Raw genomic sequence first — 143,771 nt, forward strand, 5'->3', positions numbered from 1 at the left:
GCTGGTATCGCTGGAGGACACCCTGGGCTAGGTAAGCCCGCAATTCCACCCTAAGTGTGGCTTGGGTTTACGGATTATTGTAATGAAATTTCACCCCGAACCACACTTGGTGATTACTGCCAGGGTGGTTAAGGCCTACCTAAGCTCAACATTTTTACTTTACATAGAAGGGTAGACAACTCTTACATGTAAGCTAAAAATATTCGCCGCGGCAATCAAGACTTAGAGTCCCCCAAAACAAAAAAAAATCTCTTACCTTTAATCCCGCAGGGCTGTTGATCGGTCCGGAGGTCTCTTCCATCGGGTCCCACGTCATCGCGGCATCTGTCTACGTGGAGACACCACAAAGGCACCTCCATCTTCGCATCTTCTCCTGGTTCTTCTACCTACGTCACCTGACCCAGGTGTGAAATCTGGTGACCTAGATAGGTGGAAAAATTGCCGATGTCACTGCGCATACGTGAGATGGGCAATTTTTTTCTCTTTTCACGAAAAGATGCTTGGGCATGTGCAGAGGGAGCACCCAACAGCCTCCCGGGATGGGTGACTTAGGTATCCTGGGAGGCTTTGCGCTCCTATTCATTCTCTATGACCTAGGTGAGAATTAGGGGCGGTGCTGCATCCTTTTTTTTATTTATTTTTGAAAAGGGTGTTGCACTGAAAAAAACAAACAGAATTTTTACTTAACATAAAAGGGGTGTCTAACCTTCTATATAAGGTCAAAATTGAGTTTAGGTAGGCTTTAATGGGAGCGCAGAGCCTCCCTAGATACCTACGTCATGGACGAACCTGCCGGATTAAAAGTAAGTTTTTTTTTTTTTTTTTTGTTTTAGTTTAGTTCCGCTTTAACAAACTTGTGGTACATACAATGTACAATACTATTTGGTCTTTACCCATTGATTTTCATGGTAAAATAGACCAGTTAGGCTGGACATAGTAATCCCTAAAGCAGAATAGAAGTACAAGCAATGTCTCAGAACCGACGCATTTCGCCAGTAGGCTTCTCATACAGCGCGTAAATTATACTTTGTGTAACAAGTCCCCGGGATTAACAGATTTGATGATGGGCGTTAATTTTACCTTGTTTTACAGTCTAATAAACACGCTCTATACATCCCCTGAAGAGGCCGATTGGCGAAACGTGTGTGTGTGTGTATGTATATATATATATATATATATATATATATATATATACACACACACACTTACACGTCAGATGGTTGTCATGCTCATCTGAAGTGATGGTAATGTGTGTACAGTGCTTGTTTGTTACAGTATTTATGTAGCACCAACATACAACATATTATGCCGTGTCGTACATCAAATAAGTGATAGATGAACAAACAAACCCTGTACACATTATCAAGATGCAGCAACAATACTATGTCTTCTTTTAGACATCTGTCATGGGATTTAGGTTATCCATACCCGCAATCATAGATTCAGAGGAAGCCCATATACACACAGCCACAGCTGCAAGCATACTATATTTTTGGCACCTCCTTTGTTTTATTGATTTAAAGAATACATCATGGGGAAATATGCATGTGGGGGAGGCTTATTCCTCTTCACATGTTCCCCATGTATATTGGCATAGCAGCTAGTTTCTAGGGTAAACTGTGTCCAAGAACACTGCCTACCCCCTTCTGCTTTCTTTGGAATCTAGCGCTATTTGACACTAGGGGTATTTATTGCTGGCTGTAGGGGGACTGGCAAGGTTAGAAGTGGGAAATGAGTCTTCATAGAAGGGTGCTGTTATTGTTCATATTATGGTCACGGTGACCTTGTCAAAAAAAAAAAAAAAAGGATTGAATGAGATTATCAACTTGGGTATTTATAGAGAGAATACAGAATGTCCTGTACATGTCTACTATAAGGAAACAATTTATTCCCAGTCTTTGTCACCTGATATTTTGTCTTTTTTATGCTTTTGTGTGACATGCATTATTCTTTGTAATACAGGCTTGAAGGCGAGCACAGCAGAGTTCAGTCAAACTAGTCGTCACAAGCAAGGCAGCCATGTCTGACCTGCAGGAATCCTATTCTTATGATGTTCCTTTTTGCAGCTTTGGTGAAGATGATAATAATGTAGACTCCTGGTTTGGTAAGGCTTTTATAAAATCTACACATTTGTAAAATGTCTTTTGCAGTGTATTGATAACAGTTCCATGGTAGTTGTTCCCATTGGACAACATGTACTCATTTGACTGGCTCCGTGGTCTGTAATCCTCCAGACGTGCACCTGCAAATGGAAGCTTTTAGGTATTTACATAACTCCTGACAAAAATCTGGCCCACTGCTTGCATCCCGAAATGTTGTTTTGCATAGGGGTCCCCAACTCTATCCCTGGAGGACCAGGATCTGCCCACGTTTTCAGTAATTCTCTAATAAACAGCAGGGACTAAAGTAAGGAATGGATCATATGTATGTTTTGTACCATAATCTGCCTGTATGTTGATTCTGAAAACTGGAGTTGAGGACCTTTGCGTTGGCCCTTGATAATTGGAACTTTTGTAACATTTGTCATGGGTTTTTTTTTCATATAGATAAAGTTACAGATGCAGAAAACATTCCTCCAGAGTCGGACATGACCACAGAGGTCACTGAAAGTGAAAATGTAACACAAACAGGTAAGAATGTGCGCTGTCACATGACTGTTTTGTGCATGTGTATATAAAATGGCTTTCTGGCTAACAGTATGTGTTATTTGACAGAAAACGTGGTCCCCTTAAATTCAGAAAGTCCAAAAAAACAGAAGACTCCAAAGACACAGGCCAGGAGGTAAGCTGTGGTCTGCATAAAGTTTATTTGTTAATCATATATTTTTTTACATTGTGCGCGGAAATGACTAATTAAAGAAGAATTTTAGTTCTTTTTTTTTTTTTTGTAATGGCTAAAATGTGCTTTATGTTTATTTAAGTAATCTAATGTAAAGCGCTGCATAATATGTTGGCGCTATATAGATCCTGTTTAATAATAATATTTAAGTATGAATCTCCAAGAATAATTGTACATTTAATGGAATGTGTCTGTGGTTCGATTTATGACAAATGTACTGCATGCTTTCCAGGAAGATGACTCTGCTACCGTTTCAAAGCTTTTCAAGACAACTGTAGCCAATGAACACCCAGTTATTCCCCTATTTAAATTAATAACATCTTTTTATTTTGGTTGGTCTTAAACACCCCCTGGCGGTCTAGTTATGTCAGTATTTTTATGTCAAAAGCGTACTGCGTGGTTTTGTGTGGACACTTGTTTAATAATTAAGCCTATAATTGTTTGCAATAACTCCCGGGTATGATAAAGTTTGAAACTCAAATCATAAATTTTAATATAATAAATAATTATAAAAAACAATGAAATAGATTAGCGATAAGATTTTATATAATTTATTTATTTTATTATTATTTATTTATTTAAGAATTTAATAATTTTATTTAAAAAATGTTAAATCTGTCTAAACAAGGGTACAATAATAGAATAAACTTTTTAGATTTATTTTTTTTTTAACTTCATCACTGAGATCAATGTGTATAAAAGGTAGCATCTTTTTAAGCTACCCTGAGTGTTACTGTTTTTAGTACATAAAATTTACCCCGAGCCACACTCGGTAATACCGCCGAGGCGGTTAAGCTAATAAAAGTAAAAACCTAAAAAAGTATAAAAGTAAAAACCTAATTCCAGATATACTTCATTAGTCTGTTTACACAGCTTTTTCACTGCTGATACAATGTGTGTGTCTATGCACAGGGAATGTTTGTAAGATCATTCAGTCTTGTAGTCCAGACAAGCATGCAAGTTATTACTGTCAATGGTTTTTGACAGTTTGATCTATATCCTTCATTCTCTCACAAAAAAAAAGAACCCAAACATGCTAACTCGCCAACCAGCTTTAGACTGTCGCCACTCTCCAAAGTCTCAACCTTTGTCAGCCTTTGTGCTGCTTTGCATGGGCTTACAAGATGGTAACAGATTGAAGCTGGATATAAAGCTGTATACGATAGAAGAAATGGCAAAAACTATAACCGCTTCATAAATATTGAGGGCATGTGAAGGATTAATGTTAAGGATTTTATAAAGAAACTCTTCTTATTTTAAGTGGGAAAATGATAGTGCTCCTTCCCATGGTGTCTCTAACAAAACTTGACAAATTTTAAATGCTCAACAGTAACAAAGGTGTTTACTACTTTTAGTGTGTTTCTTACTCTTTAAATGTCTACTTTTTAAGGTCTTCCAAACGTCTATCAGCCCAACAAAGGAAAAGCCAAATGGCAAGAATCAGAGCTGAGAGGAAGAAAGTGCAAGAGCAGCCTCCTATGAAAAGGGCAAAGCTGTATGTAGTTAAAGATTTTATTTTTTTTTTACTTCTGAGAGTATCTATGATGAGCTTATATTTGATTTAATTTCTTTAATATGACTCCAGGTCTTCATCAAGATGCAGATCTGTAGACACTACTATCAACAAAGGTCTGTCCACAAGCGTTGCTGATGGGTCGCCAAGGTTGAGGCCCAGGAACAATTTGCCCTCCACTCCAACAGTTCTGAAGTAAGACACCAGTATGCTAACATTTATGATTTTAGGAAATATTGGACTTTGCCATTGGATGCTCACAAACTGTGGGCTTTTAGTGGGCCCCGCAAGTATTCAGTTGTATTTGTTGCTTAAAATAACGATAAATACTCAAGGCTTCTCAAGTGTAGAAAGCATTTGATGTTCTACCTTTCTCTTACATGGCAGTGCAGGTAAATTAGCTGCACAGTTGCCCTTTGTTCTTGACATTAGGTAAACTCAGTCTGAATTTTGTCTTTTTCAGCACAAATGTGCCAAGACGGAGGTGGGTCCTGAACACATAAATATAATACACCAAATGGTTCTAAATGTTAAGATTAGGAAACAAGATTACCCAAAAATAAATGGTCTAACCAATTGATTTTTAATTCAAACTACTTCCTTTAGATTATAGCAAACATTCTCATGATTTTTTTATAATCAGTTTTGTATTGAAATATGTGCCAAATGGGTATGTGTGTTCCATCAGGCGTAAACATTTCACTCAGAAGGTGAAGAATTCAGAAGAGCAAGAACTGGAAAAGGTGCAGCAGCTTCAGCAGGAACTTGCTGAGAGGCTGAAAAAGAATCAAGAGTCTTTGAAATCTGTTCTAGCTGGAGGTTTGTGTGTTTGAGATTTTTATCCTAAATCCTCTTACTAAAGCTAAATTTACAGCTCGGGATTACAGAGTACTATGTGTAGTGTTACATGCTTGTCCTGAAGTCATGTTATTACAGTCAATGATTCATTAGTATTACCTAGCATATTTTGTGGCATACCATTTAGTTTATCCAGACATGCACTATCTATACCTGTATAAAAGTAAATTGAAGTGGAAGAGATAGTGTTACAACTTGTGCCTTTACTTTACACTATACTCACATTAAATCATAGTCTACCCTAATAGTTAAAGTGAATTAAAAAAAAAAAACTTTCCAACATCCAGACAGATTTACCACTTTTTTTCTATTATAATATTTTCTATTATTATTGGAGGAAAAATAAAAAAAGGTTGTACCTGAAACAATAAACCACTCTTCATTATTTTAAAACACTCATGCTCTTATTCTGTTTTGGAAATTTCACAGATCAACCTTTAAAGAAAGTGCCTATTCAGGCTACCAAACCTGTGGACTTCCACTTTCATACTGATGAACGTCTCAAGCGGCATCCAGAAGAACAACCAACAGAATACAAACATAAGGATTTCACTTCTGAACTTAGAAAGCATCCACCATCTCCGGTGAGATCTTTAAGAGTACCTAGATCATTTTATAAAGTGTTCTTCGGTTGGAAGGTTCAGCAGTATTGTCTCCCACTGTCACTTATAGTTGCTGGGGGGGGCGCACCAGCCAAAGCCGCGGAACACGTCCCCCGGATCTGGGGCTCGGGCTCAGATCTGCGATGGGAGAGTGGGTGGGGTTATGCCATCATGTCGTCACATTCAGTGGCGTCATGATGGCAAAACCCCGCCCACTCCACTGCCTGGCCTCTGTCAAATTTTATTTTAGATGGGAGTCCCCTGACTAAAAAAAGGTTTGCCCACCCCTGATGTAGGCTGTACAGTTTTTCCTTATTAAAAAACCATATAGTTCATGCCAGGAATTGTGGTGTCATTGTAATAAGGGTTTGTCTGGTGTGCAAGGTTTAGGTCAGGGGTGTCAAACTTTGGCCTGGGGGCTAAATCTGGTCCGCAATGTTTTTTTTTTTTTTGCCCCCAAAGGAATCCTAAATATGACTTGCAGCTTGCCCACCGCTGCATTGAAATAGCCCCGCTACTACAATTCCCGGCATCACTCGCATCTATAGACCAGCTGCCTCTCTGCTTATGTATGGCCCCTATAGACGCAAGGAACTGTAGTAGCGGTGCTATTTCAGTGATGAGGTTGTTCCAGCCACTCAGAACATTAAGCCCCTCGCATATTCTCATATATAATTACCAAAGTCAGTTTGCCTTTGCAGTGGTGTAAACTTTAAAATGCACTTTAGGCACATTCCAGCAATATGGGGAACTAAGCCCTGTACCCTACTGTTCTAGTTAAAAATAAATCTACTTAACATTTTTAGGTAGCTAAACTTTATTAGAACCCTTTATTTTTCTTTCTGCCCATGGGTTTTGATGTATTTCTTAACTCTAACTCATTTGTCTGATAGGTACACAATACTAAATTGGGTCGTACAATACCCAAACCCTTTAACCTCTCGAAGAGCAGCAAAAGGAAACTCGAGGAAACCACAACATCAGAATACATGTCCACTGCTGAACAAGTCTTAGCCTTCCAAAAGAGAACTCCACAACGATTCCACCTTCGCAGCCGGAAAAGGGAGATGGAAGGTAAGTAGTACGATTTGAGAATTGCTTATTTTGATGAGCGCCTAATTTCATAGGGTTTTTTTCCCTATGTTAGTTATTTATATTTTAAATTGTATTCTGCTTCCTAGGGCCATCTCCAGTAAAACCACTGAAGGCCAGGGTGACTCTTCCAAAGACCCCACAGCTTCAGACAAAGCAACGACACCGGCCACCAACTTGCAAAAGTTCAGCTGAGATTGAAGCAGAAGAGCTTGAAAAGCTTCAGCAGTGAGTAATCTTTTATTTCCCTTGTATTGTTTGTTTGTTAGTACTCTGGCTTTTGTAGCGCTAGGTCCCAGGTTCAAATCTCGACCAGGGCCCCATCTGCAATGGAGTTTGCAGGTTCCCCTCCCCGTGTCTGTGTTGGTTTCTTCCGGGTACTCCGGTTTCCTCCCACATTCCAAAAACATGCAGTTGGGTATATGGCTAACACCCCCCCCCCCCCCCCAAAAGATTGTGAGCACCTTTGAGGGACAGTTGGTCACATGACTATGGACTTTGTACAGTACTGTGAAATATGTTGGTGCTATATAAATACCGTGTAATCATAAAACCTGGAATGAGTTATGGTCTTAAGCTGCAGTTCATGTTTTAAAATCTTGCATGGGGTGTAATGACACTTCCGTACCGATGCATATTTTTTCAGCTAGTCCTGTCATCTTGCTTGTGATTTTGCCCTAGATTCAAGTTCAAAGCCCAAGAGCTCAATCCAAAGATTTTGGAGGGTGGACCAATCCTACCAAAGAAGCCTCCTGTTAAAGAGCCCACCAAGGCAGTGGGTTTTAATTTGGAAATAGAAAAACGAATTCAAGAGCGTGAAAAGAAAGAAGAAGAAGAGGAGCCGTTCACTTTCCATTCAAGGCCATGTCCTTCCAAGATATTGAAGGATGTTGTGGTAAGTGCTCTGTTAAGGCTGAAGGAGCTAGCTATAAATGTCTTCATTTCCTGTACCAAATATTTTACAGTGCCCTATTGATGCCTTAACCACCTGGGTGTTAGGTTAACCACCTGATGTCTAGATTTCTGTTCCAAAAGCGTTACTGTTTTTCATGAATTTTTTTTTTTTTTTAAATTGTAGACCTGTAACTTACAGAATTATGTCCGAACAGGGTTCTAGTAGATATCATGTATACTGTATAGTAATATATTTTTCTAAAACACCTCCCTAGTGTCCGTCACATACCTATAGACAAAACCACATAAATAAATTTTCTATTATTTTCTATTGGATTGAATACAAACTCCTGTATCCAATCCAATACAAAATGAGTTTGAATTTACCAAGTACGAACTTTGTATTTATTTTTAATTATTTTGTATTGGATTGGATACAGGAGTTTGTATTCAATCCAATACAAAATGTGTTTGAATGAGTTTCAATTTGAATTTCCCGCACACGCGCTGACGTAATCGTACGCGCCGACGTACACGCTACCAAGGGGGAAGAAGCCGGCCGGCTTCTTCTTCCCAGAGAGGGCACCCGACGCTGGAACACGACGCTGGATGATCGCAGCGGGACCGGGTAAGTGATCGATAAACCCGAACTTTTCTCACTGTATTTTCATACAGTGATAAAAGTTTGGGGTTATCGATAATTGTAATTATTTTAAACCCGAACCAAGGTCGGGGTTATCGCTCAGGTGGTTAAGCAATAACAATCATTGTTGTAACAAATAAACACTCTTGTAGGTACTCTTATCTAAAAGCTTTCTGATGCTGTTTTTTCTTTCTGTATTCAGGAGTGAATATGCTATATAATGAGAACTGATAATTAGGACATTTAATCTAAAATGTACTTTTTCTTATTCGATGAGCACATTATGTCTTGAGCACATGATGTCCTATTTCCTGTGAGTTACTTTTTTTGTTTATAGGTGGATTAGACATTGGACATTCCTTTTGGACCATATCACATCCATATTTTTATATGCTGGACATTGTACTGCTAGTCTAAGAGTATCCTTTCTTTCCTACTTTATTAACATTCCGCTTCTCATTTAGTTATAAGGCTTGGCAGTACAATTCTAGAAGATTTATCCTTGGACATTGAACAATTACAAAGCTTTGTTATTGTAGGGGATTTCAGTGTGTAAAACAAATCCTTACCTTCTTGCAAATGAGTCTGGTACTGGGAACTATTAAGGGTTAGCTTTCTGTTTGTGGGCCTCTCCTTGCCTAAAATCCTTGACCTTTCACCTTGCCTAAGATTGTCATTTACAAGGGCCTTGTTCTTCCATCTCTATTATCTGTCCGTGGACTATCTGAATGTGGAAACTTATTTCTCAACCTCCAGTTTTTGCAGGAAGGCAATTTGTTTGTGACTCTGGAAAACACACCAAAAGGGGATACCCAGTTTCTCTTCAGATCTTGTAACTAGGTGCTTAGTTTTGGTACTATTTTGAAGGGGGGTTAAACTTTTTTTTTTTTCTTTTTTTCTTGCGTTTTTAGGGCGTTCCTGGAAAGAAATTGCTTCCCGTAACTGTGCCACAATCTCCTGCTTTTGCACTAAAGAACAGAGTTCGCATGGTTTCCACGGAAGAACAAAAAGTAAGTACAGATCATGGCACTATCAGCAGTGTTTTGTGGATGGGGAGTGGATGTTGTGATTCAATGTATTAATAGTCATAACTGAACTTTAATGTTGTACAGCCTGGGCATAGGTCCAAAGGGGCTTCATTTTGAAGGCTAACAGACACAAGAAGTTTCCAAGCAAGATTAATGAGTCACATGTTCCTTGTTTACAGGAGGAACCAGTCCCTATCAAAGCAAATCCAATGCCTTTTTTTGGAGTCCCGTTCAAGCCAAAATTAGTGGAACAAAAACAAGTGGAAGTGTGTCCCTTCTCATTTAGTGAACGCGATCGCCAAAGGATAGAAGAGAAGGAGAGGAAGCTTGAAGAGCTCCGGCATGCAGAAGTAATTGAGTTTTACAAAATTACAATATCCTTTTTAGGATGTTCAACAATAGATTATATATCTTTTTTTTGTTTTTAAAATCAAGGCTCCAAAGTTCAAGGCTCAGCCTCTTCCTGATTTTGACCACATCAGCCTTCCTGAAAAAAAGGTAAAAGAGATAACACAACCAGAGCCTTTTAAGTTGGAGATTGATAAACGAGGAGAGACCAGGCTTCACATTTGGAAACAACAGGTGAGGACTTTAGCGAAAAAGAATGTAACATCAGATAAAGATGTCTGGTGAATATTTAAATCTACATCTGTACATGCCTTGCAACTTTTATAGTCAGGTAAAAATGGCAAAGATAACATTTAAAGTGGACCAAAGTCTGCATTATGTTTAGTGCACTCTATATATTTTTTTTTTTTTTTGACAACTGCCACTTTAAAAAAAAAAAAAAAAAAAAAAAAAAACTCTGTTTATACCAATATGGCATTTCTTATGTTTGGCAACACCTACCTATTTTTTTTCCCTTTTAGGTTAAAGAAGAACTTAAACATCAGAAGGAAATGTCAGTGTTTAAAGCACGACCCAACACTGTGACCCACCAAGAGCCTTTTGTGCCCAAGAAGGAAAGTCGGGTCTTGACAGGTAAAGGCTCACTATCGTTAGACCCCCTCCAGTAATGCTTTTTATTAGTTCACTTAACTGGCACACATTTCTTAGATATAGTCTTGCACTTGTGTTTTTGAGGGCTTCTTGGTGGGGAACTCTTTGCAGGGTACTGTTAATGGGCCATGCTTTCGCAGTTATTTTAGGTTTTACTTTGGAATCGATACTGCAGAAACGAAGGTAATGACCCACCAGCAGTGCCCTCCCTACTCTTTGTTGCACCAATTTTCTCCTTTTTTTCTAAACTTAGAGAGCCTTTCTGGTTCCATAGTTCAAGAAAGCTTTGAGTTGGCAACAGAGAGACGTGCTAAGGAGCGCCAGGAGTTTGAGAGGCGTCTAGCAGAGCTTGAGGCCCAGAAAAGTCTTATGGAAGAAGAGGAGCGTAGGCGGCGGGAGCAGGAAGAACAGGAGGAGATTAACCGCTTAAGACATGAAATAGTAAGTCTCTTGAAAGTATATCTTTATAGCTAAAATACAGACAAACAAATGCATATTGTATGCTTTATTTTATATCTATATATCTCTTTGGAGAGGATCTTTTCAAATATATATAATTTTAAAAAGATTATTTCCAAAAACAATTATTGCACGTGTGTATATCTTTAGACATGTAACCCGTTGATGATAATTTTGGTTATTGTGGAAAATGCTTTGGCTCCTTATCAGAAAGTAAAGAACCAACCTATCACAACACAAACATAAGTAAAAATGCTAAAATATCTATTGTCTTTTTTAACGTCAATTACCTAGATTTTTTTCACTTATTTTAAGTCTGATAATACCTCATCATAACAGGAAGCAAAATAGTTTATGGTTACCCAGGGAGCCATAACTGTTTTTAACTGCATGTTACTAAGCCTATTGTAAAGCATAAAATATTGTAGATGGAACTGATCCCAGTGAACTTAAGCTTAAATTTAGATAGCTCTGATATTTTATTGTTACTTTTTACCCTACAATGAACTTGTTCTTTGTTCACAAGGTATAAACTGCCTTGTTGACTGGGTTGTATATTATCCAGCTTGCCTGGTTGGTGATCTCCTCCTCAACCTGAATCCCTGACCCAGAATGTGTATACAGCTCAGGTGTTCATTAATTGTGATATCTGTATGATTGTTTCAGGTGTGTCACTGCATCTGAGTGAGTTTAGAAATGGTTTACCAAATCTCTGGTAGGGCATTTTGAACAAAAATTTTGTGTGGTTTCAATGATTTGTCAGTTTTCACAAAAATATATTTGCTCTGGCCTTTCAGTACCAATTTGGCCGCAGGGTTATAAGCCAAGTCCCAATTGTGGGGATTTACCCTCTTTGTCCCGTGAAAAATGTTACCAAGAAATTATCTATCTGCAATGCCTCTAGATCAATTGCAGGAATCTACCACCGAGCACTACAATACATGATTTCAATAAGTCACAGTGATGAGGAAAATTTCATATGCTATCCTACTTTCGGTTGTAATAGTAGAAAAAGTAGAGATAAATCACAGTGGGGGAATTCTAACCACTCCCTACTATACCTAATACATATTTTTCTTTTTTCTTTTCATTCAGGTTCACAAGGCCCAGCCAGTCAGAAAGTTCAAACCCGTAGACGTCAAAACAAGCGACCTTCCCCTAACTGTTCCCAAATCTCCTAATTTTTCAGACAGGTTTAAGATCTGATCTGAAAATTTCTTCCCTTTATTCTTTTAATGTTTTGAAGTAACACAATACCTGTGAAGTAATACATTACTGGGGCAAGGAAAAAAAAAAAGGATTAAAAGAGAGTAGTGTTATAAGGTCTGTATTTTTGGGAAATGTGCAAATACTACACGGGGTAATGTAAAATCTCTGTAAATATTAGCTATAACCAACATTTTCGTTTTAGTGTACAGTTGAACTTTTCCAATAAACATACATTAAACTCCCACATAGGCATTTTTATTTTCTCCCACCCTTGTCTCTTTCCTTCTGTAAAATGGTCAACTTGTTTTCAGCTCATTGCCTAATTTTTAGGCAATAGATTCTTTGTGACAATGATAATGACATTGATTTAAAGCTGAAATTTAGACAAGCTGTTAGATACACTTTTATAGGTGTTCTGTTTATCCCTTCTCACAGTTTTGACATGGGAGTAAGCAGTAGACTAATGCCAATTAAAATTCACTGCTTTGTATTTAAAGAAAAAAAAAAAATACAGTAATGCATTAATTGATGTTATTGAACAGTCTGTAGTTCAGCTTTAAATAGCATCTCCAATACTTTGACCAGGTTTTAAGTTTATAAGCTAAACCTTTATATATGTTTTTAATATTATAAATAAACTTTTAATACTTGGCGTCTGTGGCACTTTAATTTTGCAGATTATGATGGGTACTGTAAGAAAATACAGCACTTTTTGCATAAATGTTGGCAGAGTAACTTTTGTGTTGTTAATCTGCATCTATCTATACATCCATACTATAGGATTATGTAGGTTGCTGACAGCACAATAGTAAATCATGCTTCATAAAATCCTAGTTGTTTTACTACTTGGCACTTAGGAGGTGAAAAATAATTTGCAACAGGTTTTTACAAAATAATGAAATTGGAATATCTGAAAGAATCGCATGACTGGTAAAATATTGTGAAAATATGATCAGAGCCAATATATCACATCACTTGTATACCATACCTATAGTTAAGACAGTATAATATTTAGACTCTGTTAAATTTTAATTGAGTTCTAGGAATCTCACAGCATTTTCTACAAAATTGATGGCAAATATAATGTAGAGGAAAGGCGCTAATGGTAATAGACGATAATGAATCTGTTTCATTTAGTTTTGGTGACTATGGGAACTGTTGCCCAGATCTAAACTTTAATAATAATAATAAGCCTGTCTTAAGAAGTAAAGCTGTCTGCTGAGCAGTAATGCGGAAAGTAAGACACACTAATTATATTAAGGAATGCTATGTTTTCTTTGACTTGCATATCTACAAATGGTACACTGCTTTTTGTAACAATATTGCAGAGTACCCTTTCTCCTGCACATCCATAATAATAAAAAAAAAACTCCCTTGTTTTAAAGGGGCTCAAAAAATTTTCATATCTGTTTGTGCCACTGTAAACTTAAGCTACGTACACACTTCCAATTATTATCGTTGGAAAACCAACGACGAACGATCCTGCACGATATCTACGAGCGATCGTATAGCACCGATCCTGCACATAGAGATAATGACACGATCGTTCGTAGATATTGTACACACAATAGATACGATCGTTTGAGCGATAGAGGAACTATGTGCACGACAGGAAAGTAAACGAACGTTCGTTCATTACGCATGCTCAGACCATGGACGATCAACGAACGATCGTACACACGAACGATGTTCAACGATCGTCGTCCAATCCGATCCGCCGGTCCGGTCGTTCGTTTCCAACGACTTTCCTCGTTCGTCGGCGTCGTTGGTTACTTTTTTACGAACGATTTTTTGCCCAATCGATCGTTCGTCGTTCATTTTGAACGATAAAAATTGGAAGTGTGTACGCACCTTTAGTTTCGAAATTTTATAATTGTTACAATTAAGAACTTGTATTGAAGCGTCAAGGAAGGTATCACTTACCCCTACTATGGTCAGATTTCCTCTCCCTTCCCATTATCTAAAAATAGGGTACGATGATAAATATTTTTCCCCAGTTATACAGACAACAGTGACACTATACCTTCATTTTATTAACAAAAGTTTAAAATAAAACTATGAATTTTTACTCGCATGTAAAAGAATGAACTGAAAAAACAAGTAGGGTAAATACGTTATTCAGTGTATAATACCTTTAGCCTAAACATTTTAGGCAAAAACTGAATAAATAGACTGCTTTTAGAGCTCACTAAAGGGGATCACACATTCAGCAGATGCATTTGTTTTTATGAAATAAGCCTATTTTTAATGTCTCATACCAAATTGGCCACATAATTGTGAAGGCAATAAAGAGATACCTTGCCCTAATAAATGCAAGTGCTGCTTCTCCAGGGACTGTATGCTGTACATGTCATTTAAGTTGTGACCCTTCATAAGTCAGGTCATGCTTCTAAAATGTTTAGCTATACAAAGCCATTTGAGGTTGTGTGTCTGTCATTACTCTTAATGATATGTCTGGCTGGGTCACATGACTGTGCTGCATATAGCTAATTAAACAAGCCGCAGTTACAATCCAAGAATACTCGTGGGACAGGTAAATTAAGCACAGAAGAAACCGTGTAACTAAGTGGGGATGAAGGCTTTGTTCTATTTTTAAAGTGTCTTGTTTTTAAAGCCTTCTCCCATGTAATTTAGAAAAACACTAGTTGTTCCAATGCAAACATTTTGAGACTACTACTCTATACTTAACAATAATGTATATATTATTAAGTCTTCTCAATACCTCATTTTTGTTAATCCAGTACTTCCCATATACCTATTGTCACTGTTGGCATACATACAGGTGTAAAATAATGTTGCCAGAAAAAAATAATTCTTCCTTTAAAGCATATGTTTTTAATTGGTATATAACAATTCTTTTATTTATTTTTTTCCTAAGATCGTACAAAAATCAACCATGTAGTATATATCATTATGATATATACTCAGTTTAACCAGTAAACAGAGTATAAGCAAAGTATAGGTTTTACTACTGAGCTCAGTAGCTCAAGATTTAGACAGCTAAATGAGTAACTGCATCTTAAAGTTCGGAGAAAAGTAAAAGTCAGCCGAAATAGTAGACATAAAGCAAAATTCTGTTGCTCTTTATCTATGGATGATCACCTGGTTTTCAGTAATGCACCATTTTTTGTTACTAGTATTAAATGTTCCAGGTTGTGTTTACGGTTATATTTTAGCTATGGCTATGACAAGAAAACATGCTGAAAAACAGAAATAAAACATCATGTAACCTGATTTTTTTTTTTTTTTTTTTTTTAAGAATTCTCTCTCTCTAAAGGAGTGCAAAATATAGTTAACCTCACATCAGGGTGAAAGGACCCTGTTTTTTTTAAATATATAGACCTGCCCTTTAAATGGGGGAAAAAATATGGGAGTGCATACATTTTATTCCAATCAAGCCTAACCAGAGGCTTTTTTTATTACAGCTTTTTTTATATATATATATATTATAGCAGCAAGTTTATGCTAGGTTGATGTCATTGTAACTGTTTTTCTTTAAATACATTCTAGAGAAACTAAGAGCAGCTGAAAATCAACAAAATCTCAATATTATAGTGCCTAAAGAATTGCAGATTTGAGGTAAGACCGTTAGTAGATGCTTAAAAGATAGTACTTCCCCAAAAATATATACATAAACCTTAGGAGCTGGTGCTGTTTAGTTGCATGGATGCCTTTATATTTCTAATATTGGTTTTATAGGCTAGAAAGGATACTCTTACATAGTAGGTTAGGTTGTAAAAATGACATGTCTATCAAGTTCAACCACAAGGGAAATAAACATATCCCAGGTATAAAACCCTATAAAACATAGTTGGTCCAGAGGAAGGCAAAAAAAACCCTGGTACAATTTGCTTCAACAGGGGAAAAAAATTCCTTCCTGATTCCATGAGGCAATCGGATGTTCCCTGGATCAGCAGTCTGTTATTTTTACTTTGAACCCTTAATCCCCAGTAATATTCTGTGCTTCTAGAAAAACATCCAGCTTTTCTTAAAGCACCCTATAGTAGTTGCTCAAACTACTTCCTGAAGGGGGCCGATTCCATATTTTCAAAGACCTTACAGTGACGAATCCCTTCCTTATCCGGAGCTTAAACTTCTTTTCCTCCAGACGCAAAGAGCGCCCCCTTGTTCTTTGTGATTATCTCAAAGTGAATAATTGGGAAGAGAGTTCTCTATATGGACCATTTATATATTTATACCGGGTGATCATATCCCCCCTTATACATCTCTTTTGTGAACTGGTGCCCAAAACTGGACTGCCTAGTCCAGATGTGGTCTGACCAATGCTTTGTATAGGGGCAGGATTATGTCTTTATATATTCTTTAGGGATATAGAGGGTCTTCATTGCAAACCTCACGCAAACATGTGATCTCTGCAGTCTATTCCTCTAATAATTTATAACTGCCAGCCACTAACTTTATCACATGATAAAAAAGTAGGGGATACTTTTGGCACACAATCATGTATTTACTGTATTGTATATGTTGATGAAATAGCTAAATAATTCACATATATTGTTATGATTATGTGTATGCATGACATCTTTATATTCCATGATGCTGATGTTAATTTAATATATTGCATTTATGATTATGTGCCAAAAGACCCCCCTGCTTTTTTCTATTTTTCTTCTTTTTGATATAATATAGTTTGAGGGATATTGATCACTTCCAGAACATGGCAAAGCTAAACAGGAGCAATGGAAGAGATTTACTACTTGATTACATCGTAATTCACAAATTGTTCCCTCATCTGCACCAAAATAGCACTGACAGCATGAAACCTGACCCGACCACTTCTTCATTATGTGTTTTGTTTAGAGTGAAAATCAGTCTCATCCCATCCACAGTGATAAATCTGTCACAGAGCTTTGCAATCTCTTGTACGTTGTGTCCAGAAACATGAGCACACATGTCACAAATACATTGTAAACCTACTGCATAAACATTGCTTTTACATAAAATCAGCCTAATTTGTGTAACATATACACTTAATCTTTTATAGGTACCATATCTACCCCCTGAGGCTACTTCTAAATGCTCATGCACGATCTAACAGCTGTCACTTTCAGACTTTTATGTTGGATTTTGCTTAGTGTTTTTACCTATTTTATAAGCTACTGTGATTTTGGGTCCCTGGATTGCTATTGGATTTGACTTTAGCAGTGCTCAAAACACTTGATTTGTATTTTAGATCCTATATACATTTTAACATATTTGTGTCATATCAAAAGCTTAAAAGATGAAAAAAGGACTTCTGCAGCTGAGCAATACTGAAAAATAAATGAAAACAGGGTAAAAATTATTTTTTTTTTGTTAAAAAATTAACATGGAAATGTAGAGTTTACTTCAGACCTAAACTCCATGCAGATATAAAAGACACAAAACAATGCACCATTATAATCAATAGGCCATCTAATGTTTATGTTTAAAATCAAAATACCTAAATGTACTCTGGACTCAGTCATTTATAATCAATGCACAGAAGGGATGTAGTTCAAAGGTGAAAATCAGTACATAAAGCCAATCAGTTCATGTGCTGAAATAGAAAAGACTGAATAGAGAAAATGCATAGTGATAGAGATTAAACTCATCACTGTTACTTTTCATTAAATTGTCCTGTCCCTGACAGAAGGGGGTCCAACAAAAAGAAATGAGTAGAAGCATGATGGGGTTCATACTGAAGACATCCACTGTTCCTTTTACCTGTTAGACTCACCTACACCTGTTGAGTCTCAGGGTGCCGCCATCTTCTTCCTTCCTCTTTTCCTAGTTGCAATTTTCGATAATTTTTTTTGGTTGGGCCAGGATGGCTCAACTCCTACGCAGGCACGTGGGAGTTCATTCAATCCCGACAACCACTGACCGCACCAGAAAATTGAAAGGCATATAATATAATAATGCCTCCTGCAGAAAGGACATTGCTTATCTCCTTCTGCAATAAAGCCTTGCCTTATCACAAATTATTTTTTTTTGTGTTGTGGTCTGTCTTGAATGTATCACAAAGAACAGTCGGGAAGTTTGTATGGTGGACTTCCCTCGGTGTCCTGAATTTACTTTTATAGTGATGACAGTCTTCTGTCTAATGTGCTTTTCATTGAGTGGCCAGATGTTGTCACAACATGTCTTTACTTGTTACTGCAGTCATAGTGTCGCTGAAATGTATGCGGCGTTCCTGTAAACAGTACATGGCTGTCCTACATTTTGCACGAGATCCTACTTCCCATGTCAATATACCTAGCAGCCATGGTGTTACTCTAATCCTCTTTTGTTTAATGCATGAAGAAACCAGAACCTACTAGAGAAAAAGAGGAATGCGCAAAAGTAAGTGTAAATTATACTTAAATGACATTGAGTGTAATTGTTGATTATTTGGACATCCTAAAACACTGGACACATGTACCTCTATGAAACCTAACCCCCCAACCCTCTATCTCAGATAAGATTTTATTGGTCACTTGTACATCTGTTATAATGAGCCTGATCCATTAAACATGGAATGGATCTGGTCCAGGATTAAAAACATTTGCCAACTAAAAGCAAATTAGTTTTAAGAAATCCATTCCAGTTTTGCTGGATCACACAGGATCTCCCATGATAGTAACTCTTTATATACAATAATTTTATTTGTGTGAATTGGCCCCTGGTTGCTAGGCCTTACCTGAATGGCTAAATTAGAAGTTGTTTATTTGCTCGGTGTAATATATATCCTAAAACTGGCACGCCCATAGGTTAGAGTTTTGTAGACTTGTTGTTTTGGGGACGTGCCATGAGCCAACCTGAAAGTCGTCCAAGAAGGAATTCAAATCTGTCAGCACTTGCACGAAGAATGCAGTTTTCTCTGTGCAAAGGAAACGTAGGAAGCATCTTGGTCACTCATCAGTCTCTCACTGACATTCAATTTACTGGTACGCAGTAAAGGGGAACTCCAGTTTGGGTTCCTAACCAAAACTTGGAAATGCAAGGCCATTGCCTGTAGATACCAAAAGACTTCTGTAACTTGTACTGGAAAATTACAAAAAAGAAATACTGTTAGGTTTGTGCAACAGCTCCAAAATTAAAATAAAAAAGTCAGGCCTTTTAGTGCCCAGTACCTCTATTTATTGATGAGTAATTAATCAACAACAACAGCAGCTGGTCCAGACTTGGATTAGCAAGCCCATCGATCCGGTCATATGTTGATCAACAACAAGGATCAGATCATCCTTACACCCCTGCCTGTCAAAGCCCAACCTGGGCAGGAAACTCCTGTGACTGATGGCTGCTAATGACCCAACCCAGCTGCTAAAATTTGTCCCGGTAATCCCAGTACAGGGGCACAAGCCAGGGGGGAGACAGGATTCGATGTCCTAGACTGTGGCATTAACTCTTGGTGCCCTGCTTGGGCACACTCTGCGGGCATGGAGAGCACAAGGTTTGAAGAAAAGATGCAAGCAGGCATCCTGATAACAGCCAGAAATCAGGGACTGTAGGGCGTTTGGGAGACAGGCCATACAGGCGTCCTTGTGTTTCTTTTAATTCTTCAGCTTTAAGAATGGGACGTATCTGAGGAGTCAGATCCAACAGTGACAGGTGTGTCTGGTGGCAATAACGCAACCCGGACTGTAAAGGATACTCTCTCCACCCACAGCATTGTACCCCGAGCACTGCTATGTCCCACTCCATATCAGATCAACAACATTAAGGACCAGGTCACTGCATCTTGCTGAATCTCTGGTACATTCTTACAGGTAACTGCACCATTTCTTTCTAATATTACTTATATTATGCATATTGATACTAGATTCTGTAGTCTGGAAATTGATGGTCAAAGAACGCTGGATTACAGACTGAAAATGCAGAAGCTGTTTTACTGTCCTTTTCTTTTTTTCATCAGATGTCAATCCCTCAGTTTTTGATTCAGTTATTGTTTTCCGAATAGCTTTACCTTTCTAATCATTATCACCAATAAGAAGGTTGTAAATGAAATGGAAAAAAAACAGTGATTTTTAATTTGCTTTTTGTTGACATAGTTGGACAAAACATATTGAAAAAAATGCATTTTCTTCTGGATTAATAGAAAATAATAAGGTATGTTTTCCTCTATAGACACAAAAAGAAGCACAAAAAGCCTTCCAGAGTGAAGGAAATCCCCTTTAACAAGTGTTTCCATTGGAAGATTTTTCCCTCTAATACTGTTCTGGGGAAAATGTGTGATTTTTCTTCACTTTTAGTCCCAGTGATACCAAAGCACATTCCCTAGAAAGAAACATAATATGTATATACACCTATTGTGCAGTGGATTCTTGCAATTCTTTGTATTGCATGTGTTTGTGAAAAAATAAAACAAAAATATTTGTTACTTCAACCAATCACTCAGCTGATTACTTTCATTTTATCCTACAACAGGTATTCTATATACTATAATTAGATTCATTGCTTTCAACTGTTCTTTATTGGTGGTGGTGGTGCTGGGGGGCCGGCTGTCCCTCTTTGGCTGTCCCACATTTTTATGATCATTCAGAAAGTTTGTATTAGATGTGTTACATTAAACCTTTCACCCAAACTCTGAACTATTTTATTTGGTAGTTTAGAAGGAACACATAGAGTAGACACCCAATGGGTGTTGCAATAGTCCGCAAGGTCAGGCCTGACCCATAAACACAAGTCAGTATGTCACTATGTACTACAGTAATCCAATGTGGCTTTTACATATACATACTTTTATATATTTACTTGATTTAAAACCATTAGCACTTGCTGATAAGAAAAAACGTATAAATTCCCTATTTAATGTACAGCGCTGCGTAATATGTTGGTGCTATATAATTCCTGTTTAATAATAATATTAGTCTGTCAATCCCTATTTAATGTACAGTGCTGCGTAATATGTTGGCGCTATATAAATCCTGTTTAATAATAATAATAATAATAATATAAATCTGATACGCAGGAAATGGGGGGACTGCTAGTTCTGATTCGAATCCACATTTATAAATAAAAACTTGCCATTTTATAATAGGCTTTGGTTGATGAATATTGAGGTTATAATTGGATCTCTCTAAGTCACTGTAAAAAGAAAGCAAATCTGTGGTTGTATAAGGTGAGAGCAGGGTACTATTACTATTACCAAGAACACTCTGCCATAGGCAGTGGGCTGGCTCCAGGGAATAGCAATGCAAAATCTAAATATTTTAAAGGACACATGTCAGATGTTAGCATTCCCAGTAAAATTATAATGCAAATTGCTTTTGGTAATGCCCATATGTAATGCTGAGCCTCCAAGATAGAAAGAACTGAAACCCGTTGAATAAAATGGGTAGACCAAGGAGAGTTGTGAGGGTATGAGCTATATAATACAGGATGTCCTCCAAATAAGAGCAGAGTAATCAATTTCTGTATGGGAGAAGTGTCTGTACAACTGTACAAGACTGAAGGAAGGGAAAGAACTTTTTTGAGCTGTTTACGTTTTAAATATATGCATTTACTTTATCCAGCATGTCTGCATGTTGTTATTCACACCACTGAAGGCCATGCAACTAACAGATTACTTGGAGCTTAATCTTCCCTCATAACCACAATTGCTTACTGCATGACATCATTAGATTTTAATAGTGTTTGGCCCCCTTAATGAAATACTTGGATAGCAATGTGTGAGCTTGAAGGTATGGTAATAGTGATGATTTAACAGGGAATCTTATGGTGTTTTATTGTATTTCTATTTAAGAAATGTAAATGGATATAACCCAATTACTAAATCTAATAAAAGCTTCAACTAATATCATTTTCAGTCTGTTTAGTTTAGACATTGGGGTACAGGGATAAAGACAGGAACTGCCTAAAGGAAGACTCTAATGGGAGTATTATTTGAAAGTAAATTGCAAATAAAAAAAATGCAGAAATGTAATTTAACATGGTAAAGGTTTTACAAGATTTTAGTAATTGTGTTTACTACTTTAAATCACCATCTTAGAATACACTTTTCATGGTCATTTTAGGGCCTCCACGGAGGCCCCAAATCAGTTCTGCACAAGGGCCCACTGTTATGCTATGTCCACCACTGACTGCTGTAGATGGTTTATATTCCCCATTGACCAAATTATTATTTTGTACAAACTAGGATCAAATCAAAGCGTTCTTTGCCCATGCTACAAAACTCCTATGCCAACATAAAAAGTTTTAAAGGTTTGAATCATCTTCATGAATATAGTTAAATGCAAAATTTTGCTTCAATGACAAACGTGTTAGGTCTTGCTATAACAAGACTACAATCTGACAATCAACTAAGAATGAACGCTGCTCCAATTTCCATTGTTTCTAAAGTTGTCCATCAGGAAACCCCTGTGGGATTCCCGCTATCTTCTGCAATTATGCTTGGAGTCCTCTCTTCTTCTGTGTCATGTTCTCAGGGCAGAGGGAGTCCCATATCTTGGCTGTGTGAGACTCATGCCACCTGAGCCAAGGATGAGGCGGTATCTCTGGCACAGTGCCCAGGTCCCAGAGGGCGAAAATCCTGATGTTCTATACTTAGATTGGGAACATGGTTTTGTCTGTGTGCCTGGCATACCAGCAGGAAGATCTCTGCTTAAGTAAACAGAGTGTAGACTAGTTGGTTGTATGGTTATAGAGGGTAGGAGTGCCCAGGAAGCATGGTTTATGGGGAGCTACATTGCACAATAGGTTAAGTGTATGGCCAGGTTGTAACATAATCTGTCTGCTATACATAGAGAACATTGATATTCACAATGCTGAGCAATTTAATTTGATACAGTGATATATACCAAAGGAGGACAGACTTCATTGACTTACAAAGGGTCCTATTTAAAATAAATTGAATGTATGGCCAAATCTCCCCATCAGGTAACAGACAGCAAAAAATAAACGAATATGGATTTCATGATATACTATTGATTACAGCACTACATTCATTTTGAGGCTATTATATCTTGGAATATTAGAAGACAAATGAAAAGCTCCTTCCAAAAATGTAAATTAGTGATTAAACTGGAAATATGCTGATCACATGAACCTCTAGCTGCCCCTTTTATTTCTTCGTAATTACGTGTCATGGTATTTGCAGTGAGTTTCATTGTAACACAAAGATCTAACATTAGGATGTTTTTGTTTCAGGGGGTAAAGTGAACAACAAAGTAATCCCACGGCTTCCACCAGAACAGCTGAGGATCAGAAGGGGATTCAGGGACCCCTAGGGACAGAGAAGACGCAGACGAAATTGGACAAGATCGACAGGAAAAGGCGTACAATTGCAGAACAAAAAAACAAATTAAAGTCAAAGGCCCCTTCTGGAGTGGCTATGGATCCTTCTTCTGAAACCAAGAAAAAAGAAGGGGAGATCAGTCAAATTAAGGAGGTGCATCCAACAACAGCTGTAGACAGGTAATACAGAGTGTCAAGTTAGGAGGATCAATCAACTCATGGCAAGACACTGTAGAATGGTTGAAAAGTCCATTTATTTGGACTTCGGCATAAATTAAATAGCATAAATAAATTCAGCTTTAAGTAAATGCCCCAAACGGTTGCAAAGTGTTTCTGCTTCAAAATCCATACAACATGGGCTGCTCAGTTCTGCTCCCTTCAGCATTACAGCTTGCACTCAGACTGACACACACATCGGGGGTATTGGTGCCACATACCTAGACTTTGGGGGACCTCCTAGGCTCTTAGCACCCCCTCCCAGCACCTAGGCTGCACACAACCTCACTAACTGGCCAACAGGCTACAACTTCCCCCTGATACAAAGGCAGGTGTCTTTATTAATGGCCGTGTACAACAGAGCCATCCTGGCCTGGAAAAAGGCAGGAATGTCTGACCCACCCATTCCTTCTAGGATGCTCCTGGCCTGGATCCCAGAAAAAAGTTGCAATTCTGCAGGAACACAATTGCTAACAGCCTTATCCAGGTCCTTTAATCTTTTTTCCAGGGGAAATAGTGGTAGATGATGCCAAATAACCTTTATTACTTAACCATACCACAAGAGGTACTCAAAGGGTTTGAAGTTAGTGTGAAAATGTCCTATTCAGGATAAAGCTATGATGCTACTATAACCAATCAAAAAGATGAACCAAAAATGTTAGGAGTACAAATCAGGGGCAGCTTGGATGGAAATCTAGTAACTTGACGGTATAGTAGCCTTTATCACATCAGTATGTTGTCAGAAAGCACAAAAATACAATGCCATTATGCAGGCCAGTGGTGCATTATCTATTTTTATACATTTAAAGAAGAGCATAAGTTCATTTCAAACCATTTTTGGTAGCGTTGGGGTTGGTTAGAATCCCTATCACCTTTCTTCAAATACTCTTTTTTCCTAAGCGACTTTATCAAATACATTCACTGTTTGCATTTAAAATTAACATTTAAGAATGCAGTAAAAAATAGAGAACAACATAAATTTGTGTATTTTATATCTGCCCATAGTTTTAGGGCTTATTCAAGTGACAAATCAGTGAACATTCGGAGAAGCAGTGTGCAGAGATTGATTTCCAGCTTAGTATCTGTTCCATCTCATGTACTTTTGCAATGGGACCCTCTCTGTTTTTTGGAGAGGCACAGAGCTTTACACCGAGTGATGAGATGTGGCAGAGCTCCATCTTCGTAGTTGGGAGATGCCGAATGCAAACTGAGAACCCCCGAGTTCAGAAGCTCCCAGGTTGCTTAGTTAGACACAAAATGTGCAAACTCTTCTTAGTGAATGCTTAGCTCAGCTTAATACCATCTAAGTATAGGTTTGCCTCAAGTAAAATACATTTTAATAACATTCATGGTTAAGTGTGTAATGGCTTCAGGAGATTATCAGGATAGAAGATATTTTTTATATAAAGGAGACGGAGAAAGGATCAGTAATTTTCAGTGCACATCTGACTTCTTTTCTTAGCAAACTGTATATATATATATATATATATATATATATATATATATATATATATATATATATATATATATATATATATATATATATATATATATATATATATATCTACTATTGTATCTATCATTATATACAGATATAATACATGTTGAAGTTGTACTCTTGAAATTATCCAACGTTTATATGAGGCTCTAATGCTAGATTAACATATACTTAACAAAAATTCATAGTCAAACTAATCAAAGCCTTGCTAATTCTCAGCTCTCTATAGCTAGCACACCACTCAGTTTTATTTCATTTGATCTCTAAGTATTCCACTGCTACTTAATTATAAAGCTCCTCACATATTGGCTGGGAAGATTTGCTTTCTAAAACCTGTACTGTACAATCTTATTTTTCTCTTTCTGAATGATCACTAATTGACTTCTGCAAGGAGACTGTAGTGGGATTTAGGAAATTCTTCTGCATCACAGAATGTAATTTTACTTACTGTGAACTAGCAGGAGAGTAGGCTAATACATTATATTAGTGTTTGGGATAAAGCTTGAGCTTTGAGTTCCCTTTGTACATAACATGGTTTTATATTCATCCAAGACTCTAGTATGCTAAATTATTCATATAAAAATCAATATTGGGAGTCCTGTGCTATTGCAGATTCAGCTATCTGCTCTCTTCTATGTTTCACTGGAGTACAAAATCCATGGCCTACATTTTACTGCCCATTCATAAAATATGGGCCATGGCAGAAGGAGCCCTGTCATTGAAGAAAAGCTGGTCATGTGACTTTGCAAGGTCATTAAACTGGGCTCTCCTGCTATTTTTATGTTTTGTTTCACTTCTATTGTGCTCCACTAGAGTTTTAAAGTAAATCCCTGTATTTTCAAAATGTGTACATTTTTACACCTCATTATAGGTCAGACAGTAAAACCAGTCAGAACAATGTTCCTTCTAAGAAAAACAAATCAACTCCACATGATGTCCAGCGCCCAAAGGTGAATCTGAAACTGGAGACTTGTACAAAGGAGACAAAACCTGACCAAAAACAACTACACTCTGGCACTCCAAATATATCAGACTCAAGTCCTGGGGTCAAGTTTGGTGTCCCACAAAGCCCTGGAGTGTTTGACCTACAGAGCCCCGTTGTCATCATTGGTGAAGATGTCTTCCAAATTATAGGTGTGTACAGGAAGGTAAAATACAAGTCCAGCAAAATTGCACATACACAACTAAAATGCATGTACAATAACTGTTCTGAGTGCAAAGAGCAGTGCTTTTGCAATTTACCTGGGCCTTTCCATGCAGTTCAGAAAGTCTTATGTTTCATCCAGTGGAAGGGCCAGTATGTGGTAAAAGGAATGTTGGCAACATATGGAGACCAATTAGCACCTAGCGGGGACACATTCAGAAACAAGGACTGCTTGCAAAAAAATATTAGAAAGATAGGCACATAGCCCACATAAACCCACCCCGAAATATGCTGACATATCAACTTGAAACAAAAGAAAATCATTCCACCTGAACGCCCACCAAGCCTGGCCATGGTAGACCTAGCCTAGACATTTCCTAAGAACACCCCTAATTCATCAAAACTTGTAACCATTTGGTAGTATGCAAAATCCTCTAAATGTTTTCTATGTGCCTAAAGCTCACATGCTTCTTGTTTTTCGACAGACGACTGTCCTCCTCCCCTGGCCCCTTTCCCTCATCGATTTGTATCTCTTCGGACTGAAAATATAACAAATGTGTATGACCTAAACATGGATGACATTCTTGGCGGGTAAGATAAACCAATGTGCTTGGCAGCTGAGCTGGCAAAATGAAAGAAGCAAACAAAATGTTTAAATAAACTAACCTTTCAGGTTTTTAGCTGAGCAGCCTGATCTGTTCTCATTAGCAGTTGGTTGTTAAGTAATGGCTGTCATGGCCTATTGCTAAACATCTGAGATGATCATACATGATCATCTTTGGCAATGTAAAACACCACTGTAAGTAGTCTGAAGCCCTGAATTAGATGTCTATTCTTTGAGTGATATTAAAATTAATGTACAACCCCTTTGAGGTTTACGTGATATGGTGCCTTCTACAAAGCATCTTAGATATTTCAGTTTTTTTACACATTGTAATGTTGTTGGACTGCAATATAATAGAATTTCATTGGATGCAGCATTTATATAGGCTGTGCAAAGATCTATGGCCAGCTTTCATTTGCCACGACCAATTTTCTTTGATAGAAGGGTAGGGTTTGTTACTTTAAAGATTTTTAGATTAAAGTTACAGTTAGTTGATTTGACTCAAAACTCTTGCAAGGAAAGAAATACTGATTGTAAAGCTTTTCTTTAAAGTTAGTTAAATTTTCGGGAAACTATCTCCCAGCTGGTATAGAAACTTATTGCAATAACCTCAAGAAGAGCTGCAGTCTTCTGTAGTTTTGGACTGACCTGCTTGATCTGCTTCTTGCACTCCTTATGCAGTCCAAGACTGGTGCAGACAAAAAACAAAATCATACTTTTTGCAACTTTGTTCTTAGCAAAAATGCACCTTTTTGTAACACCAGCACTGTATGAAAAACACAACCATTTAAACATTTTTTGGAAGACCTAAAGTAAGCAGGTGTACAGATATTGTCACTTGTATGGAATGTGATATATATTAATGTCCATTCTGCATTTAAGGGGGCGTTTTGGTGAGGTCCACATCTGCACGGAGAAGGCAACTGGTATGCAACTTGTAGCTAAGGTTTTGAAAGTCCAGAATGAAAAAGATAAGGTAAATGTGAAAGGCATAAATAGTTCATTTCAAAATATCATTCTTTTATATGTAATCTTGCTTCTTGTAATATGTGTTATCTGTTTGTCGCTCTGCCTCTTGTTATCTCTATGTTGCTTTATCTTTTATTTTCCCCATATCTCACCCCCATATCCATTCTACTTATTGTTCCCCTTTCTTTTCTCTGGTCTCAAGTTTTTGTCCTTTCTTCTTCTCCGCTTTACTCTCTCATTATCTATTTGCCTCTTCTTGCTTGCCCTCTCCACTTAACATTCCTATTCCCTCATTTTACTCCACTCCTCTCATTCTGTACTCCACTCCTATTTTTTCTATATCACTCCCATATATATATACTATACAAACACCTTCACACGTTTTTGCTTTTCCTTCTTCCCTAGTTTCTCATATTTCTTACTTTTTTAGTATCACTTTCCTTTTTTTCCCACCACCCTCCTTTTCTCTCTGCAGGAAATGGCTCTGAATGAGATAAATGTAATGAACCAGTTGGATCACCGGAATCTTATCCAGATGTTCGATGCTATTGAAACCCCCAATGAGATTTTCTTATTGCTGGAATAGTAAGTTCTGCTGTTTTTTTTTTTCTTCTATTCTTTCTATTTCACATCCTTGCTAAACATAACTACTGTTTTGGACTACTAGAAGTCAGTGGTATGCTGTTTTTATAGCAACCATTTTTTTATAGGAATAAGCAAAAACCCCAGGAACAAAATGCAGACTCTTAAACTCCCCTTTTTAAGACCAAGAGCCTGATTTATAAAAGTTTTCTGGAGAGGATACACTTTCATTAGTGAAGCTGGGTAATTCAGCAAACCTGGAATAGATTTCCTAAAAGCCATTAGCTATTTGTTAGCAAATGTTTTCAATTCTGGACCAGATCCATGCCAGGTTTGCTGGATCACCCAACTTCACTGATAAAAGTGTATTCTCTCCCACACTGGAGAGCTTTAATAAATCAGGGCCCAAGTCTTTAACTTGTGCTGTCTTCACACTGCTGTTATAAATAAAATCGGGATTATCATTTTTTTTTTTTTAGTAAACCTAGCAAGCTTTGTAAATGGTCAAATGGCTAAACACTGAAATAAAATTGTTGTGCATTACCTCTGTATTGTATGAATAAAGACAATATTGTATGAGCATTGTAAGATAATCTGCTGTGGAGCTTGGGCTTTTTTACTTCAATGGAACAACAGTAGTTGTGGGTACATTGCATACAGGTGGAAAATCATTCTACAATAATATTGTGCATTTTTGCTAATAGGAATAAGCAAAAGGATAACCATATCAGTCTCTGAAGATTAGGGAAAATAGTTCTGTAACTTTCAGAAGCTGATAGACAGAAAACAGCCCTTATATTTGTACCTCCTTATTGTTTTTGACTATTTTTTCTAGAGTTCAGTCTTAAATTATTAAAATTTTACTTTTGAATAAAGCAGGGAAAGATTAGGACCTCTTTGTTGGTCCTCTGATGACACCATGACAAGAATGAGGAGAATAGATGTCACCAGGACAAAGATCCTTAACAGAAAAGGGCACGTCAGGGCCTTTTTCTGTTTTTTATCTTTGTACAGTACTGGGATGTTGCTGTCAGCACAGTAAGTGATAGAAAGTTTGTTATCTTATGATAATATTATTATTAATTTATTTATATTCCTTTTATTTTTCCCCCAACTTCTTTTATTTTTCTTACGTTCCTGGATCCTTTTCTACTTTCCTGTGAATTTTGTATGTCTGATCCAAACACAGCGTGGGTGGAGGGGAGCTTTTTGAAAGGATCATCGATGACAGCTATCAACTAATGGAAGTGGACGCTATGGTTTTTGTGCGCCAAATATGTGAGGGCATATTCTACATGCATCAGATGTACGTGCTGCACCTGGACTTGAAGGTAATTCTGTGTCATCGAAAGATGGAGATGGTAGAGCTGGCTAACTATGTAGGAAGGGAAATGCTGACTTACTGGGCATGCCAATCTAAATATACATCTACTGTTGAGAGGTCTAATTCTGGAGAAATAAAGCAGAAGTTATACGTAAATAGGGTTTCAAAAATAGCAGTTTAAAAAATCCAAACAATACAAATCAAACAAGGGAAAAACACTACCTTCTTAAACCCAGTGTTTCTCCTAGTATTCATGCTGACTGCTAATTCCCTACAATTCCTGGTGCTATAATTTCTAAAATGCCTGAGTGTGTTCCCAGGTTTTAATACCTCCTGCTCTTGTGAGGTCAATGCTGAAGCATAGTAGGAAATTTGCACTAAACATCATCGTGCCTCTCAGAAGCACTGCAAATTTAGCTCCAAGGGATAATATATATTTAGGTTTGGATAAACCTAGGAAGACTTTTTTACTAGCTGTTTGGACATTATCAGCTACGTGGCCTGTTTTCCCCAGCAGACATAACCTTGTTTGCAAATATCCATTTTAGTCTCATTTGGATAAAGCCATTGTATTTAGAGATATTACAAAACTGTAAACAATTGTAACATAATTTTTTCCCACATTATGTTGCATTAAACATAAAACTTTCTTAGACATACCACAGAAAACTTTATAGTAATGTGGGAAACTATTTAATGGGTCTAGTATACGCTACAAAAAAACAGCTACCTTAGCTATATGCTCTTCGTGATTTCTGTCTACAGCAGAGGTGTGTGGCTTTATTTTGGTTTTATTTCATCTGATAGACATTCTGTGATTGCTGCTTGGTAAACTGCACAGTTAATGTTACTGGTAAGTACATAAAAGTTCATTTCATCCATCTATAGGATGTTGCCTAATTACTGAACTGAATTAGACAAGTGGAAAAAGCAGTTTTCACATTTAATACCCTCTGTGGTGTTTTACAGAGCAGGTCTCCTCTTTCATCCAGTTCTCGCTGTCAGATACATATTGATATATTGCTCCAGCTATGTTTGTGCAACTTTCCAGAGTGGCATATTTATAGGAGCCTATGAGAATATCAGTGTCCAAATCCCCAAGGCTTAGGTGGAGGGATCAGACAAGTCTGCTTACAGAAGCAGTGACCTATAACCTTTTACAGCCTCACAGAAAGTTTTTGTGCCTAGTAACTAAGGAATGAGTAGAGATTTGGTCAGAAGAGAGGACATATATATTAACTGCACACGTTGTGCTTGGACAGCTCTTATTATCAGAGCACCCCCAAGTCTAAACAGTAGTCGGTCAGATCAGATAACATGCGACACTGGTATAGTATCAGATTAGTGTCCAGTTGCCCAGCTGCTGCCCACTAGAGAGACGATCGGGGCTGTTAGAAATCCGAGGGATGACGTCCCTGCCCTTTCCAAATTGGCTCAGACTGGCACACAAAAGATACCAGCGGTGGATGCCTTGGCAGGCTTTACAGTGGTTTTGCATTGGAAAACATTACACTATACTAGAATGCAATCTCATTGCTCCCTCTGTATTTAAATATAGTTTATAGTATATTCCACCTCTGTATTTAACTATAGCCTTTTTAAAAATTGGATCATTTTAAAGAAAGCTTTAACAAAATTGTGCATTCACAAAAAAATGGTGTCTGTGAAAAGGGTAAATAGTTGTCAGCCCTGCCATCCATTTAGGCAAATTTTACTTGGCTGAAGCTTTCTTTTACCTAGCAATAGCAGGGGATACACATGGGCAGAGTTTGATTTGACAATTCTATTCCTAATTATGCACAATAAAATTATAGTGGTTGACATAACTCATTAGGGTTCATGTAGCTTATGTAACTTAATAAATAGTGTTGGGCAGTGTAATAAATAGATCTAGAATACTTAAAATGATAGTCAAATGCAGCCCCTTAATGGAATGGGAAAAGTAATAGAGTGACAGATTGTTCCAAGTTTTTAATTAAATGATGTGTGTTCCAAATCCTCCTTTAAAAACCTCTAGGTATTTTTAGCCTGTGGCCCCTGCAGTCTGATCTTATGGATCTTTAGGCAACAAAAAGTAGAGAAACGTTTTCTGCTGCCCACTGAACTTCATAAAGCTGTGGGCAAGGAACACCAGTAATGCCTAGGATCTTGCTGCAGCTTGTCTTTACCCAATGACCTTGCTTTGTTCTGTTCTTTGTCTCTGTTTGGAAATGGCTATCCTGGCAAAATTTTGCTTTTGCATCTCAGGAGCCTCCAGCAAGGAGAACTTTGAGGTTCACAGTAGTGACACCACCACTCATCTCCCTCCTGAAACCAGCATTCAGAGGCAGCAGAGCACTGGATGATCTCGAAGTACAGATAAAACGCTGTAGGAGTTGACAAAGGAGTGCCTAGGAACTATTGCATGCTAAAAAGTAGCTGTTCTCCATAACATAGCAAAGCTTTTGTTTTTGAGTTGATGTACACTTGTGATACCTGTGGTTTATAACTCACTGTGAAGATTTAGAGATAAACCAATTAGACATAATAGATATAAATTGATCTACTTTTATTAAAATATGTTTTATTGGAAATATGAAAATTTCAGCTGTTATCTTACTCTTTCCTGCCCTTCCAACAGCCAGAAAATATTGTCTGTGTGTCTCCTATCAGCCATATGGTGAAGATCATAGACTTTGGGCTGGCTCGAAGGTGTGATGAATGTAAATTTCTTATGCTTGTTTTGTTTTTATCTGTGTGTGGATTTCTATATTCCTGCATCTTGCATACACCTTTTAAAATGCGCCTGTAGTTACATGGTATATAAGTAGTGTACACAGTTCCAATCATCTCTTAGAGCCCTGAAACCTGGGCTGCTTTATATTGCAAATGTTTACTTTACATAGGAAAATATACCTCTGCCATGGTCCTTCACTTCTCTGCACATGATTTTTAGCCCTTCAATGGATAGCCCAATGGTGAGTCATGTGAAAGGAAGAAGGGAAAAGAAAAATTTTCTAGCTAGGGTAATATTTGTATAATTGAGCACCATCATAAATACTGAGCATATTTATAAGAAAGACTAGCACTGCTTGGTAATCTTGCAATCTTTGCAGCTGTATTACATAAAACTGCATTGCCCATAACAGTAATTTTGAAGCTAAATTTGTTTATTTAGCAAAAGAAATCTGTAAGGTGTACTACTCATGCATAATCAGTCAAAAAATGTTTGTCTCTTACTAATCAGCCTGCCGTGTAGTGAAATTAGATTGGTTGCTCATCCGTGCTCTGCATTTATTCTCTGCTAAATTTGTGTTTCATCCAGGTACAAGCCACAGAACAAGCTGAAAGTCTCTTTTGGGACACCGGAATTCTTGTCTCCAGAAGTGATTAATTTCGATCATGTCTCTTTCCCAACAGACATGTGGAGCGTTGGTGTCATCACATACATGATGTAATATTGAACAGTGTGGTTTTGTGTACAGATTATTGTACTTAATGACCATTAAATGCAAATTGTTGCCTTCATTTTTCTGTAGTGTTTAGCTCAGTGTTAAGAATATAAAGGTCTGCAGCTGAATTAGCTAGAATACAGAGCACAATTGCTACACCTCATAGGTCTAACATTTACTTGAGATTGCTGCTTTTAATAAAGGATCAAAATTTAAAATGTAAATATTAGTGCAGTATAAGTGAAGCATGGTCGGCAGCATGAGGAATTCTATATGCCCTGGATGTTTTAAAATCGAGATCTCCCAGTTATAAATTGAATATATTTCCCTGTTTTGTGAAAGCGTTATGTGTTTCAGCTCTTTTACTTCCTCCTTTACATTAAAACTTAATGCAATGCAGGAAATTGTCAAAGGTCACCTTGGGGTCCACAGACCAATTCAAGGCTTTGGCACAGTTGCTATCTAGGAGTTATCTGTGTTTTAAAAATAAATGTGTTTTTCAAATTTCCATCCTACATAAGAATTTGTGATTAGAAATAATTTTTGACTGTTTGTAGCCTGGGAAACTGTTTTGTAAACTAAAGCGTGTTTGTTAGAAATGAATGGCATACCTTTGGCATAAGACTGGATGGTTGATAATTATGTGTAGTCCATTTAAATGTACTCTTGCAAGTCCAGGCTTCTGTCCTGTCTCCAGTCAATAACACTTCCTGTATTCATAGGGTCAGTGGTTTGTCCCCGTTCTTGGGAGATAACGATGCAGAGACCATGAACGCTATATTGGCAGGTGACCCAGGATTTGAAGAAGAACCTTTTGAACAGGTATCAGAAGAAGCTAAAGATTTTATATCCAATCTGCTGGTCAAAGAAAAGGGGTAAGAACCATTTGAGGTTTTGCATTTAAAATGGGCCATCTGCAGCTTCCAAACAAATATCATGGCTGCTTAGGATCCATGAAGCTTGATGTCTCCTAGGCAGCACTAGAATTATTCACTGTAATAACACAGCTCAACAAAAAAAAATTTTTTCACCTGTCAAGGATTTTTTAATATATTTAGTGTATTTCAGGTATATTCAATCAGTTTAATTGAATTGGCTCTAGTTCTTGTGATACATGAATCAGAATAGACTGATTTTACCAACAACAAATGTTAACACAGCATATTATTATCAATCTTTATTTACACCAATATTTTGCATTTTATATATTAAATGTAGCATTATTTTCAAGGAACTTTCATTTGCCTTCTTTTTATTCATCCATTTTCTTTTTTTTACAGAAATACTCTTCAGAGTTCTTAAAGAAGAAGTTGTGGAAATGGCCCTAATGTATTTTGCTACATTTGTGGTGAATATTCTCAGCAAAAACAGAGAAGAAGCAATACAGAATTTGAGAAACAAGCATATCTTGCATATTTTTGTATTAACCTCCCTAGCGGTATATTTCTTTCCGGTTTTATATGTCTAAAAGCGGTACATTTTACCTGAAAAAGCGGTATGGTTTTTTATGAAAATGTATTTTACAGTATAATATAATAGTATGAGTATAATAAAGTTTGAAATACAAAATCATGTAAAAACAATAAATTAAATACATTTAAATATTTTTTTATTAATTTATTTTTAATTTTTTTAATTAAAAAAAGAATAAAATTATACTTATATTATTATATTATACTACCGAGGAACTCCCTCGGTGACTCATCTTGTGCAGAAGTCGCCGGAGGATGAAGGAAGAAGACAGTGATCGTGGCGATGGACAACGCAGGACCCCGGCGGATCAGGTAAGGGCTGTATGTACTAACCTTTCCATAGGTTTACCTACTTTTTTCTACCCCGAGTCACACTCAGGGTTACCGCTAGGAAAAGTTAAATTGGGGGACTAAGATAAGTATTGGGCTCCCCATATGGTTTGTAAAACTTGTGTAGAGTGTTTACGTCAGTGGAAAAATGAAAAACTGAACAGTTTGAAATTTGGTGTACCTATAGTATGGCGAGAGCCCAAAAATCATCATAATGATTATTTTTGTGCCGTGAATGTAAAAGGTTTCAATCGTTACAAGAAAAACAAATGGGAGTACCCTGATTTTGAATCAGCAAGACGACATGTGCCGCATGGTGCCCATGCCAGTGATCAGTACACATCTGAACTTTTAGCATCCAGGCTAAAAGAAAAGAACTGTCTGACAATGGAAGTTAAAATAAAGGTTTATAGGACAAGAGAGGTGACACTCCTACCATATTTCAGTGAAGATGGAGACTTTGTGTACTGTTGTAACATCGCTGGACTACTAGCCCATATGGGAGTACCAGAATACCAAGCAGAAGACTGGCAGCTTCTCATAGACCGTTCCACTTAAAGTTTTAAATCTGTTTTACTGCAATGGCAACTGCTATGCATCAATTCCAATTGGTCGCTCAACAAAACCTAAAGAAGAATACTAAAATATCATATATATTTATATATATATATATATATATATATTATACCGAAAGCTTTGCTATCATGAACACCAATGGTCCATATGTGTTGATTTAAAAATCGTGAACTTCCTACTTGGACACAAAGTGGATATACAACGTACCCATGTTTCATCTGCTTGTGGGATAATACAGCAAAGCAGGATCACTGGAAAAAAGTGACATGGCCTCCAAGGGAAAACATGAAAAAAGGTGCAGCAAACATCATTAACGAGCCAAGGGTTAACAAAGAAAAAATAATTCTCCCTCCACTACACATAAAGTTGGGATTAATGAAGCAATTTGATATAGATCTGAACAAGGATGGGTATTGCTTCAAATAAACTTATAGATTCTTCCCTGGATTGAGTACTGAAAAACTAAAAGCAGGAATCTTTGATGGACCCCAGATTCGGAAACTGATAAATGATTCAATCTTCACAAGTAACATGACTAATACTGAAGCTTCTGCCTGGCACAGCTAAGTCATGGTTGTCAAAAACTTCTTGGGTAACCATAAAGCATAAAATTATGAAGAACTGGTAAAATACTTGCTCTTAAACTTTAAAAATTTGGGTGCTACCATGAGCGTAAAGGTACACTATCTCCATAGCCATTTGCAAAAATTTTCACAAAACCTTGGCGATTTCAGTGAGGAACAAGAGGAGAGGTTCCATGAAGATATAAAGGTGATGGAAGAAAGGTATCAGGCCAGATGGAATAGACACATGATGGCAGACTACTGCTGGAGCCTTCAATGTGATTGTCCTGATCATCAGCATAAAAGGAAATCATACAAACTGAGTTTTTCAATTACTTCTTTGTGATTAGTTCTGTAAATACACTGAATAAAGAATATATTGACTTTGAGTATTTCAAAAATTTAATATTGTATATGTAGGCATATCTAGTTGATTTTGCTTAATTTTCATGTTTCATTAGTTTTCTATGAGGTTATTATTGAGGTCATTATTTCAAAAACTAGAGCCAATCTAGCAAAACCAATATCATATTTGGAATGTGTGCATCAAACATAACCTAAAATGACTTTAATCTGTTTGGCAAGAAAATGTTTGTTGACCAGTGTAATATATGCAGGTATGCACAAATTATATAGGTATGCAGAAAAGAGCTGTGCATATCTCAAACCTCTAGCAGCTCATTAGCTACAAGTCCTAGCAGGTTTTCACAATTAGCTTATACAGCAAGCTTCACAGTTTATTTATTATACCAGTCCATGTTTTGTCTAAAATTATATTTTTTTTCCAGTGGGAGGATGAGTGCTGCTCAGTGTCTGAAACATCCCTGGCTCAATGACCTTGCTAGAAAGGCCAAACTTTGTAACCGTCTCCTAAAGTCACAGATTGAATTGCGAAAATACATGATGAGGAGACGATGGAAGGTGAGATAGTTATAATGCTTTCAAGTTTTCTTTGTCTTCAGGATTCATTCAGTATCCTATAGGTTTAAACCATGTTATATCTTGCTACAAAATCAACTGCCTATATTCATCCAAATTTTACAGCCATCCATCTTAATTACCTATGGCTTGATACATTAAAACTGATCACACACATTTACACATTTTATACTTTTCCATTATGACCCAAAACTCGAAAACTTGTAACCTGAGCACATCCATTACAAACCTTTTCCTTTCCATCTTGATTCATACAACTCACTCTCTTCCATTTTTATCCATTCCTACTCCACACTTACCCATCTGGACATTTGTATTACCAACCAAGCAACTGTGATCTTGATTGATTAAACTCCTAACCTTACAAACCTCAATTATATCTTGCTAAAGTTGACTGAAACCAAACAGCTTTTTAACACCTTAATCTTTTTTCAAAATAATGTTGTCAAACTTTTCCTTTAAATGACTGCTTCCCATAATAATTATAAATAAAACACTCACAACACCCTCAAATTGGCACAGCAGGTTTGCAGACCTAGGAACTAAGAGCAAACATGTTGGGTATCCCTCATAAAGGGTCAGCAGGTGTTCAAACTTGAGAAGTGCAGAGGTATTACCAATAGTCACCAAAAGTGACTGTAAAAAGGTTTAGTTTAATTTAAGTACCAATTTTGCTCAGACAGATTTCTAATTTGCCTCCTTCATTCTGCAGACTTCTGTAACCCAAGCAAACCTTAATGATAGGAAACATATTCTATTACAGAGGTCAACAAATTAGTTTTGATAATCATCAGAAACCACAGCAAACTTTTCTAAATCAGTTTTTCAAAAACTAGACCTGCTAGAGAAAACTGAACATAGATTTGAAATCTGCATCAAAAATACTGCATAGCCCACATAAAATTATCTGATAAAAATGACCTGATGAATGTTGACCTGTGTTATTATTCAGTTATCAGTAGTAGTGTGTTATTTTTCATATCAGTAGTATACATTTTCTGAATTTTTTCTGCCCAGCATAGAAGTCTTTTCCCACCTTATTTCTAACCCCATTGTAATGTTATATTAATTACTTTTTCTAACAAACATTGATAAACCTCTTTTGTGTCGCCAACAGAAAAACATCTTTGCAGTGGCCGCAGCAAACAGGTTTCTGAAGAGTGGGAGTACAAGCTGTCTCACCTGACTGTCAAAATAAATATTGGATGCAACCTTTTTTATAGCCATAAAGGCAGCCTGACCCATCTTTTGCCTTTGTTGAACTTGCAGTATTTTGGACTGGCCTCAAAAGGTTATGTAGTTTTAGAGTTCTAAATTATTAATTTAGTTGGGCAAAGAAATTGTTTAACGGCATTGACGAACCTGTCCTGAAATGTACTTAAAAATACCTCAGAAAACCTACTATGTGACCCCTTGTTGGTTCCAAAGTGCCTTAAACATTTTCAAGAATCATACCGGTATCCCCCCTATGAGCACCATGACACAAGAAATGCAAATAAAGTTGTTTCATAATCCCTTTACAGTGAAGTAGATATGTCCAGTCTTTAATTGGTGACAGATGTAAAGGACCGTGCAGCAAAATCAAAAATCCTTAAATAGCTTTAATACAAAGCTTTACATTTGTCTGCCAGCCTGCTAGGTTGTCTCTTGACAAATATGCATATTGTACAGCTTTTGAGATTGTTTACCTGACATATTGGCTATTTACTTTACTATTTTGTATTTGGCAGTCCATGTTGCTGGTCAGCTAAGATTGCTAATTAAAAAACCGTAAAGTAAAAAGCAGCAACTCCACTGCGTCCTTAATTTGATTGTCAAGAAACAACTTGCACACATGTTATGTTTACTTGAAAGCAAGAGAGTTTTACAGCTCAGTGAAGAGCCCTCTTTAATAAGCCATAAATCAACTTTACAAGATAACATTTCTTTTTTTACATTTGCTTTGTCACAGGCGTCATAGTTTTCTAGTGGGCTGTCTGTGGGTCTTGCTTGAATTGTGGGCCTTCCTATCTTTAGTTGTGGCTCTGTGTGATAAAATATTTGCTCCTCATGGAGATGTTGTTTAGAATCTTATAGAAGGATTCCAATGACTATGTTTAGGGTTAGGAATGTTTTTTTTTTTAAAACTTGTTATAGTAAACCATGGCAGAATCGCCTTTACTATCTTTTTAAGTGTATGTGTGGTCATTTTTTTGGGTGGAATAGAGAAAGGTTAAATATATTTTTTTATAATCTGATCCTATTTGGGATATTTTTCTTCACTTCCTGTGTTGGAGGCAGAACAAGTCACCAGTAAGTCACAAAACATATATACAATTTTAGGGAATATCCCTTTGAGACAATTGTGTTACATGAACAGGGTCACCACTGTAAGATTTATCCGTAACTCTTGGTCTAGTGACAACTGCAAGGGCAATTTCAGATCTGTGGTAAAAATGAGTGGCAGCAATTGGGAACCATTTTTTGCACATGGCTGTGACAGATTGTGGCACAGTTCCACAGAACCACACCATGACCACAACCACATGCAAATGTGTTGCCTGTAGAGCTGCAAACAGGAGCAGGACTTTGCTATGCACCTAGGAGCAGCTAACCACATTGACCACATTGTGTGATAGGTATATACACACAATTACACACTGTAAGCCTTTAATTAGATTTCAGTCTTTATCACTCCAAATAACAGCAACTTCATTTCCCAAATTAGCTAAAGGCTCTTTTTTGCAAATTGTCATAAGAAAAGTTAATTTTACATTTTGGCATACTGAATGTACACGAATATCTGTAAATGGGTGACTCAAATATTTTATAGTTAGTTCATTGTTTTTTCTTTCTGACCACTAAAGTAACTTGATGTAGTTTATATTTTAAATACAAATCTGTGATTAAATATTCAATATAAATAATGAATTGGATTGAAAGATTGCATAAATCATGTTGTGAGTGGCATCTGAAATATGAGATGCTTGACAATTGCCAGTTCACTGCCAATTATTTATTACTGTAAAACATGAAGATTGTACAGCATTTGCAAAATAAATGGGCATTTATGTATAGAATATCATGGTCTGTTTGTTTTTTAGATATACTTTTTACATTGTTAGAACAGCGAAGGACAAACGACAGGTAGGGAAAATAAAAAATGCAGCAAAAAGGTGGAGGAAGCACAAGCAAAACCAGGGATTTATTTGGCCTGCATGTCGTCATGCACATCTCCAACAAGAAAAACAGTGAGCAGCACAGTACTGACCTCACCAAATCTTACTCCAAATCATCTGAGACGGGAGTCAGAAGAAGTGCCTAGGTAATCTTACCTTACACATATAAAGCTATGAGGCTACAGAACAGGAAGTATATTGCTATTATCTAGGAAGAATTCAGGGTATTCATTAGGGATAATTAACATTCTAGTTGTTTCCTAATTGAGATTTCCTGTTTGAGATCATGCCCACAATGTGTTTGATCTCAATGGAGACAAATGTTGAATCTTGTTATTTTACAAAAAATTAAACAAAAACATGCATATTATTTGCAAAAAAGTATTTTTTTTATTTACAAAAATCTAATATGCAAATTCACATAATTGAAACAAGAAACTACACACATAATAGGTCTTATAATCTCAGGCAAATGAAGGTCTAAATTTCACCAGGAATTGTGTCAGATAAAAGGGTTTATTAGGTCTTGTAGGGTGTTTATATATACACGTGCAATATTTGGCGTTGGAAAGGATCTTTCACGATCCTTTCCAACGACTAGCACTGCACGATGCATGAATGAGCGCTGTACATAGAGCACCATTCTGCTCTATGCAGAGGGGAGGGGGAGAACGACGGAGCGACACCCCACTGCGCACTCTCACCCTTCCCTTGCATTAGGATCGTTAGTTGTCCATCCTCCGTGGATCCGCCAGGACGGTCGTTCGGACGATGGAACCATTGGGACATGTGTCTGTAGCTTTACATTCACTGACCAGTATAATAGGTACACCTGTTCAATTGATTGTTAATGTAGATATCTAATCTGCCTCCTGCAAGGCATGAGTATTTCAGAACCTGCTGATCTGCTGGAATGCTCATGCATAGCCATCTCTCTGGTATACAGACAATTGTCCAACAAAAGGCAAAATATCCAGTGAGTGGCAGATCTGTGTGAAAATGCCTTTTTGTTGGCATAGATCAAAGGAGAATATCCAGACTGGTCCGAGCTACCAGTAGGCAACAAAAATTCCAGTGTCCACTTGTTACAGCCAAGATCCGCAGAACAGCAATTCTGATTATACAGGATGGCATTTCTGTTGCTGGAAACCGGCCATTTAGGCTACAATTCTAACAAACTCACTAAAATGAAACATGGGAAGATTGGAAAAATGTTTCCTGGCATCATGAAACTCAATTGCTACTGGGCTTCAGGCTAGTGGTGGTGTGATTGTATCGGGCATGTTTTCTTTGCACATTTTGGGCCCCATTGTATTAACTAGTGTACATGCCACAAGCTACCTTAGTTATGCTGATGACCACATTCATCCCCTTATGACTGCAGTGTACCCATATCCTGATAGTTATTTCCTGCAGAATGGTGGGAAGCACCATATCACAAAGCTCGAGCTATCTCAAACAGGTTTATTAAGCATGACAATGAGTTCACTGGACTCAAATGTCCCCCACAGTCATCAGATCTCAATCTGTATTGTGGCCATACAAGAGATTCCAATCATGGATTTGCAGTTGACAAACCTGCAGCAACTACATTAGTCTATAATGTCAATATGGACCAAAATCCCAGAATGTTTCCAACACCTTGTTGATTCTATGACATAAAGAATTACAGCAGTTCTTAAGACAAAAAGAGGTCCAACCCGCTACCAAGGCATGTAAAGTGGCTGATGAGTGTATATTGGGTATTTAGTATAGAGTGTACCACTGTTAGACTAGAACTGTATTGCATGTAAGATTTTTTTACAATGTCCATTAGATCAATCAATACCAATGTAGTGCAATCACCTGCCTGATAGGATTGATTGCAAATTTTAGGTAGGTCTTCATGTTACAAAGTTTTATAAACTCAGATGTTAATTGTCCAAAGACTGTACAGTGAGCTTAAGGATCAGGTTGTTTTCAATGTAAGTTATACAATTCAGGATTTATTTTCTATTTAACAGTGAGACTAAAATTTCTATTACACCAAGGTGGAAAATAGTTTATCAAGGTGCTATAGAGGGAATCTGGGAAGAGGTTATTATGATTTAAATACAAGTATTCCATTTATCTAGATAGAAAGTGTCAAAGGTCAAGAAAACAAATTATTTTAAATATGCAATTCAAAAGTCCAGTTTAGGGGTCCCATGCAGAACAGATCATAAAAAAACCAAAGCAGTTTAGTTTGATGTTTTTGATATAATGCATTATATGATATGTTGACCAACACTCCTTGTTCAATTTACATTGGGAATAATCTGTGCACGATATGTTTATATAAAAAAACGTTTTAATATTATCTCCTAACTTGCAGACTTCCCCCTCAGTTTCATCTTTGTCTTTTCAAGAAGTTCCCGAGCAAACACAGGCTCTACCTAAAGCAAGACGGGAGAAGATCATTAGCGAAGAGGTCACTGCAGATAGAAGTAACCGTAAGATCATTATGCAGAAGCTATCTTGAATTTCTTGACACTTTCCTCTATGCCAGCTGCTATAAATGAATCATATGATGCAATACACATTTAAAGCACAGATGAACCTTTAGTTTCAATCAGCTTCATACATTCCAGGTAAAATAAATCAAAAGGTTTTAAAACGGTACGTTTTCTTTAGAAGGCAGTAAAGGAGCCTGTCCTCTGTCAGCATGTTGGGGAGCATGACCATTGCTTTCTGTGCAAAAGCAGAAATTTCTCAGCAGATTTCTGATACTCCCCCTGCAGAATCATAGATGAAGCTTTTGATTTAGCAAAGCTCACGGTTCTTGTTCCCTGATAAATGGAAAGTTATTTTTCTGATTTAGCAGGAAAGTGTGTTTGACCTCTGCAAAGCAACCACTGCTTCCACATATTGAGCAAGGCCCTTCTCTATAGCAAGATGGCAGCCGGCAGGCTTTACTAATTTCTGCATCATTTTACCAAAGACAACAAACCTTAAGATCTTGCTTACCATCACCAGTTGCAAACTTACCTTTATCACAAAGCACCGCAAACCAGACACAGCTTGCCAAATATTTATAAATGTCAGAACATGCAGTATTATACTTGTCTGTACATGTCTGCTATACCCATTAAGATTTTTACCTTGCTTTCTATAGTGGGTGCAAAGTTATCTGACTGTCTTAATGCTACATACACTTCGTTCAAAGGGAACAGTCATGCTTTTCTCTGGCAAAAATCTGACATGTACAGCTGTCCTCTGTCTGCAATTATCAATCCACCATGGTGATTCATGAATGAGAAATCAGGAACGACTGCTGTGCACTCCCTGGAAATGTTGTCTTTTTAACAGGCTATGCTGAAAAGGTGGTGCCATCATACTCACATGTGCTGTTATTAGTTTGCTATGGTTGCCAGATGGCTCAGGGTATTCCTCTCCAAAGCACAAGTGGATCTGGTACTGGGGTTCTGGACCGTTGTGTGTCATGTACATGTCTAATTCTAGAATACAAAGGCAGGACAAGTAATCATTTTGTAAGAAAAAGCTACTACATAGAAAACACCTGTATAAAACAAGTCTGCTTCTAGCAACCTTCAGTTCAGATTATATTATTTTAATTCAGAATAAAAATGAAGGAAAGAAGAAGATGATTGGTTTCTATTTTACTTATGTGTGCTAAACTTGGTTTGCTGTTACATATTCCCACATTCCACTATTGAAAGTTGGAGTTGGCCAGTTGACTTTAATATTATTAATATTATTATTTTTACACAGTATTTATTTAGTGGTGACATTACACAGCGCTGTACAAACTTGATACTCATGTCACTAACTGTCCCTCAAAGGAGCTCACAATCTAATGTCCCTACCATAGTCATATGTCATTAATGTAGTCTAAGGTCAATTTTGAGGGGAAGCCAGTTACCCTTACTGCTTGTTTTTGGGACTTGCAATTACCCTTCCTCTGGCCTAAATTTGCAGAATTCTATGGAGATGCTAAGCCACCTTGAATTAAACGAAAGCCCATTAACACTGGCCCTGCAAACAAAAAAGAACCTAAAATGGAAGTCAAACCTTTACAATTTTCCCCTATAAAAACCACTTACCACTCATGAATTGCTCTGTGTCCAGCACCTTGCAGGTCTTCTCTCTCTCCAATTTGTTGGGCTGATCTTGGTGCGGAGCTGAGGGACTACTCCAGTATACTCGTACTTGGCACTGCCTTTTAATATACACTCCCTCTGGTGCCACCCACAGAAGCACCCCTTTGTCCAGGTGCTGTAAAAGCTTTTTGAATATCGGGTGTATCCTGGGTGTTAAAATACCTGTCACTTCCTGCACTGAAGGGAAAGGAATTTCTTCAAGCAGGATAGGTGAAAACTGGCCATGGTTCCACTGGAAAGATGACTGAGTAGCAATGCGGCAACCTTCAGCGGTCTGAGTGGTGACCTCATTCACCAATTTGCCATTGTAGTACAGACGTATGTGAAGCCAGAAATCTGCCATAAAAAGAATAAATAGTAAAAATAGTAAAAAATAGTAAAAAAATTAAAATAGTATTATAAATTAAAAACAAGATTAAAGTAGTTTAAATGACTTTGTATTTGTATCGTGTTTAAATGAATAAACTCTTTTTGGTCTCCTAATACATCTCAGTACAGACTCTTTGTGTCACTTTATGTCTATGTGTACTCCAGTGACGGCTGCATGGCATTTCTCGGGGTAGGGTGACCAGCAGCACATGCCTGTGTAATGTATGTTGAAAGGCCAATATATCTGCATTGGAAGATTGGATGACAGGGTGACAATGCAGGAGCACAACTGAGAAATGGGAAGAATGCTGACACCTTGTAAGAAGAAGATCCTAAACAAGGAACTTCATGATCAAATCACCAGGTAATAGTTTATGAAAGATTCAGATTTCAAATAGTTTAAAAAATTGAAAAATATTTATTATTAATAATATTAAGCTTTTGACACATTCAGCCAACCAATGCAATGGTTAATCTGTTGCATCTGTTTAAGCACAGGTGAAGGTAAAACTTTAAAACTGGTGTGAAGGTCCAGATGTGTCAAGGTGCTATACTGACCTGAAGACGAAGACACTGGCATCATCACATCTTGCTCCGAAATTCCTTCTACTTCCTGATCACTATGACGGTCATTTATGATGACTGCACCTGACGCACCTTAGGGAACCAGAGCAATAGAATTATTGAAAAGACAAAGGAGCCATTCACTATTAGGGGCCCATATTATCATAAAGCTGGACAGATGTGTCCTTATGGTGTATAAAGGTAAATTTAAAGCTAAACTTCAGGCAAACAGTAAATACACAGATGAAAAAAATGCATGGGGTTTTTCCTGCTAAATTATTTAAAGTATTAGGATTTACACAGTTCCCCACAGCTCTTTTTGGCATTCTGCTGCAGTTACGTCATGCTTTTAGGTCTTGTTCCTTCTCCCAAATGAGAGGAAAATCAGCAGACTGATGAAGTTATTTCTAGTATGCTTTTTTTCCTCCTATCAGCACTGCCACTAAAGAACAACTGATTGGCTCCTTGTGCTTCTTCTTGGTCCCTTTCCCAGTCTTTCGTGTACAGGACCTGCAAGAAGCTGGCAAGTCACATACAGGTACTAAACCTGCTTCCATTTAACAAATACATACGCTTAATGGTGTATTAAAGAATACATAGCTGCTTTAGGTTTGCATTTATTTGTGTTTCTAAACTTTTTTTTTAATTCAGTGTGATGCTTGAGAATGAAAAGGTGAATATGATTGGATATTGGATAATAAGAGCAAAACTTTTATTTCGAAAGCAAAGGATTTCTGTCTTTGAAAAGAGAGTGGCTTGATACCAACCCCATCAAGACAGAGAAAGATATTTTAAACTTATTGCTTCCAATTTCACTGCAAAAATATCAATTAGGAATCCCCACACACCTGTATTTGTTGTTGAGTCCTGGTTATTTTCCAACCTTGGCAGTTTAGGTGGAGTTTTGTTTTCTGAAAATTCATCACTCTTCTGCTCCACAATCTATAAGGACAGGAATTCTTAGAATTGCCAAATATTATAGAATATCATCATTCTAATTGCAAAGTAGTAATCACCTGAAGTTTGTCTTCTTGAGAACTTGGATAGCCTTCTTTAACGGGGCTAATGGATGGTTCTCTGTATATGTCATCTGTAACATAACATATTACTATACATCAACATCATAACATAAATGAAGGTGCAGCATATACTGTTCATGCCTCTGCTTCACCTTCCTGTAACCATATTCACAGACAGAAGCAGAATAGGATTGGCTGACCTTTCCAGTCTGCAGTGCTGGGTGAGCTGAGCTGCTGAGAAAATTACTTCAACAATCCTTCTACTGTGAACTTTGAAAATACATTTCTCCACAAAACCTGCAGCTACATAGATAAGTGGGAGTTTCTTTAAAACCCAATTCCTGCCTGCTGGGACTGTTAAATGTATATATCCTACCCACACATTATTTTTATATCCCAGCTATATATTGGTATGAGCTCCTCATAAAGATTTGAAGCATTTGAGCAAGCAGGATGAGACAACTAGGACTGTATTTCATGAGGGTGTGATCTGACTGACAGTGGGAGCTCACTGACAGAATGAGATAGCTCAAAGTGATCCTAGTCTTTCTTGGTCTGGTTACCTGTTTGGTGGCAAAAAGCTACTTTTTTCTTTAAAGCCACCTCCAACCTGAACTTGAGGATCCTGCAGAAGTGTTAAGTAGTCTTCATTTTTGGGCAATGCTAGTCCATGTTAGTGAAATAATGGAGTTCGGGTTTAAATGTATTAGTTTCGATTTTGCAGGAAAATTGCACTGAAGACCCATTTTGGTGTCACAAAAGGTTTCAGTTGTTACCTTCTTGAAGCTCAGACACAAGCCTGTAGATTTTGTAAGGCTCTGCTGGATCTTGGCAGCTTTCTGGTACCTCCTGGAAATCAGGGCTTTTGTTGAGCGCACATCTAAGTCTGGTCTTCCATACAGAAGGATCTGCCTTTGAAGACCCTTCTCGAAATTTCCCTTTATACAACGCCCAGGCCTGTAGAATAAATAAGTAAACTCACAGTCTCTGGCTGTTTTTGGGAGTTATACAGTATATAAAAAAAATTCTCATGTGCTCAAAAAGGCCAAATTTTGTTCCATATATACCAGTGCTTCTCAACCAAGGTTCCCTAGGATTTCCTCCCAGGTCAGCTCAGGTCAGTTTTATTGACAACAATGATCTTTTTGGCTATCAGTAAAGGTGACATTCTTCCCACTGACTATGTAACTCCCATTGACAATGTAGGAGGCATTCTTTTTACTGCCCACCACACTACTGTATTGTGAGCTGTGGATTTAGTAATTATAGCAGGGATTCCCTGAAGACCTGAAAGTTATTTCAGGGGTTCCTATATATTAAAAACGTTGAGAAGCACTGATCCAGACTGTTATTCAATTTTATTCACTATGTTTTTTAGTTTTATTTATGTATATATATATAAATATATATTTATATGATCCTGTCCTTCAGCAGATATCAAGTTACCCTTTGCTAGTTTATGTTTTGACCTGGAAATGGTATTTTGAAAGTGCATTGTTTGCTTTACCTTGAATAAAGCCGCATCTTCTTCTTCACTGTAGTCTTGTTTGGAGGCATGCTTCCATGGAATTCTGAACTTTGTCTTCTGCTCGTCCTCCCAGCAAAGGCCCGGGTATTTGCCACTGTTGATCTGAAGTATCAGCCACTCTTTCAGTCTTAGTGGATGGGCCGGCTTCTGGTACATCTAGAAAAGTGTAGGCGAGGGGGTGAGTAACAAGTGGTGTTCCTATCTTTTATCCTTAGTGGTATTCTAGATTGCCTAGGGTGAAAGGATAGATAGGCTTTTAGAGGCTTATTAGAAGGAGAATAATATTATTTTATTAATGTATAGTATACTTCTATACTTTACAAAAAACAAATAGGTTGTGACACAAAAGAAGATTTATATGTGATTACTTATATACAGTTCACAGGTTTCAAGTATAATCTCAGCATAAATTTCAATGGAGTCTCAAGAGCCCGATGCGTTTCCCCTTTAGGCTTCCTCAGGGGAGACCTGAGATTGGAGAATAGCTTGAGAACTAAAATTATTATGATGGGTATAAAGAAAGCAAAAAATAGAAAAAAGGAAAAACAATAGGTTCAGTTTCAACTCCAAATCCAACATGTTGTAATACATAGAGTTAAATAAATATATAGGATATAAACAATATTACTAACATTACAAAATTTGCAGTGAATCGCACCTTCTAATTTGCCTCCAAAATCCTGTCTATCCTTTCAGCCTACAAAATTACATCTAGAAAACTGTCTTAATTCTTCAGCTATACTTATCTAAAAAATATTAAAGACTGGAAATGTGTAAGGAACTTACCTTTCCAGCGAGGGAGATGCCGCTGCAGCAGGCAGTGTGGCCGAAGCTCCTGCCCTGCTTGCAGCGTGTCTCTCCCTGCAGGCGGAGGGATCCGTTCTAGCCGAACCACTGTTCCGCCAGGCAGCATCCCCAGCATCCCTATGGATGTGAACAGAGAAAGTCTTGTTCTCAGCACTCCTGCGGATGTGCAAAGTAGGGCACGTCCCAGGGGTGCTGTGGGAAGAGGTGTGCGCGCTACCACGCGTGCCTCTTGGACCCCCCAGGGTTTGATACCTGATTCTGCCTGAACTCCGCCTGCCCTGACCTTGGATTGTTTGTGACTACTGTTGCCTGCTGCCTACCTCAAATGGTTCCTGACCTGCCTTTGCCTTACCCTTCTGTACCACGCTTATCGGACTGATCATCTGTGATAAACCCTTGCCTTGTTTTAAGACTACAAATAAAGCTTGACAAAACGATTCTTGGAGTTGGCTGTGGTTTGTGTGCCCAGGCGCATTACAAAATGTACAGGTAAGCTAGATTTCTATAGTCCTCTTCTATCAATGCTGAATTTAGATATACAAACCAGTTCTAAGTCATGTGATATGAAAAGATAACTCTACTTTTTAGAGAAAAAAAAACAATATCCTTCTTGCTGACAAACTTTGTTTCAGATTCCTACCCTATTCTGTTCTAAAGAAACAACTGTTTGGTTTTTGTTTGTCCTTTGCAAATTGATTCCTGAATTAAACAGTCTTGCTCATTATGGCCGCCTTGTGCACTTCAGTGTTCCATTTAGAAAGATTGCAGTCTCTTTAGAAACTGCAACCCTTTACAACTAATTCCGTTTAGAACTAAAAATATTTGGCTATGTTCACACAGTGAAGTTGTGGTATGGTTATTATCTCCTCATGCCAGTGAACTCCTTCCTTAGGGGAGATGCTACGTAACTTCTACCGCAGCAGCCCAAAAGAAAATGAATAAGGCTGGCAAAAGGCAGTTCTGTCTCAGTCCTTAAAAAATTTAATGCCAAAACTGAAATTCCTATTTTACAGGATACGTAAATTGTAACTTACATTTTAGTTTCAACATCTAAAAAATCAGCAAGCCAATCACAGAACCAGAAAATGGCATATCTGGGGGCTTTGTGAACAGATTGTCTCTGGGTTGCCGTATTTTTTTGTATTTTTGCTTGTGTAGCATTTCTATATGCTGCATTATTAGTTCTCCTTTTAAAAAGATTTAGAATACAGAAGAAGAAGTTGTAGCTGGCTACAGATTGAAACCAAAATCATTTTCACATCATTTTTAGTTTGGGATTGAATGAGAAGGTTTTAACCTTTATCAGGTCTTGCATGTTATTTCCCACTTGTAACAAAGATCACTGGAATGAAGTGGACAGCATTAAAAGCCTTACACGGTTTATAAACCTTTATATCACTTCCTTAATGGGAAAAAAGCATTATGGCTGAAGGTTCTCAGGAACTAAGTGCCTTGTATAGCACGTGTTATCAATTTTTGATGGAACTCAGATCTTCCATTAACCAGCACTGAGGGATGCTTGTTTTCATCGTTGCTCTTGTACAACCACATTTAAAAAAAAAAAGCACAATTCTCAAGGAAGTGTTGAGTAATTAATCTGCCAGTTGTTGGACATTTGTAATTTTCCCCTCTCTAAATGCTTTAACATTTCCTGCTTACCTTCTGTTTTTACACCGAGCCCTTACCCTTTAATTTTTCATTATGAGTATTGATATATAACACATGCGCAGCTGCATTTTTGTATATGAGAGATTAAGATTGGTCAGACCATTTAAAGTGGAATTCCACCATACCCTTACCCCAACCACCATCCTTGCCTAAAATCTCCCACCACCACTTGGCAATTATTCTTCTAATGGCTGGCTGTGTAAAAAGAGTTGTGGTTGGCTGCAAAGAAGTGACAATTATTTATAGTGTGCTCCTATTGCGGTCACCTTTGCAAAGAGGTTGTTGTGAGCTATTTATTATTCCCTCCCTTTTTCACCAACTTTACCTAGGATTGTGATATGCAGAACTTCAATCAGCCTTTCTTTCTTTTCACTGGCTTACAACTGTAAAAATAAACTGCCAGGCAAAAAGTAACCTAAAGGAAAATAAATATTTAGCCGTTGGAAAAAGGGGGTATGATATGATTGTGTTTGGGCAGATTTGCTATAGGAAGTAAGGCATTCCTGCCCCCCAGGGTTCCCGCAGAGGTTGTCAGGGGTTCCCTGAGCAGTTTGAACCTCTCAGGTCAGTTTAATTCACACCAATGGCTATTTGTAAGGGTGACATTCTTTTCACTGAGCACCAATATAAGAGACGTTCTTTCAACTGCCCGCCAAGCCAATGTGCTGTGATATAGTAAATATAGCAGGGGTTCCCCAAGACTGGAAAGTTATTGCAAGAGTTCCCCTACATAAAAAAGGTTAAGAAAAGCTGCCATACACTGTAACAAGTTTAAACAGCTGACAGGGAATAGCACAATTATCTGTTACTGATGACATTTGACAAATGCACAGCTGCTTGCTTATAGCTCAATAAAGAGACTTAAGTCAGTGACACTTCACCTAGGAGGGAGAACTTCTAAATATGTTCTTTGGCTACTGCCCAAGCAGCTAGCCCAAACAACCTACGCAACTGACCCATGCTCTGCATCCCCCAACTGCTGGACACCTCCGTAATAGAGGATTTCTTCTTCACCGCCATAAATAGCTGCATTGTAAGAGAAAACCCCAACCACCCTCTTATAACTGTGACTGTGCTTCTTATTTATCCATGACATCATTATTGAAAATTGTATTTTATAAATCAAAATAAGAAACATTTAGATTTGGCAAGGAAGACAATGCATTAATAACATTTACTGAAATTTAATTTCAAATAAGCTTACCATATGCAATATTTTTTTATGACCATTTTTTTTTCAATCCACTAAAATAATTTTCCCACGGATTACATGAATTCATTGCATATGCTTTATATTTGCCCCATGCATATTATTGTATTGATTTCTATTTTGTATAGATTGTACAAGGCAATGAGTTTCAAGGATGGGGCTATTGAGAGGAGCAGAAACATTTGATAAAGTAACAAAATAACTTTTGATAAAATAACAATTATATATGCTAAATTAAGGCTGTCAATAGTTATAGTTATGTTTTCTCCTGCTGGTCCCTATGTCCTGCAGGTGGAATAAGGAACCACAGTGTGGAGCAGGCATTCAACGCACATGGCAGTGCTAGAGAGGCTACTTTTGCAATTTGCTTTTTGTATTATTATTATTTTATTAAACAGGAATTATATAGAGCCAACATATTATGCAGTGCTGTAAAATTAATAAGGGTTGCAAATGACAGACAGATACAGACAGTGACACAATAGGAGGAGAGGACCCTGTCCCGAAGAGCTTACAATCTAAGAAGTAGGGAAGTAAAACAAGATAGGAGGGGGAATAAGGAATGGTGGGTAAGTAGTGAGGCAGAAGAACATAGGTAGGCAATGTGATAAAATAAAGAATTGTAACTAATCCATCCACGTTTACTGTGGAGATGTACAATTGCATTGTTACAATCCAGTTTTATGAAATAAAAAATACTTTGCTTTTGACATCAAGTAGAATGTAATGCTGTATTTAAGCACGGTTCTAAGAATGGTGGCTATAAGCAGATTACTTTTTTTCTGAGTGCCACAGACCCTGTATTGGCGTGTTGCAAGCCACTTATCACTTATCCTATGATATGTAACATGCTGATTTCTGAAATCCACCCATGTGCAGATTCACAAATCACTTTGCTTTTGTTTTGTTAAATTCTAAATCTATTACGACCATCAAGCCCTGAACTATATAATGATTGTAATATGTAATAGGTACCTGTACCTAGTGTATACTGACCTTAAATTTACCTTGGCTTAAATATTTCCCCCCTGAACATGAAAGATGATTGCAAAGGATCTCCTGCCCTGAAGAAGTTCACCCCATTCTTGACCCTTACTCTACCTTAAATCAGAAGCCTTATGTTCATCTCCGGATCTCCTTCCTGATCCTTACTTTAATAATTTCTGTGGTCTTCTCACAATTTATTCCTTACCTTTTCACGTACTTGATCAGTTTCTGTTTTCACCTCCCACTTGTGATGAAAAGTGAAACTGATACATAAACCCACGATTTGCTTTCAGTTTCCATCTTCACAATGCAAGTTTCAAGTTCTCTGCGCAGAAAAAAAAGGCAGACAATAATAGAATATAGCAAACCAATAAAGATCAAGCTTTTAAAGTGACGCCATCATTTTTTAAAAGTTAGCGCTTAGTCCTCTGTAATAAAAAAAAGCGGCATACATTTTATTGGGCTTTATTTATTTTTTTCAAGGTATGAGACTCCAAGGCTAAATACACATTAGGGATTTTTGAAGTTCCTTTATGATGGTTTCCAGCCACAGATTAATGAATGAGTTCTGTACACACATAGAAGAGGTGGAGAGGAGGAGCGAGTGGCACCCAGCTGTGCTGTCCTCCATTGACATTGTTGTTCATGGACCTACAATGGCAGATTGATGAACATCCTCAGGTGACCATTGTAAACTAGACAGATTCTCACCCAAGACAAGCATGACTGTTCATCTCAGGCATTGATTGATAATCAGAAATGTTTACACAGCCTAAAAGTACTTAAAAAGGAACTAGTATAAACAAAAGTTGGCTGGGGCACTAAATGAGGCTGCTTATTTGTCCTGAAGAGAAAGCAGGGAGATGACCTCATCAGCCTGCTGTTACTCCATTAGTATCCAATCATATGTTGAGGGAAGGAAGGTGACCGGTCTTTGTTTAATAAAGTCTAAATTTAACCATTTGTTTATATTTTTATTACCTTCCTCAGTATCAAATATGCAAATGTTATTCTATCTCTATGGGCGTACTTAGAGATTATAGAGAACAGAGAAGTGTTAAATTGGCCAGCAGGAGGGCAAGTTTAATCAGGGATATATATATATATATATATATATATATATATATATATATATATCATATGGTTGAACTCGTCGGACTTGTGTCTAACTACTAAGTGCTACATGTTCTCTGTGTTGTGTGACTATGAAACACCTAGGACTAGATTGCCTATTTGTGGCAAGTAAAGCTGTGTACACACTTGCAATTTTTGTCGTTGGAAAGGATCTTTCACGATCCTTTCCAACGACAAGGGAGTGCACGATGCATGAACGGTGCTGTACATACAGCACCGTTCATGCTCTATGGAGAGGGGAGGGGGAGAGCGACGGAGCGGCACCCTGCTGCGCGCTCTCCCCTTCCCTTTCATTAGGATCGGCTGTCGTCCATCGTCCGTGGATCCGGCAGGTCGGTCGTCCGGACGATGGACGACACCGACTGTACACACGGCAGATTTTCGCCCGATAATTGGCCGATGCCGATTATCGGGCGATAAAAATCTGACGTGTGTACGTAGCTTAAGACAACTCCTATATGTACTTGAAATGCAAATTTATCTGTTTGCTTGGTGTTCTGCTTTAAGAATATCGTTACTTAATAATGAGAATTGTCACCTACCTAATTGTCACTCTTAAGCCCCTTTTATCATAAATTCACAGCTAATGTAGATTTCCTTGGGAGATGTGATCACACTGAGCACCTGTTTTTCTTCATTCTTGCAAAGGTGCATGTACCATTACCTAGAGATGGTATCTTATTGTATTCCAAATTGTTACCTAAACAGATATATATAGTTCTTTGCATTGTAATTTAACACCACCCCAAAAAATAAAAAAAATACATATAATGACCTCAAACCATCACAATATAATGAAATAATTTAAAATTGACATATTCAACTACAGTAAATACTCCATGTAAATTATTAAATAATAAACTAATTTGCATCAGGTCCATTGAGGGATTGTGGTTTTAAGGAAGGGAGGGACCAAAAAAATCTAGAAAATCTAGACTAGCAAAACTCAAGGGGAATTTTTATGCTACAAGGAAACTTGTAGTTATAAAAAACTATGTTGTAAAAGAGGCCAACACAAACAAAGCTATGCCTGGTATTACCAGATGAAGTCAGTCCTTATAACACCTTATTCACCTTGTTTAAATAAAATACATTAGGTCTGGTTTATTAAAGCTCTCCAAGGCTGGAAAGGAAACACTTTCATCAGTAAAGCTGGGAGATTCAGCAAACCTGGAATGGATTGGTTCAAAGTCATTTTCTATTTGCTAGCAAATGTTTTGAATCTTGGATCAGATCCATTCTAGGTTTGCTAGAACACCCAGCTCCACTGATGAAAGTGTTTCTTCTCTAGCCTTGGAGAGCTTTATTAAATCAGGCCCAATAGTTTAGCATTATGTGTAATGGTTTACCAAATTACTATGCAGTGCAGAGCTATAACTTTAAAGCAGAAATGATGTGCTGATCCTGCTAGTACATCTATCTTTAGAATGAATTCCTTTAGTTCTCCCAGTGGCAGAATTTAGAGGAGAGTAGCTGTAGCCAACCGTTTTTACTGCACTGCAAAGTGTTGGCAGGGTAACACTGTGAACATGCTTGTAGGGGCAGAGAACATGAGGTCACCTAATTTTTGTGTTGTTAATCTGTCATTGCCCAGTTAGCAGTCTGGTGATGACATGACCAGGCTCCTAAAGACGAACTACAGTCAAAGAGCTAAATACACAGATGAGATGCACCTCATACATACTTCACCATACATACAAATCCAATCCCATTAGCTCTACCACACAGCATAGGCCTGTCTGGCTGGGCAGGAGACCCATTTTCTGCTGCAGTTTATTTTATTACAGGTCTGCTACTCACCATCACTATGTGTCAGGACAATGAAAGACAAAGCAACAGACTAATGTGCTCAGCACCCTGTCATTCCGCGTTCTCTTTATGGTTCTTGTACTGAGACCCACCGGATTGGCTCCTTGTGAGGCTTCTTCTTCCCCCACGCTATGCTCTGCTCTGCAATGATATCAAGATGTTGATACTAAACCAAATTAAGGTAGTCTGCTTACCTGCTTACAGGGAATTTGTGTCATTAATATCTGCCCAGAGTTAAATTCTAAGAGGTCAATATATAAAGAAGTGATTTTGACATTCAATGAAAATTCCCTGATAGAGAATTTTCCAGATCCATGTTTGAATAGCAGTAAGTGACTCTCCACCAGGGACTGTTTTAGTGAATGTCAGATTCACTGCTTTACATATAGCCCTCTAAGTGTTCTAATGCAAGTCCCCTTTCACAAGGCCATAGTGAAATGACAGCATGCAACATGATAAGTGAGGCTATTAGTCTACATTACAGCAAATGTAATATCTGCGGTGGTAAATGCGCAAAAGTGAGCAAACTTATCTTACATGGTCAGTAGTAATAAAAAAAGATTAAGTGTTAAATGTAGATGAACAGGGAAGATAAAGCAACACACTATATTTGTTGAATACACAGTGAATGCCCTTTATGCCCAAAAATTGCTTTGCAATGGCAGTGTCAATATCAGCAGAAGTTTTTTTTGTTTATAAAGGGATGTGTCCTGGAATGATTAACGAGCCTGCTGAAGCTGTTATGGTCCCATTGCCTTGGCTCTACTAATTACAGCCTCTACAGTGTGTGTGTGTTTGTTTAAGTGTTATACCTACAGATCTGTTTCATGTCGTTGTATAAAAACACCCTGGCACTTCTTCAAACAAAGTCAAATAAGCAAAAACCTAAGTAGTTTCCAACATCTGGTGGAGGAAGATGTATGCAAAAATGTCATTTCTTTAGAATTTGCAAAGTGAACAAGGAAGGAAATTCCTACTAACACAAAAACACCTTGCAACCCAACCTACAGCTTCATGTAAAAGGCAAGTTCACCCTAATTATATGCTGCCACTGTATAGTATATAATTTTCCCTTTCTTATTATAATTCTGCGTGTGAGGGCTGGTGTGCATTAGCATTCTTAATACATGTTAATTGCAATACAAATTTGGCTTGTAGTCAATGAACCAAACTCTGTAGGGTTTTTCAAAGTCATGGTGGGTTCCCCGTAGAGCAGTCAATTTCAACACAGGTTTTGTAGAACCAAAGGGTTCCTGCAGAGGTTGCCGAGGGTTCCTCTGTTTGTATCTGACTGACCTTTCATTTGATGGTGCCACCAATTTAGGGGGGTATTCTATCCCATCAACCCCAAAAAATGAATTTAATAGGGGTTCCTAAGACCTGCAAATTATTTCAAGGGTTCTTCAGGGGTACAAAGGTTGAGACAGACTGCTCTAGTGGGGTGGAGACACAAAATAGGTAAAAATTTAGTGGAGGGCACAGTAGGCAAGGTACACAGTGCAATAATTGTCGGAATTAAAAGGATCTTAAACGACCATTTCTAATGACAAATGACTGCAGGATGCATGAACAAGTGCTGTACATACAGCGTCATTCTGCTGGAGAGGGGAAGGGGAAAATGACGCATCGACACCCTGCTGCGCTCTCTCCCCCTTTTACCTCCATTACAATCTTTTGTTGTCCGTGCATCCACCAGGACGGTTGTTCAGATGAAGAGCGCTGTACACACGCCAGATTCTCGTCCGATATCAGACCTGAGCCGATTATCGGAGGAGAACCATTGCACGTGTATACGTAGCTTAGATCCTTTTGACAACTGGTGCAAATAAAGGCATAAGTGGATGAAGGTGGATTTTGATGAATTGTTTGCTTGTTTTAGGAGGTATGTTTTAGGGGTGTGCTTAATGATTTCAAGGCCTGCTGGACAAAATGTGGTAAATAGTTCCAAAGGAGTAGTGAAGCTTGTGAGAAGTTTTGGATACAAGTGTGAGAAGAGGTGATCAATGTCTAGGATGGGATAATGCAGAGCAACTGTTGTGTTTTAGAAGGTATCTTGAAATTAATAAGGATATGTATGAAGGGGAAAGCTTATGAAGAGCTTTGTAAGTGAGGATTAGAAGTATAAACTGAATACTTTGGGTATTTTGCCACTAGTGAAGCATCAGGAGAAGAAGTGGATGAGACAAACAGCAGAGTTTAGTTGAAATAGGAGAAGTGCTAATCTGTTGGCAGTCAATTTAGGAAGATGCTGCATTGCATTGCAGGACATGGCCCTGATTTATTAAAGTTCTCCAAGGCTGGAGAGAATACACTTTCATCAGTTAAGCTAGGTGAAACAGCAAACCTGAAATGGATCTGGTCCAGCATTGAAAATATTTGCTAACAAATAGCTAATAACTTTTAGGAATTCTATTCCAGGTTTGCTGGATCACCCAGCTTCCCTGATGAAAGTGTTTTCTCTCCAGCCTTGGAGAACTTTAATAAATCAGGGCCAATATGCGGAGGGCAAGCACAAGCATTTTAGCAGCCTCCTGTGTGATGAAGGGCGTACTCAGGATATAATATTCAGATAGAAATAGCAGAAAAGAATTAGTGTAAGATAAGGCTACAGCAACCTCAGAGGCTGCCCATGGTGCTTTAAAAGTACCCAATTCTGGAATAACACATTTCTTGAATTTATAATGATATGCTGATGTTCCTAGATCCTCTTCTCCTAAACATTTAATGCTTGAACCGCATTAGAATGCAAAATAAAGCATTTATAGTAAAGTGAAAGAAATATTACAAAGAATGTTCAGGAAATGTAAGTATTGGGTGCTGAAAGATCTGCTCATCTGTAGCACTCTGTTGTAGGCCCAATAGATGTTTTATCATTACCTGCCTTCTTTTTTTTTTTATTTGGAGAACTGGTCAGTCGACAAAGATTTTCCAGCAAAGTAACCTTAATGCATACCATCATGCTAAATTTAAATTCAGCCCAAACAATTTATTAATACTAGAAATAAAAGTAGTATTAATAATAGTAATAATATTTGTTCTAATGTTTAGTTGAATAAGATGCAGAATGCCTTTTTCTCTCCACTAAAATGCACTTCTGCAACAGCCTACCGTGTATGCAAACCAACAAAATGGCGGCACCTGTTCAGGCGACACATAATGCTGCGAAGTACTTCCGGCACAGCTCCCACCTTAAATCGCCTAGCAGCCAAGGCCCGGGCTTGCGTTGCCATGGTAGCCGTACAGCCAGCATAATGCACGGGGTTGTATTTCCATGAGTGGAGATCCCGGGAGGAGAAATGTCCAAAGGGAAGGTGAGCGGACTTTATTTACATTCATCACATAACATGTCATCTGGCAGATTGTACGTGTAATCTGAATGCAGACAGGTTATTGAAGAGTCACCCGACTTTTACCTGGTTGTGCTGGCTCCAAGTTTGCCCAACTATTGGCCTGCATTTTGTAAATAAGTGGAGAATGTGTTTTATCATTTTTTAATAATACATAGTGCCATTGCTCATCATTTATTAAAATGGTGTTTAGTACATATATGCTGGTCAGCCAAAACATAAAAATCACCAGCATAATATTGTGCAGACCCCCTTGTGCCATCAAAACAGCTCTGACCCACTGAGGGATGGACTTTACTAGAATTCTAAAGGTGTGCCGAAGTCATCATCAGATCCCTTACATTATACTGTACCCCCTGGCTTGCCTTCTTCTCATTCTGCTGCCATCTTCCTCAAATAAATGACATATACACCTGGCCATCCACGTGATCCACAATAAAGTGTCATTCATCATAGCAGGCCACCTTCTTCCATTGCTCCATGGCCCAGTTCTAAAGCTCAGGTGTCAATTGTTTGGGGTGGACAGGAGTTGTTCCAATGTTCTTTCCCATTTTTAAAAAAATCATTATTTAGGGCAGGGGTTGGCAAACTCCAACCTTTAGGCAAGATATGGCCTAGCCGGTAGTTCGTTCCTGCCTAACGCTGGCAACCCGCGGCTCTGGAGCCAGCAGATCGGCCAGGGGGCATTAGGAGCTGCTGGAGCCCTGGTGCCGCCCCCTTGCAGATGCTCCTCTACTTACTGTGGCCTGCATTGATACTTCTGCTGTTGCAGTAAATAGGGAAAGCTCCCTCAAGGTAAATCCCTCTCCTCCGCAATGCATACAGAGGAGGGGGATTTCCTTTAAGGGGGTGTTCCCTGGTGGTGGGCGGAGCCATCAGGGCGGGTCTGGTCTAGTGTGCTCCCACCCATCCCATAAATGGCCTAGTGGCCGTAAAACTTTGCCGACCCCTGATTTAGGGTTTTCAAAAACAAGAAAGAAAGAGGTGGGTATACAGGGGAGGAGTAAGGGAAACAGGTTATACATTGAAACAGACCACTTCCAAAAAACATGAACAACATTAACGTCAAATAAACGCACATAAGGAGTATCTGACAAGGTTCAGACAAGGATTAAAGCTTTCAAACACTAAAACCAAATGTCAGCTCCAATAAGTCGCATTGCAAATAGTACAGTGCATGGAGATTCCTCTGTAATGATCTGTTTACACAAATCATTTTACAGTCAAACCAACATCAAAATATAGTTACCCATTTGGGTTAATCAACAGTTCCAATGCAATCTGTTCGTTCTATCTGTGGATATAATCTAGTACAGGGGTCAGCAAACTCCGGCCTTTGGGCCAGATACAGCCCAGCCAGTAGTCGGTTTCGGCGTAACGCCCCCCTGGTCAATCCATCCTAATCCCTGCAACCTGCGGCTCTTGAGACTCCTTGTTCTGCCTTCCTACCCTATTTACCACGGTTGGCGTTAACACTTCCGCCACCAGGGTAAGAGGACATTCCCTCTCCTCCGTATGCACTGCGGAGGTGAGGGATTTTCATTCAGGGGCGTTCCCTCTCCTCCGTATGCATTCCCGAGGTGAGGGATTTCCCTTCAGGGCCGTTCCTGGTGGGGGTCGGAGCCATCAGCGTGGGACTCGAGAGAGAGTCCGGCCTAGTGTGCCTTCTTGACCTCCTAAAATGTCCCAGTAGTCAGGAAAACTTTGCAGACCCCTGCTCTAGTAGGTTATTAAGCAAATCAGGAACCCTGAAATACTTAAGGTCCAGAGATCCAGAAATCAAGAAGGGCTTTCATTCCACTTTTAACCAATGTGCCGCTATGCAGCCTCATACACAGCAAACTTTGATGTTCTCTCACCATTCTCTTTCAAAACTTTGTACCATAGTAGCCTGAAAATCTTGCTCCTAAATCTCCTTCCTCTTTCCAAATTTAATATTAAGCTTTGGGTGCTTATGATCTGTTGATGGTTGCCCTTCCTTGGGCCACCTTTGGTAGGTACTAACCTCTACATAATTGGACTCCACAACACCTACCATTATGGACATCTTTATGGAGATGCATTCCTCCAGCCATTGCTGCCTGACCCCTATCAGAGTAGATCAGATCCTAACACTTACCTATTTTTCTTACTTCCAACACATTACTTTTTAGAATTATCTTATATATCCAGTGTTCAACCCAGAAATATTTTTAAGCTGGGTGGGAAGAAGCTGTAGGTGGGTGGTGGCCCCTGTATTGTGACCAAACTCATCAGTAACCACCCAAAAACAGCTGGGTGGTTGCTGAAAAGTGCCAGGTGGTGCACCCAGCTAAAAGTGTCTAGGGAGAATACATATCACACATTTTTACAGGCACCATTGTAACTGGATAATTAGTGTTATAAATTTCACCTGTCAATGGTTTAATTGTTTGGGCAGATCAGTGTATTTCATTAAAATGTTCTATTCAGACAGTAAATCGATTCTCGAATTGTTCCAATACTCCACATGGTATATAACCAATATATCTCGCTGATTACATGATCGTTTGTTGTTAAGTACAATATTATGAGTGTTCCCCCTTCCTTTTCCCCTGTGTGTTATGTCCCCCCTGTTGGTTATACTTGTTTGGTTGTATATGTATAAATGAAAATTAATAAACATAGTTAAAAAAAAAATGTTCTATTCAAGTAAAGACCCAATTGAGTTTACTATATTGCCTGTTAGATAGATAGATAGATAGATAGATAGATAGATAGATAGATAGATAGATAGATAGATAGATAGATAGATAGATAGATATTTATTAGGCTTTCAATCTGGGACAAAACAATAACATACTGGCAGGTAAAGGTTTTAGAAAATGCTGACTTATACTTAGATGTGACTGTAAAAAAAAACATTGAGCATAGAGCATGGACATACCAAGAAATCAGTAGGCCTTGCAGCAGAGCTTTGGTTGTCCCCTGCTGAAATTCATTGGGGTCACCTGTGACTATCCTAGGAGACGCCAGTGTCTGCCACCTGCCAAGCATTCCTGCAATGCTCCATATGTCTGCCAGCAGGTTACTGGCCTTTTCTGCTGTCCAAGAGCAACACACTGGCAGGCTCCATATCAATTCTTGTCCCCCAAGACCCCAACTGAACTAAGGCCACACCTCCTCCTATGCCAATGCTTGAACATATTTGATTTAGTACATCATTGATTTAGTTGATTTAGTACATAGCTCTGGATCTTTGTCAGTCTGTGTTCATCTATATAAGACTATTTTTCTGTTAATGAATAAGTCAAACTCATGTTTTTTTTATTTTCTCTTTTATTTCTTTCCCTCGCGTCCCCCTTGGATAGCTTCATAGTTATTGGATAAAAATGGTCTTAATGTACTATTACCAATTACCATGTTTTGTTTTAGGTTGTTGCAGCCAGAGCTCAGTATGGATACCAGCGACCCAAGGATCGGTAAAAACAATATTTGAATAAAAATATATACACTGATATAAATGGAGCTCCATCTTGCAGTTCATTCACATGCTCTTACCTTGTTTTGTATCAGGGAGCCCCGATCTTGCATCCGATACAAGTGTGCACTCATTAACACCATAGCAGATGTGCTGAGGCAGCGGCCAGGCTGGACAGAGGTGAAGGAGTAAGGTTTTTTACAATTTACATTTCTTAAACATACCAATTAAAACCTTTAATTTTGTTTTAAGCAAAATGGGGAAAGAGTAGAATGTCTGTTTCCTTTTTCCTTACCTGTTCCTTACTTATGCTCATGATCAAACAGGTACTTTCCATGTAAGATTATGTAAGAAGTAATTGTTCCAATTTTCATTCCAGTGATGGCGAATGGGACTTTTATTGGTGTGATGTCAGTTGGCTGCGGGAGAACTTTGACCATATTTACCTGGAGGAACATGTGCGCATCTGTCACTTCCGCAACCACTATGAGGTGACTGATAGTTTTCTATTCCTAATTTTAAGGGGGCAGGAAAGGGAGAATGCCAGTATTGGCAAAAATAACTGGACATCACTATCCCATGACATTCTTTAGTGTTTCCTGTTTTATAAAAACTAAACAGTCCCAAGATTTCCTGCAGGCCCATCTTACCCGATGCATGATTTGCAGTTATGTTCAGCATACGTTGATTTCAGCATTCATTTTGCTATGTCTCTGTACATGCTTTGGGCTGTGTGCCCAAAGCTAATTTTGAAAAAGGAAAAGAAGTATTAGAATAATTTAAAGGGAAGATTTGCAAAATGTATTATATATATTTTTTTTATTTTTAAGACATTCAATAAATGCTTTTAAAATTGAAATCTGAAGATTTATAAAAAGGCTTAATCTGCAATCATTAAATCAGAATTTATCTGAAAATGCAAAGTTAATTTGTTAGTACAAATTTTAATGCAAAATTAGGACAAAAAAAAGATTTATAAAATGATTATATACAAATAAACAAGGGGGGCAGATTGGATAGACTATTTGGTGCTTTTCAGACAAAATTCTTTTTTTTTTATATGTTTGTATCTTGTGTTGCACTTCTTGCAGCTGACACGCAAAAACTTCATGGTGAAAAATTTGAAACGTTTTCGAAAGCTGCTCGAGAGGGAGTCGGGGAGGCTTGAGGCAGCAAAGTGTGACTTCTATCCCAAAACATTTGAGCTACCCTCAGAATATCACCTGTTTGTAGAGGAATTTCGCAGAAATCCTGGAATTACCTGGATCATGAAGCCTGTAAGTTTTTGTGGGTTTAATGGCAAAGCAGAAGTAACTTTTGTTCCAGCAAAACAATTGACAGGACATTTTTGCTGGCTCGGAGGCTACCTGACTTTTCCTTCTTTAGAGACTGTTCCTTCTTTAGAGACTTCTGCCTACTTGTTGTGCCCATTGTAAGGTGTTACCACCAACCTTGCTAAATTTTAACTTATTTTTATAACATGGGGAATATAACAGGAGATGCTAAAAACCCAAAGATGGGCAGAGACAGAGCTGAATAAGGCCACCAGACTTCTCCTCAAACTATCTTACACGATATACTCATTATAATAACATGATTTCCTTAGATTTGTCGCAAGAGCCGGTAACACAGCCTAAGGCAGGCCATGCATGCATCAATTCTCCTATTCAGAAGCCTAGTTTGATTTTTTTCGGCATCAAGTGTAAAAATTAAAGAAACTTATAAAATGATATAGATCAAACAAGCATCTGACAGGTTTGAGACATGTTCATCAGTTTCTGCTCATCTTAATGCAACACGTTTTTGTTTTTCTCATTATATGAAAAATACACAATTTTCTGTCTGTTCAGTGCTAAAGAATCTACTGCATTGATTTCAGTGTATGGTAGTATGATGACTTGTTATTTGATCAAAACTGATTGAATTCAAGTAGTGTTTTGTGTTTATTTGATGGCAATATATTGATTTGGGAACTTTTATAATGCAAGCAACATATCCTCAAACCAATTTCTCCTTGCTGTCTCTTACATACAAAAAAAACAAAACATGATGATGGATCAAAGCCATAATATTGAGACATTTTAATTGTACACTAATAAGATCTGAATTTGTTTTGGACGTTTTACCATGACTAATTATTCATCAGGCAGACAAAATTGCAAATTACACAGCAAAGGGTTCTGGGAGCTGAACTGCCCACCGCAGGTGTCAGAAGCTTTGTGAAATCAAATTACAGCACATTTACTAAAATTAACAAGAACTATACTAAGGGATGATGTAAACTGCCAATAATAATCTCATTGTACAGAATGCAGATTCCCTAGATATAAATGTGATGTGTTGGTGTCAGTTGGTGAAACAATCATACAAATAACACTATAATATTATATATACAAATAATATTTTTTTGTTTTTGGGATATAGATCTCTTTAACAAATGAAGGAATGTACGTGACATAAGCACAACAACAGTGTTTTCTGGATAATGGTAGTTAACTGAATAGTTGTTGCCTGATGTTGCTCTTGCATTGGCTGTATTTTGAAATTTCCATATTCTGTTTTCTTTTTTACCTACCTTGTTTTTTTTTAGGTGGCCAGGTCACAAGGGAAAGGGATTTTCTTGTTTCGCAAACTGAAGGACATTATGGACTGGAGGAAGGTACTAGAAACAAGGTAATGGTAAAGCGATATCTTACTATTGACACTGATCATTGAATCAACTTTGTTTTCTTTTCCTAGGATGGGAGTCGTGCTGATGACCAGAAAGATGAAATCCCAGTGGAAAATTATGTGGCTCAACGTTACATCGAAAACCCATATTTAATCGGAGGTAAGATGTAGCTTTTTATTGTTTGACATGTTTATGGTCTGCTTGTGGTCACAAATAGAACAAGGTGTTAGCTTCAAAAGGGGCACCATAGCAAGGTAAAATAATAAGTTTGGAGGGGGGATGATAGTGGCACATTATGAGTGTATTTATACATTGTTGAAGCGGAAAATATTATATATGGTCCTGTTTTTATTTTTTTCACAGGAAGAAAATTTGATCTTCGTGTTTATGTTCTTGTTACTTCGGTAAGAAAAATTTGGTGTTGGATTTCTGTTAGTTGCTGTTTAACCTAATCTCATATGGACTGGCCTCTGTTGATATTGATATATGAGGGGTATTGGGGATCATTGCCACATCAGCAAGGTGATTTCCATCATCATTGATGCGTATCTAATCTGTAGTCTGCTATTTGCTGCTCTTGTCAGGCCTGCGCTCCTCCTCCACTCGCTGTAAATGTATAATCATATCTTAGTAGACCTTTCATTCATACATACACACCTACTATACCAGCAGGTTTCACTATAGAAATATGATTTGATCTTTGTCTTCTCTGAGCCGTACCTGATGTGACCCCTGTCACTTGTTGACTTTTACTGTTATTTACTCTTTTGTCACCTCGTATTGTAAGGCAGATTTGTCACTCTAACAATCAGATTGTAATGTGCTTTCTATTATTGTATTCATAATACTGGTTCTCTTTTAAACCCTTTATATCATTTCAGTTTATTCCTCTGCGAGCTTGGCTGTACCGAGATGGCTTTGCACGATTTTCCAACACCCGCTTTACTCTAAGTAGCATCGATGACCAGTGTATCCTTTCCATAAACCCTAACCTCCTTTAAATGTCATAGTTAGAGCACACATATTCCCACGCTAGCTGGCAAAATTAGGATGAAATGTTGGACATGCTAAATACAGGATTTAAAGAGACCCTGTCAGGGGTAAAGGGTAAAATTCCTGCTCGTTTAAAGTGCTGGTTTATTGTTGCAACACTTCTGGGTTCTACTTGCTGTTAAGCGCTACCTTCCCACATTCCTGGTGATCCATTGCTATACAAGTCTCGCAAGAAATTACAGGCAGAAGCATGGAAAAATCAATTATTTCATATGCTTACTTGTAAGGTTTTTTTTTTAATTCCCTTTGACCCTTGCAATTTGCCTCTGAAATTACTCTTATCTTTGGTGATCCATTATATCCATTCATTTCTTCTTAACCTTTTTGTTGCTGATGTGAGAAGAGCTAAAGGTAATACTATAGAATGTCATGAGTGATAGTTCTGATCTGTTGGGGCTGCTGACATCACATCCAAGATGGTGACAGCCAGCAGCATTCATAGGCTTTTGGATGTTTACAAGGGAACATACCTAAAATAAGTTAAATACACATATAAAGTATGGTCTTGTGACCGGGTATGTTTAATAAAGATCATCACTCGTGCCTGAGTGGGAACAAAACAATGTTGGTATCAAATCCAAGAAAAGAATATGGAAGAGAAAATATGTAAAAAATGGTAAAGGCATCTTATTAATTACAGTAAATAATTATTTAGCTTGGGAAATATGGAGGCTACCATTAAGTGGCTATCATGAACAACTAGTTTTTTTGCTGTTAGGTTATTGTCAGACTCCTAATATACGTATATGTTCCATGTATGTGCTTGAGTGATCATTAAAGCCAACTGATTCACCAAGAGATATATTCTGTTTTATTATATGTTTTGTCATTACAAGGTTCCTTTTAGCATAAATACTGCTATAATAAGTCACAATTTGCACTCACTACAAATATACTGTACTTGTCCTTTAAATCCAATAGCAATGAACATATACGTAGTTAGCACTGCCTGTTTCTAGATTAGGCTGTAGAACAGATGGGGAAAATCGAAGCCTGCTTTAGATCAGATCCCCGATGAGATTAGTTTCTACGAAGTTATTGATCATTAGAAAAAGCAACAAGAGCTCTATCACATTGTTTCTGGTTATTGGGTTTTTTGCTGTCAGTTGTGTGTGAGCCAAGTGGGCAGCTGGCAGCTCCCAGGCGTATTCGTGAAACATGCGGTGAAACCGGCTGCTCGCTGCAGAATGACTCACATGCAAACACTCGCCAGAATACTTGGAAAATAACGAGAAATTAATCCAACTAGAGTGTTAGTAAAAAAAAAAATAACTGTGGAAAGTAGTGTTTTTTGTCTTAAGTATCGATACCCTTAAAGCTATACTGTCTGTACTATTTGTAGGAGGGTTTCTTTAACTTATAAATACAGATATACATTTGACTAACGTGGCTGTACAGAAAACTGCCCCGGACTATGACCCAGAAAAGGTGAGAGGGCGAGCAATATTAAAGTGACGAAAGCTACTCTTTGTATCCAGTTTGTGCAAATAGTCACTGGCTAGAAATCCATGATTGCCTGAAAATGCAGGAATGGTACCCTGCACAGATATTCTGGGCAAAGCTGCAGGTTCACCTAATTTCCTTCCTTCTCAGCAGCACACACCTGTTCTTCACTTCCTTGCTTTTCAGTAAGTGTTAGGTCGCCTTTTTAGGTTTAGTATTTCCAGACTTACAGTACCCTACATAAACATGCTGGGCAAAGCAACAGGGTTTCCTAACTTTCTTCATTCTTGGCAGCACACACCTTTCCTTTTACTCCACTACTTGTGAAAAGGTGTTCAGCCACCGTGAATGAAGAGGTTTAGTGTTTCCAAGCTTCCAGTACCCTACACAAATGTGATGGGCACAGTGACCCCTCATTCTTTCCTTCACTATCCCATCTTTCACTAGCTATTCAGTTGCCACAAATAAAGAGGGTAAGAATTTACAAGCTTCTATAATTGTGGAGCATATGACTCAGTTCACTTAAGATTATAGGACAGCTTAAATAATTGGCTCAGCCCCAGCATGTAAGGGAAATGAATCCTCACATCATAAATGGAGCTGAATGGGCATTCTCTGTTCACTTTTTAGGTCTGTATTGCTAACTTTTGATGTTGATGTGGTCATCTAGCATGGCTTACTGTGGTTTTTGGTTAATAAATACAAAGGATTGCTCAATTGTCTAATATACTATCCATGGCAATGCTCACATTTTACAGGGCTGTAAATGGATGATACAACAACTACGCCACTACCTGATTACCAAACATGGCCCAGAAGCTGTAGAGACTCTCTTCCAAGAGATTGATAACATCTTCATCAAAAGTCTACAGAGTGTCCAGAAGATAATCATCAATGACAAGCACTGCTTTGAACTTTATGGCTATGACATTCTACTTGATGAAGACCTTAAACCGTGAGCAAAGACTTTTTGTTTGTTTCTACAAAGAACAAAGCATTGCTTTTAGGCATTCTTTATTTGACTGAAACATCCTCAAAACTTCCTCTCATTGGGAAACTAATGTGGTTTTGTACAGAAAGGGCACAGCGCGCAATGCTTTACTCCTGAGGCTGCTGTAAATTACTCCATATAGCAGTAGCATTAATATTCGAGGGAGTAGTTAGAAACAGTAATTTTAGTCTGTAAAGTGAAGTGCTTTATGTACATACAGTCTAACCATGGCTATAAACACAATAGAAAAACATAGACATGCCCACAAGGACACAGAATCGCAATACAGTAGGAAGAGTAGGTTAGGGTAAATGGAAATAAAGTATGCTCAGCAGCTATTATGCATATAAAAGCATGAAAAGAGGCATAAACCTAAAATGTTAACAAAAAGTTACCATTTTTTAATTGAATAGTAGTAAACATAACAGTAACAGTAGTAACATAAATTCTTCTCCTGTCAGTGGTGGCTACATTTCTGAAGACTAGGCAGATTGTGATGTGATCTCTACCCAAAGTGAGAATCAAGAGTTCAGATTGGTTAGATTTTGCCTTCATCAGAGCTTACATTAAACTAATGTCTATACCTTTATGGATGCACAATGCTCATTAAGTCCAAAGTATGATTGCAGTGTTTAACACTTACATTTTTTGAGCCAGGTGGGAAGAAATTGTAGGCGGGTGTCAGCCCCTGTATTGTGACCCAACTCATCAGAACCCACCCAAAACAGCCGGGTGGTTGCTGAACAGTGCCGGTGGTTGCTGAACAGTGCCGGGTGCTGCACCCAGCTAAAAGGGGCTGGAGAGAACACTGGATTGTTTTTCACAAATTTATTTTATACTATCTTTGATTTTGTTTTTGTTCTAGAAGCTCATGTTAAGCTTTTAATTGTCTGCCCAAAACAATGTGTCCCTTGTTCCATACTTTGTAGGTGGCTTCTGGAAGTCAATGCCTCCCCTTCCCTGACAGCCAGCAGCCAAGAGGACTATGAGCTCAAGAGTCGCCTCTTGGAAGACACCCTGCATGTGGTAGACATGGAAGGCAGGTGAGGAAGCCTGTTCATGGAATGTAAACACTAAGTTTGAGTTCCTAAAACTTTTAGTACTGAGATTCCCTTAAATGTTCCCTGGTGGGAATCAATTTCTGCCATTGAAACACAAGAACCTGGAAGATTCCCACAAGAAAATGTTTGATTCCCTGTTGTATAAATAGAGCCAAGTCCTTTTATTTGAGTCAGGCTGCTCTGGTATGAACTGTTTTTCAACAAGTTTCCTCAATAAAATGTAAAGAACAGATCTATACTGGGTTGTGCATTTTGTTTGTTTGACTGAAACACCAATCGCACTGCTAGTTACTGAATGCAAGCCCTCAATCATTTAAACATTTTATTCAATACCCAGCTATTCTCAATTTGGAGAAGGCTGTTCTTTCTCACTGAATTTTGCATTCCTCAAAACAGCTGAAGGAATTTGACGGGCTTTTACTTTTTCTTATATACGTTGAATTGTCATTGTAAGAGTATGTAGCCTGTGTACTATAGTTAATATGCAATCTAGAATGAGACTAGATATGTAGAGAGTCATTAGCAATGCCCTAAATTAAAATGCCCTTTGTGTTTACCCAGATTAAGCGGAAAGGAGAAGAGAGTCGGAGGGTTTGATCTCATGTGGAATGATGGTCCTGTATCTCGTGACGATGAACAACAAGATGCCCTCAGCAATGGAAACTTTGTGGCAAACACACACTTAGGTAAAACAATAAAAGAGAAAAAAATCTATAGAAAGAAATTTAAAACAGATCTTCAGTCTTCTCTTTAGTCTTGCACAGTTAAATAGGCTCCTCAACTGTATTTAAATGGGTTACTCTGATTTTCATTGCACAAAGCTAGAGCAGGTCAGATACCGCTCTATTCAGGGCCAGAGGACTCCACCATTATCTACCTTTCTTACTGCTCCTGGGCTTTTTTCTTTAATTATGAAGACTATGTATTAAATACAAGCAATGCTATTCGTTTTTTAAAAGCTAAGCACAACATCCTGCTACTACCCCAAATATGCCCTAATTTCAGGGACCCACTATTGCCATTACTGAATCCAACATTAGGTATATAACAGGTTTTGTTTATTATTACCATTAGTATGCTGAGGTGCTGAAGGAAACAATAAAGACAAAATGGATAAAACTTAAGCTTTTAGCCCAAAAGGAAAAAAACAATAACCTGTCATAACATACCTTTCTTTTTTACAGGCTGTGTCAACGACAGAAAGAAAAATCTCAGGCAGATATTGAAGTCTACACATACTAAGACATCATAATAACCAAAGACCTTCCTTTGTACATGTATGTAAATAAAGTATATATTTTATTACAGTATTTATGGTCATAGATTTTACAGGTGGTCAATGGCAGCAACAAAACTGCTAAGAACACCCCACTGCTTCTATGGCATTGCTTACTTCCTGGATGAATCTGCCCTGCTAGGAAATTGTAGTTGAGTGATACCGTATTGCATTAGTAATTCTGCCACTGGTAGGTCCCTGCTAGTTGTGGAAACGTCCATAAGGGTCCATGGGGTCTTCTCACATGCAGTCAGTTATTAGAGACGATTCAGCGCTAATTAGTTGTTGTATGTCAACTAGCCAATCATAGTGTACAATGTCAAACTTTGACTGGCTGCTGTCTAAATAATGAAAAATGATTGCCCATTTTACTAGAAAACATTTAATTCATTCATATAAATAGTCTATCAATATGAATTGTAGTATAATACAAATATTAACATTATACTGTGTAGTTTTTTTTTTATATTCAGTTATCCATTCAGCACTTTATTAATTGCCTTCATTTCGGCTGGGTCCAGCGCAGTCAGGTTAAATCCTTTCAGTTCAGGTTTCCCTGCAGGTGATAAAAATATTAATGTTAATAAAAAAAAACTTTGATCTTTTTATGATTTGCGAATGCTTGCTAGCTGCCTTCTGATTTTGAAAGACTGGCAAGTCTTTTCTAATCTTTGAACCTTGCCCTCACACCTTGTGTTTTCTAGGAGATTAAAGCACATTATGCAAACAGGTCGGCTTTTACAGAAGTTCCACTTTTAAGAACCCACAATCAGGCAGGTCAGTATTGTATAAAGGGATGGGCGATGTCCCTTCTGCAGTAACCTCATCTACCTGCCTGATTGTTCTGGGTATCTGGCGCAGTCTCAGCTTTAATTGCCAGGATACCCACCAATCTCTGCCTCACCTGTGCATGCCCTGTGAGGGAAAGGGAACAGGTGAATATTGCAGGTTTATTTCCAATTAAACTTTCTGGCAAATGTAGCTGATGCACGTCAAGACACTCACCTTGTGCTTCATATAGCCGGTTTACTTTTTCTTTCAGCTGTGCCCGGACTGCATTTATTTCTAGATCCAACTGCTCCTGATCTGTTAGAGAATTTAACAGTTAAATACAAATTTACTGCAGTTATAACATCAAAATTCCCTCCCAACCAGCTCACCTTGATGAATCATTTCCATGGTTTTGTTTTTTGGCAGCTCTATGAACATTCCGCCAAAACAAACGGTCACGGTCTCTGCGAAAGAGATAACACTACAGTCAATTCATAACTACACAATCTTTTTTTATAACATTTAAGTAATTGTAAACAAAAAGTCAAATCTCTGCCCTGTATTAAAATAAACAGCTCAATTTGCATATATGAACAATGTTGCCTTCCAGTTCTAATGCGGAGTTTTATGAAACATCTTGACACAGCAAAGAGCATCACATTCCCATTTTTCTTTCTCAGGTTCATGGTTCGTCTAAGTTCTCATTGGACAGGAGATATTGCTGACTTACTACCCAAAGGACAGGATAGAGGGGATGCAAACTTTTAGGAACTCATAATGTCAGCTGACCACAGTGCTGGCTTAACAGAATGAAAAATCTCAAGCTATTGATACAAATATATTTCATGGTTTGCCTAGAGTTTAGAGTTCTACTCCTGAGACAGGTAGATGAAGGGCAATAGTAAACATCAGCTAGGGGTAGTTCCATCAGCTTAAACAGCTCTGTCACAGCATGATATTGGCACAACCACTAACAAGAAATGTCTTTTGTTATAGCAACTTAGTATTTCTAACGTGTGCAATAACCCCACTTAGCATTCCCTGACATAACAACTGCAGGTATAGATCCAAGGCAAGGTTTAATAACCTTTGCAACATATACATTGGAAAAATATTTATCCCTTCTAAATGCCAGTTTGTCACTTTACATGAGGTGTCACCTGATTTATCCGTGTCTTTGCTTAGAGCTCTTAAAGCCTCTCTGTTCTGGTTTCTCCTCATATCCAGGTCCACAATCTAGAAAGGTAAGATCACATTTATCAATACAAAATAATTGTTATTAAACTATATTAAATGATGTTAAAATAAGAAACAGTGGCTCTTTGCAGAACTAAAAGTACCATTATGTGCTGGGATGGGACAATCTGGTATTCAGACGCTGCTAATATCTGTATTATACACTGTACAGCTCTACATCTTCGTCATACTGTTTTTATTTTGTTTATTGCCAATCACAAATATAATATTTGCATCATCTGTTGTTATTCCTGTTTTTTAGACTTGTCAGTGTTTTTACAGCCTGCAAACACTTACAAAAGCCTTGTAAAAATAGTTGAAATGAAAATCAATGGGTCTGGTTCAGTGCACAACCCAGAAATTTTTTTAAGCTGGGTGGGAAGAAATTGTAGGTGGGTGGCAGCCCCTGTATTGTGAGCAAAATCTTTAGTAACCACCCAAAAACAGCCGGGTGGTGCACCCAGCTAAAAGGGCCTGGGGAGAACCCTGTGGTTTTTGTGCAGCTTCTAGGGCCATCCAAGCTCCTCCAAAGACTTGTATTCAACTTCTTCTTGCAGACTTTTATAGGTGTTTTTAGTGCCAGGGAATTACTTGGCAAATGGAAAAAAAACACAGCCAGGACAAATGCCTATACAGGTAGTCCCCAGGTTACATATGAGATAGGACTGTAGGTTTGTTCTTAAGTTGAATTTGTATGCAAGTCGGAACATGTACATTTATTTAATAAATGCAATTAGGACAGATGTTTGTCTCAACATATTAGGCAGCATGGTGTCAGTTACTGTAAAAAATCCTCACTGTCACTGCCCTAATCACAAACAAAGCAAAACAGAAAAATATTTATGGAGCCTGGACATTCATGAACTTGTAGAGCAAGCTGTGCTTTGATATGCAAAAAGAAACAACTGCAGGGTTCGTCTTGGTCAGTAAAGAGTTATAAGAGGTTACAGAAAGAGCTCAGACCCCTAAGATCACCCACAACCTCAGCTGTGTTTAGCAAAAGATTTCTTCTGCAAGTCTTGCGAACCACCCCGTCAAGCCTCCACACAGAATGAGCAGGGAAGCCCGTTCGTTCATATTTAGGAGACGTCTGTATATCGGATGTCCTTAAGCCGGGGATTACCTGTAAATGTCTGCACACACTATTGCAAACGCATGCGTTTTTTGCTTGAAAAAGATCCTGGAAGACTTGCCCTGCAGAGCCACGTTTTTCAAAAGCGGGGCTGAACAAGCCCCTAAAGCTGAACTAAAAAAAAAAAAAAATAACTTTGCTTACGCAGGACCCTACCGGAGTGGTCCTTGGTTTGGTCCCACGTAGTTCTGGTTTCATCCCAGGGCCCCCATCTTTTTTCTGCCTACATCACCCGATCTTATACTGTCCAGGCGCAAGATTAGGTGACGTACGCTGCTGTATTTAGGCATCAGCACCTTTTATATTTTCAAGGACTGGGCATGCACAGTAGGAGGATCCTAAAGCCTCCTGGGATATGTGACGTATCTATCCCAAAATGTTCTGCACTCCCATACATTCTTTACTGTCATGAGGTAATAGGTCCACCTTAAGCAAGGGTACTGTCCTTGAGGTGTTTCCTTGTCCAACCTAGAACCGCATTGCCTGTGCAAAACTGTTCATAATAGTGTGTTAAATTATACAATGAAAGGTTTAAGGTAATATGCTATAAATTACAAAATCTGAATGACTGTATCTGGGTTAAAAATACATAATATGGCTCAAAACATTCCAAATGACAGATGTAGCCTGGTTGTGACATATAAACAATGCACACATGCATTACAGCCACCCTCCACGTGCTCTCCTCTCGCTTTCTCACCTGTCTCCTGTCCACCAGCACATCCTCAGCCTTCTTCTCCACCTCTTGCAGGTAGTTCAGCACTGTATCCATGCCACCATACGCCTCCATCTTTCTTTCTGCCAGTAGACGCGCATTAAACACGTCTTTCCACCCTTCTTTGCCTACATTACAGGCAAAAATGTCGATAGTGTCTTCAATTTGCTTATAATCAATAAAGCGATGCGGCCATTTTTCCGGAGTCCAAATGCAGCTTGTTCTACGACAGTCCTCAGAAAAATGGCCGCCGTTCTGGAGACATAATTTTTTCCCACGTTGGGCCTCTAGCATCAAGATGTGCGCGCAATGTGCGAAGCCCGCGCGTCCTCAGGTTGCTATGGGTACGCGCTGAGGTAATGAAGAAGGCGGGAGATATTTGGGCCTATGGGTATTTTTAATGTTTGTTTTCATAGTGAAGTAATTTAGGGGATATTTGTATGTAAACAATAGCTGTAAAATATAATAAGAGAAATATAGAAGAAGCCTTCACTAACATTTTCAGAATGCTGACCCCTAGCCAGCAGTGGGCCCCTGTGCGGAACAGACTTGGGGCCCTGTTGGCTGAGGAGGGTTCCGGGCCCCGGTGCTGTAGCATGCTTTGCACCTCTCTATGTCTGCCTTTCGTTCCAGCACAACATTCCCAATAAAAGAAGGTCATGTATGTTTTCCTAGCAACCTGTTGCTTCAAATAACACTATTTCCTGGCTTACCGCCCTCACTTCCTGTTCTGGTGACAACTTCCAGTCAGGGGAAAATGCACGGGGACACACCAATAAACTTTAATAGAATAAAGCAAGACTGGAGCTTTGGTGTTGCTGTCCCTTTAGAGATTTTTGCTCACATTCTGTCTAGGTGACAACGGGACAAAAAAGTAGGGTGTCTGAGATCTAAAAACCTCCGCCCCCCCCACACACATGCAATGTCGTGACATTCCTGGCTTGGAATGCATATTCTGGGTACAACCCCTTTCAGGTTTAGTTTCCTTTAAAAGGCCCTATTAGGGATATTCCAGCTTACTTCCTGGCCCGGTGACAACATTGTCATAGGTAGAGGAAGTGAAGCAAAATCTCAGTCCTGTAAAGCATGCTGCTCAGAAGGATCACATTTTAAAATCCTGTGTAAGGTTTGCAGCCTCTGTCATGTTCTTGGAAGATTTCATGTGCCTGTGACACAAGGATAAGGGGGTAGGTGTACAGGGGTCAATGGGGCTGCAAGAAACAATGGACGAGGACAGTAATAAAAGCTGACAGAGGTTGTAACCTTTCCCTATTGTACTATAAAACTGGAAAATGGAGTTACAGGTAGTCCCCGGGTTACATACGAGATAGGGACTGTAGGTTTGTACGTAAGTCGGAACAGGTACAATACTTTAAGAAATGCAATAAGGACAGATGTTTGTTTCAGCATATTATTAGGCAGCATGGTGTCAGTTACTGTATAAAATCCTCACTGTGAGTTAATCACAAGCAAAGCAACTTTATGGAGCCTAGGCATTTGTTAACTTCTTGAGCAAACTGTGCTTTATTATGTATAAAGGAACAACTGCAAAGTTTGTCTTGGCCAGTGAAGAGTTACAAGAGGGTGCAGAACAGCAAAAGATTTCTTCTGCAAGTCATGCAAACCGACCCCTCCAAGCCGCTGTCCTGCACACGGGGAGTAGGGAAGCCCCGTTTGTATCTAGGAGTCGTCTGTATATTGGATGTCCTTAACCCAGGCGCTACTTGTATTAGTTTTTTTCTTCTGCAAATCATACAAAGCTCCTGGATTGAGCAGAGAAGGCCCGTTCATATCTAGGAGTCGTCCGTATGTTGGATGTCCTTAACCCGGGGACTACCTGTATTTGCTGCCATAATTATCCTTTTCTGATGCCTCCATATGGCGCCAACTAGTGGTGGATGTAGCCAACTGGGGGCCCCTGAGCTGAACTGACTTGACTCAATCCCCAAGTTCATGACAGAGCTGCTGTGGCCCCCCTTTACATTGACACACTTTCCACCTCCCTATGTCAGCCCCTGGGCCCGAAGTATAGCATATGGCCTTACCTCTGTCTACCATAATGGCATCAGTAAACTTAGAACCTTTTTCCATTTTGGAGAGATTTCCCACCACTTCCTGTCCCAATGACAGACCCACCAAAACAAGAAGTCGGAAAAAAATCTTCCTAATTTGAATGTAATTAGCAAAAATACATGGCAGAGGTTCCAAACCTTTTCCTTTCTGAAAAATAAATGTTTCCAAACAATCCATTATGGTTCCAAGTGCCCAGCAGACCCGTTGTGGGGTACCAGAGAACCTGTCATATGGGGCAATCCTGGGTACAGCAAAATTCAGTATCACAGAAGAGCTATGTATGGGCAGCCGGGCAAATGTTAAGGAGTAAGTCAGTAGAGTCAGCACCCCAGTCTTACCTGGTAAAAGCAGAAATAGAGGACTTCCTTGATGTCCCCTTGCTGTAATGCTGCATGCCATCATAGTTGGGTCCTCAAAGTAGCATAGGAATGCACCCCTACACCATGCCTGCTTTTTCGGGGGGGTCTTTAATTGTAATCAATGTGGAGATCTTCTATAAAGCTGACTCTGGCCTAACCTTTAGTCTTCTCTTCTACACCTAAATTGCTTACTCTGATCATTGAGCTTCTCATTAGAAGCTGCAGCAAGTCAGAGCCCTTATCATATAACCCTCTCCTCTCCAGAATACTGGCCCTGGCCAATCACTTTCACTTATTGGATTTCAGTTTTTCCAATCATGACTATATGGGCTGCCTTGGAACCCCCATCCCTCCATACTGAACAAATCATCAATGAAATATACAACGGTCTAGCAACAAAATTGTTTTGATAAATCCCCCGCACAGTGATGTCATCGTGTCAGTGTTACTGTCTGCATCCAACCACCATGGGTAAACCTAGGAGCAAGACGATCCAACGGGTCATGTGACCCGCCAAAACATAATATACTGCTGAGAAGGAGGGGGGGTTATTTAATTTAATCCTCCAGGTACATTTGAGGAATACAATTGAAGTGTGTGGTGTAAATTCTTCATTTCTGTTTTGCAGGCAGTTTTGCTTGAAGCTTATGGAAGTTTTTTGGACCGAGCTGACAGGTAATGTTTGTTTTCTGTAAGTCTGTGTTCAGAATGGCGGCGAGGCTGTGGTACGGGTATGGTGTCGTTACTGCTTCCTCATTTCATTGAAATGCTGCTTTGGGGGAGACGCAGAAGTAAATTCTACCCATGGCAGCCCCATAGGCAGAGAGCGGTACAATACCCGTAGCTGTCAAATCTGCAGACGCTGCGGTGCCAGCAAGATACCAACCGCTGGGAGCCGGGCAGGATCACCCAATTCCTAGGCCGGTCTGAACCTAACCTTAACATGGAGGTATGGAAGATTTCACACTCGGATCAACAGATTGTACGGTCAGTGTTATGATTCACACAACAAGTTCTGAAGGCATAGTTAGGATTCACACAAGTTCTGATGGCAGGGTTATGATTCACACAAGTTCTAATGGCAGTGCTGGGATTCACACAACAAATTTTGATGGCAGTGTTATGATTCACACAAGTTCTGAAGGCATAGTTAGGATTCACACAAGTTCTGATGGCAGGGTTATGATTCACACAAGTTCTAATGGCAGGGTTATGATTCACACAAGTTCTAATGGCAGTGTTGGGATTCACACAACAAATTTTGATGGCAGTGTTATGATTCACACAAGTTCTGATGGCAATGTTGGGATTCACAAATTCTAATGGTAGAGTTATGATTCACACACGTTCCTATGGCAGTGTTATGATTCACACAACAAGTTCTGATGGCAGTGTTGGGATTCACACAAGTTCTGATGGCATGGTTAGGATTCACACAACAAGTTCTGATAGCAGTGTTAGGATTCACACAAGTTCTGATAGTAGTGTTAGGATTCACACAAGTTCTGATGGCACTGTTATGATTTACACAAGCTCTGATTACAGTGTTATAATTCACACAAGTTCTGATGGCAGTGGTATGATTCACACAAGTTTTAATGGCAGTGTTAAGATTCACACAAGTTTTGATGGCAGTGTGAGGATTCACACAAGTTCTGATGGCAGTGTTATGGTTCACACAACAAGTTCTGATAGCAGTTTTAGGAATCACACAAGTTCTGATGGCAGTGTTATGATTCACACAAGTTCTGATGGCAGTGTTATGATTCACACAAGTTCTGATGGCAGACGCGCGCTCTTTTTGTGTGTGTAACTTGCAGGCACAATGGAGGGAGTGTATTATGCAAGGCTTATTCATGAATTCGATGCTTTCCTACAGAATTGCAATCTTGTTGTCACTCCCTCCTCCAGCCCGCAGTCTGTCTTATTGTGCATTGAGCAGTAACATCTTTTGATGACAAGCCAAATGAGAACTAATGTTGTAATTATACCCTTCCATGTCTGTGTGCATTACCCTGTTCAGTGTATTTCCATACATGGCTGGCTGGGGAGAATTACTATAATTATCATTTTTTTCTTTTTAACTTGCTTTGTTGTATTGTGAGCAACATCAGACTTGTTATAAAATGAACAGAAATAAAATAAGCGCTAAACTGTTGCAATTATTTAAAGGGTGGTTTCAGGTATGTGTCTGGGGTAAACCTGCACCGCGAGCATAGGGAGGCTGCTATTCCTAGCATAGCTGTCTACAGTTACTGGTTGCCTGATTTAATCTGATCTGGGATCTTTAACACAGAACTGAAGAAAGCAAGATTAAAAAGAATTGCCCAGATCTTTTTCAGATTTTAATGCATTATTCTCCTTCAATCCAGGGATTTGCATGCAGTACTCTTTTTCTGCCACTAGATGTCCTCAGTTTGGGTGGCAGCATCAATCATTAGTCATCCTGAACCCACCCCTGCTCAGTTATCTGATCACTCCTCTCTCTACTCCTATCAGCATGCTTTTTTTGCTGCTTCTTCCTCTTAAACTGCAGCTCTGCTGCTGATATAAGGTCATATTATTATACCAACACTGCTGTAAAAATGCATTAATGATCTATTCATTTGTGTCTTTTATATCTGCTTAGAGTTCTGCTCTAAAAGAGTGATAGTGTGCAGCCTCCCTAGTAATACATTGACCTTAATGGAGTCACCTGACTTCATTTTAAGTTGTAAGACACCAGTTGAAAAGGCGTTCAATACAAATGTTTGTCCTGTAACCTAACAAGATGGATTAGAAAAGGGGTCAGGGTGGGGGATGTTAAACACATAGTTTACACGGTGCCAAGGACAGACAGTGATATTCCAATTGCATAATTGTAGATTGTGAAAAGTGTTCTCATGGGAATCTTTTTGCACAAACTAGGAATAGGAATTTTGGGAAGTGATGGCTACAAACAACACAATTTCCATGGCTGTATACCCCAGGGGTGCCATGTGGAGGGCAGGGGTAATGGAGGGTAAGGGGTCAGGGGGGAAAGGTATAGGATCCAATACCCCAGGGGTGCCATGTGGAAGGCAGAGGTATTGGAGTGTGAGGGGTCAGGGGGAAAGGAGAATTAGGCTGGTGGATGGAGGGGTGCCATGTGGAAGGCAGAGGTATTGGAGGGTGAGGCGTCAGGGGGGAAAGGGATAGGATCTAATACCCCAGGGGTGCCATGTGGAAGGAAGGGGTATTGGAGTGTGAGGGGTCAGGGGGGAAAGGGATAGGATCTAATACCCCAGGGGTGCCATGTGGAAGGAAGGGGTATTGGAGTGTGAGGGGTCAGGGGGGGAGTGTGAGGGGTCAGGGGGGAAAGGGATAGGATCTAATACCCCAGGGGTGCCATGTGGAAGGAAGGGGTATTGGAGTGTGAGGGGTCAGGGGGAAAGGAGAATCAGGCTGGTGGATGGAGGGGTGCCATGTGGAAGGCAGAGGTATTAAAGTGTGAGGGGTCAGGGGGGGAAGGGATAGGATCCAATATCCCAGGGGTGCCATTAGGAAGGCAGGGGTATTGGAGGGTGAGGGGTCAGGGGGGAAAGGGATAGGAGCCAATACCCCAAGGGTGCCATATGGAAGGCAGGGGTATTGGAGGGTGGTGGATCAGGGGGTAAAGGGATAGGATCCAATACCCCAGGGGTGCCATGTGGAAGGAAAGGGTATTGGAGGGTGAGGGGTCAGGGGGGAAAGGGACCAGATCTAATACCCCAGGGGTGCCATGTGGAAGGAAGGGGTATTGGAGTGTGAAGGGTCAGGGGGAAATGAGAATTAGGCTGGTGGATTGAGGGGTGCCATATGGAAGGCAGAGGTATTGAAGTGTGAGGGGTCAGGGGGGGAAGGGATAGGATCTAATACCCCAGGGGTGCCATGTGGAAGGAAGGGGTATTGGAGGGTAAAGGGTCAGGGGGGAAAGGGATAGGATCCAATACCCCATGGAAATGGGGTAAGCTAAATCTGGATGTCTGGGCTCTGGCAGGAAAAGGGAATTAATATTTGAACAAGTGGTAAATGTACAGTTTGGTGTTGAAGGTGCATGCAGGGACCTGGGGTATGATCACAATACATAAGCATGGCATGTGTTTCTCCTATGGGGTGGAGAGGGTTAAAATGAAGTGGCTTTGGTTGGAGTTCCACTTTCATTTTTGGAATATCCTGTTCCTGATTGAATGTATTTATCAATAATTAGAATTTCATTCCTCTGTATGTGGTGTCAGTATAGAGATCTGTATTGGGAATTCAGCACCAAGGACAGCAACAAATGTGACATTCACCGAGTACATGGAAAGGAGAATTAGGCTGGTGGATGGAAGGGTGCCATGTGGAAGGAAGGGGTATTGGGGAGTGAGGGCTCAGGGAGGAAAGGGATAGGCTCCAATACCCCAGGGGTACCATGTGGAAGGAAGGGGTATTGGAGGGTGAAGGGTCAGGGGAGAAAGGGATAGGATCCCAAATCTGGGAATGGAGGGGATCAGGGACAAAGGGTGCAAAAAGGGTCAGAATGAGAAAGGGGTCTGGGCAGGGTGGGGGGTCAGATGGTAAAAAAAGGGGTGTAAGAAGGGGCACTAATTATTTTAGGAGAGGGATGGAAAGGTCTTTGTAATAGAGGAGAGAGATTGGTCTGGAAGGAGAAGGGGTGTAAGAAGGGGTGTTGAACATTTTAAGAGAGGGGTGGAAAGATTTTTGTAATAGAGGGGTTGGTCTGGTAGAAGAAGGGGATTGGGGGGGGTTAGGTTGTGGAAAGGAGGGAGCAGGGGGTATTGAATTGAAGGAGGTTTGGGATGGGAGGGGGGCATGGAAGAGGAGGGGTATCTGGTTGTATGGTGGGGGTAATACAGACACGATTCTTGTCCTATGATTTTGGTAATTGATGTCGGTGACTGGTTCGCTTTTATAGGGACCCCCCAGGGATAAATTCAGCCCCCACCCCCTATTTACAGGGATCTTCCTCTCCTAAATTCCAGCTGCCCGGTGTTTCTATGAGAAGCCCCTCCGGTGATCGCCCCTCCGGGAAGGATCCGGGGGTTCAGAGGCTCTCCGGGATCCGGTAGGGGTGATGATCCATTAAGAGTCCCCTGTGGATGTCAGCGGAGCCGGGTGTGGCCCCGGAAGTGGGCTCCTCCCATGATGGCGGCGGAGTCGGACGGTGGTCTTGTGGCTCCCCGGTACCCCCGTTACTCTCTCCGGGACGGGCTGTGGGTGGTCGTGGCGCTGCTGGTCTTCTTCTCGGACGGGGCGTCTGACCTATGGCTGGCGGCCGAATACCTGCAGCAGCACCGGTTCAGCTGCTTTTGGCCCACCGTGCTGCTGGTGCTGCTGCCCTCCCTGCTCACCCAGAGCCTTAGCTTCAGCTGGGTGGTCACCGATCGCAGCCCCGCTACCCCCGGGGGTAACCGAGCCTGCTGCCGCCTCTGTGCCTGGATCCTGCAGGGCTCCGTCCACCTGCTGCAGCTCGGACAAGTCTGGAGGTGAGAGCATGCAACCTGCAGAGGGATGGAGGGACAATGACACCCAGAGGCTTTATAGGGACACAGACTGACAGGGGGCCACAGACTGACAGAAGGACACAGACTGATAGGGGGACACAGACTGATAGGGGGACACAGACTGCTAGGGGAACACAGACTGATAGGGGGACACAGACTGGTAGAGGGACACAGACTGATAGGGGGACACAGACTGGTAGAGGGACACAGACTGATAGGGGGACACAGACTGGACTGATAGGGGGACACAGACTGGTAGAGGGACACAGACTGATAGGGGGACACAGACTGGTAGAGGGACACAGACTGATAGGGGGACACAGACTGCTAGGGGGACACAGACTGGTAGAGGGACACAGACTGCTAGGGGGACACAGACTGCTAGGGGACACAGTCTGGTAGAGGGACACTGGCTGATAGGGGGACACAGACTGGTAGAGGTACACAGACTGATAGGGGGACATAGACTGCTATAGGGACACAGATAGGGACACAGGCTGCTATAGGGACACAGACTGATGGTGCCTAGTGAGATTTTCTCATAGGTTACCCATTCATTCAGGGAACTCAACTAAACTGGCAGCACCTGAGGGGACACTGCATATGGTTATTCATGCTTTGATGGCAGATCCTAAGTGGTGCTGAATAATGGTATCCGGTGTGGAGATATGTAAAGCACATCAATTAAACTGACAGACCACCAATATGGTAGGACCTGAGGGGAAAATGACTGACCTTTGGCCTATGAAAGTGCTGGCTGGTGGTACACTGCCCAAATAGGACGTCAACCAAATAGCCAGGGTAATAACAGGTAGGACCTAACACTGACCAGAAGGGACTGAAGATAAAGCAATGGCAGATCTTATTCCTAAGGGGGTGCTGAATGATGTTGGCTGGTGGTACACTGCCCAAATGAGAGGAAATGTAGACATGTAAAATGGCAGGACATTACTAGTATGACCTGAAGGGACAATGACCTGAATACATGACCTGATACATAAAGCAGGTGCTAAATGATGGTGGTTGGTGTTACACTGCCTAAAATGTGGAAGACATCAACTAAATAGGTAGGGCAGTAACTAGCAGGACCCAAGGGTACTCTGACAGGTAGATACATTGAGCACAGATCTTGTTCCTAAGTAGGTGCTAGATGATAATGTCCGGTGGAACACTGTCCAAATTAGAAATGTAAGCGACATCAACCACACTTGCAGGTCAATACCTCAGGACCTGAGAGTACACTGAAAGAGTCTAAAAATTCAATGATAAAGCTTGTTCCTAAAGGGAAGCTGAATAATGATGGCTGATGGCACAATGATACACTAAGACTACGCTGCCTGGACTGGAGGTACACTGACCTTGAGAACATTGACTGCTGGTGGTTTCTTCTAAAAGAACATCTGGAAAATCATTGGGACACCAACTGATTTGGAAGAGTACTGGCCAATCACTTAATAAATGGAACTAATTTCACAGGATATAGACATAAGAGACGCTGACTGTTGGGGCATTTTAACCGGGGTGAAAAGATGACAAATGATGGTGGGAGGAATGATGTGATCATGACAGAACTGGGGGTACACTGATACTGATTGAAATGGGGCTTGCAGTGGATAGAACCCTTTTTATGTCACATTGGTGAGAATCTCTTTGTTTTCTGCTTAGGACAACAGGAATTAAAAGGTAACCCCATCTTAAAGATTTGGCTTTAGATTTTTTCAATAAAAAAAATATTTGCATTACTGCCTGTGGTTACAAAAACTTCAGTGGACTTCATAAAGTAGCGTTGACCTCGTTTCTTTTTTTTTTCTCCATTAGATACCTGCGAGCACTGTACCTTGGTCTGCAGAGCCGATGGAACTCTGAGCAGCAGAGCAGACACTTCTACTGGCGCATGATGTTCGAGAGTGCTGACATCAGCATGTTGCGACTCCTAGAGACCTTCCTGAAGAGCGCCCCCCAGCTGGTGTTGCAGCTCTGCATCATGGTACAGCAAGGCTTTGTCGAACCCCTTCAGGGTAAGTGCAATATTAATTATTATGGTTCACAATACACAAGTATACACACTTGCAAGAATTGCAGTCCCCATTCTCTGGTTTCCATAGCCACACCATTATGGGTTTGACCGAAAAAACTCTAACAAGGGAAATGTGTTAAACTTGACCGCGTATTGAAAATAGCTAAATAGCTCTTCTCATTAGTGAAATATGAAATCCTTATCTTGTCTAACAGCTTACCAGTTTAATTTATATGATAAATATATATATATATATATATATATATATAAATTAATAAAGTAGATATACCTATATATGTCTATGTATGTGCATATATATATATATATATATATTTATATATTTATAAATAAAGTAGATATACATAAATGTATATATAAATATATATGTATGTGTGTGTGTGTATATATATATATATATTTATGTATTTATATATATATATATATATATATATATATATATATATAAACTGCTCTGCATTAAATAGATGTTGGAAGCTGCCATTGCTGACTGCTTGGTATTCTGTTCTTCCGAATCCCTGAATGAGTATACAGCTCAGGTGTTCAGTAATTGTGATATCTGTATGATTTTTTCAGGTGTGTGACTGCACCTACTGACACCAACACATCAGATTTATATCCAGGGAATCAGAATTCTGTGCGTTAAGGTCAGCATTGTCAGCTCATATCTCCCAGTATAGTTTCCTGATGGGGTGGGAGAGAGTGGCAGGCAGCCTCTTCTCTTTTCACTGTTCACTCACATGTGGGGAGGAGGGCCAAGAGTAAAGAAGTCTAAGTTGTTTGTCTGAATTTTAGCAATAAATAAAATCTTTTCTACATAAGACATTCAAGTTAGTAACCTGGCTGTCATGACATGCAAAATCTATTATTTTTGTCGTAATTTTCCATGATAAGTATAGGTCCCCTTAAATCTGGGATTGCAGGGGTTTCAGTTCTATTAACTCCAACCAAGACTTCAGTTTCATCACATATAACTGTGAGTGTTTCCAGATGCCCTTTCATATTGGATTGAGGTAGCATAAAATGACTGTGTGATGATGAATAATTTACGTCAGCGGTAATGAATGTAGCTGTAACATCAGTGGGGGGGGTTTGCCTGCAAGGTACATTTTCCAGGAAGTCCCGCATAGATACTTTACCCCCTGATTCCACGTGCTCTAGCCTCAACCTGTTTTCTGTGCTATGCACCTTGAATTAGGGGCTTTGGATGAAAATAGAACATTTTTGTTTGTCACCTTTTTTTTTTTTGTTGCTCTTACTTTCAAACTTTTTTTTCTTCTCTTCATTCTTCACTTTCTTCTCTCACTCTCTATCATGTCTGTACCCTCTTTCTCTCCCCTTTTCATTTTCTTTCCTCACACGTCTCCCTTTTTTCTATTCAGACTAACCTAACGCTCTTATTCCCAAGCTTTAACCATTCTTTTTGAAGTTTCCGTGTTGAATTTAATTGTCTGTCTGTGGTCTTGCATGAGTTTTCTTTTTATTGCCTGGTTGCAGTAGGCAGTCAATATGTAGTGCCTTGGAAAAGGATTCACCCCCTCGGCATTTGTCCTGTTTTCTCGTATTTCAACCTGGCATTAAAATACATTTTTGGGTGGTTAGCAACATTAAATTTACACAACATGTCTACTTCTTTAAAGAGGAAAATATTCGTGACATCAACAATAATTAGGAGGAAAAAAATACTAATCATGATTGTTCACAGGTATTCACACCACGTCATTTATGTCAATATTTAGGGTCATTGTCTTGGAAGGGGACATTGTAGTCTTAAATCTCTGGCAGAATGACGCAGGCTTTCCTCAAGAATTATCCTGTGTTTAGTGACATTCATTTTTATTTCAATTATGACCACTTTTCCTGTCTCGGCCAAAGAAAAACATCTCCACAGCTTGACATTGCCACCACCATGTTTTACTGTGGGAATGTGATGGGTTTGCACTATACCTTGCATTTCCCATAAACAATGAGTTGAATTTTAGACTCATCTTACCACATACCCTTAACCTTTGTAATTGGAGAGTCCATTATATGCCTCTGGGCAATTGCCAAATATTTTCATATTTTTTTTCTTCAAGCAATCGCCACTTTTACATAAATCGTCACATTATGGAGTGTACAGCCTACAAGTGGTCCAGTGGATAGATACCCTCATCTCTGATGTGGATCTTTTCAACTTACCCTTGGTGTCTTTGTTGCATTTCTAATTAAAACCTTTCTTGTCCAGTTTTTGTGTTTTGGTGTGCAGTCTTTTATTATTAGGTTTGTAGTGGTATCATTTTCTAATATTGGATTTGTTCTATGGGATATTCAAAGTGTGGGATCTTTTTTCATAACCCAATTCCAATCTTTACTTTTACTTTGCATATCAGGTACAGATCAGTGTCTATTCACAGTATTCATACGGACATCATGTGAAAAATGGAGAAATATAAATGCACTTCTACATTTTTCATTTTTTATTTAGTATATATTATTTTTTTCCACTTCAGCAATTTAGGTTATAATGCCAAGTCCATAGTCATTTCTTGCTATCTGCTTTTTTATCCTCAGATTTATATTGATTATAAAATTTGTCTAAGCATTCTTCTCCTCCATCCTTTATTAGTATGATTATTCATGCTTAGCGAAGTGATTGTTAACAGTCTCTGGTCAACCTTGCATTATCCAATTGATGAATTGCTTTTCTTTTATTCCTGTGATTTATTTTTCACATCTTTTTACTACTTTCTTTTCTGTTCTTTTGTCTTTTACTCAGGTCTGTCAGCCTCTGCCTCTCTGCTGTCTCTTGCCTGGATGATTGCTTCTTACCAGAAGGTACTGAGGGATTCTCGTGATGATAAGATGCCCATGTCCTACAAGGGGGCGGTGGTGCAGATCCTGTGGCATCTCTTTACCATCGCTGCCCGAGCTTTGGCGTTCTCCCTTTTTGCGTCCGAATTTCACCTTTACTTTGGCATTTTTATAGTGACCCACTGGTGTGTCATGACCTTTTGGATCATTCAAGGAGAGACAGATTTCTGCATGTCCCGCTGGGAGGAGATAATCTACAACATGGTGCTGGGTATCATCTACATCTTCTGCTGGTTCAACGTCCGTGAGGGTCGGACTCGCTGTAGGATGACCGCATACTACATCATAGTTTTGACCGAGAACGTGGTACTCACAGTTCTGTGGTATTACAACCGTAACTTCTTCCCTCTCGGTGACTTCTACGCACTCCTCATCGTCTGCTCAGTCTTCTGTAGCTTTGCTCTTGGCGTCTTCTTTATGCTGCTTTACTACAGCCTCCTCCATCCTAATGGTCCAATGTTTGGGCCATCAAGCAGCAGCTGTGTCTTCACAGAGGGACCTGAGGCTCCACAGGCCACTTTAGTGGATGGCACGGAGAGCCTTCCCCGTACTTTGCCACGGACTACAGAACAAGAAAGAGACATGGCAGTAGGGGACAGGGACAGTTGTGGTCCAGTGTTTCAAGTGCGATCTAGCATTCCACCAACACCTGTGACAAGACTTCCACGGGGTCAAGGCCCTGTCATTCGTATAGATCTTCCACGTAAAAAGTACCCAGCTTGGGATGCACATTTCATCGACCGGCGGCTTCGAAAGACTATACTGGCTCTTGAATATACCTCTCCGGCCACCCCCCGCGTCCAGTACCGCACTCTAGAGACCTCACAAGAACTTACAGAATATGAAACCACAGTGTGACTTCTTCATTTGCTAATACGGCACAGGGAAGACTGTGTAATCAATCTGTGGAGTCTGGCTGGTCAGTGAGTGGCTCTGCGCTGTCTGTAAGGGTCAAGGAGACGGTGGAACGGTCATTTGCAGTTTATTGATAGCTATGTAAAATCACAGGCTATTAAAGAAAACAATTTTATAAAGGTTGGATGCTGGATATAATTTCAGTTGGCCAGTATAATGTAATAATGGAGAGTCAAACCTAACAAGTAGAAGGAGTTCTAATGTAAAAGGCCTTCCATCAGCAAACATCATACGCAGCAGTCCCAGGGGGCTCTTCCAATCCATAATTGTGGCATTGTTGTTGTCTGTGAGCCATGAGTTTGTTGATGGTTTAAGGAAAAACCCAAAGCCCAACAATTAGTGGTAATGATTAGCCAGTGTTCTAAGAAGGTTCTGTTAGGAATGTATATTGGTGAAAGAACAAGGGCCTTGAGCCTAAAACCAGTGCTTGAAGCCCAGTTCCTGTACACTTGGTGCTACACATGCGTTCTTGGTATGTATTTTTGTATACCTGGTTGCATATTGTCTGCAAGTACTCCTTAAACGTCACTGTAGATAGTGTCGTTTTTGTGTATATGGTTGTAAGTAACCATTTCTATCTAATATTTTGGAAACACAAGGATTCCTACTGAATAGCACGATTCTGGCCACCATATATTGGTAAAACTGGCAATATAGTGAATGATCATTATAGAGCTTCCAATTTTCTTTTCTTTGGGGTAGAATGTGTTTTTTTTTTAGGTACAGCACACTAAATAATAGAAAGTATTCACTAAATATTAGATCTTTCTTTTCAGATGAAATTCACTCCAGAATGACGGTGTTCTCTGGACAGTTTGGTCCTTCCCAGAAGAGAATTTAGCTTTGGAATATCTCATGTCACTGCATAGGATAGGTTGCAATGACTGAGCCAGGCTTACAAATTGCAGACAACAATTACCAATTGTTTTTCTGCTTTGTACATTATCTTGTAACCACCATGTGACTTTTCAGCTTTACACCTCCATATCATTGTTTGGTAGCTGTGGCACTTTGCTTCTTTTCCTTTTTAAAGCATTCTTTTATAAACTGGAGTTTCCTATTCTTGAAGGTCATTTACAAGTGGACATTGGTAAATATCATAATAATAATTCTAATATTGTACTACTACTATATGGTCTTCTAAAAGATTTACTGCTGAGAGTACATAACAATGTGAAATTACTAAAGGCAGACAAGAATTTTGGCAACTACAGGGCTCTTATTTTTTACCTTGTTATGCGCTCAGGAGCTGGGAAACAGTGCTTGAGGTCAGACATTTGACAAGGCAATAACTTGAAGAATTTATGTGATCAATGATTTTCAGGCTAGGTTGACACTGGTGGCGAGGTTGTGGTGTGTTTACTTTCTTTTCATGTCAGGGGACTTATGTATCTTGGGAGACGATACATGGTATACAGCAGCGGTTGCCAACCGATGGTCCATGGCTCTGGCCAGTGCGCCCCCGAGTGGGGTCAGGAGAAGGACCCTGCTGGGGGAACGCATGGGCCAGAGCCGCAGACCATGTCCCCCATACAGATCCCAGACTCAGGGTGGTGGGTGGGTTGTCTCTGGACACAACCCACCCACTCTCCCATTGCAGGCTCAGATCTGCGATGGGAGAGTGGGTGAGTTCTGGCATCATGACGTCACTAAAGGGGAAGTTTCTTTCCCTTTGAGTGACACCCGGCTCCCCACACATGCATCGTCTGGAGCTGGTAAATTTAGTGGTCTGTCTGTCCAAAAGGTTTGGCGACCACTGGTATACAACATGAGGTATGGAGTGGGGGCTGCAATGTTCAGTATTGGTACCGCACCCTGCCAGCAGTTATCAAATGTGCAGATACTGGTTCTTTAAGCATAGTGCCAGCTGCAGGGAGACACAGGGATTGCTTGATTGCCCTCATTTTCTCACCCTTTACTGTATGGAGTATCTAGAGCTTCTGTTTTCTCCTTTGCTTTACCATTGCACAATACCCCTGCATCCCTTAGGCAAGGCCAAACACTGCCACATTGGACAGGGTAAGCGTGCCCAGCTCCATGTATGGCTTGATTTGTTTAGTAAGGCAAAACTAACACACTAATCTCAGGCAACCTGGCATCAGCGAGTTATGTGGTTAATGGGTACATAAATACTTGCGTTGCTTGCTCCATTCAGTAAGATTAAGCTGTTATCATATCTTATTTTTCTTCGTTCTCCAAATGGTTTGTTAATCTTTTTAACATTAAAAAATGATCATTGTGCTCTATCAACCTGTCGCAGTCAGTCAGGCTTGATGATATTGCTATTGTCAGACTGGTGAAAGGTGAGTGCTGACTGGCTGCATACAATTACAGCACTTTGATTTTCAGCTTCCTAAATAAACCATCACAAACACAAGGAATGTAGTTTGACAGAATCTGGGACTTGTGTCAAAAATAGTAGAAGGGAGAAAGTCATGTTGTGTTTTGCAACCAATGAGACTTTTATTCATTGTGTTTGTGCTTTTTTTAAGGCCTAATACCTGACCGACAGGCTTTTATATATGCTGTCTGTCTGTCTTAATAATGATTTATTATGAAAGCAATAGACTTGGGAAATAATTACAATGAATGTATAAAATATTTGGTTATGGGCTTCTGAGTGCAATTATAATAGTATGTATGCTGTCTTATTCTTTCATAGTATTTCAATAGGCCGGTTTTATATGATTTCTGCTGCCTTCTTGTATCAAATTTAAGCCGCAGCAAAGGGTTCTCCTCCAGATGTGGACCTATTCTGCCCTACATTTACTACATGATAGTGCACTCCCTTTTACAAATATTTGGAGAGCGTGAGTCTCATTATTACAGTCATGTTAGGTAAAAGCAAGTCTGTTAATTACACATCAAACCCTTATTAGGATTTGTGTATACAGGCATCACTTATTGCATTTAAAACACATTTTAAATGCAGGTCCACCAAGTCCTAATAACCTCAGTAGTGTAGTGTAGATGACAATTCCGTGAATTTGTTTGACCTGCTTTGCATGGAGTATCTTTTTTTCTGAGGAGAGTTTGCTATTCAGGTGAAGCAAGTCAAATGAAGCCTGTTGTGTTCAAGCAGCATTGCATCCCAATGGAAAAGGCAGCGTACTCAACAACTCCCATATACACAAGGCCTTACATTATTTAAATCAAGCAGCTACTAAATACTGAAATCCTGAAAACTGACATTGCTGACCTCTTTGTCATTTGCCGCCTCTGGCTTTAGCATGTTCTAAGTCACACATTTGTATAAAGTCTTAATAAGTAAAAGAGCAATTATTAACAGCAGACAGCTGCTTAGAGCATCCAGGTCTGTAACATTCGCTGTATTTATACCTACATTCTAACAATGATTCATGGTTGATTCCTTTTTGGTAATGCCCCCACATGCTTGTTCATTCTTTAGCCTAAAATTCTGTTCTGCCTCTTCTTCCTGCTCCTGCACAATAATATAACTTTTGCTTTTCATGGGAAAGGATTTTGCCTGGATTCCGCTTTTTCTTTCTTTCTGCATATTCCCCATTTAATTGCATTGTGTAAACCTGCTAGATCACCGTCTTCCTTTTTTCAGCAAGCACAGTACTCCGTTTGTAGGAAAAACCTGCTAAAAATGATTTTCTATTACTTTTAGGGCTTGTGCATTATTCTGCCTGTTCACAGCTGACATTATTCTTGCACTTTACAGTCAGATATAAATAGAAAAGTTAAAATTATGAATTCTACCTGTCACAGCCCCTTTTTAATAGCACCTAGCCTTGATACCTTGCAGCATATATAATGAGAGATATCCTTATGGGAATACTCAGTTTAATGTGCTCATATCGTATGGTGGAGAAGATATTTATGCTAAGCGGTGACATATGGTGTAGGCTAGTAAATTATGGTTTAATACTGAGCTTCAACCCTCCCTCCTTTCTAGCCTTGTTTATAAGGCTTCCCTCCTCTGCTCTCGTACCTTGCTTTAAATTCACTACACACTATCTGCTTCTTACAGTATGCATTTAAATCTGCCAAATCAGGTAAAGTCCTCATCAGTTCTTGGCCATCCAGAAATTTGTGGCTTTTTCCTTCTCAGAAAAACTGGCCCTGGCCTACTCCATTCATTCTTTTTATTTCAGATATTAGAATCATGGCGGCTCAGCATTGCTTGTGGTTGTTATCCAATGCAGTCTGTATAGAAACAGTCACTTGAAAGTGGCATCTACCCTTTCAAGCATTATGAAATCTATACAAATCGCATACAGGTAGTCCCCGGGTTAAGGACATCCAAACATACGGACGCCTCCTAGATACAAACGGGGCTTCTCTGCTCGCTGTGTGCAGAACGGACGCTTGAAGGGGGGAGGGGGCGGTTTGCATGACTTGCAAAAGACATTTTTTGCTAAACACAGCTGAGGTTGTGGGTGATCTTCGGGGACTGAGCTCTTTCTGCAGCCTCTTGTAATTCTTTAATGTCCAAGACAAACTCTGCAGTTGTTTCTTTTAGCATATCAAAGCACAGCTTGCTTCAGAAGGAAATGAATGTCTAGGCTCCCCAAAGATTTTTTTCTTTTTTGCTTTGTTTGTGATTAACTCACAGTGAGGATTTTATACAGTAACTGACACCATGCTGCCTAATAATACGTTGAGACAAACATCTGTCCTAATTGCATTTATTAAAACAATGTACCAACTTACATACAAATTCAACTTAAGAACAAACCTACAGTCCCTATCTCGTATGTAACCCGGGGACTATCTGTATTTTGCTTGCATCAGGGCTGAGAGCCCTTGAGAGTCAGAAGCCCACAACCCCTGATCTGCCTGCATTGCATAGAGATGATATCACAGGGTCTAAAATAATATATGTATTAAAAGCTTTTTTAGTTTTATTTTAAAATTATATTTTGCATATTTGTCAAAGGGAAGGTAAAATATTGGGGGACTATACTTCCTCTTTGATAAACACATATCAGTAAAATTGTAATGTTGGTGGTAGTTGTGGGTATGCACAGGTCAGATTGTCAGATTGAATAGGTCTTTGTGTCTTGTATTTGGTGTTATTTGTCTGAATACAGCAATGTGACATTCACCAATTTATAGTGCATGCACTTATCTTTGTCAGCGTCTCCACTTTTATATTGCACTAGATAAAAGTTATAATGACACTGGAAAACCTGGAAAACCTGTTTGTGAATGCTCCTGTAGCATTCTGACATTGCATTGACATTTGCCTATTGTGTCCTATAGTCAGAACAGGCTGAAATAAGGCTGATGTATTGTATTTGGATTTATGCCAGGAGGTCGTGTCTTGGACACTTCTGATTCCAGGAACTCCTAGGCTGGTTCTGTTCATTGTTTATTGCTGAACATAATGCTGAGGGATGTGTGAAATGAAATCACAGTGTGAATTGTGGGGGCATTTAGTTATTACAATGAAATGAGGCACATATGTGTATTATAACTTGTGTAAACATGGTGGCTTATGGCTTGCACATATCTCACCAATCAAAGGTCCCTCAGCTGTGCAGTAAAAGCTGAACAAGATGGCTTCTACAGTAACCATATCAACATGTCCCTGTCTATAATTAATTCATTCAGGTTTATGGATTGCATGGCCAGGGACAGCTTGAGTACCGCATGTTCTAAAATCTGTGCATTTATCTTTCCTCGCTTTCCCTCGAAGAAGGCGTTCGACTTTTTAGAAAGCTGGAGCAGAGGGAAAACAACGTGTCCTGCTGCCCTGGGTGGGGGCAAAACAGGCTTTTAATGTCTTGGAATTCTACTAATATCGAGTCGTAGTATTGTAATAGCAGACCGCGCTAAAATCCACTAATGGCATCTTAAACAAATGTCCCAACATCTTCTTTGCCCACTTGAATTAGAATATAGGAATGCACATCAGTGGATCTCACAATGAAGAACCTGATGTCTCTGTGATCTGTTGTTTGATTTTCAAGTGATTGCTAGATGCCATTGTTAGTGTTGAAGCAGATTAGTATGGATGTATTAATAGTGTGTGCTTCAATGGTGACTGTTGTGCCATCGCTGTGCAGATATATTGGATGGTGGGATAGGCTTCTTCTCTGTTTAGGTCGTATAGACAAATTTAATATAAGTTGCCAATATAATGCAGTCCTGAACCACAAATATTGGGTAGACCAGTGTGACTAGTTCATATATCAAGGTGGCAGTGCCAAAGTTATTGTTGATCAGGCAATATTGGAATGTTTGTTTTTGTACCTTGTAATGTATAATGGAATCACTTGATCGGGTGTAAGTTACTGTTCTGCGTGTGTTAGTCTTGGTTGTGGTCCACATCCTCACACTAATGGTCACACTGTAAATACGGACTAGCTTTATATACTTTACAGATTAGGCTTTGCAATGGTAGAAGACTTTCATAGTATGATAATTGTTTGAGAAAAAATAATTTGTTTAACAGTTTTGCACATATTTCTTATACCATGCTGCTAATTTTACTTTTTTTTTGTTTGTTAGATAGAGATTGACAATTTTCACTGCCATGTTCTCCGCTGCTTGCAGGTTTGCAGAAAGGAGATGAGCATGAGCAGGAAAGCTTCTCTGGTCAATATTGTATTGAAAATACAGAGAATCTCAACAGCTTGTGCTCATCTCCAATTCTCCCCAACTGCTTGTCAATTGTCCTGGGAGGAATAGATTACATTGGTTACCGGCTGCTACAAACCCGTCACTAAATACTGGTAATAAACATATAATCTACATTATATAATAACCGTTATCATACAGGTATAACACTGCAATCCTAATACAGACATTTCTTTATATACTATTCATGAATGAGAGCATAAAGAAAGCAGAGCGTGCATTTATATATACATCTTCTGATGGTAATTATATTGTTATGAATATTGTATATAATAATTATTTCTGGCAATATTTGTCTGTGGTACAGTCACCACAATCAATATCTTTGTATTTGTAAAATGTTGAAGGGTTGGAACATCTAATGTCTTTGGTGAGGAGATCCTCTCTCTCTATTGATGGGACAGAATGCCATGGCAAATCCAAAATGTTCAAGTTGTCGCAGAAACAATAAGATCAATGGGTCTGGTGACGGCTGTCTAAAGATGGTACATTTCTGTTACTGTAAATGATTTTTCTTTATCACAGCGCTGTCCAGTTCTCTCGGGAGGGGATGATGAGCAGGAGGCACCCCGCTGCATCCTTTTCTATAGGATATAATAATGGTCTTCTCTTTGGAATGACAGCAGGGGCCCGCTGCACACGCAATAGATTTTTGCCCAAGGTAAACAATAGTGACATCAGTCTGGTGTGTGTACATAGCTTAAGAGAGGATATCCTTTCACTTTTCCTCTTACTTCCTGCTACTTGATTTTGAAAAAAAAACAATGGAGTGACAACCATTCCATACCTGATTCTTAAGAAAAAAATATTTTGGCTTTTTTATTTTGAAAGTTTTGTGGAAAGGTTTAATATATTTAGACTCCCTGGCTCCTGGGATGTATTCAGCGCTGATCCCAAAGCAATCCCCTATAGATCCAATGTACCATATCACACTTATGGGATGGTGTTTTCAGGAAAATGTCTTATTTTAGAGCATTGTGTAATAAAGAAACAGCAATAAGGACATGCAATATAGGTGAAGGAAACGCTGTAAGTTTTTTCCATAAGCATAGGTATAATTGGAACTTCTCATCCTGTCAGTGTTATTTTTTCAGAGTTTGCAATGCATTTCCTTTGGGTCCTGAGATGTCCAGCTTTCATGCCATTAAGATGGGCACAGTGGGCTTTGCATTTTCAGCAGCTCACTGTATTTATTTATAACCCAATATATACCAATAAATAAACAGCAGATTTGTCGTTTTTCATTGTTTTACTACAGGAGGTAGCACTACAAGGAAAATGTGAAAGCTAAGTGTGTGATTTATAATATAAAGTACTATGATAACATACATAACAACTCCTGACTATAAACTAAATACAAAATCAAAAACAATATATTTAAAATGTTTTAACTTTACAGTCCTGCTCAGCTAGCCTTGTGATTCCCACATTCCTTTTACACTGCAAAGGTGGAAGAAAATAGCTGTATTTCCTAGTTGAGCTTTAGGTCATCATGTGTACCTTTCCTGATGCCCAATCATTGTCTGATAAGCAAACATAGCACCAGAAGCTTTGAAATGACACGAAAAAAATGGCAGAACCAACTTCCTGCCAGTGCAATGGGTACATCACAAGGCCAGCTTAAAAGAATTACAAATCCCATGGAATTTACTATTACCATATATAAATTATTAGCTGCTTAGGTTTAATCTGTTCCCGGACTATGGATAATAAAGTAGTTGTGGACAACAAGCAGTTGTCCCTGCGCTCTGTAGTTGCAAATTGTTTGAAGGAATAAGTTCTAATAAATTCATGTATAACCTGCTGTGTGTTTATATGGAATGGCTAGCAGACCCGATTCTGCTCAACGATGTAAAGGGAAATGGAATTGTAATTTTAGGTCTTCCCTATAAAGATGAATTTCTCCACAATGCCTATAGCTACAGAGGTATATTATGACTTGACGTAAATCGTTTTTATGTATGTTAATATGTCATGGTCATAAGCTCACTTTAAGTTCCCTTAAACAGGATTTTATTAAATTTACTTAATTTAATATGTCATGGTCATAAGCTCACTTTAAGTTCCTCTAAACAGGATGCCAAATTTACAGTCTGGAGGATGTAGTTTTTTTTTCCTTTTGTGCTAGCAATAACAAATGTTATAAAATTCACTTAATATTGATAGCAATGGATTGTACTTTCACTCCTCTTCATATACCTCTTCATTTCCTCTCAAATAAAACTCAATCAACTGATTTGATGTTTTTTCCCCTTTATGTCTCTGTTCAAACAGAACACGGGTCCTAAATGTAATTAGGTTGTGTGGAACTGTAATTAAAATGACTTATCAATGTTGGCTGACCCCTGTAACTACGTTTATACATTTTTAAATCTCAGCAGGAGACTTTCAGGTGGAGTTTTACTGGAAGGACACTTGGTTACCTTATATCCTACCTAACTAACCCTCAGTTTAAATACCATTGTTCTTTCCTTCGTTAGATACACAACTTTTGTTTTAAGATTGATCTTGCATTTTATTTTTAGTTAATGATAACACATTCCTTTATATATGTTCCTGTAATGTCAAAGGTTACATTTGCTCAATGAATCAGAATGGGTATTATTCCTCAATGTACTATGGAGTTAACTGGCTCTGGTTAGGTAACGCCTCTAAGGTTCATTGTGTGAATACAGAAAAGTATGGGGAAAGCAAGAATCCAAGAGAATTATTTTATCATGGTTGATAAGAAGCCGACACATTTTTGGGATTGTTTTTCCTTCATCAGGGCCTTAAATTATGGTTTGCATAGAAAGACGGAATAAACTCCAGCTGCTGAATTTTTTACAAAAAGAATTAAAGATGCCTTCTTCTGAGTTGATTTACCTTTAATTAAACCATACTTATCTTATTACCCAAACCAACATTTATTAGAACCTGGTGAAGAGAGATGTAATATATTATATGATCCCACTCCCGTTGTATCTTCTTCTTTTTGTACAATAGAAGCAGGCTGACAACCAAGCAATTATTACACTTAATAAACAATATCAGTTTGCTGTTTTCTTCACACACACGCATGTCAAACACACCGTTTTCTTACTTTTCTTACTTTTTGCATTTTACAAAAAAAAATAACAGCATGTTATTTTGTCTTCCTATGCATTTTATTTTTCGCACCTAATTGTGTACTTTTTACTATTTTGTCAGATAAACTTAGAAGAACTGCATGGCTTTATTGAAAGGTTCAGAAACAGCCTGGTTTTATAAATGTCACCTTACATGTGTACTAAAAAGCCCCCCCAAGGTGTGATTACTTATTCATTGGGTTGTTTTGGTGATATTAGTGTGGTAATGTTTTATGGGAAATCTTGGAGAGACAATGAGAGTGTCAAAGGAACTGTGTAGTGTATACCCTTCTGTATGTATGGAGAAAACCCCATCAATAAATTCACCACCTATGTCTATGTGACTTGTATGTCTATGGGTGGCATTAGAAATTGTTTATATAGGATGATCATTGTATGCCTGTTGGTACCTATTAGAAAAAGTAGGATTGATATGTGATATACAAAATATAGACCTATGAGACCAGAGCCTATAGCATAAGCCACATTGAGCTTCATTAGACAACATTGAGTTAACAACGTTAAAAGCACGGTAACCCATAGCAGCCGCTCAGATTTCTCTATTTAGTGCTAGATCACTAAAAAGTTTCCTATTGGTTGCAGTGGACTCCTAAAATTGCAGCTTTGTTATAGTATTTTCTTATTGGCTAAACCCACATGTGTTTTAAAACTTTATCCACAGAAATTTCCCTGAAGCCTTGGTGGCAGAAATGTTCAGTCCACCCAGAAGTAACCTTGTTGGCTAAGTCAGGGCAGGCCTTGGCTTCAAAGGTATAATTGATAAATGTTCCCACTTTTTGTACTGTATTCTTTATATTATAAACCACACAAATCCCATTGGGTAGAGGGATTTCCCTGTAATGACAGTGAGTATGGAAACCTGGGAAGAGGATCACCACCCGATATCCCTGCCTCACATCACAAAATCTCAAATGCCCAAACGTTTGGATGGGATGACCCATTAACATATATTTTCTATTAGACTGGTAAAATTCTTGGAGTGATTGATTCATTAGACTAGATTAAGCTTTCCATGTATATAAGCCCTGACGAAATGACAGCATTGTACCGGCCAGTGATTGGTTGTCTGACTTTTGAGCAAAGGGAGATTTTTTTTTACAAGCTGCTGATTTGTATGTCTTGTGTGCCTGAGTTATTTTTATTCACTGCAAGTTTTGTCACAACTCCGTCACCATCGTACCCCCTGTAATGTGCACAAATTATTTATCATTGGAGCGATATCAGGATTCTAAGAATCTTTCTTTTGTAAACACGGGATCTTTTGTATATTTTTCATTTGGTGCTACATGGAAATAATAAACATGATTTCAATATGCTGTCTCCTTGCCTTCTTTTTGTTTGGTATGAAAAAAAAACACAATCTGGTGCTAGCTAAGAGAATGCGGCAAACCAGTTAATAATATTATTATTACACAGTATTTATGGAGCGCAAACATGTTACGCAGTGCTTTACAAAGTCCATAGTCATCCTAATAGTAATTTACTTGACCTGATCAGCCTATAATAACGGCCTGCACAGCAGCACTCAGACTAGGTGAAGGAAGAGCAGTATTAGGGGCTAATGAGTTCTACTGCAGTGCTTATGTATTGGCAAAGGAGAGAGTAGAGGGATGACTCATCAGTGTGCTGCTACTACTTCTTCACTGTCCAATCACAAGTTAGACGTGGGGAGGTGACCAAACTGTATTGCCTTGCTGCAATATAGAAAAATCACATCACCAACCTGGCTCTGCTGTTTGATAGGGCTGTGTATATCTTAGCATTAGATGGAAAGGAATACAAATACTTTAGCTTTTTTTTATATATCACTGTTTTATCAGCCAGACATTTGTGAGTCTCTCAACTTTATCCCGAGATTTCATAAAGCCTCACAACGCTGCTTGCCAGGAAACTGCTTTGTGGGGTTTAAACCTCGGTCCAATTATTTTTTGCTTTCTGTTCATTTGGGAGAATTTACCTTACTTCCTGTTTCAGATACACAACAGTAAATTAATGGAAATCAGACCTTCTGATGTCAGAGCTGACACCAAAACAGTTGTCCCCCTTAAAACATTTATCCTCACCTTTTGCTGACAACTTGAACAGTTTGGGATCCCCATCACTTTTACTCTTGGTGAAAATTTTACTCTGGAGATGAAGATCAATCCATCGAGTACGGACCAAGGCAGCAATAAGAAACTCAACAGAGCTTTTAATCCTCCGTTGGGTATGCATATATTTTACATGGGGATATGGTTTTGCTTGCTTTTTGCTGCAGGATTGTAATCTAAAGATTTTATGCAGTTTTGATGAAATAACAGCCAAAGCTTTTGTGATAAAATAAGGAAGGCCAAGTAATAACAAAAAAAACTAAAATAACAAAAATGTTATGTAGAAACACACAACAGGAAGTAAGGGAAAATCTTGTCAAAACGATGTGGCAGATGTTCCCATCGTTTCCTCGCACTCCCTGTTCTAGTGACAATTGTATTACAGTGGTACTTCGGAATAAGTCCACTTTGGAATAAGTCCAACTTGGTATAAGTCCTGTTTGGACATGAAAAATTTTGCTTGGTATACAACCTTTGTGCTAGAACTTGTATGGGTCAAAATGAGTCACAACACCGCTTGCTACCCTTATTTACCTCTTATGAGACAAAGCCACGACTGCCCACGAGTGTCAGTACGCCAGTTGCTACCATTCAGTGTACAACCCGCGCTATAACTCTCTGTGAATTACATAACATCTCCTCCTCCCTTCTCAGCACCATCCTAGTAGGCACTCTTCTCAGCAAGGTAAAGTGATGTTACATTTTCATTTATTTCTAATTGCTTTTGTATTTATGTATTTTAGTATTAGGCAGTGTTTGAATTTTTTTATACAGCCCCATCAATGTATATTATGCCAATAACAATAGGATTTTTTTTTTATGGGAACGGATTAATCATTTTTTTCTTTTTATTTCTTATGGGAAAAATTTGGTATAAATACAAGGATCTGGAACGGATTAAGGACTTATACCAACGTACCACTGTATTTTGTTTTTCTCCTCACTTTAATGGTGAATAGGACAAATAACGTCATTCCAGCAGGGACATAGACAGCAATAACAACCCTACATAGTACTTTATGTACTGATGATGGATACTTCCAAAGGGAATTCTAGAAACGGCTTTATCTTGTAATATATAGGAAGGATGTGATGGCTCTTTCATGAGGATTTCCCATAGATGTTATTAAAACCTCTTTTTATATTTGTTCTATAAAGATGGTGATAGTTTTGGTATGTGTTTTGGATAACTGTCTAGAAGGCTATAGATTTTCCAGATCTCTTTTCTCCCATTACATACCTAGTCCCGTCTAGGCCTCTGCTTGGTCCCTCATTGCCTCCTCTAAGCCATTTCTGCTCAATGACCGCAATCTGTTCTTATCACTCCGGACAGAGGCAGGAACTGAGTCCTGACCTGGTGGAGTTTCCTCTCTTGGAAAATAACAAAGGACCTAATGCATGAAGAGGAAGAGGAGGCCGAGCCAGCCATAGACAGGAGATCGGGACGGAGCACAGAATATATCCAGAGCCCAATGTAAAAGAGTCCAAGATCTGGATGATATTCTAGACGGAGAGAACCATTGCTTAGGGGCAGTATGGATCAACAGGCAAAGAAAGGAAAGAAGGTATGAAAAGAACATTTTGTATATATTACAACACAAATTTACAACAGTCATGAGTTTACATGGCTTATAGGTGTCACCATGGGCCTGTACCAGGATATCTATCTATCTGTCTGTCTGTCAAAATTATAGTTGCATTGGCAAAAATGGAACAGATAGACTTTAATTTAAAATGTAACCAAATGATATTTTTCCCAGCTAGGCTTCTCTTTAATTGTTTCTATAAAAAAAAAGATGAATCTTCATTTGTCAGCATTGGCATCTGCAGCGTGTGATTTAGGGTCCAATCGTCAGAAGAAAATCTTGAAGGGATTCTGGAAGTGATTGTTGTAAATGAAAAAAAAAATGTAACTTAATTGACTGCCAGGTACGTTTTCTTATAACACAAGATATTTTTACACACTGTCACCGGCAGGCTCTGGTCTCACCTATTAAGCGTCTGGTGTCACTCAAATCAGCTCGACGCTCTGCGGCAAAGAACAGCAGCTACCGACGTCCTCTCCATTCTGTGCCTGTGATGCCCCCAGACTACTTGCTGGACCCTCAGATCCTGCTGCATGACTATGTAGAGAAAGAAGTAAAGGTGAGGAGATGATATTTGTCTGCTGTATAAAAATGACAATTTATATGGAAGCCCAGGCATATGGAAGGATTTAGTTTTTTTATGTTTGCCTTATCCTTTGGGATTTTAATTCCTGGACATCCTGGAAGAGGTTTTGTAACTTTTCTCTGTTCTTTTCAATAAACATTTAGACTGGATTCATACTTGAAATGTGTCCAAGTTGTTAAAGTGATATGATGCTTTTCATGTGGGCAGTATAAATGTACTTTTGTCACATAACAATTAAATTATAACATTAATCCAGAATTTAAATAAAACATTGCTCCAACAAGTTTTTAACACTTGTACGGGATTCTCCCCTGCACTACAATTGCCTTATCTTTCTGAGACTTACAGTCCCTGAACCACCCCTGTCATTCATTGGATTTTAGTTCTTTTATTCATGCAGACTCATCATTATTATGAGAATTGGTTAGGGCAGTTTGCCTAGGAAAACTCAAACCTCCAGACTGACACCCAACCTATCACAGCATTTTGACATTTACAAAAGAATCAGACCACTGCCTGAGAAGTGAAGCAGGGTGCTGTGATGTTTTTAAGATGCTCCCACAAGCCATGATCTGGTCACATTGGATTGAAAAGCACAAAGATGCGATGATGATACAATAAGCTATGGGTATGTCAAAAAAACAAGAATGTATTTATTTATTTTATTAATGAAGGGTGGAAGACAAGGGTGGAAGAGAAGAAGGAACCAGGCAAGGTAAAGAAATAGGCAGGTTAAAGGCTTGTTCAGACCCGTGGTGTGGTTACGGCTTGCTAACACCCATTAACCACATCTTCTGTTTTATAGTAGATAAATGGGAATGGTAGTGCATGGTTCTGCCCACTGTAAAATGTTCAAACGCTGGTTTATACCATTGTAGTGGTGGAGGTGGCTGAGCAGTTAGCAAATGAAAAACCTCCAGGAGCAACTATTCTCTCCACTGAACAAGCCCTAAGCATCAAATATTAAATCTTTGAGCTCCACCCTAATTTTGAGTATGAAAAAGTGGAACTACAGCCATTCCATTTTTTCTTTATTTTCTGGATCAAGCAAAGAAGGGTTTGCACGAGGCAGTCAAACTGGCATGAAACAGTGTGCTAAATTTTAAAAACTAAATCTTTAATGCAGCCCCAGCTGCCTATTTCTGGAAAAAAAAGATTAAAATTACTAATAGTTACCATTGTAATTTAACCTAACTTAGAAAGGACTAATAAAACATTTCCTGAAGTATTAAGCTGCAGAATAATGTAGGAGGTGCAAGTCAAAGAAAAACAGCAGGGGTGCATTGTTCAATTTCTTTTATTTTTACTTAAAAGATACCTGAACATTTTAAACATTTGGCTCCTTCCTCTGACCCAAGTTAACCTTCCTTTCTTTCTACAGATGCTTGCTTACCAGGATTTGATGGCTCTATTTACAATTAAAATTAAACCTCTATAGCCCCTTTTATGGAACTGTCTCAGCTCACTTTAAGACCCAATTGAAATCTATGACTGTTCCATGCACAGGTACAACAAGATCATTGCTTGATGTAAATCATCAGTGGAACCATCAAATCTTGGTAAGCATACATACATGGAGGAGGAAGGTGGATTTGTTTGGTTCAGTTATGGAGGATGTAGGGAAGAAGCAAGAGAGCCACATGTGAAGCAATAAACACCATCTTGACATGCCAAGTGTAGAATCTCTTGTCAGGTTTTTGCTGTCCCAGTAACTGCTATTTCTATTAGGCCAGAAGAGGGGACATTTCTCCATGAAGTGACGTAAGGAGATTTCCTTTTTTTTCTTGTCATTATTACCTAGACAGGAAATGTTGCTCCATCTTTACCATATAGCTGTTCATGTGTCCTCTCCTCTATGCCTATCTTGGTTCTCGCCCTATCATTTGTGATCATTGCAGTGCATCACCTTCATCATCCAGTGCTCTCATTCTCCAGTTCTTAGGTCACCTGACGTGGGTGGTCGCATCCCTAAATCCATCTAGCCGAGATGAAATCCTACAACTTCTGGACACAGCTCGGGTAAGGCTCTGGTTTTTACTAAAGTAATTATTTTATTTGGGTTATGTTGTTTGTGGTTTAGACAGGAAGGTGCAGAGTTGTTCTTTAACCTCCAATTTAATTTCTGTGAACCTGGGGGCACCTTATTCTAGAAGAAGAAGGAATTTAAAATGACTGTCTCTGTTCTTGTCACCACAGCAATTAAAAGAGCTGCCTCTACACTGCACTCCAGAGCAGGATAGTATCCTCAGTATGTCCGCTCGCAGCCTTCTACTGACCTGGAGGGACAATGAGGAGCTGATCCTACGGATTCCCACTCACGAGATTGCTGCCGCTTCTTATGTCAGGGATGATGCACTCCACCTTCTTGTCCTCAAAACAGGTAATAGGTAATAGTTGTCTGTCTCTTTTCCTCAATGCTGTAGGAGAACTATTTTGTGTCACAAAGAGAACCCGTCACCTACATAAGCTACTAGATCATCAAGGATTTATAACGGTAAAATATGTTTTTTGGTTTGTTCTTTAATGTTCTTTGAAGTTTTATAGGCTTATTGTTGTTAGCAATGCTTAAGAGTAATGGTGCACAAAATATTTTTTTTTTTTTTAAATGGTGCATGGTTAATTTCCCCCATTATATTATTCACAAAGGAAAGCTTTACCCTATTTATGTCTAACAGGCCTGGCCTTTCAGCTGACTTGTAACCAACCTTTGTCTTTATGTTGAGTGTGATGGAGGATGCAGAAATAAATCTACTTTCTTGCTCCACTCCTGTCCTTGGCTTCGCTGTGTTACCCACGTGAACAAAACCGCCTCTATTCAGCCGTCAAAAATGACATTCATTAACGGCTGCATGCACGGATCCTTAGATGTCCTCTGTGTCCTCATCGCGTCTCGCTTCCTTATTCTCCTGTGTCCATAAATATTTTTTTAAGACTAATTTCTCTAGAACTTGTTTTCTGAATGTTCTATTCTGTTAACCTGTCTTGTAATTACTCTCGCTCTGAATCTTCTATTTACCCGGTTTGACCTAGCTACTGCCATGTAAAACAAAACTGGGGCTGTTTGCTTTTTAATGAGGAGTTTAACAACTTCTGTACTTGTAGTAACTAAACCCACATTAAGATATAGTTTGTTTCAGGTAAAGTACATGTATAATGTGTGGGGTGTAAGGTATGAAAACAATCACAAAAGAATGATTATATCCATCAGATGTCTAAAGGAAGGCTTCCTCTTGTCCTTCAGCAGACTGGTGACCTTAACCCAGGGGTCAGCAACCTTTACTGTCAAAAGAGCCATTTTGCCTCCTCTTCCACTAAAGAAAAATAGTCTGGAGCCGCAAAACATAACACAGTTTATAAACTTTTAAAAGTTTTAATATTTTTTTAATTTTACCTGTTACAACAAGTGTGCATGTGTAGGCCTACTTTGAAATAAATTAAACACTGAACTATGCCCCTAGAAGCCTCCTTCTAACGTAACAGGGTAGATTTTTTTGATGGGCAGAGTTCTTTATGTTCTGACGATGCCTTAGCGATGAAATTTTAAGGGGTGTTAGCCACAGGTGTCCCTCATTTGCAGCTTTAATTTTGTTCACCTGTACCCCCCAATATTGAGTAATTTGGGTTCAGGTGCTAGAAGCCTCCAGCAATGTGTAACAGGGTAGATTATTTTGATGGGCAGAGTTCTTTATTTTCTGACGATGCCTTAGCGATTCAATTGTAGGTTGTGTTAGCCATAAGTGTCCCCCACTTTTTGGTCACCTGTACCGCCTCCCCCCCATTCCAGAGAAATTGGGGTTCAGATGCTAGATGCTTCCAGCAATGTGTAACAGGGTAGATTTTTTTGATAGGCGGAGTTTTTATGAATTTTTAGGAGGTGTTAGCCACAGGTGTCCCGTACTTGCACCTCATATTTTTTTCACCTGTACCCCCGTTTCCAGATAAATTGGGGTTTAGGTGCTAGAAGCCTCCAACAATGTGTAACAGGGTAGGGGTTTTTTGATGGGTGGAGTTTTTAGAAGGTGTTAGCCACAGGTGTCCCTCACTTGCACCTCTAATTTTGTTCACCTGTACCCCCTTCCTGTTCCAGAGAAATTGGGGTTCAGGTGCCTCCAGCAATGTGTAACGGTAGATTTTTTTGATGGGCAGAGTTCTTTATGTTCTGATGATAGCCTAACAATTAAATTTTAGGGGGTGTTAGTCACAGGTGTCCCCCACTTGCACCTACATTTTTGGTTTTGTACATCTCTCCATTCCAGAGGAATTGGGGTTCAAAGGAGGGGGATGTCATTTTACACACCTATTTGTACACGCCCCGTGGTAGATTTATTTCACTGGTAGATTTTTTTCATTAGAACACCGGATAGGGAATCCCCCTCCTCCACAGTGTTTTGGGAGGAAGGGGATCCCCCATCAGAGATCTCCCCGCGGCAGCCGAAGGGAGCCACAACAAGGAGGCTGAAGAGCCGCAGGTTGCAGACCCCTGCCTTAACCCAAACTAGGAAATTCACTGGACTGAATCTTTTTTTATCTGTTTTTTTATTCTATCGTCAGGAATTTACTCTGCTTTGTACACTTACTGAACTCCCAAAACACAGATATGTTAAGACATTTCTGTTTCTGCAATGGTTCTGTCAAGTTTTTATGGTCTGAAAGTCAGATTGGGTCGACTGTACCTCATTTCTTGTACATGTGACAGACCGACAGAAATAAGGGGGGCAGTTGCCACCGGAACAGGAAGATGCAGGCTAAAACCTGACATATGGTCTAACATTTTCATGTTTTCCATTTTTTTTTAATTATGTGTTTTGTTACAGTCTGTTTTTTTTTTCTTCAGGTCTTGGACTGGACCCAGTCCCAGCAGCAGGGAGCCTGGAGAGAAAGCCACCAGTCGGCAAGGCTGACAGACCAGGCTCCAAGCCTGTAGGGGGTCCCATGGAGAGGCGTCACACTATTTGCAGCTTGGACTGGAAAATGGCTCATAGGACATCAGATGGACGACCCAAAGGAGGTGGCAGCTTAGAAAGACGAGGAGAAAAGCAGGACAGTGGAAGCTGGGAGAAGAGACAAGGAGGGCAGGCCTGCGCCAACTGGGAGAGGAGAATGACTTTTAGTGGAAGTTGGGAGAGGAGGCAGCCGTGTGGGGGAAGCTGGGAGAAACGACACCAGCCTTGTGGTGGCAGTTGGGAAAGAAGACAGCCTTGTGGAGGCAGCTGGGAAAGGCGGCAGCCTTGCGGGGGAAGCTGGGAAAAACGACAACCTTGTGGAGGAAGTTGGGAGAGGCGGCAGCCCTGTGGTGGCAGCTGGGAGAGGCGGCAGACCTGCGGTGGCAGCTGGGAGAGGAGGCACACAGGACAAAACCCTTTGGATCCAAAGGAGCCTTGTCCAGATGCCTACTGCAACTTAATCATCCTGGCTGTAGAGAACAGAGTGAGTTGTAGCTTGTTACATTCTAGAGTTGTTGTATGAAATCTCTCACTGTCTTTCCCAATCTTTGGTCAGCAGTTCACTACTAAAAAATCCTCATGTTCAAGCAGCAACTAAGCTTAACCTGTTGCTATTAAAAAAAAAAAATGTTATAAAGGCTTCTCTCCAAAGAAAAGGAGTGATGTATTCTCTCTTGCTGCTCACATGGATGGTCGCTGCTGTCTTCAAGGCACTATTCTGGCTTTGTCACTTTTTGAAATGTCAGACTCCTGGTTCACCTTTGCATGCTGTGACTCCTCGTGCACTCAATACTTCCATGAGCGTCGGATTCCCCTAATTACTACAGAACACTCTTGCAGGGGCCAATAGAAGAAATTGCAGCACAAAGGGGTATCCCGACATCCAACACTCTTAAAAGTGTTGGATGCTGTTGATTATTCAGCCAGGGTAGCACTTAACACAACACAGATCTTCTATTTGTACAGAACCCTTTTTTGAAATTCACTTTGAATTGAAATTCTAATAGAGCAGCATTTCGTCTGATAGTACGGTTTTGGAAAACATGTAATTTACAGGCCTCTATCTCTCTTCCTAAACTTTTATAATACAAAATACAACTCCTTTGTAAGTCAACTGAGCTGCAAGCCTTTGAAGTATCTTTTGCTTTATGCTTAAAGCTACGTACATACGTCCAATGGCTCTCACCCGATAATCGGCTCAAGGCCTGTCATCCATCGCCCAAACGACTGTCCTGGCGGATCCACAGATGATGGACGATGAACTATCCTAATGCAAGGGAAGGGAGAGAGCGCATAGCGGGGTGCCGCTTCATCGCTCTCCCCTTTCCATAGAGCAGAACGGTGCTGTATGTACAGCACTTGTTCATGCATCGTGCATCGTGAAAGATCCTTTCCAACTATTATAATTGCACGTGTGTATGCAGCCTTAGTTAATGTTGCATTGCACAGATCATCACTGTATTGAATGAACCTGTCAGTGTATGTGTACAGCAGATTGTGAGAATTTGGTCCTGTGTGCACCATTTTTGTTTATCCTTTCAGGATGCTGCAGAAGAATCCTGCGCTCTCATCTGTCAAGTCTTCCAAATCATCTACGGAGACCAGAGCATTGAATGCGTAGATCGTGCAGGGTACCATTATACCTCACCGCCAGAAAGACCATGGTTGTCTCGCTGTAAGTTTTGGTGTGGGGTGATAAGGATTATTCATTCATTTAGTTTTTCTCCCTGTCACAATATGCTGATAGCTTTTGTTGTAAGGGGAATCCGCCACCAACTGTGCTTAGATATGCAGCAATTGACCACAGATAACACAGATGTCAGTGTCTGGATTCATATCGCTGTGTATACTAAACTCACTTCTTCAGATAGCAAAAATGCAAAGTTCTTTACTCAACAAATGGTACAAATTAACATTTTTTCCAGCAAGAAAAATCTTACCAGTTTGGTTTATATGTTTCAGCCTACACAAGATTAACAGCTTTGTGTAGGCTGAAGCATGTAAGCCAGAGTGAAATGATTTTAGTTGCTGGAATAAAGTTCATTTGGTCCATTTGTTGTGTGACAGCTTTGCATTTTTGTTGTTTGATGCACAAGGACACCAGGTATTCCCCAAGTAACTCCTGGTAGAATCTGGAGGTGAGCTGGTTATAATATATAATATATATTATATGCTTACATTCCTATTTATAAATTATATTTATGTATAGGGGCCCCTTTTCTCTCACTTGCATTCAAAAATGACATCATATTTCCCACTGTGAGTCTTAATCTGAACATTTCTACAAGGAGTCAGCAAGCCTTTGGACATTATGGCTCCTCTCTCTATTTAAGGCTGCTGCAGAGATCATATAGAGTATGCTAGTTATACTTTAGGCTGTATATATATCCATATTCCTTTTCTTTCATCCTGTATTTCACCTTTATTTCAGGTGACAGCTCACACACAGATGGCACGTTCTCCTATGATGCAGACTACAGCTGCTGCAGTTCTTTGTAAGGACACTTTAAGCTAATTTCATACAGGATTGTCTCCCTTTTACCAATTTATTTTTACTACTAGTAGACTGGATAAAGAGCTTCTCCTAATATTAGTGCCCCAGGTTTAATTGGTTCTCTATTTATCAGATGTATACAGTTCATAAAAACTTGCAGCTATCCTAATCCTAGACCTCAGTAAATTTCACCACAGATACCCCATACAGGTATATATGCTGGGTAATACCTACCTATTCATTAAGCCAAGGAAGATGTTGAGATGAGTGTCTGCCACAAACACAGAGCCATTGTGTATTCAGTAGATGCTTTGCTGTTGCGAGGAATTCTCATCTGTCTATTGATAGCTAGATATTTTCTGCCCAGCATATAGATTGTTTCTTAACGTTACTGATCAGGAGGGAGATCTGGAAATCTGAGAGTTTGGAATTGAAAGTCAATGCAGACTTTTCTTCCTTTAGGCATTTTTATAAGCAAGAAACCTATGTTTTATTACTAGTGTGCTTACAATACTTTTGGGATTTAAAGAATTAAAGCTTGGCTAGGAATGAGCAAAGAGTGAACAGAAAGCTCCATTCACAGCCATATCTAAGTTGTATTGAAGATAGGAGAGATGGAGTCTGTACTTTTGGAACATAACTCCCCCATTCTTAGCTTTTCTCTGTTGCTTTACCCTTAAGTCTGCAAGTATTGCAAGTAACTCCCATGCCAGTTCAGGTACAGAGCTTTCTGTGTAGTAAAGGTAATCTATTCTTTTTACTACTTTCCATTAAAGCCTGGCACTAAATGATTAGTACTTAATAATGCAGCAGCCCCGTTATCTTTTAAATAAGAGGAACTCATTTGTTCTGACAATTACAAATCTCCTCTTCTCTCTCATCTCAGTAATGGCTCTCATGACACGTTTGAAGTGCATTACAGCGGCGAGTCGTCTCCTTCTTTCGCAATGTCTGAGCAGAGTTTGGCATCGGGAGTCAGTGATGGCGATCAGAGCGGAGTGCCCCTGGAGCAGCTGCAGGAGTACATGATCACTGTGAGAAAATAAACATTTATCTTTTAAGTAAAGGGGGCTTAAAAAGTCAATACATTAAACCAGAATTAAACCCTTTTATTCAATATTCACCTACCGTATTATGCAACTTTGCAAAATAACGCAGCTATAATATCATCGCATATAAAAATATTTACCCCTTTTGGGGTGTATCCTGCTTTGTACCATTTCTCCTAATAGCAGATATTTCATCAGAGTATACATTACAGACTATGTGCATTTTATACCCAGGTTTGTCCTCCCCCTATCTGTAATAGTCAGGTAAGTGTTCCCCAAGGGAGATAGACCTTTATGCATTGTTATTCTGATTAACAAACCAGGGGGAAAGACATGAAAGAGATCATGCTGAAAGTTGTGTAAATTCCTTATAATTATAAGTATATATATATATATATATATATATATGACCCAAAAGATCAGTAGACGTGTACAATTACATTTTAGGAATTCTGTATGGGTGCGTCACATGTCTTTAAGACTTTCCATTTTGTCTTAGTTTTTAAAAATGTCAGCAGCCCATAATAAATGTCAGAAGTGTCATCAGAACTGAATCAGGCAGGGTTCTACTATAAAGAATGTTCAAGTTTATGTCAAAATAATTTTTAGAATGTAAAACTGAAATGTTAGATTAAAAAAATGTTCATTGTTCATGGTGTGGAACTGCAAATTTTAGTGTCGCGCCTTTCTGGTGATGAGTGGTTCTGCCCACTGCTGTAAAATATTTTTTTAACATTTATATTTCTAGTTAAGAAACAAGTTGGCCCCCGTGGAGATCTATCGCTTTGCGTGTCTTCTGCGTGAATATCGCCTCGGAATGGATGTGAAGGACTACTGTAGGGAGCTGCTGCATTTGTATGGAGAAAACAGAAAATTTCTTCTGCTTGGTATGAATTAATATTTATTTACTGACTATTCCTTTACCCTGGATGGTGGATCTGTATGTATAAGGATTGGTCTGAGGTCTGGATGGGGGATCTGTATGTACAGGGATTGGGCTGAGGTCTGGATGGGGGATCTGTATGTATAAGGATCAGTCTGAGGTCTGGATGGGGGGGTCTGTATGGGATTGGTCTGAGTACTGGATGGGGGATCTGTATGTTTAAGGATCGGTCTGAGGGGGGGGGTCTGTATGGGATTGGTCTGAGTACTGGATGGGGGATCTGTATGTTTAAGGATCGGTCTGAGGTCTGGATGGGGGGGGGTCTGTATGGGATTGGTCTGAGTACTGGATGGGGGATCTGTATGTATAAGGATTGGTCTTATACATACAGATCCCCTATCCAGTACTAAGACCAATCCTTATACATACAGATCCCCCATCCAGTACTCGGACCAATCCCATACAGACCCCCCCATCCAGACCTCAGGTCGATCCTTATACATACAGATCCCCTATCCAGTACTAAGGATCGATCTGAGGTCAGGATGGGGGGTAACAAAAAGATTTGACATAACAAGGTAAACAAAAGAGTTGTAAGACATAAACATTCATGGGAAAAGCAATAGCATCATTTTTACATCGATACAGAGAGGATCTTATTAGTTAAAATTTTACACAGTTACATTTATGAGATCTCTTGTCAACAAATACTCCATTTATTACACAGAGATGGGAAGGGGGAAATGGGTATGGTGGAAGTAAGAAGGGGTGGTGGAGGTTGGGGGATCCACATGAGGAAGGAAATGGAATTGAGGAAAGTAAGGGGACCACGGGTGCCAGGTAAGTTCAAAGATGTGAGGTGCGTCCCTACGAGTAAATGTAAGTTTATCGTTGATCATAATCCAATTCAGTTTAGCTTTTACTCGGGCTAACGATTTCCAAGCCTTTGCTAATGCATCTCTTGCTGCCAGCAGCACATAGTAGCAAGTTTTCTTAGTATGTTTCGACAAAGGTATGTCAATCTTACTGAGAAGGGCACTGTCTACATTGGGGGAGATGGGAGTTTGTATTATTTGGAAAACGAGATCAAAGATTTTTCCCCAAAATTCTTGTACAACCGGACAAGACCACTAAATTTGTTTCATGCCCCCTGCACACGTGCAACCTCCGAAACACAAGCTCATGGGAAGCTCCAGACCATCCTGGTTGGTACCAAGTACCAGCGCATTAAAGTTTTGTAGTTCAGTTCAATTAGGCTTACATTGAGGGTGATCTTTGATCTACTCCTCCAGCTTCCATGATTGATGTGGATCCTTTTCCCAAACTTCTATGTATAGTAGCTTGGAGGACGGGGCCAATAGGACGGAGTAGAGAATTGAAATCTGCCCGGAGGAATCAGCCAACGTCTTACAGGTATTTTCAAAAGTCGTTTTGGAAAAAGGGGGTTTTCCTTGGGACATTTTAGAAGTTACAAATGAATGAAGCTGGGCATAACGAAAGTATTCAGAGGGGGGTATTTCCTTATTTTAAATTAGGTAATTTAAACTTAATATTTTCCTACCGAAAATTAGGTCTCCCACCCTGTTGAATCCATGGTCACTCCACTGTTTAAACTGATGAGGTGATAGACCTGGCCAGTTCTCAGGGTTACCCCAAAGCGGAGCAAGGGGCGTGTAAGGCGAGCTAATGTTTGTTTAGTGTTTTATTCTGTCCCACACCGACAGAGAATATTAAAGAGAGGGGTATGTGATCTTAGGTCTGTTACGAGACGATACCTACATTACGGAGGTAATTTCTAGTACAGACTTGGGATGGGCTTTTATGTCTGTTTGTGAGATAGCAGGGTGGTGTGGGAGAGTTGTGCAGCTCTATGATATTATCTAAAGTTAGGAACTCCTAGTCCTCTATGAGGCCTTGGGGGTACGGTTGATTCCTCTCCCTTTGCGGCTCCAAATAAACTCCATTAATTTAGATTGAAGTAGATTCAATGATCTACGTGGTACTGGGATTGGAAGCGTTTGGAACATGTAAAGGACCCTAGGCAAAATGTTCATTTTAATTGAGGCCACCCTTCCCATCCAGGATGGTGAGGAGGATGACCATCTGTCAAGATCTGCAAAATCCATAATTCTTATTATAAAGCTGGAGAGAATTAGGTAAACCGGAGAGGTCAGCAAACTGTTTGAGAAGTTTAAAAAAATTAGGGATCGAGGTTAATGGGGAGGTGATGTACATCAAGATATCATCTGTGAAGAGGGCGCACTTATGTTCCTCCTCTCCACATATGATATCCCTAATATCAGGACTAGACCGTATGGTGATTGCTAGGGGCTTAATTGCCAGAGTAATAGTAAGGGGAAGAGAGGGCAACCCTGCCTTGTGCCTTTTTTGATGGCGAATTTATTTGATAAGAAGCCTCCCAAGGAAACTTTTGCCATTGGGTTAGTGTATAAGGTGGCCAAGCGTTAAGAAAGATAACCCTAAAATTCATCCTTTTAAGAATATAAACAGGTAGTCCAAGGAAAGGGTGTCAAATGCTTTCTGGAGGTCTAAGGAGAGAAGCATGGCCCTCCTGTTTGGATTCCCATCCCAATGGGTTGAGACTGCCGAGATCAAGTCGATGGATCTCCTGGTTTGGTCAGGGGCTTGGTGAAATGGAATGGACCCAACCTGGTCAGGATGGATATAACCACTGAGCAAAGAGTTCAATTGGAGAGATAGAATTTTGTTCATGATCCTAAGATCACAAATGATTATGAAGATATCGGGTGATAATTGGATACGGAGGAGTGATCCTTACCCGGTTTAGGGATGACACTTATGTGGGCTAAATTGGCCTCATTCATTAGATTCTCTCCTTCGCTTAGTGCAGGTAAGGGCCTAACTTAAGCCGAAATTTCTTATAGAATGCATTGGAAAAACCATCAGGGCCCGGACCACTATTTATTGTAAGGTGCTTCAAAACCTGGAGGATTTCTTCCTCTGTGAAAGGTTCTTCTAACTTCTTTTTATGAACTGTTTTAAGTTTGGGAAGATGTAAGCATTGGAAAAACTCTTCAGCTGCCTGTGAGAACTGATTCATTTTCTTATTGCATTCCATCCATTTAGTTGCTGGGAATGATTGTTTGGAATTGTCATATTGATAAGTGTTCTTTAGAAATATTCTGAGTACACATCTTCATGCAACCATTATAGACAAACCTGTGTGTGGTTGGATCTTGTCTGATCGCTCATGTAGGCCTCCAGAGGAAAGTCTGGTTAGATTTATCATTCCACTCTTTCCATTCTTTCCCCCAGGGCAGTGAATGTAGACATAACCTTAGTGTTTGGTATGTTGTATGTTGTTGCCCAGATCTGTCTGTTGCAGTGAATACATATACATATGTACATATTAATGATTCAGATTTGTTTCATCTTCCTAGGTCTCAGACCTTTCATCCCTGACATGGACATCGGCTACTTTGAAGGTTTCCTGGAGAGCATCGGTATACGGGATGGAGGGATCCTCACGGACAGTTTCGGGAGGATCAAGCGCAGCATGAGCACCACCTCGGCCTCGGCAGTGCGGAACTACGATAGCTGCTCGCCAAGCTCGCCCTCCCACTCCTTCAACCGTATGATCACAGACATCACTCACAACATCGAGGCCTTGGCAAGAGATGAAGATGAGGAAGATGATGATGTCAATGATGATTTCTTGTGATTCCTGAATCTGGGTAATGTGCGTTATTTACATACAAGATATGAAGTCTGTTGCGTCTCACTTGTGAGAAATGATGATCGGTTCTTTGTTTTTGTAAGTTTAATATAAATTGTTTTTAAAAAACAAAAAGGCTTTGAAATTTGTCCTGTAGGTCACATGACGGGGATAGGGGTGAATCTGACATTCCTTGAAACATTCCCAGGTAAAGAACCTTTCAGGTCTAAGTGTTTAAATAGGCTTAATTGATTCTCCTCCAGGAAATAATGTATTGAATAAAATAAATTTACTGCTTTATAAATCCCATAGAATCACTGTAGCAATCTATCTGTACGATTTAACAAATTGTTGTTCTTTTTTTAAATATGATCCAAGTCTGCATTATTACAATATAAAGGAATACCTGAATACCTTGTGATGCATGCAGGGACAGGGTTCTCTTTTGGCATTCTTCTAATAGGGAATGGTAAAGTCTCCTACTGGTTATATTTTTTTGTCACCTTTGTCCCTTTCCCTTTACTTAAAAATCCCTGCAAGGTGAGGTAAAGTCTTCTGTTTGACAGCCAGAACAAGTGTAACTATTGAAAGATTTCCCATCATATCCTGTTGCTGACAGTTATTTTAACTCTTCCTTATTTTATTCAAAGTTAAGGCTTTATATAAACTTTAATTCAGTGCACAGATCCCTATTGTCAGTAATCTGGAAAACAAAATTTAAGGACAGTCTGGAGGCCGGCTCCTTCTTCAGAAAGCTCTGCCTATCATGCTGCTGGTGCTGCTTAGTGGATTTGTTCTCCTAATTTATAAATAAGAATTTTATTATGGATAAAGCTAAATTAGGACGGTTAAGCAGCACAGGTGTTATAAAATAAAGCCGACCTACCCGACCTATACTTGTTTGGTATAGGTTCACGCCAACTTACCTCGCTTTACTTTGGTTGGTGAAGAAAATAGAAATGAGAAACATAACGAAAAAGTTTTTATTGTTAATTCCAATAAATAAAGAAAAAGTAACTGACCTGCAGCAAGTATACAGATCTGACGTTCTGTTTTCTTCTTGACTTTTTAACCTGCAGAAATAAGGAGGAATAAAAGGCTTTCATACTTTTTCCTCCTCTGTCCTTGACTAGTTCTTATTTAGCCAAAGAACCGATGGGTTGTGTCAAAATAATTGTAGCAGTACACCACGTGTTTATGATTGTGGTACAACAGCGCTCTCTGCTGGCTGATTGACAGTTGTACTTTATTTTGGCAGCAACCTTTGTCTAACCAGTGTTTTTCAACCTTTATGAGCTACGGCACATTTTTTACATTGAAAAAATCCTGCGGAACACCACAAATTACAAAATGATACTCTGTAGCTAATTCTCTTGAATAAACAAGGCAATTAAGCTAGCTACTGCCACCCACTGACATGGAAGAGTATTACATCACTCTGCCAGTCACTACAGCACAGACACTGGACAATGGTAATTGGATCATTTCCCACAGTACACCTGAAGATCTCTCATGGCACACTTGTTGAAAATCACTAGTCTAACCTACCTAGGAGCAGAAATAGAAGGACGAACAGATCTATGTGTGAGCAGCGGTTGTAGCGCAGAGGGTAAGAGCTCTGATTAGTCTGATGGAGACCAAGAGTTCAAATCCTGCTGAGGGAGCCTTGTGTGTCCCTGGTGCTGTGCAGTGCCTGAGCCCCCTGGTGGTGGAATGGGGTAGTGGGAATGTTTCAGACCCCTCTACTCTGTCCGACCAATGGGGGGTTCAAGTACTGTACAGTACTTGGGTGGTGTGTGTATGTGTGTGTAAATATATATATATATATATATATATATGGGGTGAGGCCAATAAAAACCTAAGTCCCACTTTTTGAATGGGCTGCCCCGGTAAGACAGCCCATTCTAATTATATTTGTTGCAGTGATCACAGACCATGGACCGAAAGAGGCGGGGGGTCCACAACCTAATGTGATGCCCACATATGTTACAGGCCTGTGGGGGCCTGGGACTGGAGCAGACTGGTGGGTTGTCCATGGCCTCCAAGCTTTCACTCAGTGATTCAAGCTTGAGTCTACTGCGCTTGCATGTAATCATCTTTGGAACTTTCAGCGCTTTTCTGATATCACCCTCGGGGTCTGCAGTACTTCCATGGAATGGCCCTTGAGACTACAAGCACTTTGGTGGATTTGAACTGGAGTCTACAGCGCGCTGGGTCAACGCTCTTATCCACCGAGCTACTCACTTCCGCTCAAATACTCATGTGTCCATTTTCATATTTCAGGAGTAAAAAGCAGTAAATGTATAAAAACAAAAAAAGAAGGGTAGACGTGAACCAGCAGCTCTTAAAGCTTTGGGGATCCACTGACCGACCACCAAACCTCCACACCAGAGCTGTATTGTTGCTCAGTGTTTTAGCAGCCAGCCCTTTGAATATTAACAAGTATAGGAGTATTAGTAGTATAGGGCTCTAATATGAAACGGTTTGTTATCTTTGTATTTTTGGTATACCGTACAAGCGCACTGGTTTTGTTAGGTAGACTGTAAAGCGAGCACCCATTGGCTGATATATGGAAGCAGGTCAGACCACACAAGCTACACCCCGATAAGCGCCCTGTAATATGGGGATCACATGGACCATTCATTACTCTGTGATGTAAATACAATATTATTTGAAAGTCTTTATCTTTCCAAAAATTGTATATGGGGATGCTCATCAACCCCTTATATCATCATTAGACGGGAACTCCAATCAAAGTAATTATTCCACTTGTGTCCCCAGGCTGATTTCTCTTCATATGCCTGGAACTGTGTGTAGGCTTATGATTGGGTAGCTAACTGGGATATATATTTTCTTTATTAATGGTAATAAACAGATAATATAAAATTACAAATTATTTTTTTTGTGCATTGTCAGCGTATTATTGAGGCTTCACACACACATCAGATGATTCTCATCCAATTATCTCAGGGCTAGTATCTTACAGTGGCCGTCCAACGTCATTCATGGATCTGTTATGAACGGCGAATGGCTGCCATGCCCATGATAGGCAGAGGGTAATGCAGCGGGTGCGGGAGCAGAACAGTGCTGTATGTACAGAGCTCTATTATAAGGAATTCAATTGCTTTACTTGTTGCTAAAATTTTTCAGGTTACCTAAAGCCATTGTTGTGTTCTGAGGATTTATTTGGGTGGTGCAAAACTTAAAAATATTTTTCATTTTTATATATTTTTTTTACTTATATTTCCACTTATATCTTAATCCCTTCCAAAGGAAATAGAACATGGGCGTGTTGAAAGACCAAAAAAAAAAAGGTAGGAGCTGGGGAAGCAAAACGACAAGCCTGGAATCAGACAAAAATCAGCAGATCGAGATTGATTCGGTCATTTTGCTTAATGTTTCAGATAATCTTGTGATCATGTAAATATTGCAAATTAACATTTATGCAGCGGGATTCTTATCAGTAACATTTGGTTCTTTTTACTGTGGAAGTTGCATGGCCATATTTAAATGCCCCTCCCTGCAGAGGAAGGAGTAGATGAGAAAAATAGCTGAAAACCAAGTGACAGTGCATTAAACTGAAACACTGACTTTTTTTTTTTTAGATACTATAATTGTATTTACCGCATGCAGCTTTGGTGCTGTTTTTATTGTTCCACCACAGTGCAATGTCTCCCCTTCCAATAAATGGGAACCCTCTTTTGCATGGCACAGTTTTTACTAGGCATGTGCTTGTTGCTCTATGGCACAGCCACGTGGTTAGGTTGAAGCATTACAAGGTATGTATGTACCGTATTTTTCGCCGTATAAGACGCTCCGGAATATAAGACGCACCCAATTTTAAAGTGGCAAAATCTAGAAAAAAAAAGATTCTGAAGATTATTCCCCTTCTGATCACTCATGTACCATTCATACCGGTATTCCCCTTCTGATCACTCTGTGCCTTTCACATTCCCTTTCTGATCACTCTGTGTCATTCAAAATTCCCTTCTGATCACTCTGTGCTTTTTTTCCACTGTACGGCAGTTAGGACAGAGAACAGCAGGTGGCGCTGTGCCAGCTTCTTTCACTTTGCTTTACAGACAGAAGACACGATGCTGGCAGAGGAGAGAAGAGACAGACGCTGCATGCAGAGACACACGCAGGATCGGGTATCGGGTGAGTATATTATTTTAATTATTTTATAACACATTTGTCGTATAGGACGCACTAACTTTCCCCCCCAGTTTTGGGGAAGAAAAAGTGCATCTTATACGGCAAAAAATACGGTATGTATGTATGTCCTTGGATTATATATCTCTCCCACACTCAGCAAGGTTGAGTTGTAGTCAGACTTCTATTTTATATCAAATACTCCTACCAGCTACAAAAAAATCTTCCTCATCCAAATGGCAAACCTTGAGATAGAATGCACTGTTTGGCACCATAGGGGACTACAGAATCCTCACCACAGTCTCCACAAACAGCTAAGTTGCTATAATCAGCATCAAAGCAGCATGGCAATTATTTCAGAAGATCTGGTATTGGTTTCCTGTCTTAGTCAGGATATATTCGGACTCTTTTGCAGATGGACTTCTACTTTTTACTGAATAAAGATCTTGCCAGATTATAGAGTAATAAATTCCCTACACTTTCCACATGGCGACTGAGGAATGGGAGATGGTAACCCAGCAAAGTAACAGATATCCAGTTTATGAAGAATCAGCCAATCCGGAGAGAGAAGAGCAAATTTCCTGTGTCCTAGAATAAAACTGAGCAAGTTCACTGAAGACTAAATCAGAAATGAAACCAAACTGCTGCAGATGACCCCCCCCCCCAGCACCTACAACTGCTGTTCTGGTAGGTGGAATATGGGAGATTTATAGTGACAGATAAGGATGGAGGTGAATAATGAACCCAATCCATACGCTTTTTACCCATCACAAGCCCAAGTGCACTCACCTCTTATGTTGCCCCCTTCATGGGTGGGTGACATTTAAACCAACATATTGCTGGTGAGCTGGCATGGCCTAAATGCCATATACTTTACTGCATCATTGTACAATTTGAGTTACATTCCTTTTCCCTCTAGGTGTAGAAGAAAAACATTATACCAATCCTGATAAAATCACTGCCTCTGTTCTCACTTAGTTCCCCCTCAAACAGCTATTTTTCTGTAGTGCCCAACTGTAGTGGAAAACTCGCTGGTTTCTCAGGAGGCGTCCCAAAGGAGGAATATAATTGTTTGCATCATTTTCAGTAGATAACCTGCAACAGAAGGGCAAACTGTCTTAAACCCTAATTTAGTACTTATGAAAGGGGTAATTTTGTAAATGAAAAGTTGCATCAATCATGCACTTCTTGCACTGCATGGGTGAATCCTGTGGGTTTAAGGTTCCAGGTTTGCACATATGTTAATGTGAATGCTGGATGCAACCAACATTCCTATTAACTTACATTTAACATTCCAAGATTAGAGATGAGGGCCACCAGGGCTTCAAGGAAGACAGGCAGTGTTTTCTGTAAACGCTCAGTAAACCAGAGCAGCACCCCACCCCAACCAAATGAGTGAAAACATTACACAAACAGAATAAAAGGTGCTGAGGCACAAGACTGAATCTAACCTTGATAAATAAAACCATGTTTATTTACACCAAATAGTTCCAACATTAGATCTGTCACATGTGAAGGAAAAAGCATCGTCTGTCACTGGGACCGCTCTTTGCTGGACAATTGGGAAAATGGGTGTAGAGAGAATTTTGTTGACTGGAACAAAAATCTTTCTGGGGGGATAGAGGGGTGGGGGGCAGGAGAAAAAATGGTTAAAATGGGTGTGAGGGGGTCTCCAAACTGGCCAAAACCCCATGGTGGATGGGAAGGAGGAGTGTGGGTGTCATTGAGACAACCGCATAGGTTGGAGAAGGCATGGCAAGTGATGGAACAAGGTGCCACAGAAAAAAATGGATTGGCTTAATAGGACAAATGAGTAGAAATAACTTTATTTTTATTTGTTTTACACTGGGAGGCCTAAGATACAGGACTCCCCGGAGGCTCGAAGGAAAAAGATATTAAAAATCATAGAATTAATGAACGTACATAAATATCCAAAAATGTATTGTAAGCCTCCTTAGACTGCATTCTTTGTCCTATCAGACAACTTTCTCTTTGGAATGAGCAAAAGAGGAGCCAACAAGCGCCTTGTTTGGCATGCCAGCTATGGCAAAATCTGAAACGGGAAATTACCTTATTCCCAGTATTGTATCCTGCTGGCCGATGGATTAATATGCCATCAAAATAAAAAAAAAAACAAAAACGTGACTTCTTATTGCTCCGTAGTACAAGTGTCTGTAGAAAAAGAATTAAATCTAGAGAAAAATTTCATGCCGTCACATAAAAGTGGAGGCTGACATTTACTGCGACCTTGCATGTTCTGCCTGTTATTGAACAAGCAATGTTGGTCCAGCAGCATGGCGACTTCAACCGTTTACATGTGGCGGTAGAATACTCATATTTTTGGGTATATAGAGATAAAAAAAACAAGGTGCAACATCAAAACAGAACATTGCAACCTTGCTTGAAAACAAAAGGAAAAATGAATGGAAACCATGCAGAGGCAAAATGACTGCTGAGTGACAGCAAGGTCCAGCCAGGAGGATTAAGGTAAATGGCAAAACTGACCCTCACCCCTCTCTCTGCAGCTGAGGACAGAGACAGGGCAAAGAGGGGTATGAAAAGAACAGGAACAAACTATGAAGCAAAAAGATAAACCATGAAACATCCAGGGAAATATTGAGGGCCAAGTCCAGAATCCACGGCCCAGAGACATGAGTACCACCTGTTAACAGGTGCCATAACAAAAGTAAAAAAAAAAAAAAAAAATAAAACAAAAAAGAAACAAAAATTATTCAGCCTATAATATTTTTTTATATATAATGACAGAACTACTATAGATCCACAAGCAACTGCTCAGAAACGGCGCGTCCAGGGGGCATGGTTGCTCTTTGGGCAGCCCCCTCCCTCCACGGAAAGGTGGGAGATGAGTCAGGTAGAGGGGCTGAGGTGTGGGGATTTTTATTTCTTCTTCCGGATCTGCTTGCCCTCTTCCTGACAAAGCGCCAGGACACAAAAACCCTACTGGGGGGCTCCGGCAGTGGCTGCGACGGGCGTCCCAAGGGTGTTGGTTGCAGAGATGACTGGTGATCCAGCTAGAGAACCCAGAGCTGAGGGAGTTGGCACCGTGGAAATCCCTAAAGGAAAAAGAAAAGCCTGTTAGACTTTTACAAACAACCTAACACATATAAGTGAGAGAAAAGCAACAGGTTTAGAAAGTATAGAGAATCTAAATTTTAGATTATATTCTGGTATGGTACGCAACAACCAAATGCAGAAAATAGGAAGAACCCAAAAAAACCTTCTGTAAAGGCCAAACTTCCCAATATAACTGTGTGCTCCTTATTTCCATCATTATGCTGCCTATTGCAGGTAATGTAAAACCCTCACTGGTGAATGCTATACAGGGTGTATGTGTATGATATAAATATATATCCATAGAAATTACAAACAAATGGAAAAGAAAAATACCACATGCATAGTTATAGATGTAAAATGCATCTAAAATTGTTTATGCCATAAAAATTAGGTAACACAAGCACCAAGAAAAAATTGAGATTGAGGGAAAAATTGTGTACAATTGATGTGGTACAATACACCCCCCCCCTTCCCAAACATCCCGTTCCCTAAAAAAAACAATTATTGCAGATTGGAGTAGTGAGACATGGCAGACTGATTTTATTTATATTAGGACAGGCTGAATATGGTCCCTTTATAATTCTGAGTTTTTGTTTTGCACCTATCACACAAGCTTTGCAAACTTTCTAGTAATCAACAATTTTTATGCTATGTGTGACAAGAAGGTATGTAAAGAAGTGTTGAGTATCACAAGCCGTTTTCCAGAGAAATTAGCCCCAATAATTGTGCATAATAATTAGAAAGTGCACATTGATAGAGTGATCATCCAAAAAAGGAACCACCACCAGAGGGAGCCAAGCTAAATCTGCCAAGGACTGACCTGACTTGTCACGGACACTGGACTTGGGCTGGGACTGACCTGACATCATACTGGCGCTACTGACTGGGGTGCTGCCACTGGGCATATTAGAGGAGCCCATCCGAGACTGGTCCTTCACAATGGGGTCTGCAAGGAAAGACATGGCATTAGAAGTCATCCTTAACCTGATAGGTAATAGCAGGGCCTATGCAAAGCACGGGTGATACTCACAGAAGTAAGGGTGGTCCATGGCTTCACGAGCAGTCAGTCGTGTCTGGTGGTCGTATCGCAGCAGTTTGTCCAGGAAATCCAGAGCCTCTGGACTGACCAAGTGTTGATTTTCACTGTGCACAAAGCGTTCCCACCTCTTACGGGAATGTCTGAAATTGAAAATGTTTATTAAAATTCATTGCAATGACACGGGACATGACCTGGTTGTTTCAGATGCTGGTTAATGAGACAACTTATGGCTAATGAAATGCCGAAAGATGGGAAAAGGAAAACAAGTGAAGATGGAAACTTACCTGCCCAAAATATCATTGAAGCGAGGATCCAGTTCAATATTGTACTTATCAATATAATCATACAAGTCCTCTGTGCCCAGCACTTTGGCTATTCTTACCAGCTATAAAAGAAAATATTGTTAGAGAGGGATACTGTATCAAAGTAAAGGCAAGCAAATTTGTGATGAAAGTTTTGCTTAAACTAAATAGAGAATTGCTCAATAACCAGACTGTATTATCCCTAAACTACTAGGACTCACCTGATCATAGTTGTCGTGTCCATGGAAAAATGGCTCCTTTCTAAAGATCATGCTGGCTAGCATACAGCCCAAGCTCCACATATCTAGACTGTAATCATACATCTGCAACATACAAGTTATCATAATAAGATTACAACAACCAACTGCCCCTTGTAAACATTAGCCAGTAACCATTTATACTGTGGTGTGGCTTACCTGATAATCAACAAGCAGCTCTGGCCCTTTAAAGTATCTGGATGCAACTCTCACATTGTATTCCTGGCCCGGGTGATAGAATTCTGCAAGACCCCAATCTATTAGTCGAAGCTGGAGGGAAAAAGAAGAAAAAAGTTATAGGAGGTTTTTCTGTGATGGAGAAAGTCCTCGAAGATTGTGCTGTTGTCCCCTTACCTTTCTGTGCTCATGATCAATCATAACATTATGAGGCTTCACGTCCCTGTGCATGATACCCATACTGTGACAATAATCCAGGGCCTGAAAGGAACAAAGCAAATATAAATAATGTGCAACACGTTTTCACCCCTTTACTTCACTACATGATTCCTATATACATATACTAAGTGCTTGGAGCTAACAGATAATGAACACCAAACACTTCCAGCAGCAGAACTCTTCAGATTGCCTAACAAAATGTTTCTGTTATTCTGCAGGCTGAAACGTTTTTTAGAAAGAGACTGCCCTGTTTGACAGCATTGGTAGTTTTCTTTATAACCCATCAACCAAAAGGTTACAACATCACTGTCAATAGCAATACAAACAAAAGTTGCTGCCATGGAAATTCCTTAAAATGTCACTTTTCCAGAAATGGCATGCTTAAATGACTATTAGAGGTAGCACATGGTGTACAGGGATCAAACATGGACCCCATTTATCTTCCTTGCAGACCAGGCCACCCGCCCCCTTCTAGTGACAGCACAGAATGTCAGTATGGCCCTGTGTAGGTTTAGGAAAAAAAGAACTGGGTTTAAGGTAACATTTTAGAAAAAGTACAAATATTTTAAAAGCCAGGTCTACACAGAGAACATGTCAGCAAACAGTTCAACAGCACTGTGATGTATTAGGTCATCCTTAACCAAATCACACACACTTCATAGCAAAAAATAAATAAACAAATAAAAGTGCTTGACATACCTTTAATATTTCATACATATAGAACCTAATGTCGTAATCTGTTAGAGTTTGATATAACTGCTGTGGATATCAAAAGAAAAGGTGGTTAGCACATCTACATAAAATGAAATTAACATTTTGTTATGAATTATGTTAACGTAATGAACTGGGGATTCAAGAACTGGGGCTTTAAAAGCCCAATATTTGTATAATATACAAGCAGCTGTGTTCTCATGATATGGCTTTTACTAGCTTTGCTAAGACCAATCTAACAGATGCAGATTATTTCATTATTCTAACAAGAATGAAGTAAAAATTAATTTTTTGTCATCAAAACTAGCACCTTAAAGAGGGAATTCTCATGAATGTTACATTAAATCAAGATGTTGACTGCAAAACATTCGACAGCAACAGGTTCAGGCCTCACCTTAAAATCTGTGTTGTTAACGTGTTCAAATACCAGGGCCGGCGTTCTGGACTGTAATAAATACAAAAATCAGGGAGTTACAAACATGAGGACGTCTAGGAGAGATCAGTAGCCCAGATTTATGATCACGCATGTTGGGAAAGTAGAAAAAGTCAACTCACCACAGGATCTTTCACTATGTCAGCCAGTGTGATGATGTTGGGTCCGCCTCGCAAATTCTCCAGAATCTTGATTTCACGCTTAATTTTCTTCTTCTTCACGGGCTATAAATAAAGGTGGAGACAAAAGGTGTTAGGCTGGGTAATGAAGAAGCAGCTGACTCACTACATATGCACAGTACAGAAGGCAGGCATCCTTGTTTTTTAAAGTATTTGTTGTCTATAAGTGAAGACCAGAGTTTGCAAAAAGCAATGAATAATTGGTACTGCAACCTCATTATAGCCACTTCCTGTCTAATGCACTGCCAATAGCTTTTCTGCTCTATCCTCTTCCCAGATATATTATTTTATATCATACTGCCTGATTATTAAAAATCATATTAGTACTTTATTCAGGGTTTGAGGAATACAAACACAGACTGGAAGGAGGGGGGAGTATGCTGGGACGTTTCTACTATTAGGAACATTAAACAAAACTAAACCATTTGCCTAAGATTCATCAAAAAGGAGTATTATGACAACTTCTTACAAAATGCTGGTATACAGAGCTACTGACCTTGAGAATTTTAACCACGACTTTCTCGTTATTGGTGATGTTAATGGCTTCGAAGACTTCACTGTACTTGCCTCGACCAAGCTTTCTCACCAGCTGGTAGTCATCCTGGTTTCTGTAATATTGAAGTGAGCCATTTTATCATGTCAGCTTTTACAAACAGTGAGAAAAATGATTTTATCTGCTTGACAGAGTAATGAATCTGCTCAGATAGGACTTTAGCACTGCTAGCCAGATCTCAATCCTATCTCTATAAATGGAAACACCACAGCCATATCAGATCAGGGACTCTGAACTTCAATGTATTTAGATGTGTCATCTACCAGGAAGAACCGGAATTCCTGCTTAAATCTGAACTGCATGGATCCAATACACGTTATAAAAACAATACAAGTAAGTGGAAATGTTTACTATAATAACTTATTGGACACTGCAATATCAGACAGGACCACCACTGTTAAATACAGGCAGAAAATTCAAATTATTCCCTCATTGCCCGTCTATTGATTTTATGAAAACAATTGATTAATATTGAAGAGTTCAACACAAATGTTGCACAAGTGTGTCCTCTTACTGTATAATGCAACAAACACGGAAACTAGTTCTCCAAGTCCTAGGGAAAACAGGGAAGTGCCTTTAAGTAACAGGAAATAGACTGTTTTTTTAATAATTGTAATAAAGACCACAAAAGCTTTCTAGCCTCAGTATTTTAGTGGATTGCCTTTTAGAATTCATAGAAACCCTGTATAAACATTCTGAAATGGGGGCTTTTTTAATACTAGCCTTAGATATTTACAATATATTAGAAATTAATGTCCCATCAATATTTTCAGTACACATACACTACAGGAATCCAAACTAAAGATTTCACCAAAATCCATTCAATGTCCAGACAAGAGCTTTCTCTATAGTTGTTCAAGCCCCCAAAGTATTTGTCCATTTCAGCAAATCTTCGAGAAGGGAGACTTCAACTATTCTTATGGATAGGATAACAATGGGCTAAAGATACCATAACCGTGCAGAAATCAGCCTGTCACAAATGTTACTTACCCCCATTCTACAACATGCGATTCGTAGTCCCAATATTCCCGGGGTCTGTGTGTGTTCACATCCGTGTAGACACGGGCCCGGCTTGGCACAGGTCCCGACATGGCGGTCTTGTTGGCGGCCAAAGATGGACAGCAACTTTACAAGTCCAGTACTAGCAGATGGATTAGGGAGGAGAATTGCTGTAATAAAAAAAAACACAAAACATTAATTGTGTCCAGACACCAATCACTACTAGTTAAAAAGACCCATGCAGTATTAGGACATGGCTAAGTTCCAAATGCTTCTCCAACCAAACATTTCCTGGCTCCGGGATAGAATAGCATCAAATAAGGCTCCATAGCTCCCTATGTAACATGTTTTCCCTCTGCCAATCTTACCAAGCTGCATCCTACACCAACGAAATGCCTTTGGCTATCCTTTTTAGTGAATACATACAGACAGCAGTGATAATATATAACCCAAATACACACTTCATCTAAATACACCCCCAGACTACTAAACAGCACCAATATATTCTGTAGCAAACAGACAGAAATGGTAAATGCTTCCAGGCCACACACTGGAGGTAAACACCAAGCTATGGGAATGTAAGCATACCCACATCGAACCAAGCAAAGAAGGAGAAACATTTTCATAGGAAATCACTTAGAACCAAAACATAGATAAAATATTGGAAGGAGCATAAAAGAACAGGGCACCCATGTAACTAGAACTGGATAAGAAGACAACATAGGGAAGATGAGGGAGATTTACAAAATTTCTCCCAGAGCTTATACTCAGACATCATCCCCCTTGAAGCCAAGGCAAGTCCCAAGCCGCTTAGGACGTAGGATTAGCATTCCAGTGCTATAGCCAAAATCCTGAGCATGCATAAAGGAAGCAAAGCCACACGGAAGGCTCAGGCCATCATCACAACCAAGCTGTAGAACAGAAGCCATTAGGTCCAAACGAAGGACTGGTCATGCTTCTTTAAGTAAAATCTAACTAAAAATGCATCTAAATCCTGTTCTTTTAAAGCCTTGCCTTAGAAACTCTTTAGCACTTTCAATGATCCTTTATTAACATTGGCCAAAGACAGACCAACCAAAAAAGAAAGGGTTTGTAGGTTATGACCAACGCAGCCAAGCTAGCGCTGTCAAATTTTGTATCAGTCGTCACAAACATCCGCTACGTGAACTGAAATACTATGCAGTCCATCAGAGTTCCCTGCAGTGCTGGCTTCTAATTAAACTTTACATTGCCACAGGGTCTGCAATGTCAAATCAATCTATACATTGATAAGCGTTATAACATGCTGGTGTACACAAGGAGAGACAGCAGCTCTAAATGCACAGCATATGCCAACTAACTTTAGTCATTTCATTAGGACCAGAACAATCGGATCCTAAGTTCACTCATCACTCAGAAATAGGAAATCTGGTTGCAAAAGGCTCAAGCTACATACACATTAAATAATATTCGCCTGTGGCAAATGATTGCGATTGTCTCATTTGTATGTACAGCAGTCCCCAGATATCGGTGATCCACAACAATCTTTGTAGGTATCCACAATAGGATCTCCATTCTTATACTTCATGAAGCCATATTTAATAATGCACATTAAAAAATTACTATCAATGCTTCTTCAAGTATGGAGCATGTGACATTTTTTTGCAGCACTATGTATGAAATTACTCTATAAACTTACTCCAACTAGATCAGATTTTGTTCAAGGCATGCACTTCATGTCTATCAATGCAGAATGAACAATGAGGTCGCTGATCTCTAATGGATCACAAGACTAGTCAGACATTTCTGTCACATAACACATACATATCAGAAATGCCAGCAGCAAGTTTTTGCAGAATGTACACACCAACAGGTGACAAACTAAACAATACGATGACAGCTGCCTATAGATACACCCACATATATCTCATAGGAAGTCATGCTAACTCTGGCGCACAGCTTAGTGCCAAATTCCAGATCCCTTTATACTTTAACAAAGCCAAGAAGGGAATCTGGGTGTAGATAGCACAGACCAACAAATCAATGCAACCTGATGGATCTCCTGTTGTCTTATGTAGTACACTATACAGGACAGAATCATCCTCCTGATTTCATTGGAAAATAAGAAATAAAAAATGATGACAATGAGCGATAAGCAAAAGCAACAAATCCCTGCAGTCAACTACTGAAAACAGAATTCTCGGCTATCCATTGCTCAGAAATCAGGCAAAGATTATCAATAATCTGCAAACTAGACTAAAGGTTACTGTATAACAATCTAAAGAACAAAAGCCATTTATTTGCTTGCCATATGAACAAGCCTCAAAGTTAAAGGGAAAAAAGTTTCCTTTACATGCTCCTCTTCTCTATTTTATTACTAGTAAACGCTAGTGGGCAGATCTAGGTGTAGCCGGGTGCTAATTGTTAGGTTGCAATATGACAATGGGGAGAGCCATAGTCTGTTACTTTTGGTGCACTACACTGGCAGGATCAACCAGTTAATGTGGAACTTCTAAGGGAGATTAGGAAAACTGCAAGAATAGATGCAGCAATGATATAAAGGTGATGCAGTAAATACAAAAAACAATCATGTGATCCTCAAATGCCATTCTTCTTGTTGCTGCGCTACACTCGTTGGCATAACATAAGTGGCTGTGCTGGGAAACTACAGGTGGCAATAACAGCTGGACCTTGGAGTCAGAACCTTTTCTACAAAACCCATGCACAGTTCTTGGCAACCAAAACCAGAACCCTTATGCTGCACCAAGACATATGGTAACATTAGTTGGAGACCCAACAGGAAAGTCTATGATAATTATCTAATGTAATGCTACAACAAGGGGCTGATGGAGTATAGAACATATGGCGGGATGTCTCAGGAGTATATTGCAGCCACAGTTAAGAAGCTTGCAGGACAAATTTGTTTTTTTAAAGAATATACCAAAGGTAGGTTTGCACTTTAAGCGTATCTGATTTCAATGCCTACAAACATGAAATGGACCAAAGAACTAAACAGCAGAAACTCCCATATCTGTAAAAATTCAGGAAGGAAGTAGATAAGCCAAGCGCTAGTAAAATAACCACAGGACACCAAAATCTGGGCTAAACTCTGCTCTAGATGATCACTAAGGAGTGCATATGGGGAGCCATATATTTAATATTCTTGCAGAATAAAACCTTCTCCACGGAAAGGGAAGACAATTGCAAGACCCCAAAACAAAACCAGACAGACTTCACGGCTAGATATTTTATCAGACAGGAAAAGATAGCAAAACTATCCACTGCAAATGTTCTACATCAAATCACCAAACAGCTTAAACATAACACTATTTCAAATTTTGAAAGAGTGCTGTAGGCTGAGCTGCAATTAAATTGAAAAAAAAAAAAACAAACTTACCGCTACAGATGTTTTAAATATAGTTACAGCTAGGATTATAAAGGAAACGGCAGAAACAATATTCTCAGCCTTGAGTTTATTTTTCCACCATTTACTATACCTTACAGACTTGAAAAGAATCACATGGATGGAAAAACATATCATCCCTGTGTCTTTAAAAACCAAGAAAATCACACATAAATCATGGCTGACGATAGCAGGTAGTACAAGGCACCATATTTTAAATGATCGGTGCCATCCCACCTTCCCAAAGGGCAATCGGAGGCTCAAAGCAAACCTAGACATCCAGCTATTGGGATACCAAGGTCCCCCCACTTTATTATTCAGATCAGTATGCCATGGCTGGGCCTAGAATTACAACGTTCATATATTTTATTATCAACCTTTTCTACTAGATTGTAAGCTCTTCGGGGCAGGGTCCTCTCCTCCTATATCACTGTTTGTATTAGTCTGTCATTTGCAATCCCCATTTAATGTACAGCGCTGTATAATATGTTGGCGCTATATAAATCCTGTTTATTAATAATAACTTTTATACACAATGACAGTATGATTATTGAAGTGCAGAGAACTAGAAGAAGCAATATGAAATTGCTAAGTTACCATGTTGATCCGTCTTACCATCCACTTTAATGGGATCATGATGGACAAGAAAAGTTCAAACACAAAACTCAACATAAAAAACAACTTTTTTTGGTCCCACGGAAACATGTCCAACTTTTCTTAACCAATCTTAGGTTATGAAAAAGCACAATGAGTTTTGTGCTCTGTGCTAATAATCCTGAAAGTTGTCTAAAGCCACCAACACCATAAAAAGATCTTGGCAAGAGACCCTAGATGGTTTCAAAGTTCTCTCAAATCACAGATTGTAGAAATAAATTTCAGGCAGAAAGGACAAATTATTTTATAAAATTAACTTACGGAATTATACGAATCTTTTATATATCTTGAAAGGTAAACTATAACTATAAAGGCCTTATTTACGCTATCACATTGTGGTAATTCACAATGACAAAAACATCTGCATGGTGCGATACATTTCAGTAAAATTGTTCGTTTCTCCCATGTGTTGGGCTATGCTCAGTGAGATTGTGGTGTAGTTACCACATGCCAGGGAGACACTAAACTTTTAGAGAATGAATCTCCATTCATGAGTAAAAATCACTGCCAAACCTGCAAACATTCGTTCTATAAGAACCAGCGCTGCACTATGTGTGATTGAGCTGATGACAAGATGCCAGCCATCAGGAACCGGACACAATCGCCTAATCCCAGGTCTGATCCAGGCAGAACTATAACTGCAATATCGACCAATACCACCGCAGGGCGCTTTCTTCTTCCTTTTCCCCATAGAGATGATTTTGCCACATCAGGATGATTGGCCGGGTGCCAATCTGGTAGGTAATAAGCTTATTGCAGAACGAACATCATCCTTTTGCTTTCTGCAATAACACGGTCGATTCTGGATTTTAGTTTGGGATGTTAGTTCCACTTTAAGTGCCACGTCATTTAAAAAAAAAATGAGATCTAAAAGCACTGTAGGTTATCTAAAGACAGACGTTTGTCTTAAAGTGGAATTAAACAGCCAAAACAAAAAAAATTACACTTACCTTCAATGCCACAGCGCAGCCGATTGGTCCGGAGGTGTCTCATCAGGTCCCGCGTCGTCCTGGTATCCATCTTCGGGTGGGCGCCGCCATCTTCGCCTCTTCTTCCTGGTTCTTACTATATCACCCAACCAGGACGTGAGATTGGGTGACGCAGTTGGGGAAAAAAAATTGGCCGATCTCACTGCGCATGTGTGAGATCGGGTTTTTTTCCCCCCCTTTTGTCAAAAGGGCTCCTTCTGCACATGCCCGAGGTGCTCCCGAGATGGGATGGGTACTGTAGGTATCCTGGAAGGCTTTGTGCTCCTATTTATTTTCCAGAATAAGGGTGCGGAAAACAGAATTTTTACTGAACATGTACAGATTGTCTACCCTTTTATGTAAAGGGAAAATTCTGAGTTTAGCCACGCTTTAAGGCACCGACAATCACTTGAGGCTTCTAAATGGCAGCTTGAGCTACATAGGCCCGTGGAAAAAAAATAAGTAATGACAAAAGAAGAAAATGTTTGTGGGCAAAAGGTTATAATAAAGAAAATAAACCTAATGCAAACAATAAATGTGTATTAATCCACTATATACTAGCTTGAAAATAATACTGAGCATTTAAGGAAAAATATGCGTATAAAATTTTGCACAAAAAAATGCATGCTACAGCCCTAATATAGCACTAATATAGCACCTTGCAGCGCTCCATTTCCCTGCCCCTATATTGTACTTAGGGAATGTGTCAGTCATGCTGCTTCTCCCTATTTATAAACTGCTCCCTAAGGGCAAGCTAGGTGAGTGAGGTGAATGGAGCCATTGCATAGTTACTAAGGAATTATTATTATTATAGCGCCATCATATTACCCAGCGCTATCCATAGTCGTGTCACTAGCTGTCCCTCAAGGGGGTCACAATCTAATGTCCCTACAGTAGTCATATGTCTTTACAAGTCTAAAGAGAATTTTGGGGGAAAGCCAATTATCTAACGGCATGTTTTTGGGATGTGAGAAGGAACCCACGCAGACATGGAGAGAACCTGGCCAAGATTCAAACCGGGGACCCAGCGATGCAAAGGCCGGAGCGCTAACCACCATGCTGCATAGTTACTAAAGGATCAGGACAGAGATAGCTGCATGATTTTGGCTGGAATAGATCCAGTATTGGAACTTCTATAATAAAAATACTATAAAGTTATCCTTTAAAAATACTCACTTTTAGGGGAGCAATTTTGTCTTATGTGTCTGCTGTAAAAGAACACAACACCCCCAAAGACTAGAACATTTGGACCATTGCTCTATCTATAGGCTGATTAACAAAGACATGTAACCGCAACTTGTAGCTCCAAAGTACAAACTGCAAATGAAAAATAAATATATATCTTAATTTACAATTTTTCTTGTATCTAACCAAGGCAAAAAAATGTAAATCCAACATAAATACAAAGTTTAAACACAAATACATTACAATTACCTGCCAAAGGAATTCTAGTTCTGCACAGACAGTTTAGGATTTGTACAAATTCACCTCACCATACGTAAAACTTAATTAAATAGTTTGGGATGATAAAAAGATATTTCTACTTTAGTAGCTGTTCCTAATCAGGAAGTGGAATGATGCCGAGATGTGTGCAGCAAGACAGTAAACATTTGTGTATTTAGCCTCATGCATGGACAGACACTGTAAAACATTGTTTACATTCTTTCCAGAGTACAAAGGACAGTATAAAGAGGATGGAGGATTTCAATTATTTGAGTATAACCTGAAAAACCACAATATTTGTCATCGGTGCTTGGAAAAGAGCAGAAAACCATTCTTGATTTTTGTTCTTTTGCACAGTAAAGTCTGAATTTTGAAGATTCTTCTTTTCCAGTGCTAGACAACCATTTCTTCCTATTTCCGTACAAGCAATCTAAAAATGTCCCTCTTGTCTGCATTGCCAGAACAAAACATGAGGATTTCTAACCAGGCCTACCGCAAAGAAGGTGCTTAAAGCCCTCCAATGCCTAGAAATCCTAATTCCAAAATACAAACCTATACTTGGTACCAATATGGTATATAAGTACTAATGTAACATGCAAATGGCAATAGTTTGTAAACGTCAGCACCAATAAATTCATTTAGAAAGTAGCAGTTTCAATCGAAACTGGTACAACAAAAAGTAAACAGCTGCGTGGTCATATGTAAATTAAAGGCCAATTTTAGTTTCAAATCAAAAGTAGCTCAGCACTCACTGGTATATTGATACCACCCTCCCCCATCCTTAGGACCCCCCCACTCCAATCACCCAGTGCTGCTGCAATTGCAGGAATAATGACAAGCAGCCTCATCTACCCATTCCCTTTGAACCAACCCCTAAGGGTGTGTCGTTGGGCCATACAGGGCTCAAAGGTCAGTAAGTGGTGCCATTGTCTTCAGCCAGGACCTAACCACAAAAGGCAAAGAGTAACAGTAATATCACATGATCAGCCCAAGAAAAAAAATGTCTTCCAAAATTTAATGCAAAAACCTTGTAAAGATTGCAGCCAAAGCCATACTCTAAGATACTGGGTCTGATATGCTTGCTGGACTTGTGGGGAGTAGTGGAGTTCTTCTTTAAGTAATGGGAGAGGTTGGGCTACAGTGTAACAGTTGCTAAAAGAATGGTCATACTTAGCCACGCTTTTGCTTTTAGAATAACTGCACTATGGCTGCGTGCAAATGTGCTTACCTGAGGTGCAGTTTGCAGCCAACCACAATGTTTTCCGGGTGTTAAAGGAACCTAAAATGTACAGCCTGCTGCAATCACTTAAATTGTTCTAATAATGGCGAAATGGCGGGTTAGTGTTAAGAGTCACTACAGAACTGTTTGCATGGAACATACCATAGCAATGTTACATTATTCTAAACAAATCAGCACAAAGGTTCACAATAAATATCCAGACACTACAGGCGATCTGCCATAATATTTTCCTGGGATCTGTAGTTTAAAAGCCTCCAGCACGCGCTCCCCTCTTTACATCCACACAGGAACACTAATTTCATTAAATATTTAAACATTTGGACTAATAGCACAACGCAGGTCGGCTGCCTGCAATAAGTACAGGAATTTCCTGCAAATCCACAGAATTTACATCTGCACCATTCATCCCCACAGACCGCGCTCAGCAAAGGGGAATTGGCTATAACGTTCCGTGTTACAGTTCAGAATCGTCCATTGATTTCTTATATACCGATGGAAAAATACTGAATTATGGATTTATATACAATGTATCAACCCGCAAAGTTAGACTTGTTACAATGTGTCCAATGGTGGCAGTACTGCCAATAACAATCTGATGAGCGAATGGTGGCCAATAAGGTTTCAGCTTTCTAATCCAAAAATCAATTTATGAAAATGGGAGCCAAAAGGGAAATATTACACTAAGCAATGGCATGCCATTGGCCTAAATAAACTAACATCTGGAAAAAGAATAGTGCGATTTACTTTGCCATGGCTGACTTTTTTCCTGAAAATGCTAGGTGCCTAGCTGACCCCCGGATCAATTATTTACACCCAAACATGGCTTGCAGATTACAATTCCATTCCATGTGCTAGAGAGTCAGGAAATTCGAATTTTAAGGTGAGCTCGCCAAACGCAGATTGCATACAGAATATCGATTTCTAATCTGGAACTCAAAGAAAAACGTCTGAGCCCAGGACGTAAGGAACTATAAATTACAATGGAGCATGCTGCACAATAACAAACACATGCGGCCCATACCCGCTGCGCAATAATCAGGACGCGGTTTGCTTGATCTGCTCTGAAAATAATGAAATAAATGAGTCCAGTGGCGGACACCATGGGCCCCTTTGCAGAAGTGACTTGGGATGCCCAAGGGTGCCCCTTGTGGTTGAGGCAGGTACGGGACCCTGGTGCAACATATTGCACCTTCCTATGTCCGCCACTGCATTGGTCAGCAACAAAACCAACCAAATATCTTTATAAACAGGTCAGCAATTGTGTCCCTGGCATGTCGCTAAGTCACCCCCACCTTTACACCGCCATGTGGTAAACGTACGTTCACAAATTAGCGTATTTACCAGCAGGTATTTGGATAAATTGAGCTCATGGGTTTCCCGTCCTTCCTGGTCAATAATTTAGAATATGCGCCTGCAAGCACGAATACAAAACGCTGCACATTGTTTAAAATCCAAATTGCCCTGCAATGGTTTAGCATGTATGGGGGCCATTCATAGGAACGGCTTTTCCTAATATTTTGCACATTTTATATAAAATCAGATCCCTGTTGGGTTGTTACCGAGCTCTGGGTGTCTCACAAAAACACCGGTACTGAAAAAAACGCAAATTTTTACCTCCCCAGGTCAGGAAATGAGGAGAAATCTGCCCTTGTTTTGGTGGGGTCAGTCCCACATGGGAAACCTTGGCTTCGGAGAGATTTCACCTCATTTCCTGCTTTGTCTTCAGGACAGGAAGTCATAGAAAATTTCTATAAATGGCCAAACAAAGAAAAAAATAAAGAAAAATATACAATGGCCAGCTCAGAGGCTGTGGAATGTATAAAGAGACATCGATGTACGGTTATCTATGGAGCTATAACCCCCCCTAATAAAATCTACGAGCACACAACCGATATCCCAAATACAAGGCCAGGGAGCCCGGTGTATACCGATCCTTAAAACAACATTGCTCAGCACCGCACCTTATTCTATGAGACGGTAATAAAAAAAATCCCAACACCCGGATCACCCGAAGATTCCAGCCCCGCCATTACCCGTTCCGGCTCTCTCAGCTTCTTACAGCTCTTCCCCGCCCCCACTCTTCACACCCGGAGATGGCGGGTCTCTAGGTGAGGCCTAACCCCACCCCTCGGTAAAACCCTCTTTCCTTACAATATACCCGAACTGCTTCTCGGCTAACCGAGCCCTGCCTTGCGAGCCGCACCTGCTCTTCCCGCTCCCCGCGGCCGCCGCTCCCGCCGGGATCACACAGACAATATGGCGGAGACACACGGCCGCCAGCCGCAGGGACCACAGCGAGGCTGACCGGAAGCGGAAATACACTCCGCTCGCTGCGGCGGCCTAGCGGGGCCCTATTCCGGCCGCCATATTATGGTTGGCAAAAAGACTGCCACCCTCTCTAACCCGATACCGTCCGCTTTCCAAAACAAAGGCTCGGCTGGAACCCCAGGAACGAAATCGGAAAGTAAAATACCTAAGGATAGAGAGTGAAATATCACGGTGGTAACCAAACATCTGTCGGCTGACTAAGCAAAATGTAAAATATAGCTCGCCAACCACAAGAAGGCTACGCTTGGAACACGAAGGGCTTTCTTCGCATGCGCGGCGGCTTTGCAGAAGACGAGGGGCATTCTGGGATATGTAGTTATTATATGCAATAAAATATATTTATTGCTATAAAACGTGGCGAAATCGCTGAGATAAATTGGAAAATAGGGATAAAAACTTGAAATCTAAATGTCACTGGAAGCAGGATTGAGGGTATGATGTGTAAGGGAACACCTGGGTGATGGGGGGTCGAGGCTGCCCATTGGCTTCCATCATTTCAGACCTAGGGTTCTCCCTGATTGCTGTGCATTGGTATTGCATGATGGATTGGTTTGATGCCCCTGCTAGGAACAAGCTGGTAATACCCAATGGGTGGTGGCTTTTTGGGGTGAGCACCCCGGGGGGCTTTCCTGATCCTTATTAAAGATAACCTGTCCCAGAATAAATAAATAATGACATAATAAGGGCATTAAAGATGGCCACTTTTATCTATTAAATTCCCAGTCAAACCCTAATTGTAAAATGCCTTGAAAACCACTGATACAAAGTCGTCAGCTCCTGTGCTTGTGGGCCATGGCCCCTTCCCCTTCTTGCTCTTTACTAGGGGGCCATAAATACCCAATCACCCTGACCAGCCAATCACAAAGCTCTGATGAATCTCTTTATCCAAACAGCATCAACTAATAGGAACGCACTTTGGCTTTCTGTATATCCATTGAAGCAGCATGTTAAACCATGTAAAGAGCTTTGTGCTGCCATCTGGGGCCCCATTAGACATTTACCGTTACTTCCTGTTCTGCTGATAATAGTTGACCAGAAGGCAAGTGGTGTAATCTAAATGCAACACCGGCTAAAGACAAAATGTTTTTCTGTAGGCTGGCCTGCTCAACTCAGAGCAGGGGTGTCAAACTCTGGCCCTGGAGCCAAATATAGCCCCCAACGTCCTTTTTTTTTGGCCCCCAAAGGAATCCTAAATATGAACTGCAGCTGGCCCGCCACTGCATTGAAATAGCGCCGCTACTACAATTCCTTTTATCACTTGCGTCTATAGACCAGCGGGCTCTCTGCCTATGTGTGGCCCCACATTGGACTGTTTTATAGACCCAAGTAATGCCGGGAATTTTAGTAGCAACGCTGTTTCAATGAAGAAGGAATTCCAGCGGCGGCCCACTCATAAGATTTAGCTCCGCATTGGCCGCATCTGGCATTTCCAGCACTCCCCCTCAGCTTTTCCTTGCTATTCCAAGGCATGGACTTGAATGGTTGGATTTTCATAGAAGAATATTGTTATTATTATTGTTAGCCTGTGCAGAAAGGTTACCATTGAATTTTAACTCAGAAGGCTACAAATAGAGAAAGAGGCAGAAGATTTATTTCTTAAATAAAATTAAAAAAAAAAAATTATACCTCTTTCTTTATTAATAACTTGTTCCAGATTGCATGTGAAGAAAAACATCTTTGTTTCCATATGAAAAGGTTTTATATCTAATGGGAAGGAAAAATGTCAATTTTTTTAAATAAATTTCAAGGTTGGCCCATGACTTTGTCTAAGTTTTTAATTTTGGCCCTCTGTGTGTTTGAGTTTGACCCTCCTGACTTAGGGGAACCCTTGAAATAACTTTTAGGGAACCCCTTCTATAATTAATAAATCCACAGCTCACAGTACATTAGTGTGGTGGTCAGTAGGAAGAATGTCTCTTACATTGCTGGCCAGTGGGAAGAATGTCACCCTTACAGATAGCCAAAAAAAATCATTGGTGCCACTTATACTAGATTGTAAGCTCTTTGGGGCAGAGTCCTCTCCTCCTCCTGTGTCACTGTCTGTATTCGTTTGTCATTTGCAACCCCTATTTAATGTACAAAGCTGCGTAATATGTTGGCGCCATATAAATCCTGTTTAACCACACTGATGTCTAGATTTCTGTTCCAAAAGCGTTACACTGTTTTTCATGAAATTTTGTTTTTTAAATTGTAGACCTGTAACTTACAGAAATATGTCCGAACAGGGTTCTAGTAGATATCATGAATATAAAAAATGTTTGAAACACACAATCATGTAAAAAAAATACTTTTTAATAAAATTAAATAAAAGACACAAAAATCAGCTTAAACAAGAATACATAAATAAATGAAAAATACTGAAAATGAGATAATTCGGTATACTGTATAATAATATATTTTTCTAAAACACCTCAGTAGTGTTCGTCACATACCTATAGACAAAACCACATAAATATATTTTCTATTATTTTGTATTGGATTGGATACAGGACTTTGTATCCAATCCAATACAAAATGAGAGTTTGAATTTACCAATTACATACTTTGTATTTATTTTGAATTATTTTGTATTGATTTGGATACAGGAATTTGTATTCAATCCAATACAAAATGTGTTTGAATGACTTTCAATTTGAATTTCCCGCACACGCTACGGAGGGCGAAGAAGCCGGCCGGCTTCTTCTTCCCGAAGAGGGCACCCGACGCTGGAGATCGACGCTGGATCACAGCGGGACCAGGTAAGTGATTGATAAACCCGAACTTTTCTCACTGTATGAAAATAAGTTCGGGGGTATCGATAATTGTAATTATTTTAACCCCGAACCAAGGTCGGGGTTATTGCTCGGGTGGTTAAAAATAATAATAACAATATTAATAATATATTGACCTAAGAGGTGCAAACTGATCAGGGAACCCCCAGCAATCTCAGGAGGGACCCTGGGTGAGAAGCATTGCTTTAGTAGAATGGGGGTGATTCAGAACCATGTCCGGCTTTGATTTCTTCCCATATCCTTGCTGCAGATTGTCCCTGACTTCCTGTTTTAATAGGACAGGACATAGGGGGAACTCTCTTAAAGCGTCTTAGAGAGAGCAGTTTAAATCTTCCCTATCCAAAACTAGAGAAAAACATTTGTCCTGGCATGCACCTAAGATTACAAATGTACTTATTGCTGCACAGAATGAGCCTGTACAAAATGCATTCAGTTGGCAATAGGCTATCATTCTGCAAGGCAAAGGTATGGATCACCAAAATAGAATCCACAGGATGGGGTTGCAGCCCTGGGCCATCACGTGATATAAAAAGGAATAGATTGACACATGATGCTAAAAAATTCATATTTTATTGGAGCAGCTTTAAAACAAACATTGGAACGTTGTGCATTTAGGACTACTGTAATCTTTTCTGGGGTCTGAAATGCACAGAATTACTATGTTGCTTTTGTAGTCATTTCAATAAAGTGTGAATTTATTGGTGGCATTACAAGATGCCAACTTATATCTTAAATAGAACAGGGCCGGTTTTAGCATATGCCAATTTGGGTACCCACCTTCTTCCAAATGACAAATCCTGGGCATTTGGGGAACCACCCCTTTTACCAAAAGTTGCCCCTAATTCTACCCCGGTCTGGTCTTTTGCAGTTTCCAGCAGTACAAATATGTAAATTAATGTAGGAAAACCACAGCAAACAAAAACCAATCAAAAGAATTGACATCTCTGCAATATGGGAACCAAAGCTTTCTGTGAAGGTTCCCGTTTATCCCAATCATTGTATATCTAGTAGTATTTTTGTCCCATTCAACTGGACTTGTTCTGAACCCACAAATCAGCTTGGAAGGCAGTGAAATGTTTTCAGAAAATCTAGCTGAGTAAGTACTACTAGATGAATCTTTCATACATTTTAATACATCAGTGTGCATTTTGAAGCGTATAGCATTGAATGGTAAAAGTGTAAAATGCACATGTAACAAAAATGTGAAATTAGATAAAATACACACAACCAATGTTTAACCATTTGGAGGAGCCAAAACCATTTACCGACTCCAGAACCAGCTACTTGTGACTGCAAATGCTGCTGCTATTCTTATTCTGTATTGTATTTGGTCTAATTTTCATACTTTCACATTTATGTTTATGAAATATATTACTAATATTTATGTGCTTATGACTACCCCAGATTCTGTGTGGCGTGCTCTAGATTTAGGGCCAATTGGCTTTTGCTCATTTTTGGATCCCATACAAGTCCATGAGAATGCAAAACTTACTTTGAGAATGCAAATGAAATCCCGGTCAGAAGAAGGACAACTGCAAGTTAATTGTACCTGTCAGTTGTTAATAAATAATCTAATGGGTGACCCAAGCCAGCTGACACAGGCCACTAATTTGTCCTTTTTAGCATGCAGTCAGATTTTATGAATGAAATGGGAATGCAGTATTAGCTTTAGCGTGTCCAGTGTCAAAGGTTTAATCTTTGCATGATGATGGGAAGGCCTGCATACAGCTGTCTATAGAATAGTTTATAAAAACATTACATTATATTTATCAAATGATACAAGCTAATGTATTGTATTTCCACCACAGTGTATACTACAAAAGCCTGCAATGGCATGAGGGAGATAGACAGGTATTGAACAGGACCTTTCAATTTCTGCTCTTATAACCTGTATTGTCAGCACAATAATTCAAGTATTTGAAATATGAACATCCTAAGAATGCCTTCCATTTAAAAATTACAACTGTAAGACATTAACTGTCACATTGCAATGTGCATTTTAATCTGATCTGGTTACATCTGGCAATACAGATATTTCCTATTAGAGAAACGATGATAGGGAAAATATTTTGCCGTGTGTTATATGGTCAGTTAAATAGTCAATGTTATATGGTTAGTTAGAAAGGGTCAGATTAGTGACAGGTGATGTGTGATTGTTTTTACTGCTGCCATGTGATGCCACTGTCACAAAATACAAAAGTTGTAACCTTTTATGGTGTCTGTTCTATTCCCACAATATGTTTTATTTTATTGCATATGGCTTTCTGTGTCTATACATAGACAGGTGATATTGTCAACTTCTCATACTTCATATTTTGTACAATTTGGTCTCTTTTAGACATGCTGCAAAAAACCGCATGGTTAGGAGCTCCCAGATGCCCCTGGTAAATTACCTTGTGGCTATTAGTGTCAACCACAGCGTTTACTTTGTCATGCGGTTGAGTGGAATTGCGTTGCAGTTCTTCCTATAGAGGAGCAAAAACAAAAGCGCAGAGAGTAGCAGATTGCAACTTCCAGAAAATGCATTGCACGAAATGGTTCCCAACCACTCCCGTTCAGGTAAATGGGAGATAGGAGAAAGATTAGGCCTCCAGTAGAATTCTGCAAGTCTGAAATAGCCATTAATGTTTGTATTTATTTGTGTATTTCAGCATTGTTTTGTACTAGATTTGTTGCTAGATTTATATACAACATTTAAATGACTGCATTGCTTATTTTAGTATAAACAATATAGTGATAAGAACTATGGATGTTTGAGCAATATGTATATTTAGTAGTAAACTACTAAAGCACATTCCATTTTTTACACAATACCTGTTTTTTTAATTCCTTTCATCCATACTCTTCTTGGGGTCTTCTGGCTGGTCACATGATGTCACAAGTTTCTTTTCCTCTTTGTAGCTGTAGTCTTCAATACTGCAAAAAAGGTCTCCTTTATTCATTGTTGTAAAATGAGCCCAAGCTGATATGGAGATGTACCTCCAGGGGGTATGTCCATGATAATATGGACTCACAGGAAGTGGGTTAACTAATGCTAACTATCAAACATTTGGGGGTATAGTAGAGTTTCTGTGGAAATAATTCAGGAGACAAAGGAAGTATTACACTGTAAGAGGATTTTTTTATTTTTTTAATACTGAGCTTTTTTTTAAAATTAACATTAACTGATAAAGGTATAGGTAACTGGTCAGTATATACCGTGCTCAAGGTTTGCATGAATAAAGATGTGGATACACTGTACCTTTGTGCAAAATGTCCAAAATGGTGTCCAAATTTGGAGGATCTGAAAACAAGGATAGTGTAAGAGTGGTCAGATCATAGCTTTTAAATATAGACTACTCGGCTACCAGCCTGGTGGATATGCTTTGTTTAGTATTTGCATGAAATGGGGCACTATACATAATGATAATTGAAGTTGTCCTTGCCTATTAAAAACACAGTCCTCACTCTACATCTTAACATATTCCTGGTTGCTTACCCTTTACAGTAAAGCTGTAGGGTAATATTGGAAAAGTTCTAAAATGTCCTAACAAAATATTTTTCATGATATATGTCCCCACTTTAGTGAGTTGTCAT

General features: G+C 39.3%; 8 protein-coding genes across 17 annotated transcripts in view; 5 read left to right on the forward strand and 3 right to left on the reverse strand.

Annotated features, from left to right (window-relative positions):
- TPX2 (TPX2 microtubule nucleation factor) overlaps window positions 1-12,787 on the forward strand; it is a 14,931-nt gene extending 2,144 nt beyond the window's left edge. For 2 of the 3 annotated variants that reach the window (XM_072414280.1, XM_072414281.1), the window contains exons 2-17: window positions 1,963-2,104; window positions 2,547-2,630; window positions 2,715-2,781; window positions 4,229-4,333; window positions 4,424-4,546; window positions 5,040-5,170; window positions 5,639-5,793; window positions 6,705-6,885; window positions 6,993-7,131; window positions 7,585-7,798; window positions 9,352-9,450; window positions 9,648-9,818; window positions 9,904-10,050; window positions 10,338-10,449; window positions 10,721-10,908; window positions 12,022-12,787. In XM_072414280.1, the coding sequence (XP_072270381.1) occupies window positions 2,020-2,104; window positions 2,547-2,630; window positions 2,715-2,781; window positions 4,229-4,333; window positions 4,424-4,546; window positions 5,040-5,170; window positions 5,639-5,793; window positions 6,705-6,885; window positions 6,993-7,131; window positions 7,585-7,798; window positions 9,352-9,450; window positions 9,648-9,818; window positions 9,904-10,050; window positions 10,338-10,449; window positions 10,721-10,908; window positions 12,022-12,132 (2,112 nt within the window). In that variant the 5' untranslated portion in view covers window positions 1,963-2,019 and the 3' untranslated portion in view covers window positions 12,133-12,787. The remainder of the gene's footprint in view (window positions 1-1,962; window positions 2,105-2,546; window positions 2,631-2,714; window positions 2,782-4,228; window positions 4,334-4,423; window positions 4,547-5,039; window positions 5,171-5,638; window positions 5,794-6,704; window positions 6,886-6,992; window positions 7,132-7,584; window positions 7,799-9,351; window positions 9,451-9,647; window positions 9,819-9,903; window positions 10,051-10,337; window positions 10,450-10,720; window positions 10,909-12,021) is intronic. The other variant, XM_072414282.1, reaches the window with a different exon arrangement.
- Window positions 12,788-19,550: 6,763 nt separating this feature from the next.
- MYLK2 (myosin light chain kinase 2) lies at window positions 19,551-40,038 on the forward strand. The gene is made up of 12 exons (XM_072414283.1): window positions 19,551-19,865; window positions 23,245-23,511; window positions 25,917-26,179; window positions 26,675-26,780; window positions 27,676-27,769; window positions 28,238-28,347; window positions 29,534-29,675; window positions 32,289-32,359; window positions 32,973-33,101; window positions 33,822-33,974; window positions 36,829-36,961; window positions 38,097-40,038. Exons 2-12 carry the CDS (start codon window positions 23,429-23,431, stop codon window positions 38,163-38,165), a joined length of 1,353 nt encoding a protein of 450 aa, XP_072270384.1. The 5' UTR covers window positions 19,551-19,865; window positions 23,245-23,428; the 3' UTR covers window positions 38,166-40,038.
- Window positions 40,039-40,504: 466 nt separating this feature from the next.
- On the reverse strand, window positions 40,505-52,744 carry LOC140332969 (interferon regulatory factor 4-like). 4 transcript variants are annotated; one of them, XM_072414287.1, is made up of 9 exons: window positions 52,634-52,744; window positions 47,736-47,912; window positions 47,005-47,185; window positions 46,226-46,299; window positions 46,058-46,151; window positions 45,204-45,302; window positions 44,220-44,612; window positions 43,498-43,613; window positions 40,505-42,551 (listed from the first exon to the last, which is right to left on the reverse strand). In XM_072414287.1, exons 2-9 carry the CDS (start codon window positions 47,910-47,912, stop codon window positions 42,480-42,482), a joined length of 1,206 nt encoding a protein of 401 aa, XP_072270388.1. In that variant the 5' UTR covers window positions 52,634-52,744; the 3' UTR covers window positions 40,505-42,479. The 4 variants fall into 4 exon arrangements, with proteins under 4 accessions (XP_072270388.1, XP_072270386.1, XP_072270387.1 ...); XM_072414285.1 differs by having other exon boundaries at window positions 47,736-47,987; window positions 52,634-52,685; XM_072414286.1 differs by having other exon boundaries at window positions 52,543-52,651.
- A 5,810-nt stretch (window positions 52,745-58,554) lies between these two features.
- On the forward strand, window positions 58,555-70,686 carry TTLL9 (tubulin tyrosine ligase like 9). Its single transcript, XM_072414289.1, has 14 exons — window positions 58,555-58,682; window positions 62,112-62,158; window positions 62,253-62,345; window positions 62,537-62,648; window positions 63,249-63,434; window positions 64,748-64,816; window positions 64,897-64,987; window positions 65,192-65,232; window positions 65,710-65,797; window positions 67,251-67,309; window positions 68,083-68,279; window positions 69,245-69,358; window positions 69,938-70,062; window positions 70,561-70,686. Exons 1-14 carry the CDS (start codon window positions 58,668-58,670, stop codon window positions 70,626-70,628), a joined length of 1,305 nt encoding a protein of 434 aa, XP_072270390.1. The 5' UTR covers window positions 58,555-58,667; the 3' UTR covers window positions 70,629-70,686.
- A 332-nt stretch (window positions 70,687-71,018) lies between these two features.
- Window positions 71,019-74,645, reverse strand: PDRG1 (p53 and DNA damage regulated 1). The gene is made up of 5 exons (XM_072414290.1): window positions 74,492-74,645; window positions 72,584-72,659; window positions 71,813-71,887; window positions 71,658-71,738; window positions 71,019-71,208 (listed from the first exon to the last, which is right to left on the reverse strand). The coding sequence occupies exons 1-5, from the start codon at window positions 74,579-74,581 to the stop codon at window positions 71,126-71,128; spliced, it is 405 nt and encodes a 134-aa protein (XP_072270391.1). The 5' UTR covers window positions 74,582-74,645; the 3' UTR covers window positions 71,019-71,125.
- A 7,250-nt stretch (window positions 74,646-81,895) lies between these two features.
- Window positions 81,896-97,093, forward strand: XKR7 (XK related 7). Its single transcript, XM_072414291.1, has 3 exons — window positions 81,896-82,424; window positions 84,261-84,460; window positions 87,236-97,093. The coding sequence occupies exons 1-3, from the start codon at window positions 82,081-82,083 to the stop codon at window positions 88,186-88,188; spliced, it is 1,497 nt and encodes a 498-aa protein (XP_072270392.1). The 5' UTR covers window positions 81,896-82,080; the 3' UTR covers window positions 88,189-97,093.
- A 4,302-nt stretch (window positions 97,094-101,395) lies between these two features.
- Window positions 101,396-115,448, forward strand: CCM2L (CCM2 like scaffold protein). Of its 2 annotated transcripts, XM_072414294.1 has the most exons (11): window positions 101,396-101,640; window positions 102,053-102,220; window positions 104,183-104,266; window positions 104,444-104,627; window positions 107,082-107,674; window positions 108,733-108,865; window positions 109,622-109,685; window positions 110,571-110,718; window positions 111,482-111,620; window positions 112,909-113,029; window positions 115,039-115,203. In XM_072414294.1, exons 1-11 carry the CDS (start codon window positions 101,611-101,613, stop codon window positions 115,058-115,060), a joined length of 1,686 nt encoding a protein of 561 aa, XP_072270395.1. In that variant the 5' UTR covers window positions 101,396-101,610; the 3' UTR covers window positions 115,061-115,203. The 2 variants fall into 2 exon arrangements, with proteins under 2 accessions (XP_072270395.1, XP_072270393.1); XM_072414292.1 differs by lacking the exon at window positions 112,909-113,029 and having other exon boundaries at window positions 101,403-101,640; window positions 115,039-115,448.
- Window positions 115,449-120,912: 5,464 nt separating this feature from the next.
- On the reverse strand, window positions 120,913-137,404 carry CSNK2A1 (casein kinase 2 alpha 1). Of its 4 annotated transcripts, none has more exons than XM_072414298.1 (13): window positions 137,300-137,404; window positions 127,401-127,579; window positions 126,354-126,465; window positions 125,801-125,902; window positions 125,640-125,690; window positions 125,234-125,293; window positions 124,493-124,576; window positions 124,298-124,408; window positions 124,103-124,204; window positions 123,864-123,964; window positions 123,571-123,719; window positions 123,400-123,486; window positions 120,913-122,539 (listed from the first exon to the last, which is right to left on the reverse strand). In XM_072414298.1, exons 2-13 carry the CDS (start codon window positions 127,499-127,501, stop codon window positions 122,424-122,426), a joined length of 1,176 nt encoding a protein of 391 aa, XP_072270399.1. In that variant the 5' UTR covers window positions 127,502-127,579; window positions 137,300-137,404; the 3' UTR covers window positions 120,913-122,423. The 4 variants fall into 4 exon arrangements, with proteins under 4 accessions (XP_072270399.1, XP_072270396.1, XP_072270397.1 ...); XM_072414295.1 differs by having other exon boundaries at window positions 123,361-123,486; XM_072414296.1 differs by having other exon boundaries at window positions 123,361-123,486; window positions 137,248-137,392.
- Window positions 137,405-143,771: the final 6,367 nt, after the last annotated feature.

The sequence above is a fragment of the Pyxicephalus adspersus genome, chromosome 6 (assembly GCF_032062135.1).
Source record: "Pyxicephalus adspersus chromosome 6, UCB_Pads_2.0, whole genome shotgun sequence".
Lineage (NCBI taxonomy): Eukaryota > Metazoa > Chordata > Amphibia > Anura > Pyxicephalidae > Pyxicephalus > Pyxicephalus adspersus.

Bases quoted from the DNA above. Each gene is read 5' to 3' on its own strand.
- MYLK2 (XM_072414283.1), top strand. From the start codon at position 23,429: ATGGATCCTTCTTCTGAAACCAAGAAAAAAGAAGGGGAGATCAGTCAA. The intron at 29,676-32,288 runs GTAATTCTGTGT...CCCTTCCAACAG, and splicing joins TGCTGCACCTGGACTTGAAG to CCAGAAAATATTGTCTGTGT. The intron at 36,962-38,096 runs GTGAGATAGTTA...TGTCGCCAACAG, and splicing joins TGATGAGGAGACGATGGAAG to AAAAACATCTTTGCAGTGGC.
- LOC140332969 (XM_072414287.1), bottom strand. From the start codon at position 47,912: ATGTACCAGAAGCCGGCCCATCCACTAAGACTGAAAGAGTGGCTGATA. The intron at 46,300-47,004 runs GTAACAACTGAA...GTTATGTTACAG, and splicing joins TGTGTCTGAGCTTCAAGAAG to ATGACATATACAGAGAACCA. The intron at 45,303-46,057 runs GTGTGTGGGGAT...TGGTTCCCTAAG, and splicing joins GGACTCAACAACAAATACAG to GTGCGTCAGGTGCAGTCATC.
- TTLL9 (XM_072414289.1), top strand. The intron at 62,346-62,536 runs GTAAGGTTTTTT...TTTTCATTCCAG, and splicing joins GGCTGGACAGAGGTGAAGGA to TGATGGCGAATGGGACTTTT. The intron at 67,310-68,082 runs GTGAGAGGGCGA...CACATTTTACAG, and splicing joins CGGACTATGACCCAGAAAAG to GGCTGTAAATGGATGATACA.
- PDRG1 (XM_072414290.1), bottom strand. From the start codon at position 74,581: ATGGAGGCGTATGGTGGCATGGATACAGTGCTGAACTACCTGCAAGAG. The intron at 71,888-72,583 runs GTGACACCTCAT...TCTCTTTCGCAG, and splicing joins CAAAGACACGGATAAATCAG to AGACCGTGACCGTTTGTTTT. The intron at 71,209-71,657 runs GTGAGTGTCTTG...TATCACCTGCAG, and splicing joins CCGGCTATATGAAGCACAAG to GGAAACCTGAACTGAAAGGA.
- XKR7 (XM_072414291.1), top strand. From the start codon at position 82,081: ATGATGGCGGCGGAGTCGGACGGTGGTCTTGTGGCTCCCCGGTACCCC. The intron at 82,425-84,260 runs GTGAGAGCATGC...TTTCTCCATTAG, and splicing joins CAGCTCGGACAAGTCTGGAG to ATACCTGCGAGCACTGTACC. The intron at 84,461-87,235 runs GTAAGTGCAATA...TCTTTTACTCAG, and splicing joins CTTTGTCGAACCCCTTCAGG to GTCTGTCAGCCTCTGCCTCT.
- CCM2L (XM_072414292.1), top strand. From the start codon at position 101,611: ATGGATCAACAGGCAAAGAAAGGAAAGAAG. The intron at 104,628-107,081 runs GTAATAGGTAAT...TTTTTTCTTCAG, and splicing joins CCTTCTTGTCCTCAAAACAG to GTCTTGGACTGGACCCAGTC. The intron at 110,719-111,481 runs GTGAGAAAATAA...TTATATTTCTAG, and splicing joins TGCAGGAGTACATGATCACT to TTAAGAAACAAGTTGGCCCC.
- CSNK2A1 (XM_072414295.1), bottom strand. From the start codon at position 127,501: ATGTCGGGACCTGTGCCAAGCCGGGCCCGTGTCTACACGGATGTGAAC. The intron at 126,466-127,400 runs GTAAGTAACATT...TCAATATTACAG, and splicing joins TCGCATGTTGTAGAATGGGG to AAACCAGGATGACTACCAGC. The intron at 122,540-123,360 runs GTCAGTCCTTGG...TTTTTCCTTTAG, and splicing joins CAGTGTCCGTGACAAGTCAG to GGATTTCCACGGTGCCAACT.